General features: G+C 37.6%; 2 protein-coding genes, 1 long non-coding RNA gene and 2 pseudogenes across 14 annotated transcripts; 1 reads left to right on the plus strand and 4 right to left on the minus strand.

The window, feature by feature from the left end:
* Positions 1-1,347: 1,347 nt before the first annotated feature.
* LOC148873521 (chaperone protein ClpC1, chloroplastic pseudogene) lies at positions 1,348-2,780 on the minus strand (annotated as a pseudogene).
* On the minus strand, positions 2,726-12,221 carry LOC148873522 (chaperone protein ClpC2, chloroplastic-like; annotated as a pseudogene). The gene is made up of 4 exons (XR_016112776.1): positions 12,141-12,221; positions 3,811-3,994; positions 3,270-3,476; positions 2,726-3,116 (listed from the first exon to the last, which is right to left on the minus strand). The product of XR_016112776.1 is annotated as a chaperone protein ClpC2, chloroplastic-like (transcript).
* A 4,922-nt stretch (positions 12,222-17,143) lies between these two features.
* MRL7-L (Thioredoxin superfamily protein) lies at positions 17,144-23,273 on the minus strand. 3 transcript variants are annotated; one of them, XM_088947902.1, is made up of 8 exons: positions 23,097-23,252; positions 22,386-22,606; positions 22,195-22,254; positions 21,441-21,637; positions 20,596-21,116; positions 18,080-18,161; positions 17,878-17,989; positions 17,144-17,791 (listed from the first exon to the last, which is right to left on the minus strand). In XM_088947902.1, the coding sequence occupies exons 4-8, from the start codon at positions 21,633-21,635 to the stop codon at positions 17,661-17,663; spliced, it is 1,041 nt and encodes a 346-aa protein (XP_088804028.1). In that variant the 5' UTR covers positions 21,636-21,637; positions 22,195-22,254; positions 22,386-22,606; positions 23,097-23,252; the 3' UTR covers positions 17,144-17,660. The 3 variants fall into 3 exon arrangements, with proteins under 3 accessions (XP_088804028.1, XP_088804549.1, XP_088805266.1); XM_088948423.1 differs by lacking the exon at positions 22,386-22,606 and having other exon boundaries at positions 23,097-23,273; XM_088949140.1 differs by lacking the exons at positions 22,386-22,606; positions 23,097-23,252 and having other exon boundaries at positions 20,596-21,113; positions 22,195-22,370.
* A 9,597-nt stretch (positions 23,274-32,870) lies between these two features.
* Positions 32,871-33,834, plus strand: LOC148873524 (uncharacterized). The gene is made up of 3 exons (XR_016105428.1): positions 32,871-33,004; positions 33,136-33,229; positions 33,353-33,834. It is a non-coding gene; the product is annotated as an uncharacterized LOC148873524 (long non-coding RNA).
* On the minus strand, positions 33,164-99,451 carry LOC148873525 (poly(ADP-ribose) glycohydrolase 1-like). Of its 9 annotated transcripts, none has more exons than XM_088965862.1 (11): positions 99,074-99,429; positions 98,690-98,896; positions 86,546-86,649; positions 80,682-80,724; positions 78,730-78,834; positions 71,798-71,916; positions 55,400-55,543; positions 39,202-39,340; positions 38,787-38,990; positions 34,802-34,864; positions 33,164-33,516 (listed from the first exon to the last, which is right to left on the minus strand). In XM_088965862.1, exons 1-11 carry the CDS (start codon positions 99,320-99,322, stop codon positions 33,343-33,345), a joined length of 1,551 nt encoding a protein of 516 aa, XP_088821988.1. In that variant the 5' UTR covers positions 99,323-99,429; the 3' UTR covers positions 33,164-33,342. The 9 variants fall into 9 exon arrangements, with proteins under 9 accessions (XP_088821988.1, XP_088821987.1, XP_088821984.1 ...); XM_088965861.1 differs by having other exon boundaries at positions 80,682-80,727; XM_088965858.1 differs by having other exon boundaries at positions 80,682-80,886.
* Positions 99,452-118,870: the final 19,419 nt, after the last annotated feature.

Raw genomic sequence — 118,870 nt, forward strand, 5'->3', positions numbered from 1 at the left:
TGGCTGCTGTCCCAACAACCCGATCATCTCTGAAGATAGGAATCTGTGCTGTATTGTGCCCCGAATACCTCTTTTTCAGCGATCAACAAGGACAGTCAACATCCCGGGCTTATTGCCGGAATAAGGATAAGGTGTGATATCAAAAAGGGTTTGCAGGTTCAACATAGTTGAGGCGATTAAAACCTAAGTAATGGAATGGAGTTAGAACGGTTGCCAGATCCATTTGCATGGTTGTTAGGGGTACACTGTCCGTGTCGATAAGGAATATGGAGGTTCCTCAAATTCTAATTCACAAACAGGTCATGGTAGCTACGATTGGGAAAACTCTATTAAACTGGAGCATGAAACCCTTTTTCTCGGTATATCAGGAATTTGCCACTAGTGAGTTTTCTTAAGCGACCAAATAATCTTTTATATATGTGAAAAGTAGAATTGGCCCCACATATTTCTCTTGTGTCGTCCGTCCGAACCTGTTTTGTATTCATAAAACAGTCTGTAGATAAGTAAATTTCAGCTTAAAGCGCAAATCATTTTCAAGGTAGTATAGGGTTTTAAAATGTTACAAAATATCCCATGAAGTTAATTAATGGCGGGGTTAAAGTGTTGGAATCCAAAAGTTCAAGGGGTCTCTCTGTTGCAAAATGAAGTTTGAGGGCTAAGTACAAGGTAGGTAGCTGGCTACGATTTAACAAAGAAGGAAAAGAATGGGATGGTAGGTGGGAGTTCACACCTCCGCTCCACATGTACAGCTTAGCATGGACTGGGAACATCTCCAGAAGTTGTAATTGGGAGATATTTGCAATAAACGATTGAGGAGTGCCGTGAGGCGCCTGTTGGGTTCGCTCATGTGAATTTGGTATGTAGAGAGAGGATTTGCTAACAGTAAAAAGCATGCTAACATGGGAACAAGCAATCAAACTTTGCATTGGTATTTCGGGAACATCTCCCCATGAATCACAAAATACAAGTATGGAGATGTTCTTAATGTACATGACTGGTATGAGTTGAGTAATCATGGGCCACGCCAGGCTGGGCTTAGCACCTACAATAAAGCCCAAGTTTGGACCTTGAGACAAAAATCCAAGTCAGGGTTGATTCAGACTAGACTTTAGGGCTGTGGCATCTAATAATAAAAATTAAAAAACTAAATAATATCTTTTGTTCACTAACAGATCCAGAGAAATTCTAATAATCAGAATAGTAGAGCAGAAATACAATGGAATAGTGTGCCTATATGAATCTGCACACCTTTACCTGATGATTACCCTAAAAGTAATACTATTCGATCCATATGCCCCCTCCCTTTCCCTACAACATCCTTTTCATACTCTTCTAGAGCAGGCCCTGTGTACAGCTCAACCCGGTAAACATCCCTCTTGCAAGAGTTTGTAATTGTGTGGGGTTAATCTCCCGACCCAATTTAAATAAGGTAGCCAAGTTGTGGGCTAGGGCTCTTTCTTTCCTAATCTGGTTTCTATATTTCAATAGGGAATTATTAGCCAAGGTGTTAATTAACATTCATAGAAGGTCTTATTAACAGAATTGCAGGATTATTTGAGTAGATCTGTGAACATATCAGAAATAATAATCTTGCCTTCTGTATCAACCGTCACAACCTTTGTATCTCCCTCTTTGATCTCTTTTCGAAGCATCTTATTGGCCAATTCATCCTCTACATGCTTTGTTATTACCCTCCTCAATGATCTTGCACCGTAGCTGGGTTCATACCCTGCTTCAACCACCATATCCTTCAATTCATCTGTCACTTGGAGTTTGATATTCTTCACCTTGAACCTCTCAAGGACATCCTTTATAAAATTTTCAGCAATTTTCCTCGTTTCAAGTTTGGTCAGTTGCTTGAACATAATCACTTCTTCCCATCTGTTCAGAAATTCTGGTCGGAAATTTTTTTTAAGTTCCTCTGCCACCATTTTCTCCACTTCGTTGGACCCATTTTGGAAACCATCATTTCCAATCATGTTACTACCAATGTTTGATGTTGCTATTATGATTGTATTCTTAAAATCCACAGTTCGACCTTTCCCATCTGTGAGCCTTCCATCCTCCAAAATTTGAAGTAAGATATGGAAGACATCTGGGTGAACCTTCTCATTCTCATCAAAGAGGACAATTGTGTGAGGACGGTTGTGAACAGCTTCAGTTAGTTGACCACTCTCATCATGGCCAATGTATCCAGGAGGCGACCCAATAAGTTTGGATACCATGTGTCTTTCCATATATTCACTCATGTCCAACCTGATCATGTGTTTTTTAGAACCAAAGTATTCATCGGCCAATACATTGGCCAATTCTGTTTTTCCTACTCCTGTTGGGCCAGTGAATAAGAAGCTATAGATTGGTGGGCCAGGGTCCCGAATGCCAAGCCTTGCACGCTGAATTGCACAACAAATTGCTTTAATAGCCTTATCCTGACCTATGATATGCTGATGAAGTGTCTCTTCCATCTTCAACAGACGCTTTGACTCTTCAGTAGAGAGCTTCTCCAGTGGGATTCCAGTGCAAGAAGAAACAATGTGTTCTATGTCCCCATTTGTTACTTTCTTTAATGGAAACAAAGTTGATACTCGTGATTCATCTTGAGACTGAAGGAGCTGAGCTTGAGAACCCGCTTCATCTATTATGTCTATAGCCTTATCGGGGAGAAAGCGGTCACTAAAGAGAAGAAGCAAACCAAAAACTTCCACAAGTAATCACAACAATAATGTTTGATCTGGAAAATACTAGAATCTTTTCTTGTACAAATCTAAGAATTGAGACATCTTCAATTCTTTCTTACACTACTAGTCTATGTTAGAAATTGAGGAAAATCTAATTGAATCAACACAGCTGGGGATCAAAATTACTCTAATACTGCTAAATTTGTTGGAGGTTATGAACCTGATATGAAAATTTGACAATTGAACTGCAGCTACTAGTGCCTCGTATGTGTATTGAACATTGTGGTGCTTCTCATATTCATGAGTTTGGCCTTGCAGTATATCTATGGTCTCGTTGACCGATGGTTCAAGAACTTGTACAAGCTGGAAGCACCTTGCAAGAGCGGGGTCTTTTTCAATGTGCTTCCTGTATTCGTATAGAGTTGTTGCCCCAATGCACTACATTGAGGTCATGTATATTAGAAAGAGCGTTTTAGAATTAAAGTAAATGAATAGATATGCACAAAGAAGAATACTTGAAGCTAGAACATTACAATGCCATGGTAGATGTAACTTGTAAGAGACTATCAACTGTTAATATCACTACATTACCTTGAATTCACCTCTGGCAAGAGCAGGTTTCAAGATGTTTCCAGCATCAAGTGCACCTAACCCATTTAGTGTATGGATTTCGTCGATGAAGAGTATTATATTGCCATCTCCTTTCCTGACTTCATCCATCACACTAGTAATTCTTTGCTCTAATTCTCCACGGTTTTCTGCACCCCCGAGTAGGCGGGCTGTGTTCAAGGATATAACCTGAATTGCTCTAGTATTAATTAATATCAAAGACAAGTAGACAACACAAAATACACACACGCACACTATTTCAGATTTATTAAGTGGCGAAGCATTTTGAAGATATATTAATTGGCCATCTGCTAAGCATTTTTTAAGGCCTTTTTCTGAAGGCCTGCTATCTGCGAAACGTATACTCTATTTTATTGTTGGAAAGCATTTTAATTAATTTATCCTTCTATTCAGTTTCTATAGTACTTTTCCTTTGTTCTGTAAACCAGAGAATCCAGCTGAGAAGCCTGAGTCCAGTAGTCAATTCATTGTTTAAGTAGGAAATTTGCTGTCAGTAACAAACCTTCTTTCCTTTAAGGCTTGATGGAACATTGGCACTGACAATGAGTTGGGCGAGAGCCTCAGCGATTAGTTTTGCCAACTCCAGACTCCCCGACAAGGCAAGGATTGTTTTTTGTGCGCTTGCATAGAATTTGAATGACCCTCTGTATCTCACGTCCCCTTCCTATCACTGGATCCAGCTTACCCTTCACCAAGAATACATAAAGTCAGTTCAAAAATACATCCATTTCTAAAAATTGACTAGCTTACGTGTTTACCGCTGTGTGGGCTATGGCCTAGGGGTTATTGCTTCAAGGTATGCAATGGCAGTTGAGTTGGGTGGTCGGATTCGGATTGGGTTTGCAATTGTTAGACCCTAACCTTAAATGTTCGGGTTAGGGTTGACTCATGGGTCAATTCGGGTTATCATTAAAAATAAGTGAAATTTTAAAAGATAAAAAAAAATACATGAAAATGTCAAAATTAAATGAATTAACCTTAAATTTTCAAACATAAAATAAAAAACTTGAACTTTTAACAATTCAGAGAGTAACTAGTTCTAATTAGACCCGGCAATCAGGTCAGCGGGTTGACCCATGACCTAACCCAACCTAATTTTCTGGGTCAAGTTGGGTCATTCTCAACTTTAGGTAGTTAGATATTAAACCCTATCCCTGTTCTTCAGATTTGGCTGGGTCGGATTCACGGGTTGGGTGAGCTTTTTGTCAGTTCCATATGCAAATAAATGGTGGCCCCTAATGTACCATGTGCTATAAAATGATAAAATAAGGAGAGGAACTGTAGGGAATAATGGTTTGAAGAGTATTATACCTCCTGGGCCAAATTTGTAAGGTCTTCACCATACTTGAGAATTTTCTGCATTTTCGGATTGTGCCTTCTTCCGGCCTTCACCATATTTGAACATTCGCTGACAGCCCACCAATTTCCTGTGTATTTGTGGACATAGGTAGCACATGTGATGCATGATACGAAATGGACAGATTTGGGAGGTAAAATTACCATGTAGTAGCACTAGTAGGGATTAATCACTTAATCTACTCATGATTTATTGATGTCATTGTTAACAACAGAATTCCTAACCCGAGTTTAGTACTATAGTTGATGCCTTGATGGACGGGATTAGTTTGTGTATAGGGACTGTGCAACTGTAGCCCAACTCTAGATCACCTTGGGAAAAGCAGAGCTATGGTCTAGAATCTCTGCAAAGGAATATCATGTGCCATGTAGAAGAACAAGGCATGAGGGCATTTCTTTTTTTTTTTTTTTTTTTAATTTTAACTAGGTAATGACCACCCCATACTAAGTTAGGGACAATTATATTCATGCCTATTATTTTGCTTGAGGCTAATCTGATTTGATTTTTAATTTAGGAAGTCAAATCAAGTTTAATTTGTTTTTTTTTTTTAATTTAGGAGGTCAAGTCAAGTTGAGTTTGTAATCGATGACTTGTTTCATCAGAAAGAATGAGGTAGTATCATTCTCACATCATTTGGATTAAATACTTTTCATTAGGTAATAGAATAAATCGAAATTATGAAAACCAAAGTTTTCAATAGAAAACTGAACTCAAACCAAAATAATGAAAAACTGAAATTTTTGGTTAAAACCAAATTCATTAATATATTAATATATATTAGCATATTAAGAAATATATATACATAATTTGGTTAATTTGATTTTTTTAATTACCCGAACTTGCAAGCTTAAAAACCAAAATAACCAAATCAATAAACTGAAACGGAAATTTTTGGTTTTAATCAACAATGCTTACCCCTATTTTTAGATAGTTATATGGGAAAACCTATTATGATGCAAAAAAGATATGGTATGGAAAGAGTTTTGACCAATCAAAATTCATCCATGAATTTTGATAAATAATACCTTATTCCTATCACGTTTGTGATTCCAGTTGTTGTTTTCGGGATATCATATTTTTTCCATATCATAGTTGAACCTATGGCAAAAAAAAAATGCAAAATCATCACTCTATCCATCATACATTAAATAATGGATGAACAAAATGTCACTATAATATACCCTAAATATGAAGGAGCAATTAAAGTAACAAACTGTATGAGCGTGAAAGCAGATCAGTGTTAGGTATTTCTACATAGAAGTCTTGATCAACACAAGGTTCAAAATTTTATCATATCGGCTTATATGTATTGCATCTGTGGGTCTTGATACAGAAATATCAAATATACGTGTTTTAGGGTTTTGACCTATTTCATGGAGTAGGCAAACCTAAAACTTACCCCTGACCTATTTTTGAAAAAAAAAAAAAACTAAAGAGAAAAGGGTGATTACAAGGTTTAAGGTACCGATACACCCTTGCACCATATCAAGGTGTATCAAAATTTTTAACTTTAAATCAACATTTAGATCTTTGTAATTGTGAGATAACCAAATTTAGAATTTACATCTCCACCCCCATAACACCCCACAGTACATTTCTGCCATGTATTGAAAACATCTCTTGACGATAACATCATTGGGACTGATACTATCATCGGGAGATGTTTCCAATACATGGTGGGGATGTGTTGTGGGGCATTATGGGGCGGCTCCTTATGGGCGGAGATAAGATCTCCCAAATTTAATGTTTCAATTTTGGCATTAACAATAGACAACAAAGTCGATGTACTTGATTGCTTGATTGTGATTTTGAATTACTGATCAACAAAATTAAATTGATTAGTATTACTTAAGTACCCTACAAATAAAGGGTCCATAATATTAGAGAATATTAGAGAGGGAGAGATGAGATTTAAGATCATTTTTGTCATTTATAAATTATGTTGTGAAACTAGAGGAAAATGTGACGTAAAAGAACTATATGATTCATAAAACCTTTTGAGAAGGGCTTCCTTGACTGACATATCTAACTACCTTGGAATCTTCCTATGGAAGAAAATTACTCTGTGAGCTACAAGGGGTACGTTCTCCCTCCAACTTATAATATTCATAAAACATTTTCAACATCCATTCAAAATAAACTAATAAACTATTTCTTTGGTATCTTTTAAATCAAGAAATCAAAAAATCGGAGGATTATAATTAGTTGGGAAAAATTCAAACACACTAAGCTTTTTAGTTCAGTCACCTTCAACTGTTATCAAACAGCCCTAAAATGTCTGAATTGGCGGCCACAGGAGTCCTCCATGTGGCTGAAATAGGTGGTACTATCTGACTGCTTTTTAGAGAGTTTCAATGGAACCCACCCTTCTGCAAATACTTGTTACTTAGGTTTTTTCGCTACCAGCAATTATTTTCTTCAAGAAACGTATATAGATTTTATGATAAGAATTTTCTTTTTTCTTTTTTTTTACTAATGGGAGCAATATTTAGAATGACTTGCACATTGAGCTTCCTCAAATGTGTGGCCCGTGTTAACCTAATAACCTGAAAGTCAGCTTTCCTATATATCTCTCAATGTTGTACGTGTTTACGTATGTCCAAATATCCTTGATATCTTGACGATCATCCTAAGTGAAATCCATTGAGTGGTGGGTCCTTATCATGTCAATCTGTAGCACAGATGGCAAGTTATGGGGTCCCATACTTAGTTATGGGCCCATAAATTGTTGGGTTCAAGCTTGGACTGGATCAAGGTATTTGAGGTAAAGATGCCAACGGATAGGGTTCAATACGACTTGGGCTCAACCTGAGTCTGATCCAACTTGACCATACCCTTTCTGGGGCCCCTGGTCCGCTGTCCTTCAAATATGTCTTACTCAACAGAAAAGGTTCAATACGATTTGGGCTAACCCAAGGCCCAAACAGCGTTTATTATTCTTAGCAGAGTTTTAGACCTAGGCACCTAGTGACTTAATTCAGGTTAGATCTTTTTTTATTTTTATTAGAGATATTATCTAAAATTCATCCTCATCTTTTTACATTTCTCGTGAACTCATCATAACTTTTCAAAACATTCATTAAGCCTCCAGTCATTGAGTTTTATTGTCTAAAACTCACCTTCCCTTAAGATTTCCGTTAAATGACAGTTTGTCACCATTAATAAAAGTTGTTTATATAAGCAATTAAGTATTTTACATAATTAAATTATGTCTAAAATGGTCAGTCAATCTTATAAAATATTTTTATCAACCTTATTAAATGTGCCAGGCCTAAGCCAAGGTTGAAGTATTAGGACCAAGCCTGATTCTAAAATTTGTAAGCTTAGTTTGGGCCCGGGTTCAAGTTGGGGGTAATTTTGTCATAAAAATATTTAATAAGCTTGATTGACCATTTTAAAGTAATTTGGCTATGTAAAATAGTTAAATGCTTATATGAACACTTTTATTAATAGTCACTAAGAGATAAGAGAAGGTGAGTTTTAGATAAAAAAAGTCAATGACCGGAGGACTCTACGGATGTTTTGAAAAATCATGGTGAATTTTAAATAATATCCTTTTTTAATATTATTTTTCAAACTTCAAGGGACTACACAACAGGTGTAGCCCATTCCCATCCCCTTAGGCGGTTAGGCCTAAAGGCATACGCACCCAACACTGGCGTGGCGGGATCCAATCTTAATTCTCTGGTACGATAAGCCAGAGTTACTATCATCTAACCCACCCACCATCAATTCATGGATCTGTTCTAATTAAAACATGCCGTGAGGAGCAGATCCGGATAATAGGAAACTTTTGTCTCTTAATAAAGTTGTGTGTCTCAATAGCAATCAAGCGGTTATAGTCAAGGACAAATTCTCTGACCGTGAATGAAAAACACACTGACTTGATGCAGTGAAGGACACAGGATCCATAAGCGAATCGAGATCTGCTCCACACCACGTGCACCTCACAGCCCAATCCCATCTTGTATTGGGAACATCTCAAAAACACAAATAACACAGGAGATGTTCCTAATACTAATACACGGTGGAATGGGGCTGTGAAGAGTATATCCGACTCTACCTAACCAGTCTGCAGCCCCATAATTTGCCAACTGTTCAAGATCAGGAAGATCTAGGGCGACCATCCAATGGACTCCACTTCGGATTCCAAATGTGTGGTTTCGAAGTCAACATTTGGTGTCTCGAAGTTGAACTGCTGAGTTTGTAAACAACAAATACCAACAGTTTAACATCTGGTACAGTACGTTTTCAAAAGACAGTTGAGTTGAAAAGAAGCCATGACCAACTTTCTTTCCCTGCAATCTCAGCGGCACATGGTTCGTGATGATGTGCATTTGGGCGGCTCTCGGCTGGCAGGTGATTCGAATGCCTAGTTGAATAATGAATAATCCCTACTTAGAATGTGGTTTGGATGCATAACTGAATGGTTCCTATTTGGAAGGTGGCTTGGACGTCTAGCTGAATGGTGACGAGCTGGAGAGGTGGTTCTGATGCCTAACTGAATGGTGACAAGCTAGAAAGGTGGCTCTAATATCTAGCTGAGTGGTGACGAACTAGAGAGGTGGCTCTGGTGCGACCTGCAAGAACACGGTGTCAGAGTGCTCGAATTGCTTTACCCGAGGTGCACACTCCGATGCTTAAGTTAGCGAATCAGAGACTTTAAAATAGCTAAATGTGAGAGAGCTGGAGAGCTGCGAGAACTAAATTGCGCCTCTCCCCCCTAGGGTTGGAGGTAAGGCCTTTATATAGACAAGAGACTTTAAAATAGCTAAATGTGAGAGAGCTGGAGAGCTGCGAGAACTAAATTGCGCCTCTCCCCCCTAGGGTTGGAGGTAAGGCCTTTATATAGACATTGTTTGGCGTGAGCATCACGCAACACGTCTGAGATCTCCGGGAGGACGTGCCTAACTGCTCTGAAATCCTCGGAGGTAGTCATGCACGTAGACCAATCTTTGCACCTTACTCGGTTTCTCCAAAACATTCGGTGTGAGAGCTGACTTCCAAGAGACCCGAGAGTGATGGGATGCATGCAGAAATCGACGGCAAGCACGTCTCGTCAGTCGCTAGGTCGGCAACAAGGGCAAGTCGTTAGGTCGGCGCTAGAGGCAGGTCGCCAAGTCAGCGCTAGAGGCAGGTCGCTAGGTTGGCACTAGAGGCAGGTCGCCAGGTTGGCACCAGAGGTAGATCAGCAACAATGCTAGGTCGCTAGCTGGGACTCCATCATTTTGGCTAAGGCAAGTTGTTGCCTAGGTAGTTTTGGGTGTCACCTAGTTGTTCTGAGATGCCATGTGTCATGATGTTAATGGAGGGCCAAATCTGCCCTCACCAATTGCCCCCCACTCCCGAGCTAAGATCAGCTCAGCGAAGGGAGTAGATTTGTGCTTCGTTGTAGGTCTTTAGGCCTGTTATCAACATATTTTGAGGTCGGGTTAGGGGTCCTTGATGCTGAAGGCAGTTTGGCTTCCCCTTGTGATATGTGCATCGATGTTGGAATTTAAATAGCGGGATGCCACGGCTGCGTTGTATCAGTCCTTTAAGGTGCTATTCATCTACCCCTACAATAAGCCACAATGAGCTTAACTTGCGGGGGCAGCTTTACAAACTACAAGTTGCCAGCTCACACGGGAACCTTGAAAGGCTCAACCCACAAGGGCGATTGTAGTCTGTTGACCTCCGACTCATACGGGAGCCACAAAGGACTCGACCTGTAGGGGAGACCTCACGAACAGGGCTGACAAGGCTTGTCCAGGCTGATTACGTGTGTCGCCAGGTCGACAGAAGCAGGTCTCCAGTTCGGAGGCAAGTCTCTAGGTTGTCAGGTCGTCAGAATTTTGACAGTCTAGTTTTGCTCTCAGCACCTCAACCTACAGACACCTCGTCACCTCGGCAGGACTGACCTACGAGGGTGGCTCCATAACCTGTTGGCCATCAACTCCCACGTAAAGCATGGAGGGCTCCATCTACGGTGCGACTTCACAGTTTGTTGGCTATCAACTCCCATGGAAAACCACGGAGGGCTCAACTTGTGAGGTGGCCTCACAGTTAGGGAGATTCTGTCAAGGCAAGGCTGCGAGAACTCGTCTAGGCTAATCATTTTGCTTCTGCCCCCTAGGGGGTTCTTTCGATCAAGCGCTATTGTTGTTGCTTGAAAATGTTATTATTACTTGAGGCTCAGAGAATTGGATGAGAAAATAGCCTTTTGTAGCGTTTCCCACAGACGACACCAATTGATGATGCGCATTTCGGCAGTTCCCGGCTGGTAGGTGACTCGGATGCCTAGCTGAATAATCCCTACCTGGAATGTGGCTTGGATGTCTGGCTGAATGGTTCCTACCTGGAATGTGGCTTGGATGCCTAGTTGAATGGTGACGAGCTGAAGAGGTGTCTCTGACGCCTAACTGAATGGTGACGAGCTGGAGAGGTGGCTCTAATGTCTAACTGAGTGGTGACAAGCTGGAGAGGTGGCTTTGATATCTAGTTGAGTGGTGACGAGCTGGAGAGGTGGCTCTGATGTGACCTGCAAGGACACAATGTCAGACTGCCCGGATTTCATTACCCGGGGTGGACACTCCGATGCTTAAGTTAGCGAATTAGAGATTTTAAGATAGCTAAATGTGAGAGAGTTGGAGAGCTACGAGAACTAAATTGCAACTCTCCCCCCGGGGTTGGAGGTAAGACCTTTATATAGGCATTGTTTGGCGTGAGCATCACACAACACATCCGGGATCTTTGCTAGGACGTGTCTAACTACTCCGAAGTCCTTGGAGGTAGTCGTGCACGTAGGCCAATCTTTGCGCCTTACTCGGTTTCTCCCAAAACATTCGATGTGAGAGCTGACTTCCGAGAGACCCGGGAGTGATGGGATGCATGCAGAAATCAACGGTGAGCACGTCTCGTAGGTCACCAGGTCGGCAACAGGGGCATGTCACTAAGTCGATGCTAGAGGCAGGTCGCCAGGTCAACAACAGGGGTAGGTCGCCAGGTCGGCACTAGAGGCAGGTTGCCAAGTCGGCACTAGAGGCAGGTCGCCAAGTCGGCACCAGAGGCAGGTCGGCGAGAGTGACAGGTCGCTAGCTGGGACTCCATCATTTTGACTAAGGCAAATTGACGCCTAGGTGGTTCTGGGTGTCACTCAACTGTTCTGAGATGCCACGTGTCATGATGTTAGTGGAGGGCCAAATCTGCTCTCATCATTTGGCCTTGACACATACAATGCTTTGGGCGAGACTTTCCATAATGACAGTTTTCCCAACATCAGGATCAACAAGGAATGGATTAGTCTTCCTTCGTTTGCACAGAATTTGTTTAACCTGCTCAATCTCTTGCTCCCGTCCTATGACTGGATCCAGCTTGCCCTTGACGGCAACAAAAAACTGATAATCAGATAAGATGGGCAGAGAATATAATACAAATGGAGGCCTAAGGAAGTGACTATGACTATAGTGAGTGAAACTGTGAAATTAAAGTGATACCTCCTCAGCCAGCTTGGTGAGGTCCTCACCATACAGGAGAAGCGTGTCCATTTTAATGTTCTGTTCTTGGAGCCTCTCCATTCGTCCTGTGTAAATCGCTTACCACAGAGATTCTTCTTGTAAAAATCTGATCTGAGTTACGGTTGCACGGTTCTCTACAACGTGTAGCATCTCTATATACAAGCCATAGATGAGTTACTGTATTCAATGCGACCCATTGGATATTTCACCGTTTACATCTCCAGTCTCCACCCATTACTATTCCCCAACTCGTTTCATCTATCTCTCTCTCTCACAGTCACATAAACACCATATCACTCCGTTCAGCCTCCTGATGTAAAGTGCATGGAGACACAGAGAGACACACATGCACGCAGAAAAGGAAATCATTAGTCATTGGGAGTCGAATATCTTAAATACTCTCTCTCTCTCTAGCCTTCGGAGTTGTGTATACACAGAAAAACTCATTCAAAGTCACAAAGACGACGTAGAGAAAGAAATCATTAGTCATTCAACAGTTCTCGAAGAGTCAAATTAAATGGGCCGACTGACGACTGTGGGAGTAAATTAATACTAATACAATTAACTAGCAATCTCTCTCTCTCAAACTTCTAAGTGTTGGTCCTTCGGCTTCCAACAATCTCGTATGTCTTATGTACAGAAGAACAAAGGCCAATTGAAGCTCTATAAAGAAAAAAACATATGCAGTTCATAAGAGTTTCCATTAAAAGAATTCAAGGTTTGCGTTCGCACTTAAAACATTACCTAAAAAATCTCTAATACATATCCGAATAACAACAGACCGATCGAGGGCTATAGTTTTGGGCTTGACTGATCCAACCCGAATTTTTGCATTGCGCGCCTGGGGTTTGATTTTCAGTCGGAATGGCCTGGGCCTAAAATCTAAGGTTTTTTTCATTTTTGAGCTGGGCGCAGGTTAGCGACTAGGTAAGGGTGTCAATAGACTGGTTTTGGATTGGATCCCGTCCAGTGCAAAATCAATTTAGACGGATTGGATGGACCAACAAGACATATTGGATTAGACCAATTTGGTCCAAAATATCTATTAGATTAGATTTGATCTGTCTGTAACAAGTTTATATTAGATTGGGTTGGATTAAGCCAATATCTGATCCATTAATATAAGATAAGAATATATGTGTCAATAGACCGGGTTTGGATTGAAACCAATTTACATGAAAATAAATTTGAACAAATTAGACAGTGCAAACATTGAAATGGACCAGTACAAATTAATCCAAAACATTCATTGGATTGAATTGAACCCAACCCATTTATAATAGACTCAGATCAGACTGGATCAGATTGGACCAAATCTAATCCAATTGACACCCGTAAGACTGATAACCCGAGCCTAACCTTCAGCTCAGCTCAAACCTGGCATACATCATCCGACGACGACGGTATCAATACTTGAAAACTTAGTCCAACATTGTATTTCTGTAATGTATTTGTACTTTATGATTATTTTAACCTTAAATTTAATTTTATATATATATATATATGGCAGCCTCTAAGAAATGGTTGTGTCAAAAATGTAAATGGAGTATTCATGAGGTCAAAGAGACATTTTCAGTCAAAGGCTTTTTGTTAATGTTCAGACATTGGAACTGGACATAGAACTAAAAATCAGAGAGGTTCAACGGAGGTATGAGTCACGTAAATATTTTATATGATATTTAACAAATAATAACATGTTTGGATATGATGGGATAGGTGTGTATTAAAGAAATATATATAAAAAACAATACATATAAATAACAAGTCAATTAGAATTTTTAAAATTTTCATCCATTTAGTATATGTTTGGTATAGTTTCTGTTTATTAAATAAATGTATGTATTTAATTTATTTTCAAAATCAAGAAAAAGTACTTGATAAACAGTTTATTGACAACTAGATGCCACTAGGTATCATTTGGTGCCACATCAGCAGAATAGTGAATAAACGCTTAACCATTTGGTGGAAGCGTTAAAATTAAATTCCCCCAATGGTTGGCGTACACATAAATCATGACCAACTTTTATCAACACCGATGGTGATGACATAGCACCATTTATCAAATAAATGGAGGCTATACTAAACACCGCCTCAGTGACTCAGGCAGTTTTGTAAAGTCAGGACGGCCAATTTTTTATTAGTTCCAGTTTTTAGGGTATGATTAAACTAGCCAAGGGCCCAGGTCATGATTCAACTAGTCCTGTTTTCTAAACAGTACTTTTTGTTATAAGATGGTCTCGAACCACCAATGCTATAAACTGACTGGTCAATCGCTTTTGGCCGATTGTTTAAGAGGGCCCAAGTCACGATTGAAATAGTCTAATTTTTTTTAAACACTGCTTTTTGTTACAGGATGGTCTAGAAACACCAATGCTAACATTTGAGAGGACTTTGATTGATCTACATTGAATTTGAAGAAGCTAACAAAGCTAGTTTCACTTCAAAATTGATTTATGAGCTCAATTGATAGCACATTGGGGCTTTCTAGGTTTTTCACCAAATCTAGGCTTACCATGTAAAGCCCCCCTTGCAAAGCCAGAAGCCACTATGTGAAAGCCCTCTCTCAAATGGGTAATGAGACTCCAACTGAGCATGAAGTGAGAGTATAAAGTTGGTGCTGAACAAGTTTTGATGGCTAGGGATGGCAATCTCCATCCTATTTGGTGGGTATCCATTTCTTTTCTTTTTTTTAGGCTCAGTTTGGAAAGAGTACAAATGCAAATATATACAGTATAAATACATACAAAATAATCCAAAATATAAGGTTTTGCACGACATATTTGCATTTGTACTCCTTCCAAACAAAGCCTTAATGTTTGAAAAATGGATTTTGAGGCAAAAACAAGTTTTGGGATTTTACAACCTGTACAATACCATAATCATAGTTAGTCAAGACATATAGTTAATTTTGGGAGACACTAAAACACCCAGGCAACCACCTAGGTGATAAGAACTCTATAACTTTAATAACTAACTTTTTAACTAGTGCCCTAGTTATATATATCATTTAGCATGTATATGAATTGAAAAAAAAAAGAGAGAGATTCTCTTTATTAAAAATATTACATTTTCTTTAAAAATGTGACAATCAAGGAGGATAGGGTCAGGGAGAGTTTTTCCATTTTCATGTGTAGGAAGAGAGAGAGAGAGAGAGAGAGAGAGAGAGAGAGAGAGAGAGAGAGAGAGAGAGAGAGAGAGAGCGCGAGCGAGAGAGAGAGAGATTATTTGAGTCTTTTGACTGATTTAAGTTTTTGAGCACTTACTGAAAAACCGGTTGAATTATAAAAACCCAACTGATTTTCAACGACTTTGCTAGGTTTTGATCGCTTCTACCAGTTTTTCGGAAACTTGGGATCCAAGGTTTTAAAAAACCTAAATGATCTCCAGTTCCAAAGTCCAACAGTCCACCTGCCTGGTCTAGTCTAGGTCTTAGAAGATTGGTGGAGAGAATTTGGACTCTGAAAATCGAATCCATTATGGGTTTTGGAAAAAATACAGGTTGGAAGGTTTGGAGAGAGGGGGATGCTATTGCTGTAGAATTTACAAAACCAGCATCGTTGCCATCACTATATGATGGCTGATTCCTGAGATCTGAGCTTCATTTTGAGAGAGACTTTAAAGATTTTCCGCTCAATCAATTGCAAGTTTATCTTTTGCTACTGCAAGGGAGACCTGCAATTAGAGGCAGTCGAGCTCGAACTTCCAAACTTTTGACTCGAGTTCAAGTCTCTATTTCGAATTGAGCTCGAGCTCGAACCTGATAAGTTATGATCGAGCCGAGCTCGAATAGCTAGATATTCGGTTCGGCTCGAATCCATCCCTATTTATTGCCATGGAACAATAATCTCCTTCTATAATATTGTCAGCAAATAATGATATTAAAAAATAAATTAATAATAAAATATTAGCTATTCGAGCTAATATTGTCACCTATAAATATTTATATTAAATATTATAATAAAATATTAAAATTATTTATAAGTAAAAGAATAAATTAATAATCAAATTGGATTAATACATTTTTTGGTTTATTTCAAGTCGGGTTGGGTCGACAAAGGCTAGACATTGAAACCCTAACCCTAAATATTCATGTTAGGATTGACCCATGGGTCAACATGTCAATAGTTCAATTGTCAACATAAATTCATATATGGATTTAACACCTGAGTCAATACTAATTAAAAAAAGAAAACACATGACCTAAGTAACTCACGAGTGACCCAACTCAAATCCTCTTGACTTAGATTATGTCATCTTTTAGTTCGGGTCATTAAATAGGAGACCCTAACCTACTATTTTTCAAGTTAGGCCAAGTTCATGGGTTGGACACTTAGATTAACTTTTTGTCGGTTCTATCGACGAAGCAAAATCGTTTGGATAAAAAGCACATTAACTAGGACATGTGCCAAACACATATCATATGTTTACTCATTGCGATTACCTAACGTGCCTACCACATCCGAATCCTCCTATGCTTTACCTTGAAAATATATGGCATGGATGCCCTCAAAAGTAATTACCAATATAATCATATGATAAATTTTCTTTAGTTTTTTTAATGGTTGCATGAAACTAAAACAATTTGAAGAAGCAAACTTTTGACATGCTTCTTCTCTCTCCAAAGGCGTTTTTTTTTTCACTTTTTATTTTGTTTATTTTATGGTGAAACATTACCTTTGTGCTTGTTAATTAATAAGCTAAGGTTGTGTTTGGGTAAGCTTCAGGTTTGTGCTTTTAAAGTTCAGAAGCAGAAAACTAGCTTCATGCTTTGGAACTCAAAAATGCATTGGCTTCATATTGTTATGTATTTGAAAGCAACTCCTACCAAACACTAGAAACATTTTTAAGCTCAATTTCGCTTCACACAGCCTAAAGCTCAAAAACGAATGATTATCCAAACGAAGCCGAAATACCTCTTTTGTTTTATTAGAAATAGAAAAACGATAATTTTTCTTTCTAAACTAAAAAGTAAGACGCATATCTAAACAAAATAAACACTTTTTCTTTCTTTTCTTTTCTTTCAAGAAAGTCATGAACATATTGGCTTCATTCACCCATTGTTCGGCGTGCATTAATAAACATAAACATCATTGTTGTTCCTTCGATATTTTATAAAACAAAATCACTATGAACAAATCTAAATCAGCTCTCATATTTTACATATATTGCTTATGAGCAATAATAAGTTAGGTGAAGAGAAGCAACCGTCTTTCTGCTGGATCTAGCAAGGAACGCCCCGAGTGCGTAAGGGAGGGAAACCAGTAACTGGATACAAATTCAAACCTACCGCTATCACTGCTATACTTGCAAGTTGCAACGGACCTCTTCCTGTTTGAACTGGAACTGCATAACTTGTTATGGATACTTGGCATATCCTGTATAACTTAATTCAACTCCAGCTTATATCCAGGAAAGGAATATTCCCTCTCTTCCCCTGTTACTAAAACTTATTAAGAACCGTCTATCTTCATACAGAATGGTGCTTCGATTCATAATTGTTCATTGTGGTTTGTTGTCTATGGAGGGGATCAATTCATGGCTATCTCCAACATTACTCAAGCACGGTGGCTTGGCTGCTCCATAGTAAAAGAATCCCATTATTTTTGATAGCTCATCTGCTGTCCGAACACCTGAACAACCACAATGGTAATTTGCAACCATAATCCAATCGAGAAGTTGAACAACAATGAGACTCATTTATTTGATAAACAAATACCTTTCTCACGGTATAAAATCTTTCCAGCTTTAGTAAAGATAATCTCAGGGTAAACTGAGACTTTCAGGGCAGAGACCAAATCAACCTCGACAACAGCATCAATTGCAACACACTGTTTAATAGAGCACCAAAATGTCAAGAAATGGCAATGGACATATAGGAATTTAGGAACCATAGAAATGATAAAATTCATTTTACATACTCTTGGTGAAGGCAGCCTGCAATTCCAAAAGATGTTCACTGCTTTCTCCAATTCATCCCACGCCCTTTCATTCTCCTTTGGTCTAAAGAAATTTATCAGAAATTTTAATACAAATATATGGTTGTTTATGATGCCTATTAACTTTTAATCTAGTTCCAGTTTAAGCAACAAGAAGATTTGAGAACCCAGGTCTTAGAAGACATATTCCCTACACACTTCAAATGCTGAACTTAACTGGTTATTCAACATCTAGGCAAGACTGAATTAGACTCTGCTTTTATTCCACCAGAAGGTCTAGCATGAAGCTATAGCAGTTAAAGAGTGACACACTGGGTGAGAACAATGGAGGACTTCATAGAGTTTTTGGTAGATGGCACTTTAAGAGCTTTGTGATGTGGTGGCAAATTCCTCAACTGTGAAGGACACAAGTACAGTAGCATGGAAACCTCCTCCACACAACAGGTTAAAGCTGGGTTTTGATGGTAGCTCATTGGGTAATCCTGGACCCTCAGGAGTGGGAGGTGTTTTCAGAAATGAAAAAGACGAGATTGTGGCAATGTACTCAGGGCCAATTGGTCATGGACACTCACTAAAAGCTGAAATTATGTCATTCTTGCAAGGGATTGAGGAAACCAAAACAACTTGGACTGAAGCAGGTGGAGGTGGAAAAGGACTCAAAATTAGTCATTTAACGGATGAATTGCAACAGTTCTGGATCTTGGATATACAGACAAACTCTAAGGGAAATTAGCAACCTAGCAAAAGAAGTGGAAGCGATGTTCAAATGGGTAGAATGAACAGAAAATAATCTGGCCAATGATCTAGGGAGCTGGAATACTGTCCAGCATAGATTTGTAACATCAAATTTTCTGGCTGGAGTAATTTGTAAGATCAATTTTTTTTACTAATTTGTAACTCAACAGTGATGGGAGCTGGAATACCGTTCAGCTTAGATTTGTAGCATCAAATTTTCTAATTTGATCAAACAATGAAATCTTTGTTGCTGATCTAGAAAAAAAGATGAACATAGCAGGGGGAAAGAAGAGGATTTCCATCATGGGCCCTTAAAGCCCACCAATCTTTGAGTTCTAACTTAAAAAGTTTTAGAGGGTATCCTAAAGGGGTCAACCCTCAGGGTGTATAAACAACAAGAGGGAAAGAAGAGGATTTCCTTCTCTTGTCAAGCACTTCGGATGGGGGTTAGTGATTAGATGTTCTCCAGCAGCCGATGCTTAAGTTCAACAGGGAGACTGAAGATCAAGAAGCCCCTAGCCTGGGCGGTAGAGGGAGCAACCTTTAGTATTGCTGGTCAACGATGGTACACCTGTCTTTCTCAATGCGGGCATCTAGCTCATTGTGCCAGAGGAGTGAAAACTATCAGCTAATGATGAATGAAGCCAGGTCTATTAGGAGATGGCTGTTTCAAGTGAGAAGCTTCTATCCTTACCTAGCAGAAAGTATAGAATAAGACCTCATAGGGAGATGAAAGTTTCAAATGGCTTAGTATGGAGTTAAGAGTCAAAAGATAATAAGGAACCACAGATTGACAAGGTCCACAATGTGGGAAAGGTAATTCCAATAGATCAGGTGATTGATCATAAATATGAGGGTGATCATTTATCAAAATATCAATAAATATGAAGGTGATCAAGGCACATGGGTTTTCTCTTTTTGGGTGGTATAGGGGACAGTAAACACCATGTTCAGGAGGTTGGAAGAAGGAGACATGGTGGGTTTAGTAGTTCAGAAGTGGGTCACAGATCCAAGAAGAATGATGATGGTGCTAGTGGTTTTGGGGACTGGGGAGGTGATTTTCTCCACCCATGTTTTTTTTATCAATACCTGCCTATCTTTTAAGTAGATCAAATGACAGTCATTTAATAAGTTACTGGAATACAGGTATATCAATGATATAAACATTTATTTAGGAAACTCTATTGTGGAGGAAAAAAAATGGCAAATAATGGATTAGGTCAAAGGGAGATGTTATATGTAGCTTTAGAAAAAATGACAATGTATAAATCTAGAAACTTAGTGAGAACTCACTCCCTTCTCTGTTCAAAATTTGTAGGGATTAGGGAAGAGAAGAGAAGCACCATATGAGGATTGAAGATGAGGAAATTGACAAAAAGGCACATCCTATAACAAGAATATGGCACCTCTGCATGTTTAGCCAGGGCAATCCAATACAAGAGACACTTTTAGAGATGATATGAGCAACCTGGTTAAACAGAAGTTACAGAACAGACTGGCAAAACAGGATTCATGTAGACGACCCTTATGGTTGGGATAAGGCTTGGATGATGATGATGAGCAACCAGATTAGTAAGAAGATGAGACTGTCTCACTGTCAAGGACAAATTTATACATCAAAGTAAGGTAGACTTGACCTATAAATATTGGCCTTAGAAAAGGAATCAGACCCTGGAGAATTGACTTCAGAATCCATCAAATAAAAATTCATTTGTAGATATGGATATCAAAAGAAAAGTGAAACACAATATGGAAATCCTGACCTTTTATACCGGTTATGCACAAGAACAATCAGAGGACTGATGTCCTTGAACACAGCCTCTTCCCACTCCTTAGTGGTAATGTCTTTGATTGGACGGATGTAATTGTCATCTTGCCACACTAACTCTTTGTCACTGTCATAGTTCTCATCATCATCCTTTCTGACATTCTTGATTGTGATCTTATTGAAGAACTGACCCAAGTTAAATCCCCAGCCATCTGTATCTTCAGGCCAGTCAGGATCTTCTTCCTCCACCACAAGGGGGTAATCAGCCAGAAGCTTCTCCATCTTTTTCCTCCTCTCAATTGGGTCTTCTTCCTCCTCAACATGTGGGTTCATGTCAATCACCTCTCTGATCTTCCTTCTCCATTCCTTCCTCTCTTCCTCATCCATTAGTTCCGGACCATCTTCCTCATCCTCATCACTACTACCTGCTTCTTTCTCATTCTTTCCATCACTAAATCCGACCTCCTGAACTGCTTTAGAAGCCTTCAGCTTTGATCTTTTTCTAAAGTCGCCCTTCTTCTCAAACATTATCCAAAATCAACAAAAGAAATTTATCAAATATATTAAAAAATCAAAGAACAATAAGAAATAGTATAAAAAAATATTATATTTCTCTATCGGCTCTATCTGTTTCATAGTAAAGGGGTGTTTTTTTTCTCAATCTGTAAAAGCTCATTTAATATTTTGATCCTTTTACAGGGAAGCAAATACAGCCTTTATGGGAAAGTAGGTTAGTGTATCATATATTAGATGGCAAAACTGTGTGCTCTGGTTCCAGGTCTGTGTGATGAACAACCACGGACTCCAACGAAAATGTAAAAAGAGTAACACATAACATACCATCGGAAGAGTATGGAGAAACTTTTCTGAGGTGAGACCAAAGCACTCCACTCTCAATGAACAAACATTGAAGCTTTTCTGTTTTTCTTGGGAGACTGGAAGAAGACCAGAAGATGCTGAATAAGCTTTGAAAATGCTGTCCTCTCTTACAGTAAACAGAAAGCACTGAAATCCCATTAAATTTTGCAGGGCCATTACTGGAAAATGAAATCAATTGTGGATTATTAGCGTTACAACTATCACTTCAGAGCAAACTTCAAAGAGAACACTCAAGGAAATAAATAACCGTAACGACATAAGAGAACAATATTTCTCCATATCTACCAAGTGAAAAAAATGTATAACATTAAAAGATAAAGAATTCTCCAAGATTCTGTCTACCAACGCTGAGAACTCCGTCGATTGAAGTATCAATATCAAAACATAGAAAATAAAAAAGGAAGCATATCCAAGTCCGTCCTGAGTAGACATTTTCTTTTTCTTAAACAATTCCGGGTTAATACTTGATAGATATTACAGAGAGATGGGCACCATCTGAACCGAATGAAAAGGGTTTTCAGAACATACATCAGTGAATTTCCGTCAAAGAGGTCAAGAAATTAAGCGGAAGTGTCCCTATTGTAACAGGAAATAGGAAATTGAGAGAATGGAATTTCTACATAAATGATTTTCATCGCATGGTTAGAAGCATTCAATAGAAACCGACATGAGTAACAGTAGAATTCACAGAACAAATTAAAAGAAATTACTCGACCTGAAATTCCAGTTGAGAAATCTTCGTTCTTCTTCTTCTTCCGTTGTCTTTAAACCTTAGCTAAACCCCAGAGAGAGAAAGAGAGAGTGAATGAGAGTAGTACTACGGTCATTATTTCTCTATTTGTGGATTGGATAAAGCTAGCACCAGTCGAGTAAAAATATCCGTCTGAATGCGGATCGGATCCTTACCTGACCGCCTGAGATTAATAGGAATGGCAACGGGGCGGGTATGGGGCGGGGCACCCCTTCCCATCCCCGCCCCGTCCCCGGTATCGAGGTAAAAATTCAACCCCCCTCCCGGCCCCGTCGAAAATCGGAATGGAGAATCCCCGACATATCCCCGCCCCGATGACCGTATTAGTGTCCGAAAGCACATAATTGTTAGATACAAAGAATGGCCGAATGGAGACCTGATTAAATAAAGCATTGATACAGACTTTAATTTAATTTGTGAACAAGCACATTATGCTGAAAAACACGGAAACTTAATTAAACAATCCATTAATTCGACTTCAATTTGTGAACAAGATACAGACTGCACGCTTAATGACTTGAGTGAGAAACCTGATTTTGAAACAGGCCGTTTGGACTTTGGGTAGTGAATACAAGGAATGGCCGAACTCGGTGGACGAATGGAGAAACTTGTGAACAATCTCTCTACCTTCTCAGTTCTCACTATTACAAACACTGTAAAAAGGTAGAAATCAAGAAACAGAGGGAGAAACTGGGCGGACAAACGGAGAGACCGAGAAAGGAAGAATGATAGTATGTAAAACTGTAACTGGTCAGTGGTCACTGCTATCTGCTGCTACAGTGGCTGCGACGCTCGACGGTCGGCGGACGAACGGAGAGAGGAAAAAGGAAGAGTGGATCAGTGAATCAGTGAACGAGAGGAAGAACCTGGCAATCGGCGGTTCCTCTGTACTACGGCGGCGGCGACGGCACCCGACGATCAACGGCTAAGTCTGTGAATACCGAAAGAATTGAAGTCTCGAAGAGTGAATCAGTGAAGTCTGTGAAGAGAGAAACAAAACCCAGGCAGCAAGGCAAAACATCAAAAGACTCAAAACCTAACCTATTACATATTACTCAATACCTTTTTGATTTTTTGTAATTCATAACCGGGTCGGGGCGGGTTCGGGGATTTATATGCAGACCCCATCCCCGCTCCCGATTCGAGGCAAAAGAAAAATTCTCAAACCCGATTCGTATACATTTTGTGATCGGGGAAAATCCGCCCCGTTCGGGACGGATCGGATTAGGGACCCGATTTTCTGAATAAAATTATCATCCCTAAAGATTAAGAAGATGCAGTCGCAGGTACATTCTGAGATCTGTTCATGGACCAGGTCGGGACGAGTTGGACGGGGTTTTTGCCTCTTTATAAAACAAAAATTTACCACCTCAAGCTCGAGCCTGGTCCGTCCATTGGATAATTTTTTTAATATATTGATTATATAATATATTACATATTATATAATATAAATATATATAATACATTTTTACTATTAGCCTTATTATTAAATATTATTAATATATATTATATTTTTATTATATATAATGTTATTGGGTCAGACATATTTGGGAAAGACTGAACCAATCAATGCCTATGAGCTTAAAACATTACCCAAGCCCAATATATAACAAGTCAGGCCGGGCCAACCCAAGGTCTACTCACAAGCAAAACCCGTGATCTTCGCAGTTTGTTTATAGTACAATTCCATTTGCACTAGGATAAATTTATGGGAGCACAAAATGAGTAAATTGCAAAGTTTGGTTTATTTTTGTTTAGAATTTTACTTGTTTATTTGCTTTAATTAGGTTCTATTTTACTTCCTTCTACACCACAAACAAACAAAATAAAGTAAAATTTATAACAAAATCAAACCAAATTTCAGACTCAATTTATTTGCACTCATGTACTTTTTTGCTAGTAAAAATAAAATTGCATTTCAAGCAAACAACCCCCGCCAATTTTGATGAATACTCTATGATTGGTTACGACTTTTATGATATCAGTTAAGTTTCTGGTATCATAGTTGAACATTAAAATATTATATATGATTTAAAAACTTTAAAGATAAATCAATTCATTGAGTTTATCCACTTCATTAATCAAATGACCCCTAAGGTTGTGTTTAGTTTGATAAAAAGTAAAGTGGCGTTTGATAAATCTGAAAAGTTAAAAAAAAAAAAAGAGTAAAACTTCATCAAAATTTATATGTGACAGATGGACCTTAGACAAATGTATGATTGCTTCAATTTTGTTTCTGATATATGATATGTGATTTGCTTATCATCTAAACTTAACTGTTTATATTATTATTGTGATGAGAATATTTTCAGTTGGTATGATTTATGGCATGATGTATATATTCTTCTTTCATGTATTTTAGATGGTTTATGTGATTTCTGTACCATTTATAAAAATGAGGATGGTGACAATTTTTAGTCAAAAAGCCTGATTTTACTTTCCCTTTTGACCTTTTATGATTTTTGTTTTTCCCCTAATTTATTTAACTATCGTGATTCTTGAGGTCATTTGCTAAGTTTTAATCAAAAAGCCTGATTTTACTTTCCCTTTTTATCCTCTATAATTTTTGCTTTTCCAGTAACATATTTAATTAACTATCATGATTCATGAGACCATACTCTATCCATCAAACTTTTTCCAACGATAAAAAATGAGAATGCAAACTGTTAACATGGTCGTATCTTGATTTTACTTTTTATCTTTATCCTTAACAATTTTTGTTTTTCAATGTTCTTTTTTGATCATTCAAGTATTTGATCTTATCATAAATGGCCACGTACACTCTACGGTGTTGACCTTGTTGCTACTTACTATTTTCATTTAACTCATTGCAACCGTCTATAAATTCTCATCAATTACACACATGAAACATAAGAATTGCTAAATGGTGATTGGAGATCCCATAACCAATAATTTATCATTATTTATGTTTTTTTCTGAAATCATATATTAATCAATTATTCTGCAAATTCACCCTAATATTTAGAATAAGAATTAAAAAATCATAAACCTCAGTTAAGATTAACATAGTGCATGTGAAATCATCTAAACACCAAAACTTGAAAAGAATACAAAAGGCAACTCTTATTTAATTAATATTAATTTTAGTTAGATGATAAAAATCCTAATATTAATTTAGTGTTAAAAAAATGAGAATGTTGCAATTGGTTTGGTCAAAACACCCCAATTTCACTTTCCAAGTTTACCCTTAACTTTCTATTTTTTCCATTGTATATATTGCCATTGCAAAATAATTATGAAAAACATAAAATGAAGAAAATAATATAAATTACAAAAAACAAAGAAATACATAATATAGAAATTCATAGAAATTTCTATATTATACTAAAAAATGAGAATATTGCAATTGGTTTGGTCAAAACACCTTGATTGTACTTTCCAACTTTACCCTCAACTTTATATTTTTCCCATTGTATATATGTCATTGCAAAATAATTATGAAAAATCACATAAAATGAAGAAGTAATATAAATTACAAAAAAACAAAGAAATACATAGAAAATTTACAAAAAAAATGTAGAAAATCATAAAAATTGAAGAAAAATAACATAAATCACAAATCTATACCATACCAAAAAATGAGAATGTTGCAATTGGTTTGGTAAAAAAACCCTGATTTTAGTTTCCAACTTTACCCTCAACTTTCTATTTTTTCCCAATATATATATATATTGTCATTGCAAAATAATTGTGAAAGAAACACAAAAAATGAAGAAAATAATATAAATAATTATAGAAAAACAAAGAAACATAGATAAAATTTACAAAAAATATAAAAAATCATAAAAATTGAAGAAAAATATAAATTACAAAAAATAAAGAAAAACCATAAATTACAAAAAAAATGAACAAAAGTTGTAGAATAAAATAAGAATTTATATCTACTACCAATATATAAAAAATGAGTGATTCAATTAGCGTGATCGAATGACCTTGATTTTTCATACCAATTCTACCCCTTAGTTTTTTTGGTTTTTCCAACATATCCCAATTCTAAATGAGGGTGCATGATAGTAGTTGGCAAAACAAAAAAAAATGTCCTTTCTAAAAAGCCATTGGGTGGGCACCTAACCCATCAACTCGTTAATGCTCCATTTTGGGTTCAACCCAACACAACCTATCCAACCCATTAATTTTTCACATAATACATAAACTCTAGAAAAGTATAACTATAAAAAGTACATAACATATAGATAAAGATAGAAAATATAGAAAATAACATAAATTCAAGAAAAAAATAAAAAATGCAAAAATTGATGAAAATAATATAAATTACAAAAAACAAAGAAATACACAAAAAAAATTACAAAATACAGAAAACCATAAAAATTGATGAAAAATAACATAAACTACAATAAACAAAAAAAACGATAAATTACAGAAAAAATGAAAAGAAATTGTAGAATAAAACAAAAAAGTATAGAAAAATACAAAAAATTAAAAAAATATAACAAAAAATACACAAAAATAAAAATAATTTCCATTCCATGGGCCCTAGTGTAGAGGTGATCAAAGTGCCTAGAAGGTGTTTGCATACATGTTACTCTAGTGGTTGGTTAATTAGTTTTGCTTCCAACTAATTTCTTTATTTCCTTTTTCGTTAAAAAGTAAGAAGAAAATGTTTTTAGGCTTAAATGTAAGTTATTTAATAGTTATCTTAGATAATGACTTCTGCTATTCAATAGTCAATTAAGTAAATTAAAATATAGCTTAGTTTACTTCTAACCATTAATAGGAATCATTTTCATAGAGATTGGTTAAGAGTGGCATCTCGAATTCTCCATAAATTTTGCATTTCACTGGGATGAACTATATATATATATATATATATATATATATATATATATATATATATATATATATATAAATGTTGTTGAATGTAATTTTATAATTGATTTGCTGCATTAATCTTTCAATCTAATGCATTTGCAACCAACATTTTATAATTATAAAATTCAGATCTTGGCATTTTGTGAGGATAGCCTTTTATTATGTATTATATAATTGTCTTAGGACTTGAATGGTAGGTGAACTTTCATCTATGCCCAGGATGTAAAAGCATAGTCAAACAACACCATTAATATCAAATACCATGTGCATCGCACGAGCCATTAAACTAGTATTTTTGAGAGAATAACATTTGCTAATAGTTAGTAGTAAGATAGCGATGAGGGCGTATTTGGCCCTCTAATGACATTGTGACACATGGCACCTCGGAACAACTAGGTGACACCCAAAACCACTTAGACAACAAATTGCCAAGTTGATGGTGTCCCACCTGGCAGCCTGGCCCAGGCGCTGACCTAGTGGCCTAGCACAAGCGCCAACCTGGCGACCTGGCATAGGCATCGACTTGGTGACCTGCGAGACGTGCTCGCCGACAAAGTCGGCATGCATATCCTAACACTCCCATGATCCTTGGAAGTTGGCCCACGTGCCGAACGATCCAAAGGGTGGTCAACGTGCATGGCGGTTGCCTTAGAAAATCTTAGACCACTCAGGTGACTTCTCGAAAATCTCAGATGCGGTGCATGAAGCCCACGCCAAACAATGCCTATATAAAGGCACCAACCCCAATGGCATAGGGGGCAAGTAAGCATATTCTAGCTCTCATACTTTGTGATTTGTAGCTCACAATCTATTATGAGAGTACTGACTTAAGCATCGGAGCAACCTCGCCGGGTTAGCCACCCCGAGTCCTCTGACATTGGTTCCTTGCAGGTCTCTAAAGAACTACAAAGCTCAACAATCAATCCAGCTTGCCACCAGGCAGCTCGACACCCTGGTTAGCTCAGCACTCTGGTCAACTCGAAACCTAATAGGCAGCTTGGCACTCTAGTTAGCTCGTCACCTGACCTGTCTAGCTCGGCCCAGTTAGCTCGTCAACTAACCAACCTAGCTCGGCCCAGTCAGTTCGGCACCTAACTTGCCCAACCCGGCTCAGTCAGCTCGGCTCCCAATCTGCCCCTAGCTCGGCCTGGTCAGTTCGGCATCTAGGTCCTCATCTAGCGAGAGTTCTCCACATCAGCCTCTGAGTCATCGGCCACTTGGAAGCAGACCAAATGACAAGGTACTTAGCACAAAAAATTGATACTTCACCAAAAATTAATTCATCATTTGGCGTCATCTGTGGGAAACAGTATGAAAAGCTAAGTTCTCATCCTTTGAAAGGCTAAGTCCTCTTCTTTCAACTTTATTTCAACTCAGATAAAGCCTCATCAGTCCTCTTCACGAGGTACCCTCTACAAGACGAGCTCTTCGTGGCTTCCGCGGGAGTAGGCGACCAACAAGCTGCAAGGATGCCCTTGCTGGTCGAGCCTTCCAAGGCTCCCGTGCGAGCCCGTGTCCTAAAGTCGGTAGTGTTGCCCCTGTAGGTCAAGCTCCTAGTAGCTTCTTGTAGGAGTGGGTGACCGACATCAATAATGAGGCCGATGCAATGCAGCCGTAGCTCTAAGGTGCCAAGCTGATAAAAGACCTCGGCACCACATAAGACCCAGTCGCCTCTTCGGCATGGACAAAATCAAGGAGTGTGGACTACAAGTCGCTCCCAGAGCCTAAGAGCTAAAGTGTCGAACTGGCAAAGACCTCGGCACCACATAAGACCTAGTCGCCTCTTCGGCATGGGAAAAATCAATGAGAGTGGACTACGAGTCGCTCCCAAAGCCTAAGGAATTAAACCGACGCTTACGAGCTCATCGAATTATTCATTCCAGGCCAAAAAGAGCAATATACTCCCTTCGCCAAGTTACTTTCGGCTCGGGAGTGGGGGGCAAATGATGAGGGCAGATTTGGCCCTCCAATGACATTGTGACACATGGCACCTCAAAACAACTAGGTGACACCCGGAACCACTTAGGCAACAAATTGCCAAGTTGGTAGTGTCCCACCTGGTGGTCTGGCCCAGGCGCGACCTGGCGGCCTGGCTTAGGCGTGACCTAGCAACCTGGCCCAGGCGTCGACTTGGCAGCCTGGCACAGGCGCCGACCTGGCGACCTGCGAGACGTGCTCGCCGACAAATTCGGCATGCATATCCTAACACTCCCACGATCCTTGGAAGTTGGCCCACATGCCGAACAATCTAGAGGGTGGTCAACATGCATGGCAGTTGCCTCAGAGAATCTCAGACCACTTAGGCGACTTCTCGAAAATCTCAGATGCGGTGAGTGAAGCCCACGCCAAGCAATGCCTATATAAAGGCACCAACCCCAATGGCATAGAGGGGCAAGTAAGCATATTATAGGTCTCATACTTCGTGATTTTTAGCTCACAGTCTACTATGAGAGTACTGACTTAAACATCGGAGCAACCTCGCCTTGTTAGCCGCCCTGGGTCCTCTGACATTGGTTCCTTGCAGGTCTCTAAAGAACTATGAAGATCAACAATCAATCCAGCTCGGCCCCAGGCAACTCGGCACACTGGTCAGCTCATCACCTAATAGGCAGCTCGGCACCTGATAGGCAACTCGGCACTTTGGTTAGCTCGTCACCTGACCTGCCTAGCTCGGCCCAGTCAGCTCGTCAACTTACCTACCTAGCTCGGCCCAGTCAGTTCGGCACCTAACCTGCCCAGCCCGGCTCAGTCAACTCAGCTCCCAATCTGCCCCTAGCTCAGCCTAGTCAGTTCGGCATCCAGATCCTCACCCAGCAAGAGTTCTCCACTTCGGCCTCTGAGTCATCGACCACTTGGAAGCAGACCAAATGACGAGGTACTTAGCACAAAAAAATTAATACTTCACCAAAAATTGATTCATCAGATACTATTCCCAACCATGAATGATTCCAACTATTAAGCCTCGTATTTATATTTCCCCTCTCATCACATGCTTGATATTTGATGCATGATGAGAATGTATGATTACCCCATTCTCCCTTCTTTTCTGTTAATGACAAAGGGGGATAAAAAATTTTGATTGATGAAAGAAAAGGGTAATTTGGGGATTTAAAAAGTTTAGGGGGATAATTGTTACCGGTCCCAGAGTATAGGGGGTCTTTGTAATTTACCCAAAAATTAATTAAAAGAGAATCAAATAAATAAATAATCATTTCATAAATGGATTAAGAAGTAAATAGAAAGAATTGAAACCTAATAAATAAAGGACTAAAAAGTAATAATCAAAAACCAAAAAGTAATAAACATATAAACATTTCATTCATTTGTCTTATCACATTTTTTCAAATATCACTTATCTCTCTCTCACTCTCTCTACGTGTCATTTAGAAATAACACCCATTTTAGCATTTTTTATAGGTTGTTATGGTTCGGACTACGGGTGCAACTTTGGCATATTTGGGTTGGGATTCTATCAAAATTTGAATGGACACAACTCAAACCCAAAGCAATGGAAATTTTAACTCGGGGCAACCCTAGTTGCACCCTAAGTTTAGACCATTGGGCATATATATCCAATTACATTAGCAACCCAAACTTGTTAGATCTATGTATTATACAAAATAACTTTCTATAAAAATAATGATTTTATATGTTCCAAATGGTTTTCATTGCACTTACCAAAAAAATGGTTTTCATTGCAGGAAAGAAATATGGATCTAACATCGATCTATTAAATTCATTGATATAAGAATGACTTATGCCAAAGAAAGATTTAGGCTGCATTCCTTTTTTGGGAAGCTACTTATCCCATGTTCTTTTATTTCCAGGTAAATAATACAATGATTGTTTTAGCCATAAAAAAAGTAATTATTGAAAGGGACAATTTTGTTCCATCCAAGTGTTGTCAACTTTTCCTTGGGGGAAAAGTTATTTACCCAATTACTTACCCACCATATCTAGGGAAAATGATTTTTTGTAAACCCCACATAAATCTAAAAAATGGGTATCTCAGTCAATGGGAGCCAAAATCCTATTGACCAACTTTTCCCTCTCCCAAGATCTGTAAAATGAACAGACCCTTATGGTCTGTTTGGTTTCCGAGAAATAGTGGGATGAGAAAGGATGAGATGAGAAAGGAAGAATTTATTTTCTCATCTTTTGGTCATGTGTTTGTTTGCTGAGACCTACTATCATGTAGAATGCGCTTCTAGCGTTTGGTTGATGAGACGAATGGATGAAGAAATACTATAGAACTGGAACAAATTCATGGGGCTTGGAATAGATTTGCAATAAATCCATGGGAAAAACTCTAGATCTGGAGCAAACACATGTCTCTGGCCAGATCTAGAGTGCCGAAGTTAAACCAGAGATCTGAAGATGAAGACAATAACTTGTCCTTACCTTCGCCAGAGAAACACATGTCATTAAGAAACAAAACCACCAGAAGCGTTACCTTCGCCGGAGAAGAAGAAGACAATAACCTATCCTTCTTGTCTGAGATTTGAAGACAATAACTGCCGTAAACAAAGACATAACTTGTCCTTCCTATCCTTGTTGTCTTCACCAAAGAAGACAAAGACAATAACCGCCAGAAATATTACCTTCACCAGAGAAGATGAAGACAATAACCTGTCCTTGCTGTCTTCGTCAGAGAAAACGAAGATAATAACCGCCAAAAACGTTACCTTCGCCGGAGATGAAGGATAGGGTGATTGGAGTTCGGACCACTACAAATGTGGGAGATGAAAACAGTCCACCCTTCAATAAAATTTCCTCACTACCATCGCACGACTTTCATTTCTCAGTGGAGTCGCACCTATTTGGTAAGACCCCACATCCCATATTTTGAGAATGATACTCTTATCCCATCGCAACAACTCTCCCAAAACAAACATCCAGGTCGCGTGAACCGAACGTACCATTAGAGGGTGTTCTTTTTTCAGATTTATGTGGGGACTAAGAAAAGTTTATTTTCCTGGGTATCACTTACCCACTTACCCGGGTAAGTGATACCCATCTCCTAGGTGGGTAAATAACTTTCCCACCTAAGGGGAAAGTTGCCAACACTTGAATGGGACAAAAATGCCCTTTTTAATAATAGATTTTTATGGTTAAAATGGTCATTGCCTTATTTACATGAGACATAAAAGTGGGTAAATGCACTTACCCGGGCAAGTGCATATTCATGCAAAAACGAACAAGGCCTTAGTGTTAGACACATCTATAGAATTTGCAAAAAATTCCCTATATATCCACATAATGTCCCTATTGTTGCCATATCTTTTCATCATATTCATGCATATTCAAATTTCAAAGCATATATGTGTCCCTATTTGTATCTAAGCTTTTCAATAAAGTACACGATTTTGATATTTCGAACCTTGGTTTCTTTCTTTTTGTTTTCCTATCAGACCAAACAGCTTAAGAGTACAAGTGTATCGTTGCATGTTCTCGATTAAAAGTTCATGAAAAATACCATCTCAGATGGTTGAGTTTTTTTTTTTTTTTTCGAGAAACTGATTTATTGTAAGTTTTTGATCCAGGCCTCCTAACTGGCAAACTGGATTTCCTACCCACACTCTATCCTTCTTCAATTCCGTCACAGGAGTCCGGATCTCCTGCACAAGAAAACTCTGCCCACGTTTATCGGAGTCACACATGGAGAACATCTCATCCTCTCTTTTCCGCCAGAAATTCAGCCCGATTCATGGGATTCTAATAATAATGATGCCAACATTTCAACTTTCTGTTACTCATTTTCTATCTGCCAAACATAGCCTGACTGATTTCAACATTTGGCTATGCTATTCCCATGGGCACATTCGCATAAAAAAGTGACAATGATGAATCAGAGCCCAGGATCACCCCTGGAAAAAAGTGACAATAATGAAATCTGAACCTGAACCAATTACAAATGAACGAGGTAAAACTTTCTTCACGAATTGACAAATCAACCAATGGATTGATCAGCATGAAACTCCGATTTTTATTTATTTCCGTTTTTCTTTTGCTATGGAACTCAAGATATCTCTCGTGATTCCTTCGGAGGTGCAGGTACGGTAAGCTTTCTTCTCAGAAGTCAGAACAGGGAACCGGCTGTCAGATCTGATTAGATGTATTTCAACCAAAATTACACACATGGGAAAAGGTATGTGCAATATTTTGAAAATTTCCAAATTGACACCAGTGTGCTAAAAAGCCAAACAACTAAAACACATAAATGAAGGCTCCTTTCTTCTTAGTACATTAATGTTGTCATTCTCATATACAGTTCTTGTCTGATACCATGGAAGAATCATGTATGGGCGATGATGGAAGGAGCCAAGTGAAAAAGCCAATATTAGTCTCTCCTTTCAATCTCTGGTTTGAGTATTCCGCCAACAGGTTCCAGAGATCTCCAACGGTCCATTCATGTGAAAGAATCCATTGACTCACCTGCCAATCCAAAATACACGCATCAAGAAAGAGAAGTAAAATAAAAATGCTACAAACTAGAGTTCACGGTCAACACAGGAGGAACATAGCAACGGACTTGATATCCATGTGGTCAGAAATGCAGTCAGCATTATGGCACAGTTATTCTTCTCTGATAATGAAGTATCATAAACACAGCCTTTCCGATGTTGAACCACCAAATGCTTTGTTAGCATGGGGATAAAACATCAGAAAACTTAATTTGTTGTAAGTGTGAGTTGGGGCCGTTTGATAACAGCTGAAATGGATGAACTTAATGAATTATTGTTTTGTCTTTTAGTGAATTAGTTATTGGGAGGCTGTCACAGATCTGTTACAAGTTGAAGGGGCAGACCAAAAAGGACTTGAGTGAAAGCAATAAGAAATGATTTATGCACCCATAATTTAACGATGGATATGACACTATGACACTGAACAAAATGGAATGGCAAAACAGGATTCATGTAATAGGAACAGAGCATGAATGATGATGATGAGTTATTAGGAGGCTGTGAGCTCTCTAAGCTGAAACTGAAATTGTGTTAATTGCTATACTCTGTATGGAGCAGAGTGTTGGACACTTAAGAAACATGTCGAAAAAATGAGTGGCAGAAATGCATATGCTGAGATGGATGAGTGGAAAAACTAAAAAGGATAGGGTAAAAAATGAAAGTCATTCAAAGGAAACTAGAAGCCGTTCTAATAGGTGATAAAATGAGAGAAAGTAGACTTGGATGGTTTGGTCACATGCATAGGACCACCTACAGCACCTGTAAAAAAACAAGCAATCAGTTACAAGTTGAAGGGGTTAGAAGGGCTAGGGGCAGACCAAAAAGGACATGAGTCAAAGTGGTTAAGAAATTATTTATACACACATAATTTAACAATGGATATGACATTAAACAGACTGGAATGGCAAAAGAGGATTCATGTAGCCCACCCCACATAATTGGGACAAGGCTTAGATAATAACAATGACCACTAATAGACAAAGCAACAAGTCATTCAATACAGTGACTTTGACTTTTATCAAACAATCAAACAACCCCTCACACTCATTGCTTAATTATAAGTCAATCTTGTCTTTCTTTTTTTTTTTGGGAAATAAGCCAATCTTCAAAAGGAAATGATTTGGGCATATGCTGATAGAACTGTCAAATTATAAGAGAAGATTGCATCTCTTGAACTTATTTTCTAACTGACAGCATCAGAAAGAATTAAAAATACCATTTTGTTGGGAAGTTTTGACATCAATAGAAACATGTACCTGATCTAGAGTCCTCAAGGCCTCTTCTCCAAATGTGCAGTGGGAAATGAAAGGTCGTAAAGCCTGGAAGAAACATTCTCAGAATGAACAACAAGATCAAAATACAATTTCTCAGATCTTTTTTTTTTTTCCTTCCCATAAATACAACCCTAATCAAAATATAATCTCAGATCTTTTTCCCACCCAATTGGGTCAGCAGAATTAATCTTGTTTCCTCCATTCTGTACCATCCAACATCTATACCAAAGTGTATACCTTAATTGCTACTACCCCCCTTTCTAGCCAATGCAATTTGCACCCTCTTAGGAGGATTTATTTCATTCCTCCTGCTATCTGACCGTATAAGGGCATAGACTTTCTATATCAGTGTTTAGAAAATTGAACCAGACCATCCAGTCAGACTCATTGAACCATAACCCAGGGCCCTAGCCAGTTCAATCACACCCAAGAACTGAAATTGCTAAAAACACTGAAAACTGGCTGGCCGGCTGGATTAACTGGAAAACCGATGAACTGATCCTCGTTTCATGAAACTGCCCAGGTCATTAAATAATTGAAATTTCAAAATGCATGTGACAAGAGTTGAACCCATGGCGTCTTATTTTTATGTATTGCTTAATTACCATTAGTCTACTTCTTTATGTGTTAACTAATGACTCTCAATTGCATATATTGCTTTATTACACACTTATTTTAAAAATAAGAGACGTGAACCCTGGTCATTTTCTTTAAAAATTAAGGAACATGCAATCCATCCACCATATTTTAATATGATAAAATTTGTAAAATATATTATATAGTATTTATATGATCCATAGTATATATGTGTGTATGCCATGTCACCATGGTTCAACCTCCGATTTGACCTCAGTTGAACCTCAAACTCATGAGCCTCTTCCTTTTCCAGTTCTATAAACAATCTGTTTCTCTAAACATTGTTCTTTATAGTAGGCAGCTCCTTTCTTAATGTTGGACTCTTATTGGCTCATAAAGTGGGGTTGAGACCAGTTAGAAATGCAAACTCTCTACTAGTGTTTTCAACCTGTTGTTGACCCAGTTGGTCGAACCATTCAGACCATCACCTAGTCATGATTTTGGGTCCAATTTTCCCAAAACCCAACCTTTGGTAAAAAACTCCTGGGTGGTTGAACCATTGCCCCATTTAACTCAATCACCAGGTCACGATTTGCACAAGCAATGTATGTGCAAACTTCCAAAGGCCATAACGTCACGCTTAGATGTTCGATTAGGGTGATCATTTTTTGATTGTGGGTAATTTTTCATGATCTATGTGACCCAAGGCCATGCCCCACTATCCCCCCCTCAAAACCCTTTTTTTGGCCTCAATTTGCAATTTTTAACATTTTTTACAAATGAAAAACTAAAACCTGAATTGAAAATATAATAAACATAAAATAATATTTATATATACATATATACATCTAAAAAATAACTATATATTTATTGATAAAATACATGTTTATACATATATACACATATATACATATAAAATGACTCAGCCTCCAGGTCGGTTTTTAAAACATTACTCTCTACTAAGATAACACTACCTTGTAGGATTTAGCATTGTTCATAACTCCAATCTATAGACCGGTAGTGGTCAAGCTCTTTCCATATTGATGTAAAATGTACACATAGAGACACTTCTCACCTTGTTTGCAAGCTGAAGATTCTACCTATAATTGGTACATCCAAGTATAATGTCTTTGTTCAGTATAAGTTGCCTTAGCTTGCACCCAAATCTCTCTTGCAGGTTCAGCCCACAAAGTTATTTCTCAAAGAAAATCAGCCATGAAATCCTGACTTTCCTCTCCCCCCATGAATAATATCACTACTTTGGACCACTCTAAGTAGGGGTCTCAATGGACCGGTTTTGGATTGGACCCCGTTCAATAAACCAAAATCAATTTGGATGGATTGGATGGACCAACAAGACGTATTGAATTGGACCAGTCCAGACTTAATGGTCCAAATATTTATTGGATTGGATTGAACCTGGTCTGTCCATAATGAATTTATATTGGATTGGGTTGGATTGAGCCAATATATGGTCCATTGATAGTAGAATTAATCTAAATTAAAACAAATTTGAACAGATAGACGGTCCAGACATTGACTGAACCGGTCCAAAATATTCGTTGGATTGGATAGGACATGGTCCATTTGTAATGGACTCACATTGGACTGAACCGGATTGGATAAAATCCAGTCCATTTGACACCACACCCCTAACTCTAAGCAGTTCAACCCATCAAGAGGAGCGATGAAAATTGGAAAGTTCATATTCTCCATAATGTCTGCTGATCATAGGATGAGTAGAGGTAACATCCAACACAGCTGAATATTCAATTTCCAAGACAAAAAATACCAAACAATTCCTGAAAATATTTCAATCCATCAATAACACACCAATCAAACAGTCTACATAGACTTCAGTTACTTTGCAAAAGGCCACACCACACTACCAGTCTACATAGACGTATTGGGATAAGCTTTGGATATGGATGAAAATTCAAGATACACATGGATACACTAACAAAAATAAACCTTAAAAAATTTATTAATGGTTTAAACATAAAAAATCATACTATAAATAAGTTATTTAAACATAAAAATCATACTTTAATGGTTTATATAAAGTGTGAGATATCAGGACACAATTGGTAACTGTTGAAGAACTAAATTGTGTATGTATATACCTTCATTTTCACAAAATCAGTATAATTTGTCTTAATATTTATTAGTATATAAATTTTAATAACCAATTTTAGCATTTATCGACAAACATCCACCAAGAAGAGAAAATTTACTCAAGATTCAAGAATCAAAATGAATATGATTTTGACAAGAAAATAGAGTATGGTGTAGTGGTGGACCTATGGTGATTATTGAGAGAGGGAGTAATTATGGAGGTTATTTAGGAATTAATGAGAAAGATTAGGAATGAGACAAAATTGAATTTGAGAGAGAGAGAAGGGGGGGTTAAATATTAAAAATCATAATGTCTTGGCCGATACACAGAGTATTGATCCTTACCAGGCAATCCATATGAAAAAGAACGAAACATTGGGTTTTTATGCATTCCGTGTATTGGGCCCTCACTGGAACAATATGTATCAGCCAATATGGCCTGATACGTTGCAAAATTTTAAACCTGGAGTCCACACAGATCATTACAAGACAAACACCGTTCACACAATACCAAGTAATAGATTAAGAGTCCATACAGACCACACTGGTCCTGTAAAACTCCACATTCAATAAGAAAACAGACAGAATTTCAACTATTTTCATGTCTACTCATCAGTACATATTCTCCATGTCCTCAGATAGCAAAATTTAAACTTCCACCAACCAGAAAAATGGTTTGAGACTTCTTAGTGATTCAAACAGTTCCTGAAGTGATAATTCTGAGCCTATCACACCAACCTGGCTTCATACACACCTCACAGTTATATAGACTGCCCTTGGTACATAATCTAAGTCATACAGACAACACAATCTCACCACTTGATCTGTTTAGATCCTCAACACTCCCATCAACTATCTTCAGTCACCACAACAAATATTTCCTGGTACCACGACCAAGAATAAAGAAGGGAGGGAGAAAAAAGAATGCAGACTAGTCTGAGCACTCCCAAGACTATCTCCCAGCCGCCTGTCAATCCTCTCAATCCAGGTTAAAGAAACAAGCAGTCATTCAGATCTGCCCATGGAAGTGCTCTGATACCATGAAATCAGATCTGAAAAGGTGCATGAAGAGAGAGGAGAGAGTAGAAAGAGAAGACTGAATTGAAAAGAATCATAGTAGGTTGAGCAGGACCCACTCTATTATTTTATTAGGGTGACTTAATTAAAGATAAAATTACATGTATGGCCCTGTGCCACTATCTAGACATATTACAAGTATTAGTAGAATATAGTTTGTAAACGATATTCACATGCACTGAGAGGAAGCAAAAGTAACCTGAGATGCAGCAAGCCACTGAATTATAGTTTTAAGCTCGGGATCTCCCCCAAATGCACCACAACCCCAATTTCCTGTTACAACCCCAATATTTTCTTGAGATTCTGCATACTGACTACTTGGTTCACTGTAAGAATTTTCAATCAATTCTGCACCAGATGCTCCTTTCTCTTGTTCCTCAGAAGTTGAGGGAGTTTCATCCAACTAAGAAGGAAGGTGCAGGGTCAGTAATCAAATAAAGAAACTAAAGATGGAAAGGAGGCCAAGCAAAATCTGAACATATAGCAAATCTACTCCATGCTAGATCATCAAGGCCAACAATAGAAGTAAATCTTCATCCTAAGTTCACTAATGCACATATTTCATTAGTTTGCAAAAGCAAAGATGCATAAGAAATGTCCCTCAGGGTTCTCACCATGGCATTCCCAGGCTTATTATTGACCTCTTTGGCATCCTTGTTAAGATTGTTCGTGCCAGGTGCCTCTTGAAACATTTTCTGATACAGATGACATTTTGATTGATCAAAAAATCCACAGAAGGCCTTATTAGTTTCCCTGTCACAACCAAATACTGCAATAGTTCATTAAAAAAGAAAAAGTATGATAGCTCAAAGAGAATTAAATACCATAAGACACTGGTATTAATAGAAGTTTTCATGAACCATCAATGCCTGTAACCTAGCACATCAGCCAGTCTCTGTAAACAGGAAGGATTAGAAAAATTAATCCCCATTAGACTACTTTTAGAAAAGTGGAGTTTGTCCCTTTATTGAACACAACCAACCAGTAAAAATCAGAGAACACCTCCATTATATCTGATTTCAAAATATCCCATCACTCCTGATAAAATAAAATAGAAAACCTATCAGGTCCATGAGCCTTATCCCCATTTAGAGCAAAAACTGCATTCTTCACTTCATCATCCCGAAACTCCCTCTCAATCTAGCTTCTCTATTGTTTGCCAACAAAGAGGGACCATCCCAGCTAACTAAAAAAACCTCCAGTTACTCTCCTTTGAGAAAAGGGAGTTAAAAGAAAGAACAAGAGCTTCAAATCTCTGTTTGATCCTGTTGAGAGTTATATTGTATTTGGCTCTATTTGGGTATATTTATAATACTGTGGGGACCTATATGTATTTGTGGGAGAAAATGGGGGCTTTTGTGTAATTCTGATGCATTTCAGTCTTCTGCTTATTTAAGCAAGTGGTTGTGTGAGATTAGGGTTTGAGGAAGAGTGTGAGTGTGTGTGTGTGTGAGAGAGAAAGAGAGAGTTGTATTCTCTTGTTATCAGTGGATATTTTTCTTCTCCTCCTGTGGATGTAGGCTACCAAGCCGAACCACATTAAATCCTCATGTTCTCTCTATTTCTTCTTGTTTTCTCCTTGATGTGCTATTCTATTTTATGTTAGTTGACATGGTATTAGAGCCATTTTATGTTGTTTAACATGGTATCAGAGCGGGTGTTTTGGTTGCTATGAAGGTGTTCTGGTTGTAGTGAAGGTGTTCCGGTTGCTGTGAAGGTGTTCACATTGCTGCAAAGGTGTTCCGGTTGCTGTGAAAGTGTTTCGATTGTTGTGAAGGTGTTTGGTTGTTGTGAAGAGTTTAATAGCGGTGTGGTAAGTGATTTTGTGATCTGTGAAGGTGTTCCTTTGTTGCTATTTCATGTTCAGTTGAGGTAGTAGTTGACTACTATGAAATCTCTCCATGTAGTAGTCAACTACTAAGAATAGGATACTGATAGTAGTCGACTGCTACGAAATCTCTTTGTATAGTAGTTGACTACTAGGAACAAGATACTGATAGTACATAGTAGTCAACTACAATGACATCTCTTCGTGTAGTAGTCGATTACTAGCCTCAAAATGCAATTGCTTGTGAGTTGGTGGTGGTGGTTACATGAATTGACAAACAGGGCTTTGATGCCTCAAGTTATGGTTGTTTATGGGTTTGTGAGTTGAAAAAGGGGCTTTGATGCCTCAAGTAGTGGTTGTTTGTGAGTTGGTGAATTGAAAAAGGGGTTTTGATGCCTCAAGTTGTGGTTGTTTGTGAGTTGAAAAGGGGGCTTTGATGTCTCAAGTTGTGGTTATTTGTGAATTGGTTGAAAAAGAGGCTTTGATGCCTTAAATTGTGGTTGTTTGAGAGTTGGTTGAAAAAGGGGCTTTGATGTCTCAAGTTGTGGTTGGATGTAAGTTGGTTGAAAATAAGGGGCTTTGATGCCTCAAGTTGCGGTTGGTTGTGAGTTGGTTGAAAAAGGTGCTTTGGTGCCTTGTGGTTGTTTGTGCGTTGATAGAAAATGGGCTTTGATGCCTTAAGTTGTGACTACTATTGTTTGTGAACGTGTGAAGCTCCCTTGGTCTTCGAGAAAAGTGTAGTGACGTGATAATTTTTTGTGTATTGGTGAACTGTTGCTTCAAAGGTCCCTTCAAAGGTCCCACCGTGAGTTTGAGGAGGCGTGTTGAGAGTTATATTGTATTTGGATGTATTTGGGTATATTTGTAATAGTGTGAGGACATATATGTATTTGTAGGAGAAAAAGGGGCTTCTATGTAATTTTGATGCATTTCGGTCTTTTTCTTATTTAAGAAAGTGGCTGTGTGAGATTAGGGCTTGAGGAAGAGTGCAACTGTGTGAGAGAGAAAGAGAGAGAGTTGTATCTCTTGTTCTCGTAGTGGATATTTTTCCTCTCTTACCGTGTATGTACGCTACCAAGCCAAACCACATTAAATCCTGGTGTTCTCTCTATTTCTTCTTGTTTTCTCCTTGATGTGCTATTCTTTTTTATGTTAGTTGGCATGGTATCAGATCCATTTTATGTGTTGAAATATGTACAATATGCCATGGGCATTTTTGTCTTTTCCTCTATTTTTTTTGTCTTTGGTCGCCCTAACATATAAATATTAAATCTGGTGCCGCCAGAGTTCTCTCTTGGCTCTCACGTTCTTTTCTTCTTCTTCTTCTTCTTCTTCTTCTTCTTCTTCTTCTTCTTCTTCTTGCTGAAAACATGGTATCAGAGCGGGACAGTGCTCTGCAAATTCTGTCCTGCTATTTGAAGATCTTCCTTGCTCCTCTGAACTGAGAATGGAAGAGACAGGTGTTAGCTTCATCTGAAGACTGTTTGATTCCAGTTCCTGCCCCTGTTTCTTGGACTGCAACTGATTTGTATGGCACCCAGAGACCAGTGGATGACTGATTGAAGTTCCTTAAAGAGGTCGGTGTTCTCTTTCTGTGTTTGGTTCCCTGCTTCTGGGCTGGGATCGATAGAAACCCCCTGGACTGAATAAGGACAGAATTCAAAACTGTTTTTTTTTTTTTTTTTTTTTTTTTTGTTCTTGGTGTTGAAACCAAGAACTGGTTAAGCTTTCCTGCTTGACTGAATGGTATAAAGGGAGTTTGTCCCTCTTAGTGGGTGTGAAGACCCAATAATCTTCATGTTTAAGGAACCTCTGTAGGTCATAAGTGACCTGGTTCGACTGACAAAGTGCAGCAGCCTTCTTTAAATGTGTTTCTGTAGTTCTTATTGCCTTAAGAAGGGGCCTATCAGATCTGTGAATACCTGTGACAGCAAGGCCTGTGCTCTGATCTAGCAGTTTTTTGTTTTAGCTTAGTTGGGAAAAGACTTGAATAAGCTTGTGTGGTGCTGCCTTCTTTGACTCCAATGAATTCTGAAGATTCTGCAACTTTGGGAACCACCTCACGTCAAGGAGGAATGACTGGTGGTTATGAGACCCTAAATTTTCCTATGTCCATTACCCCCTTGGACGGTAGAAATTATTTAGCTTGGTCCAAGGAGATGCAATTGTACATTACTGCCAGAGGTAAAGCTGGATATATAAATGGGAAAACTAAGGAACCTAAGGCTGGTACTGCTGATTACGATAAGTGGGATCAAGGAAATTGCATGATAATGTCTTGGCTTTTGACCTCAATGCTGCCATCTGTTGAGCAAAATTTCATGTGGGTTGAGACAGCAAAGGAAATTTGGAAGCCAAGGCAACAGGATTTATCAGCTACAAGCAGAATCTTCGACATGTAAGCAGGGAGAAAGGAACTTATCGACATATTATTCTGCCCTCGCTTCAGTTTGGAAAGAACTCGACTACTACCAGAACATTGAGTGGGAAAGTGAAAAGGATGCTAAAGCATATAAAAAGTTAGTTTCTTAACAAAGGGTGTTCGCTTTCCTTCTGGGTTTGAATCCTGTGTATGAACCTATTCGTGTTTAGATTTTAGACAGCAAGGATCTTCCGTCTGTCCAAAAGGTTTATGCACCTGTTCAGTCTGAAGAGAGTAGGAAGTCTGCCATGAATCCTCCTGAGGGGGAGATATTGCTCTTGCTGTAAGGGGTAACACTGGGGCACCGAAAAAAGAGGAAAATTAGAAAAAGATGGATGATAAAGACAAAATATAGTGTACTCATTGCCAAAAACCTAGGCACACCCAGGAAACCGAAATGGGCACAAGAATTGGGTAAGAAATCAACACAAGAACCAAGCAAGAAGTCATACCAGAAGTTTAATTCAGCTCACTTAGCATCTCATGAACATCAGAGTACTTTTCAGGACTATCTCCCTTGTTCTAACCCAAATGAAGATATTATCAATTCCTTCCATGACCACTTAGAGCAATATGGTAGGGCTCTCCGCAATACTAACTCTGGACCCACACCTTCTACTTCTTTTGCCTCCTCTTCAGGTAATTCTGCTTCAACTTTCCATGTGTCTACTGATAACCCAAAATCCCCACGGATCATTGATTCTAGTCCATCCAACCACATGACTGGTAAGTCAACCATGTTTCAAACATATTCTCTTCTCTCTGGGAGAGATAAGTGAGGCTAGCAGATGGATCCTTCTCCTCCATTGCTGGTCAAGGATCTATATTTCTGCCTTTTGGCCTCTCCTTATCTAATGTCCTACATGTTCCCAAGTTACCTATTAATTTGTTGTCCATTAGTAGTATTACTCATACATTGACTTGCTCAGTAACCTTTCTTCCTCATTCTTGTGTTTTTCAAGATTTGGTTACCGAGAGGACGATTGGTAGAGGGAACATGGTGGATGGTCTCTACGTGCTAGAGAACAAAGTCGGTTTTACAGTTTCAAAGTTTTTGAGTCCGTCGAGAAAGAGTCAAATTATTTTATGGCACCACTGTTTGGGCCATGTGCCTTTTGAGTCCTTGAAGTTTTTGTTTCCAGAGTTGTTTAAGTCTTTGTCTGTTAGTGATTTTCAGTGTCAAGTGTGTCAATTAAGTAAACATTGTAGAGCCTCATTCCCTTTACGTAATAAAAGATCAGAATTTCCTTTTCACATTGTGTATTCAGATGTGTGGGTACCTGTTAATATTCCAACTAAGTATGGTTACAAGTATTTTATTTCTTTTGTTGATGACTTCTCTCGCTACACTTGTATTTATCCTATGCATTCACGGGAGGAAGTTCCTAAAACTGTAAAAAGCTTTCAGCGTATGGTTTACACCTAATTTCAATCCGAGATCCGAATCTTTCAATCAAACAATGCCAAGGAATACTTTCATGGAGACCTCACAGATTACTTTTCATCCCGCGGCTCTCAACACAGAAGTTCATGTGCCAGAACCCCACAACAAAATGGGGTTGCAGAAAGAAAAAATCGACATCTCCTTGAAGTTGCTCGAGGATTAATGTTATAGATGAATGTCCCAAAAAGATTTTGGGTAGATGTTGTTCTGACTACTGCCTACGTCATCAATGGAACACCATCTCGGGTCTTGGAATATAGGTCTCTTCATCAGCTCCTTTTCCCTAAATCTCCTTTGTTTCCTATCCCTATGTGGGTCTTTGGATGCAAGTGTTTTGTTCATGATCTCTCTCCTACTCGTGGTAAGCTTCATCCAAAAGCTATCGTGTGCATTTTTCTTGGTTGTCCCCTTGCTTAGAAAGGCTATCGTTGTTTTGACCTTGTGTCTAAAAAATACTTTGCCTCTATGGATGTCTCTTTCTTTGAAGATGTTCCCTACTTTCCTGTTTCTCCTCAGGGGGAAAGTAGAGTTGAGGAGAAATAGAGTCAGGCTCAAGTTTCATTGCCTTCTATTCCTGATCCTCCTCCATTTCGTGTCTTTCGGAAATTGCACTTCAAAAATCAAGGCCAACAGAGTTCAATCGCCACTGAGCCATCAGAAACCATGCCACCAATGCCATCAAAATCTCAGGGGCTGGATCCTTCACCCCACCCAGGTACTATTGTTCCAATTGATGTTCTTGAACCTATTGATATTGACACTTCAAGTTGTGACCTGAACCTCCCTATTGCAAAAAGGAAGGGTGTCAGATCATGCACCACACACCACCCTATATCTCATTTTTTTTCCTATGAGAATGTCTCATCTTCATTTCATGCTTTTCTATCTGCTATTGATAGTGTTCCCCTTCCCAAGAGTGTTGCGGAGGCCTTACTTGTTCCTGAGTGGACAAATGCAATGAAGGAAGAGATCAATGCTCTTCACGAAAATGGCACGTGGGAATTGGTAGATCTTCCTAAGGGAAAGGAACATGTAGGGTGCAAATGGGTCTTCTCTATAAAACACAAGGCAGATGGATTTGTGGAAAGGTATAAGGCTCGACTAGTTGCACAAGGTTTCACACAGGTGCATGGAATTGATTATGCCGAGACTTTTGCTCCGGTTGCAAAAATGAACTCTATTCAGGTTCTCCTATCTCTAACTGCAAATTTTGATTGGGAGCTTCACCAACTTGACATAAAGAATGCCTTCCTAAATGGTGGTTTGGAAGCGGAAGCGTATATGACTCAACAACCTGGTTTCTATGCTAAAGAAAGTGAACAGAAGGTCCGCAAATTGAAGAAATTTTTTATGGTCTAAAGCAATCTCCGAGAGCTTGGTTTAGCAGGATTCACCAGACAGTTCAACAGATGGGGTTTAAGCAGTGCCAATCTGATAACACACTTTTTGTAAAGAGGGAACAAGGAAAAACAATAGCCTTGATTGTCTATGTAGATGATATTGTCATCACTGGAGACTGGGTCTTAGAGATTCAGAGATTAAAGAAATTCCTAGCTACACAGTTTGAGGTAAAGGATTTGGGGCACTTCCGCTACTTCCTTGGTATTGAGGTTGCTCGCTCTCAGCAAGGCATCTTCATTTCCCAAAGGAAGTACACCCTAAATCTCCTAAAGGGTACAAGGAAGCTAGGAGCTAAACCAACTGACACACCTATAAATGTAAATCACAAACTTGGGGATTGCAGTGGTGAGTTTTTGAAAGATCCAAGGCAGTACCAAAGACTTGTGGGCAAGCTTCTCTACCTATCCATGACCAGGCCCGACATAGCATATGTTGTGGGTGTCCTCAGTCAGTTTATGCATGCACCCAAGGAGGCACACCTAGAGGCAACATACAGAGTTCTTAGGTACTTGAAGAAATCCCCAGGGACAGGTTTATTCTTTAAGAAACATGGGCACATGAGAGTAGAGGTGTACACAAATGCAGATTGGTGGAAACCTTGTGACTTGGAGAAGTGAAAAACAGAGTGTGGTGGCCAGGTCAAGTGCGGAGGCAAAATACAGGGCTATGTCACATGGAGTTGCAGAGTAACTGTGGATCAAGAACCTATTGAGTGAATTAGGATTTCCTTTTGATGATCCTATGTCACTCTATTGTGATAACAAGGCTGCCATCAACATCGTAGACAACCCAGTTCTCCATGATAGAACCAAGCATATTGAGGTTGACAAACATTTCATCAAAGAGAAAAATTGAGAAGGGGCAAGTGTGCACTCCCTATATTAGCTCTGATGAACAACTTGCAAATGTTCTTACTAAAGGATTATACTCACTACGGCATTATGATCTTTGTGACAAGTTGAGGATGATTGACATCTACGCCCCAACTTGAGGGGGAGTGTTGAAATATGTACTATATGCCACAGGGGCATTTTTGTCTTTTCCTCTATTTTTTTTTGTCTTTGGTTGCCCTAACATATAAATATTAAATCTGGTGTTGCCAGAGTTCTCTCTTGCTGAAAACATGTTTAACAGATCCAAAGTTTCCTGATTATCAATCATTAAATTTAAAATCTGATTTGTTTTTCCTTCCTGTTGCAAGTCTGTGACAGGCAGCTGTATTTTTAACGCCTTTTAACCACATGATCCTTAAGTGCTTTCTCCAATGACATTTTTCACGTCTGATCACCTTCTCCCAATCCTTTCTAAGTTGTAATATTTTACTCCTCTCCTCCCCTAACAATCCAGACCATTCTTTTTCCTCCAAATTTGCCAATTCAACTCGAACCAATTTCTTCTCCTCTTCAATCAGTTCAAAACTTTCTTTGCTCTACCTTGCCAGTTCTCTTTATTTTCTTTAGTTTTTGTTGGAACCATCAACCAGCCCACCCCTCCACCATGTAACCCTGCCACCAGTCAGCAACTTTCTTTCTGAAATCTTTATGGAGGGCCCAAAATTTTTCTAGTCTAAAAGGCCTAAAATTTTTCTAGTCTAAAAGGCCGCCTTCCTTGTGGAAGTCAATCAGTTTGAAGTAAATAATAACAAGGTCCTGTCCTAGCACACTCTCTAGCTAAGGTAGGAAGGAGGTGGTGGCGAACGTTGATGTCAGAGGGATTGGCAAGTTGGAAGAAAGAATGAGGGTGTTGTATGCCAGCCTGGTCGGTAGAGTAGTTGGGAGAGAAATGGAGGTAGAGAAGGTTGAACCTTGGGCGATCCTACAGTGGGGAAAGGAAAGGGTTATAGGGGTGAGAAAGCTAAATGGAGGTCTGTTGCTCATCATGTTCTGCAATAGGCAGGGGGCGGAGAGGGTTTTGGAATATGAGAAAACAAAAAAGAGATGCCTTGACCTAAGGCTTGATTTGTTGTTCCAAGAGACAGGAGAAGTATCTGAAGGTCAATAGAGACAGGCAGTGTGGATTGGGGTGATTTGCATCCCTTTGTATGCATGGAATATTCTTACCTTTCATGAAAAAGGTAACAACTGTGGAAGATTCCTAAGATACGATGATAAGAACAAGTCTTGGGAGAAGCTGGATGGCAAGAATCCTGATTGAGGTTGAGGACGTCTCTACTATGTGTTGTCCCACACAAGAGTAGAGGAAGAAGGTTTTAAAGTTCGTGAGAGAAAGATATGGCCCAAGAGTAATTGTTGAAGGAAGAACAGATGCAGAAGAGCTAGGGGAAAAGGAGGAGGGAGGAGACAGGGGTGTAGAGATTTCATGTAGCGAGGAGGAAATGGAGGAAGATGGGGAATTGAAGAGTTGAGATCTGGGGAATGAGGAAGGAGGAAAGGGTTATGTGGCAGGGGCAGCATTAAGAGAAGTCTAAGTGGAGAGTTTGAATTTAAACGGACCATTGAGAATTGTGCACACATTGGGTGAGTGTAATATGGTGTTAGAAGCCCAAAAGTCAGGCGAAATAATAGAAGGCGAAAACAGAAAACAGGAGGTTGAAGGTAAACAAATGAGGGGAGATAAGTGTGGGGACCACCACTTTAAGAAATTGATAAGAGATTTAAAAGAACGAACCAGTGTTACAAGTACAAGTGGTAAAGGGTATCATTGGAAAATAAGTATTGGGGCCAACAGGTTTGAAGAAAAAGAGAGTTAGAAGAATTTATCTTTGGGTCTTGAGGATTTCGTGTAGATTTATGAGTTAATTTTGTTTATTATTTGTTTAGATAGGTAGTGGGGACCACAACACACTTGTTGGGACTCTTTGGAGTGTTTTGGAGTGCCTTTTTTAAGTTCTTTATTGAGTTTTTGTGTTCAGCTGCCATATAAGGGCATACTTGTCTTTGTACATATTTTTTTTGTTTACTTGAGTATAAATAAATAATGAGAGGGGGTGGCTAGATCTGACTTTTTTTGACGAATTGGCCAGATCTGATTGCTCTCTCATTCTTTTTTCTATTCTTTGATGCAGTAGGGCTGGAACAAACTAACTCAAGACAGAAAGAGAGAGAGGAAGAGGGAGAGAGAGGAGAAGGGGTAGAGAAAGAGAAAAGAGAGAGAAATCCCAAGGAATCACTCTAGGGTTTGTAGGAATCACTTCATACAGAAAAAGAGTTCTAAAGATACCTTCATTCATTCATTAGCTTCAAAAGGAAGAGGATACATCTATTTATAGAGTGACTTGTGTGGCCCGGAATACTGTTCATAATTACAAAAATGCCACTCCTTGTCTTGTGCATCAAGAAACACAATAACTTTCTATCTACTGATGCAAATAAACTGAAAATTGAAAGACAAGCCCTACTAGAGGAATAAGATGTTATAGCCCAGACCCACACAGGACTAGTTAAAATGACGAAAATACCCCTGACCAGCTCAATCCAAGTCCCAAGAGTCTTCCCCATACCAAATCAGAACCTGTTTGTTTGCCTTCTTGTGAGAATTGGTCTTATAATGCCTGGACTGATCCCCATCATTCTTTCTCTCCTCTTTTCTCACAAAAACTCTTCTTTTTTTCATCTTTTTCTACAATTTTTTATTTTTGTAGATTTCTACTTGGTATCAGAGCAAGATTTGATTTTTTTTCTATGCTCCCATCGTGCAGCCATAGATCAACTGACTGCATGATGAGTTAGAGGGCTGATCGAAGACTCCAAAAGTGCTCGGCTTTTGGATTTTTTGGTGGATCTAGAACCTCTTGTAGCAGATATAGGGCTGATCACCAAAATCAGGAAAATTTTGAGAAGTGGGAAGAATCTTGATTGTAGTAGGACTCTTCATTTTTTACCTAGGAAGGGGCGCTCTACATTTTTTGGAGTTCTTGGTGAATTCTGAAGGGGCGGTTCAAGTTCTACTGATTTCTGAGGTCTTTGGAGGGAGCGGTTATCTTTTCTCTTGTTTCTACCAATTCTCATGGAGACAGGAACCTTAGTAGGAGGAGGTTTTCTAACCTATACTTGTTTTTCTAATCTATTTTGAGAATTATGGAGGGCTAGAGCACTGAGTAGAGTTCAACCAGTAACAAACAATGTGGAGTAGGCTCCAGAGAATCTTTTGGACCTAGGATTATTACCACGGTTAAGTTAGGTGGTACAAACTATTTAGAGTGGGCACAATCAGCGAAGATGGCTATTGGAGCTCGTGGGAGGCTGGGATACCTTACTAGGGATGAGAAGAAACTTGATACAGATTCCTCCCAATGGGTATAGGAGAATTACATGGTGATATCTTGGTTGTGTAATTCAACGTTACCACATATTGGTAAGAATTTTTTTTTTTTGTGGAAAAATACAACAAAGGAGATTTAGGATGGAGTGACTGAGACCTATTCGTAGAAACAAAATGTAGCCAGAGCCTACCATGACTAATACAAAATAAGGAGATAGACCTATTGCTATGTATTTCTCCATGTTGAAAACACTTTGGCAGGAGATAGATCACTTAGAGACTATGGTTTGGGAGAGTACAAAGGATGCAACAACCTAAGAGTGTCACTCTTTCTCAAGTTTATGCCTTTGTGTTTGGAGAGGAGAGTAGGAGGAATGTCATGTTGAGGCAGTCTGGAGTTGACCAATCGGCTATGGTTAGTACAACCAAAACTAAGCCAAATGGAGACAAGGGGAGTAGTGAAATCAAGAGAGAGGATAAGAAGGACTTGGTGTATAACTACTACAAGAAACCTAAGCATAGCAGATACACTTGTTGGAAGCTCCATCCACATTCATACCAGATTGGGTCAAGAACAATAAGAGAAAAGCAAATGCGGTAGTGATTGGAGACTCTATGAGACCTCTTACCCAAGCCAATTCAGAGTCCATTGCAATGGCAACAGTCAAAACTGAATAGGAAAAGTTTGGATAGCTTATAATTAAGAAAGATTCAACTGGTTCTAGTTCTTCAAGCGGGTAACAAAGTGCAGGCACCAGTCACACTACTTCCTTTGCTCATACAAATAGTTCACATGTGGTTGCACATTATGCCTCCACCTCAGGTAAGGAGGAACCTCCCTAGATTATAGATTCAAGAACATTTAAGCACATGACCAATATATCTACCCTTTTTAGTTCTTATCAATTCTGTTCCGGTAGAGACACAACAGATGGTTCTCATATTGCCATTGCTAGGAAAGGGGCAGCTAGGGTGACTGATGGGATTACTTTGTCATCTGTCTTACATGTTCCTAGACTTCATACTAACCTTCTTTTTGTGAGTAGTTTGACAAAGAACTTGAATTTCTTAGTGATTTTTCTTCCTAGTAATTGAGTTTTGCACGATCTAGAGTCAAGGAGGACAATTGGGAGTGGTCTGTGGTAGTGAGGTGAATGGATTCTACCTTCTAGATGAGCTTACGAGACATCAAAGCCACCATGTTAGCAATAGTAGTAGAGGGTCACAGTTAGTCAAGTTATGCTATGGCATAATTGTTTAGCTCATCTTTCTTTTAGTTCCTTGAGATGTTTGTTTCCAAAATTATTTGAGTCTATTCAATCATCTAGTCTGGAGTGTGAGAGTTGTCAGTTGGGAAAGCATTGTAGACATTCTTTCAAACCAAACAATAAAAGAACTTCTTCTGTTTTTGATATTGTTCACACAAATGTATGGGGAGTGTATCATATTTCTTCCATGGATGGTTACTGGTATTTTCTTTTGTTTGTGGATGATTATTCAATGTTCTTGGATTTGTCTAATGAGATCTCATGATGAGTTACCCATTTTGGTGCGGTAGTTCTACCCAATGTTTTAAAATATGGAGGCATTCCACTACCTAGAGGCGTGAGGCGTAGTTCAAAATGCAAGAGGTGTAAGCCTCCTTAAGAGAAGGGGGTTAGGAGGATGAAGAGAAAGGGGGGATCTCATTTTTTCTTTATTTTTAATAAAAATCTTTTATATTATATTAAGAACAAATAAAGATGCATAACATTAGTTGAAGGGGGGGGGGGGTCTTGTTCACTCACTCGCCGAAGCTGAGCAAGACCCCCCTGACTCAAAAAAAAAAAACAAAAAAACAAATTGGGTTGCATTGAAAAGGGGGGCAAACCACTTTCTTTCCCATTATCTTTTCTTCCCTTCCCCTTCCTTTTCTTTTCTTTCCATCTTTTTTTTTTCTTCTCTTTCTTTTTCTTTCCCTTCCCTTTCTTTTCCTTTCCTTTCCTTTTTTTTCTTTTTTCTTTTTTTTTTGTCTATTTATATAAGATGTGCATGAGAAGCATGAGGCATACGCCTCTAGCACGCCTCATGATAAAAGCGCATTAGGCATACACCTCAGAGGTATCAGCACCTCTAGCATACACCTTAGGGCGATTTGGGAGCGCCTCGCCTAGAGGCACCTCCAGGTGTATGCCTCCCAAGCCTTTTAAAACACTGGTTCTACCAGATGGAGTGAGGACTAAGACTTAGATCAGACAAAGCTAGAGAATATTTTGAGAAGGATTTGGCTACATAGTTTTTAGAGCATGGGGTGATTTACCGAAGTAGTTGTGCTTATACACTGCAACAGAGAGGAAAAATAAACACATTATGGAGGCGGCAAGAATTTTTATGGTGTGTGCCTTAGTTCCTATTCAGTTTTGGGGAGATGTAGTTCTCACGGCTGTGTTTTTTATCAACCGTGTTCCTTCACACATCTTGGGGTTCAAGGAGCCATTCAGCCTTTTATTTCCAAATGAGGAGATATTTCATATACCTTTGAGAGTTTTTTACTGTGCTTGTTTTGTTTACATTCTTGGTCCTCATCGTAGGAAGTTGGATCCTAAGGCTAAGAAAGTAGTATTTTAAAAGGTGTGGTAGGCGTACGCCTAGAGGCAGGCAAGGCACCCCCAAAACGCCCTAAGGCATATGCCAGAGGTGCTAACACCTTTGAGGCGTACGCCCCGTATGCACACCTCATGTATAAAGACAAAAAAAAAAGGAAAAAGAAAGAAAAAAAGGAAAGGAAAGGGAAGGAGGAGAAAAAAAAAAGAAATAAAAGAAATAAAAGAAAAGAAAGGGAAGGGAAGGGAAGGGGAAAGAAAGTGGGCCAAGGATAATCCCCTAGACCCCTTGGGTGGGGGGCTTTGCCCCCAGACCCCCCAGCCCCCTCTTTTGATTAGTTCTATGCATCTTCATTTTTCTTAATATAAAAGATTTTTATTAAAAATAAAGAAAATGAGATTTTTCTTCCTCTTCTTCCTCATCATCCCCCCTCCTCTTAAGGAGGCTTATGCCTCCTTGTGTTCGGGAGGCTTACGTCTCTTACATTCTAAACTACGCCTCACACTTCTAGGTAGTGGAACACCTCGCTTCACACCTCTGTGTTTTAAAACATTGCTTAAAACAAAAACACAATTCAAGAACATGTTTCAAATATTCATTTATTTATTTATTTATTTATTTACTTTTTTGCAAACATGATGGTTTCAAAAACAAATGAAAACAAAAGCATTCATGTTGCAGAACACCACCTAGGGTGTCTTCTCCAATGCGAATTATTTTTTGTGTTCAAAAAATCAAAACCATCTAGCTTGAAAACAAATTGGTTCTTATGAAGTCACAGAAACCAAGTTCTTGGTTGTATATGTATCTTTTTTATTTTCAAAACTGAAACCAAAAATGGTTATAGATAAATAATATTACTAGAGAATTATTGCTTTAATTGCAACATGGTTTTGGAGATTCAGTTCACAGCCCCATCACTTATGGAGACAAATACTAGCAGAAAATTTTGGATTAGGAATATCAATTGGGATCCAGGTATTGTGGAGGGTCCTTATGGCTGCTCAATTTGGAGAGGACTTAGGAAGTCTCAAATTAATTTTATTCAAGGTATCTAGCTGAAAGTAAGGGAGGGAGACAAAATTAAATTCTGGAAAGATGAATGGTGTGAAGGCCAAGCTTTGATGGAGAGATTCCCTTCCCTATATATCCTTGCAGAAAATAGGGAAGCAAAAGTAAATGACTCATATAAGTGCCAAAAGGGGGTTGTTTCCTGGTGTCCTACTCTAAGGAGTCTGAATGATTGGGAAATAGAGGAGATGGTTTCATTACTCAGCTTGTTTAATAGAACCTATCCAAAACCAGATCAAGAAGATTCAAGAAGTTGGAAATGAGAGAAATCAGGGATCTCTGTCAAATCCATGTATGGGCAGTTGATTAACAATGATAATTCTGCCTAAAGGAAAAGAAGAGAAGAGCTCTGGTTCACAACATAATTAGACATCAGAAGCCTGATGCAGTCCTCTTGCAGGAAACAAAGTTGGAAGCTTTTGATATAAATGTGATGAATGAGATTTGAGGGAAGGATGGGGGAGAAATTTAGTATTAAAAATCATATTAAATTCATTAAGTTTTATAAGAAATCAGAATTTATCATAATCTTAATACTACAAAAAGGAGAATCAGTTTATTAAATTTATAATAAAACATAATGCATTATAACTTTAATATTTAAAAAATCAGAATAAATGTATTTCTATTTACTAGTGTGAAATAAATACATTAGAATTTATAATAAATCAGAATTAAAAATAAGAAAAGAAAATATCAGATAACCTTGTAAAAACATCAAAATGCATAATAAATCAGTAAATTGTCATTTACTAATTTGTTATTGATCTTAGTTTCTTAGCTTTATATAATGGTTGGGAATAAGATAATAGTCTAGAAATATGTATCAATGCTTCTTTTATCATTTGACAAAATATCTTTGCATATTTCCACATATTTCATAATATTTCCACAATGTCTCTAATTTTTACAATATTTCCCCTCGACATTTCCGACATATATCCTATATTTTGGTAAGCGACATTTCCATCAACATTGACATTTTAAACCTTGAATCTTCCTTGGTGTTTTCCAGAAAGGTTCTCAGACCACTTGTGCTCCTGAAACCAAAAGGACTAAATGAAAAGGGAAGAAAACTTAGGATCACTATTCCTGCTACAGTATCATGGTGTATATGGAAGAAGAGGAACCAAAGTTGTTCAGTGGATGAAATTAATCAAGCAGATAATGGGTTCCATCCATTAACAGCTGGCAGCAACAGATCAATTTAGTAACATTTCCTATCAAAGCTATTTTGATCCTGCCACTATATATGTAGATATTCTTTTTTGTAATTCAGGCAGGGCAGGTGCAGAATGAACATACTTTATATAGTTGTTTTCTGTAAGATGATCATACATGTACATGCTTACTTACTCTGAATGAACACAATACTCTGCCTCTCTCAAAAAAAAAAAAAGAAAGAAAGAAAAGAAAAAGAAGAAAAAAACTGAACCAAAAAATCATTTCATGAAATTTTGTTTTAAAGAACAAGTTTTCATCAGTGATTTGATATCATGTCTCATAAACCAAAAATAATTTGAAATCCAAAAATTTGTTTCTTTTTCTTTTCCAACCCAAAATTTACTCCCAGTGGAGGGGTGGCCATCGTTAGATTTTATTCATGATAGTAAAAGAATCTATACAAAATGGCTTGCAGCTCATAGAATTTGTTTGTCAAACCATTTACTTTTTGCTTCTAATAACTAAAGGAGAAAAAAAACACTTCAAAAACATCTTGCAGTTTTTTCTTTTCTTTTTTTTTTTTTTTTGCTAATATGGCAATTTTCTTTTCTTTCGTTTTTTGTTGATGTAGATAACAGTTTCAGAAGTTATAAGATTAAGACCACCATCCTAACATACCTAAGGAGGAATTCAAGTCTGTACTGTCTCAATTTTGGATTGCATAATGCATCTATGGCAATGATCCTCGTTTTTCGTCTACCCATGAGATCTGTTGGCTTTCTATCCTGATAGTCACCAGAAAAACGGAAGGACGAGGCATACCTAGACACATCAAGGATAATCACATAAGCAACTATCGTGTACAAATTGCATAGTCCAAAAAGATAATTGTCTAGCTGATGATAAAGTAGAACAGAACTACCACATAACAAATAAATAAACAAACCAAAATTTGCATTTGAGAACTAAAGCAGTCTCATATCACTACAAATAAGAACTTCAGCTTCAGGCTTTAAAGCACAAAACTTCAAAACATTATGAAGGTTGGTTTTTATCCTACATGAATTTAAGGTTATTTATTATAAAACACAGTGCAAAGGGTAATAATTATCAGAAGGCACATAACCCTGAAGCCCAATAATAGACCAGATCAAATTTGATGCCAGAGATGGGCTAATAGTTAAATGAAATGAATCCTAAATATCACAGAGAAAGAAAGCAATACCATTGTACCATGTGTAGGAAATGAAAGAAAAACATGTGATGAATATAGATGTAATTAAAGTCTGTATTTATTAAATTTTCTTTCTATTACCTATTAAAAAACATAAAGAGATTTACCTTTTAATGTTTTTAAAGGTACAGGTAAGACCTCCTTAGATGATAATGGCATAATGCTTAAGGTACTACATCAAAATCATAATTAAGCTTTTTCAGGGTATGCCCCAACATTCTTAACTGAACTGGACCATATCAGGGAACTCTGGAAGGGGCCATGGACAACAAACCAAATCGTGAAACTTCTGTTCACAAGTCTAAAGAATATATTTTTTTTTTTGATAAATCAAGTCTAAAGAATTGACTACTGAAGATCCATGTATGACATCAGTAATGGTTTATGAAGAGGCTGAAATCTGTTACTCTGTAGAGATGATGGGCTGACAAGTAGTTCCTAGTCTGTCTTTTATTTGTGTTAGTTGGCCTTCACATATGGGCCTGTTAACTCCATTTATTTTATTTTTATTGAGTTGCAGCCCCATTAAGGACATCTGTGTAATTCCCCATTCATTATTATTTAATTTAATAAAAGTGTCAACTAGGGGATTGGAGAGAGATACGATTCACTCTTCTCCTCCCTTCTCTAAAACCTTCTTCTTCCTATGGCTCTGAACTTCCTCTTTACTTTCTGTAATATTACCCTTAACTAAATGCACCCTTTTATTGTTGTTTTGATTTTTTTTATTGGCATCACAGCACCTCCAATTCTTTTTCTTCCTTTTTTGATTTAATTGAAGAGTGAAAGGAGAGTTATATTGTCGAATGCTTATGCTTGCTGTAGCCTAGTTGGTAGAGGGTTTTGGAGACTTTACAGTCAGATTTGGAAGCCCAAGAAGATACTTGGAGATTCTGCCCAAGAACCCTAAAACCCTAGCCAACTAGAGAAGGAACCAGGAAAAGGGTCACGGGGACTGTTTTAGGCTAGTGCTCAAGACTTGGTAGACTTTATTTGGGATTAGATTGAGATCGATCCTATTGGAATGGTTTCCAAATCCTCTGGTAGGAGTGGCTGCAATTTTCCCTTTTTTCCTAGGTTGCAGGGTTGTTTGAAACCCTAGAACTAGCCTTTTGATTGATTGAAGGTCAGTGCTTTGTGTTTTGTTCATCTTCGTTTGACAACAGAGTACTATTTACTGAAGTTTTAGATCAATGAAACAATTTTAAGTAGAGACAAAGAAAATCACAGAGTCCGAGGTTGGTCCAATAGGATTTGTAATCTGTTGAATGCTATGACTACAATTAAGTTAGATGCGGCCAACTATCTGGCCTGGTCACAGTCAGTAAGAATACATGTTTGTAGTAGAGGAAAGTTGAACTATCTCACAAGCAATAAGAAGAAGCCACAGGAGACTAATCCTACTTATGAAAAAAGGATGTGGGACAATTACATTGTTATTGGGTGGTTGGTGAAGTCTATGCAACACTAATCCTACTTATGAAAAATGGATGTGGGAGAATTACACTGTTATTGAGTGGTTGGTGAAGTCTATTAAACCTCACTTTAGTCAGCATTATTTATGGATGGATTCAACTAAGGAAATATGGGGCAATTTAATCCCGGGAATGAATTCCACTTTCATAGCTTTCATCCCTAAGAAAGTTAGTGCTGCTCACCCTAAGGATTTCTGACCTATCAGTCTAGTTACGAGCAATTACAAGATAATTGCTAAGGTAATGTCTCTTAGAGTGAAGAAGGTCCCCCCCCCCTATCTCTAAGTTCCAGGGGCTTTTGTTCAAGATAGGCAAACTGTGGATCAAATTTTAATTGCTAATGAGTACATTGAGGCCCAAAAGAGATTAGAGAAGAAAGGAGTAGTGGTTAAACTAGAAGTGGAGAAAGCCTATGATCTTGTGGATTGCGAGTTCTTAATACCATGATAAGTTGTGCCTTTGGGGAGCTGTGGTGTAAATGGACTAGAGGTTGCTTACAATCTAGCCACTACTCAATTCTTGTCAATGGCTCGGTGGTTGCTTTTTTCAAAGGGTTTCGAGGTCTTTGACAAGGTGATCCACTTTCACCCTTCCTGTTTACTTTGGTAGCTGAGGTTCTTAGTAAGTTGATCTCTAGAGCTAATGGTATGCCATTGATTAATGGCTGGTCAGTTTGGAGGGATAGATTTCAGGCAAGTCATCTATAATTTGTAGATGGTATCTTAGTTTTTTGTGATGGGGACTTAGAGTAGGGGTGGAGAATTTGAAGTTGGTAGTGAATCTCTTTGAGAGGGCCTCCAATTTGAAGATTAACTGGGGTAAAAGTTTATTGGTTGGCATTAATGTACAGGAAGATGTTTTGGGGGATTTGGTAGGCTATTTCGGGTGTGAGAAAGGAAACTAGCCAATCAAGTATCTAGGGTTACCCCTTGGTGACAACCCTAATTTTTTGATGTTTTGGACTCCAGTAATGGAAAGGTTTGAGAAGAGATTAGTTGGGTGGAAGAGAAATTGCATTTCTCTGGGTGGGAGCAGTGATTTAAAAGGCGCGCCTAGGCTCACAGGCGAGGCGCATTTTAGGGTAGGCACCTCCCCCAGGTCCTAGGCTCAGTCCTTTCAAAATGTGCACGACCGGTGTGCCTAGGTGTGTGCCCAATGCACCTTGCACCTCAGCCCAGATGTGCGCCTTGTGAAAGTTTGTCGCTTTTTTGCTTTTTCTGAACCTAGTGATTGGGTTGGAGCCTCCGCCCCTGGACCCTTGTGCAATGCGCCTCGAGGCAAGCCCAAACAAGTCCATGTTAGGGTCCTAAATTCTTAGCTCTCACACAAAAAATAATGATTTTATAATTTTAATTGCTTTTTAAGAAGATATTTTAGTAGGATAGATGAACGAACAACATTACCAAATAGGTCCACCCTAACATGGACTTGTTTGGTCTTGCCTCGAGGGGAGTGGCACAAAGGCAGCTCGTAGAATCAGGAATTTAATATGTTTTACATCACATTAGCTAATTTAAGTAATGCAATTGAGGAAAAAAGAAATTGTGGGTTTTACATGCCTGAAAATGTTTTATATGTTTGATTTTTATTTTTAAATTCACATTTGAATATGCTTTACATGTTATGTTTATGTATTTTTCATTAATATTATGTTTAATATCTTTTTTGAAATTTTTAGAATTTTTTATTTTTCTAATAGTTTTTTGAACTTTTAGCTTTTTTTTTATTTTTACGCCTTGCTTCAAAAAGGCATGCACCTCACCTTGTGCCTTGCACCTCAAGCACAAAGTGACCCCTGCACCTTGCACTTTTAAAACACTAGGTGGGAGAATAACTTTGATCAAATCTACCTTAGCTAATCTTCCTATCTACTATATGTTGGTTTTTAGAATGGCCCAAAATGTTGTGAGAAAATTGGAAAAGATTAGGAGAGATTTTTTTGTGGCAACACAGGCAAGGCAAGAAAGACCATTTTCTGAGTTAGGAGAAGGTGATAAAGCTAAAGGCGAAAGGGGGGTTGGGATTTGGGAATATTAGAATGAAATTTTTTTTTCTTTGTTGAGCAAATGGCTATGGAGATTCCCGTTGGAAAGTGAAAGGCTTTGGCACAAAGTGCTAGCAAGTATTCATGGGCTGTCAAGTAATGGATGGGATGTTGGTTGTCTTCACAGAGCTACTTTTATGTTCTTTCCAACCTCAAGGGTAAACCTATGTTTGAGTTCATTTGCCCCCCTCCTCCTTTTGGTTTAAATCGGAATTTGGCCCTCACTAGGAACCTTAGAGAGTGAAATCCCCTTTGTGTCTGCTTTGCTTACCTTGCTAAATCTTGTGGTTCTTGGGGAGGGGGGTGTTGATAGTAGGGTGTGGACCCTCAATTTGGTTGGGACCTTCACTTGTAAGTCTTTGTTTAACTCCCTTGTTTCATCCTTACCTTCACTTGTAATTTTCATTAATAAAAAGAATTAAATACAGGAGAAAGGAAATAAAATCTCTTAACTCTCCAAAACCTAGAGTCTCTAGTCACCCCTTGTTTGGCTAGCCCATCAGCAAAGGAGTTAGCACTTCTTTTTACTCAATTCAATTTGACTTAGTATCCTTAGTCAGCCACTTAAATTTCCTCTTCTCATTGCTATGGTTCCAAAAGCTAGCATTATCTTCTTTTATCCAGCCCACTACCAATTTAGAATCCCGCTCTATAACCAATTTAGTGATGTTCAGCTAATTAGCCCTTCGAGTTCCTTCTAAGACAGCTGAGATCTCAGCCCAAAGAGCATCACCCACTAGAATTGTCCCCAAAAACATAGCTAATACCCTACCCTCCTCATTTCTTACAACACCCCTAATACCTAAAGGACCTGGATTTCCAATGCTACTCCCATTGAAGTTTAATTTGAAGAAACCAATGGGAGGAGTCCAAGAAGATAGGGAGGTGTCCTTAGCTGGAGATGAACTTGCAATTTCCTTCCAATTTCTGACCAAATCCACCGCTGTAAAGTCTTTAAACAGGTTCAAAGACTTTCGGACACTGTACCACACTAAGGAGGATCACTTCCAAAAGATCTTGTGGACTTCTTTCTCTATCTGAAAAAATTCTTCTATTCCTTTCCTCCCATTACACCTAAACAAAAAAAAAAAACACCACTCCCAAATATAATTAGTAAAAGAGCAGGAAATCAATAAGTGGTAACTAGTCTCGCCCATAGACTTGCAGAGAAAACACCAGTGAGGAGATAGATAACAATTAGGTCTCTTTTTCTGAAGCAAATCACAAGTATTGAATCTTTCCAAGAATGCTTCCCAACAAAAACTCCCAACCCTTGGTGGAATAGGTTTACACCAGACTTCCTTAACTGGAAAAGTCTGCCCTGGAGGATTAGATGATTGAATTAAACCTTTGAAATAGGATGCACAAGAAAAGACCCCAAAGGCTGACAAAGTCCAAACAAGGATGAGAATTGATCCTTCAAGAGGGAATTGTTCCCAAAATTTAATAAGGTTGCTATAATGGAGATTGTACCTGACCAGGGCAGAAAGAGAGGCAGAGAGGCATGGATAGCTTTCCAAGGATAAGCTCTTGTAGTCCTAACCAACATTCCAGCCTCCCAGCCATTACCAGCAAGCCCATAAATACTTGTCACAATCTTTGCCCACAACTTCTCCTTTTCTAAGGGAAATCTCCATAGCCACTTTCCCAATAACGCCACATTCCTTTTCTGAATATTCCCTAGGCCTAGACCTCCACACTCCTTGCTTCTATTTACCGATTCCCACCTAACCCTATGGTCATTCCTCTCCTCTCCTAGTCCCACAGAAAATCTCTCATTAACTTCTCCAATATCCTAGAAATCTCTTCTAGCACTTTAAAAATTGGCATAAAGTATATCAACGGATTAGCTAATGGGGACTTGGTCAAAGTGACTCATCCCCCAAGAGACAAATAATCTCTCTTCCAAGAAGCTAGTCGCTTTTCAAATCTCTCTACCGCCAGGCCCCACAAATTTTGCCTTAGAGGGTTATCTCCAAGGAGCAATCCAAGATACTTCAAAGGCCAAATGGAAACTTCACAACCTAAGATGTCTACACATTCAACCACCTCCCTCTCCTCTAAGTTCATACCTACTACACAGCTTTTTCAAAATTCACCTTTAAATTCTGATATTTGCTCAAAGAGTTGTATAGTCAGGTTCAAATTTCTTAGCCAACTAAGATCTCCACCCTCATAAAAAAGCATTGTATCATCCGCAAATTGCAAGTGAGTCAGTGGTACCCTGTCCCTACCCACTCTTCACCCTCTTATTAAATTCCTAGAGTCTGCTCTAGTGACTAATCTTCCCAAAACGTCTGCTATCAATGTGATCAAAAACGGAGAAAGAGTGTCTCCTTGCCTTATCCCACTCAAATCCAGGAAGAAATCAACCACTATCCCATTTACCAAGATGAGTGACGACAAGTTCTAAGGCATCCCATCACCCACTTACACCATCTGTCTCCAAACCCAAAATTCACCATCATCTGATGTAAGAATGATCAATCCACCATATCATAAGCTTTTCCCAAGTCAAGTTTACACATCACTCCTTTCTTACCAGATTTTTTGAAGTCCTCCACACTTTCAATTGCTATTAGGATTTGATCAATAATATGTCTCCCCTCCACAAAGACTCCTTGACTCAGTACAATGATAGAAGGTAAGGCTTTACCAATCCTATGAGCCAGCACTTCTGCTATGATCTTATATAAACTTTGACTAGGCTAATCAGTCTTAAATCTCTCGGGTGGATAGTATCTATCTTCTTTGGAACCAAAGTCACAAAGATAGAGTTCAAGCCTAGATTAATTATTCCCCTTATATAAAATTCATCGAAGACTCCCATAATGTCCTCTTCCAAAACCTCCCAACAATCTTGATAAAAGGCCAATGTGAATCCATTTGGACCCAGTGCTTTTGAATGGTCCATAGAAAAAACTACCTCTTTAACTTCTTCTAGATCAAACTTTCTTTCTAACCACTCCCTAGTCTCGAAATCTAACCTCGGCCACTCAAAGCCTTCAATCCACACTCTCTCATTCAATGTTCTCCTCAAGATTGGTCTGAAATGGTTTGCAAAAGCCCCTGTTGTTTCATTTTGCAAAAGCAGTTTGGTCCCCTTCTTTGCAGCATAATGTCAAACTGAACAATGATGGCAGCTCTCTTGGGAGCCCTGGACCTTCTGGAGTAGGGGGTGTGTTTAGAGATGCTGAAGGAAAAATCCTAGCTATGTATTCTGGTCCAATAGGTTTGGGGGATTCGCTTAGAGCTGAAGTATTGGCTCTCCTCCAGGGGCTCGGAAGGGACAAGCAATTGGGTTTTCAACAATTAGAAGTGGAGGGGGATTCAAAATTAGTAGTAAGTTGGCTGTAATCAAATAGTTTGGGAACATGGTCCCTTAGACAACATGTAAGGAAATCATTGAGCCTCACAAGGGAGCTGGGTGCACAAGTGTATTGGTCTAAGAGGTAAGCAAATGCTTTAGCTGACAACCTAGCAAAACAAGGGGTGAATCGGGAGGTTTTGTTTTGTGCAGTGTTGTAAGTTATTTGTTATTCAGGTCTCCTTTTACTTTAGAAGGTGACAGTTCTTCTGGTTTTATCTAATGAAAGTTACCGTTTCCTATCAAAAGAAAAGAAATGGTAGAGCCCTCCACTTCAAGCTTAGAGACAAAGTCTTTCCTTCTCCCATTCGCTAAGGAATGAAAAAATTTTGTATTCCTATCCCCCTCCCTAATCCATTTACATCTGGATTTTTGTCTCCAACTAATCTCTTCTTTATGTAGAAGATCCTCTAATTGCTTCTTTAAATTCCACCCGCTGTTCCCTGTCTCTTTCCTCAAGGTTTCCACTTATTTCACAAACTCTAACATGTTCCACTCTTTAATTTTTTTTTATATCTTCTGAAGGGATGCACAACAGGGGTAGCCCATCCCCCAACCCAGGTGCAAGTGGGATTCAATCTCAAGTCTCTGCTATGACCAGCAAAAGACCTTACCAACCCGCTGGTTGGCACCTTGCATTCCACTCTTTAATTCTCTCTTTTAATATTGAAGTTTCCTGTGAAACCTCATTCCTTTCCACTCTGCTCTAGGGTTACTCTCCGTCCATCACTCCCTAGCTTTCTTAGAGTTAACCACGTATTTTTGAATCTAAACAGAGATGGTCCAGCACTCCCAAACGACTCCTTACTAATCACCATTACCCTAGGGAGTGCTCTCAACATCAACCCTCCCCAATGCTCTTCCTAGTATGGTGAGAACAAGAATATATCCTGTTTAGAACATATAGGGTTAGCTTGGAGATTGGACCATGTGAAGTTACTATGCACAAGTGGGATTTCCTTGAGTTCAAAATCATCCACAAAATTATTAAAGTTCTCCATTTTGGTAGTCACCCTCTACCTAGAGTTGTCGGTTTCATTTGTGAACCTGATTACATTAAAGTCTCCTCCTAAACACCAAGGACCCTCCCATAAACCTTTAACATCCCCCAATTCTTCCCAGCACTTCCTCCTTTCCCAATAATCATTAGGTCCATATACATTGGTAAGCACCCAGACAAAATCGACCTCAATTTGTTTAAACTTCATGGACACTAAAGAATTACCAATTAGCTTCTTAGTTCCCTCTAGCACCTCGTTCTTCCACATGGTCACTATGCCCCCAGAAGACCCCTAGGATGGTGAAACTACCCAACTAATTCCCCTTTCCCTCCAGATACTCTTTTCCCAGCTCCTATCAAAGTTTGCCTGTTTAGTCACCTAAAGTAAAAACACATCTGGGTTCAGCTTCTTAATGGCCTCTCTCAAAAGTGCTCTTTTCCTTGTACTTCCTATACCCCAAATATTCCAGCTCATTATCTTCATTTAAATCACACTTCCGAGACCCCTGCTGTAACAATCTACTTACACCCTTTTCTTCTTTTCTACTTCCTCCATAAGATTTGTCACACCCTCCAAATCTCTCTTTAATCTCTCCACTTCACTTAATTTCCTCTTTCTCACCTTACCTTCCTCCTGCTTCTGTAGAAAAACTTTCAGATCACTAGGATTCTTTAGTTTACACCCAAGTTTTCCTACAAACTCTGCCACCAAGCCCTCCACTCATGAGCCTTCGGCTCTAGAATTGAGAAGGAATCTAGCACAACAGACACAGAGCAAACATCAGTAGCAAAAACCGAATTGACAAGGTTACCTGAGTTACATCTTTGAGGAGGGTTCGAGCAAAAGAGATACATTCAGGTGGCTCTTCTAGTCTAGAGAAGTGAGGATCATCTATCCCCTTGGTTTGAGTCCAAGTTGGAAGCAGACTCGTCTCCTTTTGAACACCCTAATTTCTTGTCATGACCTGTTGTTTATCCCTCTTTGATGAATTCCTATCTTGTATTAGGTGGTCCGTGATTATTTCCTTACTAATGTCCTGCTAAGGGAGTTGATTTGGTGCAGGTATTTCTTCATTTGACTTTCGGTTAACCTCCCTAGCCACCTTGTTGTACATCTCCAACACAAGCTCTACCCTTATGGTTGGCGCCATAGAGATTCCTTTCCCTCCACTTTCCACTTCATGGAACAATGACTGTATGTGCATCGTTCCTCCTCCTTGATCAGGTAAATCTTCTTCCCCTTGACTCCCTAAGCATGTCTCATCATCTGAGTCGTCTTCATTCTCCTCTTCACCATCAAGGCAGTTTACCCAGACTTCATCTTCCTCCTCCCTTTCATCCACATAATCTTTCACATATCTAGGGTTTGGGTGATCAAAGGACAAGAAGCTTGAGCTGATACCAGAGATCTCCTTCCAGGGAACCCACTATAACATCTCCCTCCACATATCTGCGCCCACAAACTTCTGTTTCTTAGAATCTTCGCCATGGCCCTTCGAACAGGAAGAAGATAGATGCTTAATGTCGTCTATAAGTGCCTTCCCCTTACCCTGGCCCACATGAGGATTCAAGTTATCATGTGGGTCACCTTTCCCTTGGCACAACCTATCCTCTGAATGGATAAAGACACAATTTGGGTTTGAGTTAACATTAAACTAGGGCGGTTCAGACACTAATGGGCTAGTCCCAGCAATTTTAGCCACACCAACATAAGAAGGCTTGCCCACACTGATTCTTTTAATTCAAAATTATTTTCTTGCCTCTGGTCATATTACTAAAGACTTCTAGGCACAGATTAAAACAACTTTAATCTTAAGATGTCACAGATCAAGATATCTGATCAAATCTAGGAAATGTGAATGGTACACTAATCAACAACGAACACGAAAATTTCATAATTGTTTAAACCATACGCATTGTTTTTTTTTATCAGCAACATGCAACTATTTAATATGCTCACCACTGGAATCATTAAAATACCACTGAACTCAACAAGTAGAATACTTGAGCAATCACATATTGATAGAGCCGGCCGTACAAGGGTAGTATAGTCCTTTTATGTTAAGTTATATATGTATTGTTAAGCTGATGTGGCTCTCACTTAAGTGAGGGCACAATGGTAATTCTTGTATACCTTAGAAGAGTATAAATAAAAGAAGGGCCGACTAGAGGGATTTGAATTTTTCTCTCTAGTTCGGCTGTGGCCTTTTCTCCTTCTTCTTCTTCTCCTTCTTCTCCTTCTCTCTCTCTTCTCCTTCTCTTTCTTCTGATCTGAACTTATACAAACATCTAGTCTGAGTTTTATCATGGTAGCAGAGCCACGATAATCAGTTCAGATCAGTTGTCTCCTTTTCTCTCTGTTCTGCACATTCCTTTCTAGGGTTTTGCAGAATTCTCATTGATACCTAGAGAGTTTTCCAAAAAGAAAGAAAATGACTGGTTGTTTTCTCCTTCTGGGGATTTCCATGACTCCAATGAGTGCAGTTGTTGTGGTTTTGTGTCGTTGGTAGAAAACCCTCTACTCACAATTCGAAAAGGGCTGGTTTTGTGATGGTGACAGTGCAGACTTGGTACCCTCTACTCGACAGGTACATGATCTTCGAACTAAGTTGTGGTATGTAGCAAGTTTTTTTTATATGTTGCAGAACTGAATATCCTATTTGTGAGGTGTGTTGTGAGGGTTTTTAGTGCTGACAGTAGACGGAAACAGTAACGCTGTTGCTAAAAGTGATGAACAGTTGTGAATATTGTTGCTGAAACAGTGGTGAATAGTTGTGAGTGTTGTTGCTGAAACCTGGTACAAGGAACACTAGTGGTGTTCAGTCATTCGTGTGGAGTGTGGTGATTTATTAGGGCAGTAGAGTAACAATTTAGTTGTACAGCTTCCCATTGTTTTCCTGTGCAATTATGCGAGACAGCAGTGAATACAAATCAAGTGCGATGGTGCCTTCTGATTATCTGAATGTGCAGATGACCTCAATAAAACTGAATGGTGAGAATTATGTCCCTTGGGATAAGTCTGTTGAAGTTTTCCTAAAAGCCAAAAAGAAAGTAAAACATGTGAGGGAAGATAAACCCCCAATTGATTCTCCAGGATAGGATGAATGGGAGCAGAAGGATGCTCAAATTATGACTTGGCTATGGAACAGCATGGAGTCCAAAATTAGTGTGAACTTCATGTTTTTATATACAACCAAGTAAGTCTGGGATCATGCAAGGAAACTATATTCTGGACAAGATAACACTACAAGGGTTTACCAACTGTACCAAGAGTACTTCAATCTGCAACATGGGAAACAGTCTTGAGGACTATTATGCCAGTATGAGAAATTTATGAAATGAGTTGAATGTCTATCATCCTCTTACACCTGATGTCAAAATTCAGCAACAACAGAGAGATCAGTTGGATGTGACCAGATTTTTAGTAGAGCTGAAGTCTGAGTATGAACCCCCCGTATGGACACAGATACTAGGTGGATCTGCTCTTCCCTCTCTTGAGGAAGTGTTTGCTCGTCTCCGGAGGATTTCAATTGGACCCACAGAGACCTCCACTATGTCAGATAGGTCTGCATTTGCAGTTATGAGAGGGGGAGGTCGTGGTGGTAGAAGATGTCAGCATGGCCGTGGTAGTGGTGGTGGACCCATGTGTGGTCGTGGTGGTGGTCGTGTTGGAGGACGAGACTCAGGGGGAGCCCGTGGTAGGGGACGTGGTAATACTCAGAGAAGATGTACTCATTGTGGTCTGGAGGAACATACTATCAACTTTTGCTATGATCTACATGGCCCACCATCAACCTGGGCAAATCATGCAACAGTAAATGGTGGTAGCTCAAGACAAGAATCTCAAGTTACTGATCAGATCCCCACTACATCTACAAATACTTCCAGAAAGGAGATGGTGAGTTTCACGGGATGAGTATGAGCGATTCATTCAGGGTACATCTCAACAGAACACGGCTACCCTTGCACACACAGGTACGACTTGTCTGGCATCCACACATTCCCGTTGGATTATAGATTTTAAAGCTTCTGATCATATGACTGGAACTCCAGGTGTGTTTTCATCCATTTCTCCGTCCTCCACTTCCCAATCTGTTACTCTTGCAAATGGCTCTACATCATCCATACATGGTGTTGATAATGTTGACACAGACTCATTATCCCTCTCCTCAGTTTTATATGTTCCTAAGTTTCCCTTTAACCTGATGTCTGTTAGTAAATTGACTAAGTCTCTTAATTTCTCAATAACTTTTTACCCTTCCTCTCGTGTGTTTCAAGATCTCAAGACAAGGATGAAGATTGATGGAAGGCATGAAGCTGGTGGACTGTATTATCTTGATGGAGGTGGTTCGGCAACAACTCTTCAGTCATCTCTCTCCCCTCATCAGTTGCGCTGCAGACTTGGTCATCCGACTCTTAGAGCTCTTCAGTTACTTGTTCCGTCGTTGAGTCGTCTTTCTAATTTAAATAATGAGTTGTGTCTGTTTGGGAAACATCATCGTGTCTCCTTTAGTCCTAGAGTTGATAGTCGTACATCGAGTCCTTTTTCTTTAGTCCATTCGGACATCTGGAGTCAAACAGAGTAGTGTCTTATAATGGTTACAAGTACTTTGTAATTTTTGTTGATGATTATTCAAGGATGACATGGCTTTACCTTATGAAAGAAAAGAGTGAATTGTTTTCTATCTTCCAGAAATTTTATGCTGGCCATGAGTATTTTTCCACACCCTTTCAAGAATATTTGAAACAACATGGCATTATCCATCAAATCTCATGTACCTACACCCCTGACCAAAATGGGGTGGTTGAAAGAAAGAACCGTCAACTTTTGGAAACTACCCGGTCCCTCTTAAATTAGATGAATGTCCCCAAACCCTTTTGGAGCGATGTTGTACTTACATCCTGCTTTCTTATTAACCGCATGCCCATGTCTATCCTTGAAGGTCAGTCCCCTTTCTCTATTCTTTTTCCCACATTGTCTCCTTTTCCCCTTACTCCCAAAGTTTTTGGATGCATGTGTTTCGTTCATAATCTTGGGCCTGGAATGGACAAGTTAGATACTAGACCCACTAAGTGTGTCTTTCTTGGCTATTCCAGGACTCAAAAAGGGTATAAGTGTTATAATCCTCGTTCTCAACGGTCTTTTGTGTGTTCTGGTGTTACATTTTTTTAGTTTGTTCCTTTCTTCTCCAGGTCGGATACTTCTTTTCCTCCGTTGCCATCACCCCCTCTTCCAGTTCCTGTTGAGGATCCTGTTCCTCTTGTTCAAGTTGTGACCCAGTCTTTGACTCCAGTGCAGCTACCTGAGAGAGGACCACCTATCTGGCAAGTGTATACACATTGTTAGGTACCATCTCCTCCCCCAACTTCGTCACCGTCAACAGATCTGACAGTTGATCCCACCCCAGTCCCAACCCCAAGTTCTGACCTTGATCTTCCTATTGCTTTGCGGAAAGGTAAACGCAGGTGCACTCTCCACCCCATTTCCAATTATTTTTCTGTATCTCACCTTTTGGCTTCCCATCGACAATTTGTTTCTATGTTATGCTCTGTCTCTGTTCCTAAGGATGTCCAAGAAGCCCTCACTTCTCCAGGTTAGCGCCAAGAAATGGAAGAACTCTCGACCCTGACTCGTACTCATACGTGGGACCTACCACTCTTTCGCCTGGTAAGCATGTTGTCGGCTGTAAGTGAGAGTACACGGTTAAATACTTACCTGATGGGAGTGTTGAACGATTGAAAGCTCAGTTAGTTGCCAAAGGTCATTCACAGCAATATGGTATTGATTACACAGACACCTCTCCAATTGCCAAAATTGGGCCAGTTCGTGTTCTGATTTCTTTGGCTGCTATGTTTGATTGGCCCTTGTTTCAGCTTGATATCAAGAATGCATTTTTACATGGTGATCTTCTTGAGGAGGTGTATATGGAGCAACCACCAGGGTTTGTTGCTCAAGGGGAGGGTGAGAAGGTATGTAGACTTAAGAAGGCTATTTATGGACTTAAACAATCTCCCCGTGCATGGTTTGGGAGATTTAATGAAGTGGTGAAGAAGTTTGGAATGAAACAATGTTAGGTTGATCATTCCGTATTCAGCTATGAATCAAATGCTAGGAAGATTCTCTTGGCAGTATGTAGATGACATTGTTATCACAAGTAGTGACAGACTAGGAATTGACAGGTTGAAGACTTACTTGCATGATCACTTCCAGACAAAGGATCTGGGCAAATTAAGATACTTCTTAGGGATAGAGGTTGTGAGGTCCAAGAATGGTATTAATTTGTGCCAGAGGAAATATGTTCTTAATCCATTAGAAGAAATAGGGTTGTTGGGTGCAAGACCAGCTAAAACACCTACAGAACTGAATGTTAAATTGGGTAGTGATACAGGTGAGGAGTTTGAGGATCCGGGAAGGTACAGAAGGTTGGTGGGTAAGCTTAATTACCTAACCATCACTCGACCTGATATCTCATTTGCAGTCAGTGTAGTGAGTCAGTTTATGCAGAATCCTCAAATCCCACACTAGAGGCAGTCCTAAGGATTGTGAGGTATTTGAAGGGTACTCCAGGTCGTGGTTTGTTGTATAAGAGTGGAGGAAGTCTTGAGATAGAGGGATACACGGATGTTGATTGGGTCGGGTCCATATCTGAAAGAATGTCCACTACAAGGTATTGCACTTTTTTTAGTGGGAACTTAGTGACATGGAAGAGTAAGAAGCAGACAGTGGTAGCAAGAAGCAGTGCAGAGGATGAATATAGGGCTATGGCACACACAACATGCGAACTAGTGGGGTTGAAGCATCTACTAGAGGAGATGGGATACTCAACTGACACTCCTATGAAGCTATACTGTGATAATCAAGTTGCAGTTCATATCTCCTCTAATCCAGTGTTTCATGAAAGGACGAAGCACATAAAAGTGGATTGCCACTTTGTACGTGAGAAGGTGCTTAGTGGAGTGATAAGTACAGCATATGTGAAAACAGGAAATCAATGGGCAGATCTGTTTACCAAAGGGTTGAATCGGGGAAGAGTGGACTACATATGTAACAAGCTAGGACTATATGACATATACTCACCAGCTTGAGGGGGAGTGATAGAGCCAGTTGTACAAGGGTAGTAAGTCCTTTTATGTTTAGTTATATATATATTGTTCAGCTGATGTGGCTTTCACTTAAGTCAGGGCACAATGGTAATTCTTGTATACCTTAGAAGAGTATAAATAAAAGAAGGGCCAACTAGAGGGATTTGAATTTTCTCTATAGTTCGGCCGTGGCCTTTTCTCCCTGTTCTTCTTCTCCTTCTCCTTCTCTCTCTCTCTTGTCCTTCTCTTTCTTCTGATCTGAACTTTTATCACATATATTCCTTTTTCCTTGGGTGGGGGTGGGGGTTTTGGAGATTCAGCCATCAATACCATATGCACTTTAGAACAGAATAAAGAAAGACATAAGAAGATGTTACCAAAACTATTTGGTTTAGATATCTGGATGCATTGTAAGTGGCATTAGAGGAAATATTCTCGCTGTTTGGTCCCATTTTGTGCATCTATTTAATTGAAGCTCAGTACCAAGGAGCTGTCTGTGTTGATCTCCCTTGGCCAGCAAGAAGGTCTAGCGGCATGGTATCATCCTATGGAATACAATGGCTTTTCATTATATTGGTCATTTGGGAAAAGTAGAAGAGCAACATATCTGACAAGAAAATCTCTTCTTGGTAATTGGTAGGGCATAGAGGCTATTAGAGTGTTGGGTTAGATGCCAATGGTAGCAGATTATTTTCCACTTTTCTTTTAAATCATATAAAAGTATGCATGATATGCACAGTTCTTCCTCATTAAACATATAAGCAGGTTGTATCCTGCCCCCCCCCCTCCTCCTTCCCTAGTGAATAATAAAGGAAAAAGAAAATAAGTGGTTACTTCAGAAGTGAAGCAAACCATAAATATAAATGAACTCACCCAGTATAATTTGAAAACCTTTCTGCACCAACAATTTCTATAGCCTCATTGTCAGCCATAGATGGCAGGAAAAGCATGCTAATAATTAATTCAGGATTGATCATGAAACAGATCTCTTCCTACACAAGATTATAAAGACATGAAGAAAAAAAGTAAGGATCAAAACTTCTACAGATCAAGCAGTTTTTTCATTTACCAAAAAAAAAAGCAAATTTTTCGATTTTGATAGGTTAAGAAAATTATCAATGAACTATTCAATATTTGATTAGGGAGAAGGGTGCAATGTGCAAAAATAAAGAGAATAAAACATATACACCGAGTAACTTACACTAGGAAAAGGACATTCTCACAGGCATGAAAAATTGCTTCCAATTATTCTTTGGTAATTAAAATGAGTTATAATTATTTTACACACAATGATGAATCCTGGATACTAGTACTTACAAGTACTTCAAAAGGATCACTTTAAACTTGTCTTTTCATAAAATTTGGTCATCCTTTACTATTGGTAAATGGTCTCCAGCAAGGTTTAAAGTGTCAGTGACATTGCAAATGTTTGCCATCCAAATATAGGAAACATGTTGAAAATGTCAGAAATGTGGTATAGAAATATTGTAAAAATTATAGACCTGGTGGAAACATGGTAAAATATGCAGAAATATACAATGATATTTTATGAAATGAAAACAAAAGCATAAAACACCCTTTCAGATTTTTATCTTTCTGAAAATCATCAAGCAAAGCTGAGAAACTAAGATCAATAGACAAAATAACATACTAAGAACCTGTAGACTTGAGTTAAAACAGTAAATTCAAGAAAAATTTAAACTCACAAAAAGTGCACATGATTCTAATAAATTAACCAAAAAAATCTATACACAAACAAAAGCTAATAGTTAACATCACATTAAAAAAGAATTTCAAGTAGGCTCAAAGTGGTCATCATCTCCATCAGGCAGGCAATAATACTGCTGCTCCACATATCTGCAATATCGGTTGCTAATTCATCATGTTATAATACTATCTTGCGTACTCCACAAAGCAAATGTACTTTTCACTTGGGAATTAACCATAGAAATGGAAATATTAGGAAACATATCAACATCTTAAACCATGGTCTCTAGATAAAATTTATCTACTTCACTAAAAACTTGAGAGTAAATGATTTTCCTTTTTGCTTGGAAACCGATTAAGGGAATTTTATTTTATCAACAAAAAAGAGTCAAACATGCAATTGTTAGACCACTTCATTAGATAGAGAAGCCTATCCATCAAACTCACAATGGAAGAATTAGACATTAAATACCGCTCATCAAAGTCATAAAATGAGAGAGAGTAGGTTAAGGTTGTAAGGCCAACTATGTTGTATGGAGCAAAGTGTTGCGCAATCAAGAAACATGTTCAGAAAATGTGTACAGAAATGTGAATTCTAAGATGAATGAGTAAAAAAAAAACAGAAAGGAAAGGATCAAGATGAAACCATCCATAGAAACCTAAGAGAGTAGGAGTGGCACCAATAAGTGATAAAATGAGAGAGTAGGCTAAGATGGATTGGTCACAGCTCTCTCTCGCTTTGAGAATATGCAGTTGTGTCACCCGAGCTTTATACAAAAGATTAGAGAGTGGGGGGAGGGGGGGAGGGGGGGAGCAACTTGAGAGTTGAATGGAAAGGGATGAGATTTCACAGGAAGCTGTAAGATTTAAAATCCAAGATCAAGGAATGAAACATTTTGGAGTTTGGGAGGTTTGAAGAGAAGAAACAATCAGTGATTAATCAAATGAAATAAGAAAACTAGATGGACCCTAAGGAAACAATTGGAAGATGTACTTCATAAAGAAGAAATCAGTTGGAGATGGAAGTCAAGGCATAAATGGATTAAGGAGGGTGATAACAACACTAAATTCTTCCATGCAATGGCAATTAGCAGGAAGAGGAGGGATCACATCAAGATTATTGGTTGATGGGGTTTTTATGATTAATCAGAATGAGATAATTGGGGCATTTAAAGAGCACCTTCAATCAATTTACAAAAGACCTTTGAAGGAAAGAGTGTAGCTTGAAAGTATTGAATGGTCAAGGGTTCCAAGTGAAATTAAGAATTGGTTGGAGAGGAGATTTGAACCGGAGTAAATTATGGAGGCTATTTTTTGAATGGATAGATGCAGAGCCCCTAGGTCGAATGGCTTCACAATGGCCTTCTACCAAGATTGTTGGGACATTTTAAAAGAAGATTTATTAGAAGTGTTTGATTAGTTCTTTGAAAGAGGATTAATTAATCCAGGACTTATTTCTACTTTCATTGCCTATGTGTCTAAAAGAAAGTGATGCAACACATCCTCGGGAGTTTAGACTTTAGACCCATTAGCTTGGTAAATAGTCTGTAAAATTATAGCTGAAGTTCTGTCCTTGAAGATTAGAGTTGCTCTCCCTTCCATTATTTCTCCAAACCAGGGTGCTTTTGTAAGGGGTGGGTAAATCATAGACCAAATCCTAATTGCTAATGAATATGTGGAGGATTTCAAAATAAAAGGGGAAAAAAAGCTTTATGTGTAAACTAGATCTAGAGAAAGCTTTATGATATGGTGGATTGGTCTTTCTTGTTGGAAATTTTAGGGAGTTTTGGTTTTAGGGAGAGATGGTTCAATGGATAAAAGGGTGTATTAGGACTTGTTATTATTCCTTATTGGTGAATGGAACAGTGGTGGATTTGCTTCTGGCCTTGAGAGGGATTAGGCAAGGAGATTCCCTTTCTCCTTTTCTATTCACTCTTATTTCTAAGGGTCTTGGGAAGCTAATTTCTAGGACAGACTCACAAAATTTGGTGAGGAGTTGGAAGGTAGGTCATGGCAAGATTCTAATTACACATTTGCAATTTGCAGATGATACAACTTTTTGAGCTAATTTCCAACCTTAAAATGAATTTTGAAAAAAGTTGTATTGTGGTTGTTAATATGGAAGAAGAGGAGATGGTGGCGTATGAAAACATTTTGGGTTGTGAGGTGACACAATGGCTAATAAAATATCCGGGGCTACCTTTGGGGGATAATAACTTTGGGCTAAAATAGTGGCAGGCATTCATGGGCTTGCAGTTGATGGTTGGTATGCTACAATTTTGACTAGGGCTACCAAAGCCTCCCCTTGGAAGACCATCCATACCTTTCTCCCCTCTTTCCTACCTATTGTCAGGTATGATATTTTTGTAGTGATTTTATAAAATTTTGGGAACAAGTGTGGGTAGGTGACATATCCTTGAAAGATAAATTCCCTTCTATTTTTGCCCTGTCAAAATATAACAAACCTATGTCTAATTTCTTGGTTCCTTCAAGCTAAAGAAATGGCTTTGATTGGGATCTAGGATTGAGATGGGCTGTGAGGAATCCGGAACTAAATGATGTTTTGGACTTGCTTCTTATCCTTGATGGGGTCTATTTGGACTCCTTGAAACTTGATAGTTGTATTTGCACCCTTTCCTCATCTGGTGTTTATTCTCATGCTTCTTTTTTAAGGCTCTTACTCAACCTTTCAATTCATTGGGGCTGTCTTTTCCGGTGAAGGAGGTTTAGGGCAATCCCATCCCTCCAAGAATTGGAGGTTTTTGTTGGGAAGTCTTCCTGGAAAGAATTAATACATGTGATTTACTCCAAAGGAAAAGAAATCATTGGTGCTTATCCCCTCACTAGTGTGTTATGTGTAAAGCTAATGGAGAAACTTACTTTCACTTATTAATCTCTGTCCCTTTGTAACTTTTGTTTGGAATGGTTCTTCTCATTGTTTGGCTGTAGGTGGTCCCCCCCCAAAAAAAACTAATGTGCAAAGTTTGTTTGCCTCTACTTTTTTGAAGTGGCAAAGAAAAGGGAGACAAGTGTTATGTAAGTGTGTGAGGGCTGCAGTGTGCTGGACCATTTGGGAAGAAAGGAACTCAAGACTATTTTCAGGTAAAGAAAGAACTAGAGAGGCAATCATAGTAACTATCATGGTAAGAGTGGTTCATTGGGTAAAATCCATGGAGATATTCGCAAATTTCTCAACGGGTGATATCATGAAAAACTGGAAGTGGCTAGCTCTGATTGTTATAAGTCCAACACAAGCCCTATTTGGTTTCCACCAATGAGTGACTACATGAAGTTGAACTTTGATGGGAGTAGTGTAGGTAACCCAAGTCCCTCTAGTATTGGAGAGGTCTTTAGAAATAGTGAAGGCAGAATTATTGGAATATTTTCAGGCCCAATAGTAGGTGACTCCTTAAGGGCTGAGGTTATGGCTGTCATGGAGTGGCTGCAAAAGGCAAAAGACATGAACATAAGGAAGCTGATTATAGAAGGTGATTCAAAGATGGTAGTGGACTGGCTGCAAAAGGAAGTGTAAGAGGATGGCATCACAAAAGTATATAGATCCGGTTGACCCAAGACTAAACCTGGGTCAAACCGGTCCATTGTAACAATAATAAAGTCAAATTTCTAGTGCTGAACACTCCAGTATGAGCTAGAATAATCTAGAATGGAAATAAACATGTGGCTTAAGTGACTAAACAAAGAAAGTTCTAGAATAAAAGGGTAAAACAGGAAATAACAACTAACAGGAGAAATCTAGAAAGTGATTTAATCACATGTTTTAAATGCATAAAGAAAGAGTTAAGAGGTTTTACCTTTCCCCTTCTTTGTACTTATTTCTCTAATCATTAATGAAAGTTCTATGTTATTCATCAAAAAAAAAAAGCATAAAGAAAGAGAACATTCCAGAACAAGAGGGTAAAATGGGAAAAGGATTACAACCTAAGAAGTTTCTGTTACATGGCCCCCAAAACCTATAAATAGATGTTCTCCATCCAGTTCAAAGAACTTTTGGACCTCTCTCTCTCTAAACCGCCATTGATTTTCTCTCCCTCTCTGCCTCCCATGCAGCCATCTGTTACCCTTCATGTCATTTCCGGAATTCCATCTCCAACAAACTACAGCAGCCTGCTCCCTCACCAGAGGGTTTGTAGGCAGCTCCTCTGGCGGTCCAGCGACTTCTTCCTCCCTTCCTTTCCCCTTTTCTGCTCTACAGCCTGAACCAGTTCCTCAGATCTTCAGAATACAGACCACCACATCCACTGGCCTTACAGGAAGAAAAGGGATTTTGGATGTTTAATAAAGAAAAGAAAAGGTTCAAGCGGATGACACAAAATATAGATGTGAAATTCAGTTGGGTTAAAAGAACTGCAAATGAGTTTGCTGATGTATTAACAAAACAAAGGGTGGAAAGGAATCAAATATTTTGGGCTCAATTGTAATAGCAAATTTCTTTGTGGAGAGTTAAGAAAATTAACTTCTCAAAATCTTGTAACTTCTCAGAAGTGGTTTGTTACAACTTACAAGTGGAAGGGGCTAGAAGAGCTAGGGGTAGACCAAAAAGGAAATGGGCAGAAGTAGTAAGAAATGATTTAAGCACTAATAGAATGGATTGGCAATGGTGATGATGATATCACTCATCAAATAAAAAAGGGCATTAAGAACCATCTCATACAAATCATGCATGCCAATGCCAGAGGATGTCAAACTATCAGCAAAGGAGTTTTCTGATCTTCATCTAGATTAGTTTTTCACCTAGTATGTTAGAGCTGAGACTCCTTAATATCTTGAAGGAATGATTCTCATGCTGATTTTATCAGGGCCAGGTGATGCAGGTGGCAATTTTCAGAGACTGGAAAAAAAGGCCATTATCCAATGTTGGTCCCAGCTTTCTGAGGTCTTGGGAAGGGTAGGATGTATGCAGTCCTAACCTTTGGCCTTTTTTTTTTTTTTGCACAAAATAGTCATTCTCAGACTCAAACCTGTGTTATCATTTTACGATTACACGAAATAGACCGGAAATGATCCATAAATACATGCAATATGATAAGCAGAACCAGAGAAGGTGAAAGAAGGGAAAAGTTTCATCACTGTATTTGCTTCATGTGTGGTGCAAATCAAGAAACAGTGAAGTACTTCTTAATTGCAGCTTTTTCTTAGAAATACATAACCATTCCTTGCAGCTTTTGACCATTTCTTGCTAGGCCCTGAAGTTAATGTTTACCTCATATTATGTCGGTATCCCTTTTTCCCATTGTGGGTGAGAGGCTTTCTTTGAAGCTTTAATTATTTTTCTCTTTCACTTGTTGATGTTGGCTTGTGATGAATTCAAAGGTTTGACTTATACTTATTTTACGAGTCAAGAACCTGCTCAAGATCCTTGGTCTTGGGCACCCATCTCAAGGGGCTCACCCCTGCTACCTGGATAGTGATGTGAAGCCAGTTTGATGACTGTTAGGGCTCACCCCTCCATAAGTGGGATCTACAACAGTTAGGGCATTCCTTTCCCGGGATAGCAGCATCGTTTGGGCCTACAATGGAAATATTGCTGAAGCAATCCCAAAAGGCAGAGGTGGTCATGCTCCTTACAGGTGCCCAGATTTTCAAGTGTCTGCAATTAACCCCTTTAGTTGTTTAAGGCAATCTGCTAATGCAATTAACCAGTGTACATTTGTTGGCAGAGGCCCTTGGAGGTTTACTTGCTACATTAATCAAGTAGGGTGATCTTTTCTTTTGCTTCAGGTCCAGGTTAGCTGAACTGGATTAGAACTTAATATGATTGCTGATGGTCTAGCCAGATTGGATGTGAAAGATTTTTGCACAGCACAAGTCCTTTGCCTCATTGATGTTTATCATGTGGAAATGGATGGATCTGTATAACTATACCTCTTATACATTGTTGTATATCTCCTCTATACACTTTTTTGCATATACATTTGACAAAAAAAAAAAAAAGAAAGAAAGAAAGTAAAGGAAAGAATAAGGAAAGAAGAAAATTGGTGTCCTTCAATTTCCTTTATATTTTTCAATGAAATTTCTTGAAATCACGATGATCACAGGACAAGGAGCATATTTTTATTCCACAAGTTTGACAAGCAAACCTGTACGCAGCCCCTATGAAGAGCACCACCCCCAATATACTTGTTGGCAAAGTCAACTTGCAATGCTTCACATGGTTGATCTTCTATGAGTCCTGAATGTAAAACCTAAACAGAATTCAGTGTAATTGAAAACGTGAAGGATTGAATTATATTACATATCCATGCACATTTACCCGTAAAGAAGCAAGTATTTCTTTTTGCTATTACCAGACAAAACATCAAAGAATTATATAAATAATACAAACCTTTGCAGACATGATGAACCAACATGCTAATTACCAATACCACATTTAACCTTTGGTGAATACATGCAAAAAAGATTCATTAAATGGTTTTCAACGTTATCTACAACTTGCTTAATTTTTTTAATTTTTTTAATTTTTTGAATTCTAAAAGTTTCTGAAATTCAATTGATACTTTTTAACTTTTAATATGAAATATATATATATATATAATTGTTTAAATGTTCCTAATTGCAAGTAGTTTTCTAAATAAGTTTCTTATTTCAATATAAGTTGTTTAAATAATTTTTATATCATGTACATATCACACAGTTTGTGTTACATTACTTGATCTTACCTGTCCCCGAATTCCCCTACCAACCCCCTGTTTTTCCATTGCATCAACCAACTCATTAGTTGATCTATGGACCCAGATGAAGCAGATAACAAGATTCCTTACCAACAGTCCTCTCTATCCCCTATCTTTCTATGCTAACTGGAAATGTAAGAACCAACAAACAGGGTCTAAATCATCCAAGGAAGCTGAATATCAGGCAATGTTTTCAGTTTGTAGTGAGATTATATGGCTCAAAGCCTTGTTGCAAGACTTGGGCATGGATCATTCCTCTCATGTTCCCTTACTTTCTGACAACATGAGTACCATCAAGATTGTTACTAATCATGTCTTCCAATGACAAGAGCTAAGCATGCTTTTCTAAGTGGCAAACTGATGCTCACTTCCCCGTGCCAGTTTGAGTTAGACATGCTTTTCTAACCCTAGCATGTACATCATACTCTGCTCTGCCATCAACTACCTATTGATCTAATTGTGGATAAATTAATGATAGAAGGTGATTCATAGGTGGTAATCAGCTGGTTGAAGAATGAGGAAAAAGCCTTATGGGTACATGGAAACGAAATGAAGAAATACAGATAATTCACAAGGAATATGCAAGTAATTGTTCACTGGAATCCAAGGTTGGCTAACTCTTGGGATGATAGCTTAGCTAAGCGAGGGGTGAATAGAAAACATTTGTTTTGGGCAAACTTTTAAATATTATTCTGGGGAGAGAGAGCATTGCTATGCTCTCAGTCTTGTATTAAATTGTACAACTGTTCATATCAATGAAAATTTTCTTGTTGCTGATCAAAAAAAACTATGTAATAGAATTTCTAGTATCTTGAGTATTTATTGTTAATTGTTTATGCAGTTGTTAACATGGGCAGTACCTCATTTTGCCATTTAAACATCGAAATTTGAAACAAGTGAATTTGTTTATGTTTATATGGTTTTCATGTCCTGGCCAATCCATGCACTTCCATCTGGATCCACCATGCATCTCTTACAAGTTGTTAACTTATTTATGAATACACCCCTAGATATCAAAGGTTCAACTTTTGCAATATGCCAAAAAGGTATAATGAAGCATCTGGAAATCACCTGGAATAAACTAATTTAATTTATGGTTCAGAACACATAATCATTAACAAATTTTGCAATATGCCAAAAAGATCTAATTCATCATCAAACATGGAAATTTTGCAGTCTTACAAAATCATTAACAAATTTAAAGGAGATCAACTTTGGTTTGAAGAAACATACTCATTTCAACCTTTTTAATAAACATGAAAAGATTTCATTCTGAACAGCTTCAAAGTACAATTTTAAGCAATCTCCCTGAACATAATCATTGAGAAAATGACTAGTAAGGGATAATGCACACTTCTTACCTCAAAATGGCAGAGGGAAACAGCAGATCTACTCCAGAAATCACTGCTGGGATAAGAAATAACAGAATGATCAGGTTTCAAAGGAAGAACTTTGCGCTCAAATGAGACGCATCCCATTGGCATATGTGAACATATCCTTTCAAAGTAGTGTATAAGACACTTTATTTTATGTTCTTGCTTCTCGTTATAATCAGTATACAAGCTCCTGAAAACAGAAATAGTAACTAATAGTGAGATGACTTTTTTTTTGAGGGAAGTTTAACCAAATTTCATTAGAAGAAGGAGAACATGAGAGGATGTACAAAACAGGGGAAACCCCAAAGAGATTACAAAGGAGGAAGCCTATCACTATACAGATTTTCTAAGCAAGCACCCACTCACCTAGTTTAGCTAAGCCATCTGCAAATAGGATTTAGCTCCCTCAGGATCCAAAACAGGTTTGTATTTAAACATTCCAAGGAATCCCTTGCCTCTGCCAAATAATAGCTCAACCTCCAAGGACCCCTTTCCTTATCCCTATGGTGCACAATATCTACGAGGTGTGGTGAAATCTCCCCACTTTAACTGGGGACAATACAAAATATTCTAATAATCCTTTTTTCCCCTCATAACACTGATATATCATCTATATTTTTTTTGGCTGATATATCATCTATATTTTGGAGATATTTTGAATTCCATCAATAAATTAGACTTCTAAGATTAAAATTTTACAACACTGTCAAAAAATTCCTATAATTCGTTAAAACATTGAAAACTTATATATAATTTCCTAAAAAAACCAATAGGGTGATTGGATAGTTGTCTTATGATTTTTTTTTTATGAATGAAATTAGTTTTATTAAATCAGATATCAATAATACAATCAGCCTAGGAGGCACGAGATGTTACCCCCCCTAGGACTGAACCATATACACCAAAACTGCCCAGGCCTGAGACACAATTATAAAGTAGCCCAAAAAAGATCTCCCCTTGACACCCCTTGCTTGGCCAAAGAATCAACCATTGCATTTTCTGATCTTCTGACCCACTGAAACCTAACAGTCGTATTCCTTCTCATCCATTTAACTTTCTTTAGCAGATAGCTGTCTTATGATTCTAAATGTGATTCACTATGTCATTTATAATTAAAAAAAGACAATCAATCAGGAAAGAGAATTTTCAATCTAAAAACATATAGTAACAAAAAAGACAAAAATCAACATGGCAAATGAATTGCATACATATAAAACTGAAGATAGTTAAAAGACAAAGGGAGATAAAAAGAGTTTACTATTTAAGTCTGTCTCACTTCCTCAATGATACTGGAAGCTGTAACTGAAATCTTAACTGTTGTTAGATGGATACCAAGAGACCTTAACAGAGTAGTAAATGGGTTGGCTGGGCCTGAGGTTGAAACGGGCCTTTTGTATGGCAAAACAAATTTACCTGGCTCATTCTTTTCTGTGTTGGAGGAGGATTTTTATTGTACCTTTTGTGCATCAATGTGCATCTCTTTTTGCAATACAAACACAAATACAGATTGCCCTTTCTAAAAAAAAAATCATGTCTAGGGTGGTAATATCAATGAGGAGTTAAAAAAGACCATTTCTCTACTTTTTTATGAGCACCTCTCTACATATTATTTGCAATGTAATTTTAAGGGTTAAATACTTAATGCGCCCCTGGGTTATGCAAAATGATTAAGTATAGCCTCCATGTTTAAAGAATACATTAAAGTACACTCAGGTTTTCTGACAATAAAACAAATATGTCCTTCCGTTAGCACACCGTTGAATTCCATTCACATGCAGCACATGACTGTCATAATATGTTAAAAACCCAATTTTGTGCTCTCTTCTTCTTCACCGTCTGTAAGTCTGACTTTGATATAGCAGATACAAGATGACCACTCCAAAGAACCATTTTTTGTACTCCAAATCTACCAATAAATCCAATGAACCATTTAACCATTTTTTGTGGAAACTTAGTCAAAATCTGAAAGCTGCAAAGTGCAATGATTGGGACTCCACAGCAAATGGGTTGGTGAGACTCCTCACACTCTGCAGAATGGAACTAACAAGTTGCCTCTCAAGATCCCATGAGCTGTAATTACAAGACTGCCATTACAGCTATAATCAGTAATAGTTTGAGCACTTGTTGTCCTAACTGCAATAAACATATTTTAAAAGCAACAGATTAGTGATACTGGCCAAGCAACAACAGTCTATTGTACTCCAAATCAAACATGTAAATAGGAAGCTTCCATCTAGATATGAACATTAGAGCCCCAATTGAACAATGACAGACAAGACTTGACTGCCTTGTATTCGTCAATGGCATAACTATAACCAAAGGCCAAAAACTTCTGTAAAGAAGTCCCAGCAAGTCAAAACCATGAGAATAGCTTCAGGCAACTTCTTGAACTCTTCGATGGATGTATTCATTGTACATAGACACCAAGTCATTACAAAGCCTGCCACCATGGGATAATGCAAGGAATTCTTGTACTGTACATTGAATTTTCTCACTGCTGCTCCATACAGTCAATGTAATAGAAATCTCCAAAAGCTGCAACCATGATATGGTAGGGAGGTTGTCAGTGCAACTTCCAACTGCTTCCCAATTCAGATGTTTTAGCAAAACAAGGGTCACAAAATAACTTGTGCTACAATTTGTATACACATCTAAATTGAAGGAGTCGTTTCACAGGAAGTCTGTCAAGAGTATGCCAGTGAAGGCTTATTCTGGGATGCCAGAAAATGGTCATCTTGATGGAAATTCCATTTGGAGAAATCCATAAGTAAAATCCACCTTCAAAACCTAGAAGTGGTGTAGAATCTCGACTCCCCAATCTCAGAAGTGTTGAACAGCAAATAAATTTGGAGATTTTTCTATTTCTTGCTTTGTTTGTTTGTTTTTTATCAGTATTTCTTGCTTTGTTTGTTGTTCCTCTGCTTTCCTTCCACTTCAAATTAACCAATAATCCATACACCATGAAGTTAAGATTCATAGCTGTTGATACACTTCAGAAAATCAAGGTATTAGAAGGGCAACCATGTTTGCTATGTTTGAAAATTTGAAAAATAATGAGAGAAAAAATAGACATTGTGAACTTCCATCGGCATATAACAGTTTTTTTTAATTGGTGCGTCAGGAGATAACAGTGGTGTCCTATTTTGAGAAGGGTACTTTAAGGTATTCTTTAAACATGGAAGGTATACTTGGTCCATTTTGCAAAAACCCAGGGATACTTTAAGTATTTAACCCTAATTTTAATAGTTGTCATTTATTTGTCAAAAAAAATTAATAGTTGTTCCTGCCAGGTGATGGGGCTTTCACATACAAATTCCTTCATACATAAAGAAAGCTCAACATATTTTGCATGTATACTTTGAAAATGAGATACATATTCATGTCAGATATATTTAATGTTTTAAAAGCAATAAGAGCAACTAACAGAGGCACAAGGTGCAAGGTGAAGCACACCTGAATGAGGTTAAGTGCTACCATTTTCACTTTCTACCAAGTCCTACATCAGTTGAACTGTTTAAACTCTAAGCATCACTGGTACAGCCTACACTATAATAAATTACATATCCGGCACCAAATTCAAGGTCAATTCATAAAAATATAGCCAGGTTAGTACCTGGATTCAAGCTAGGCACGCCCCAGAAAATGAGCCTTGCCCGTGATTCTAAGCACACCCAAAGCATGCTTTTTAAATCACGGCTTCAATGGCATTGTGTCCTTGCTGTATCTGGGAAACATATCTATCAACCACATAGATGCTGCAAATGCAGCTCTCTTCATTCTTTGCATGTCCTTGTTTGCCTTCTCCCTCCCCTCCCCCTCGCCCTTATGGATTTATGAATATTTGGCAGCCTTAGCTGCTCTATCTAATTCATATTTTTGTGTACAATGCTAGGGATCTGCATCTCTTGGTATTACCCCCCAAAAAAGTCGATTTCTATTTGCTCCCTGTTTAGCTAGAGTGTCTGCCATGTTGGTTGCTGATCTTGGTATGCATACTATTTGAGCCCATAGTTCTGTTATCCAATGCTTTATCTACATGCCTATACGGCCATGGTCCCAATTTGTTTTGTGCAATCCACCCTATCACTATTGATCAAAAAAAATCCACCTTACCACCACCCAAGAGTCCCCTTCCATTGTAGTTTAATGCTTTCCCAAGCTTCAATCCCTGATGTAACACTAGTAACTGTGCCCTTGATGATTCTCCTATGCCCACTAGTAACCGGGACCATGACTGTTTAGCTAGACTTTCCGCCATGTTTTCTGATATTGGTATGCATACTATTTGAGTCCATAGTTCTGTTATCCAATGCTTTATCTGTATATACTGCTATGGTCCCAGTTTGTTTTGCATGATCCAACCTAAACATACCCAAGAGTCACCTTCCATTGTAGATTAATGCTTTCCCAACCTTCAATCCCTGATGTAACACTAGTAACTGTGCCCTTGGTGATTCTCCTATGCCCACAGGTCCTGAGAACGAGGCCCTTACAGCTCCATTGATGTCTCTATACATACCACCCATACCTGATCTTCGTAGGGTTCCAAAACTGTAGCCATCAAAATTGAGCTTTAATCTGATTATACTTGATCAGTGTTTTAAAAGTGCAAGACACAAAAAAAAGAGCAGAGGGCATTTTGTGCCCAAGCAGCAAGGTGTAAGGTGAGGCACGCGCTTTTTGAAGCAAGGAACAAAATTTAAAAAAAAAATCAAAAATTTGCACAAAAATGCAAAAAGTAAGAAATTCAAAAATAATTAATAAAATAATATAAATAGTATTAATTGAAAATGCAAAATTTAATTTTAAACAAATGTTTAAAAGGTCCATTAGCTTAAATAAAATGCATAAACACAACATATGAAACATATTCAAAGTGAAAATGCAAAAATAATCATATTTATTTCTTTGTCAGTTACATTATTTCAAATAGCTAATGTGATGTTAAGCATCTTTTATTACTAATTCTACAAGCCGCCTTTATACCAAGCCTCTTGAGGCAAGCCCAAACAAGCCAATGTTAAGATCTTAAATTTGCAATCCCTACAAAAGAAAAGATTTGTAATTTTAATTATCTTTTTAAAAATATCTTTTATTAGGAAAATGAATGAACAACATAGCAAATAGGGGCTTCTCAGAGCTGCGGCGAGTGAGCTCAGGCGCAAAGTGCACCCCGCACAGTCGCACACCTTTTCAAAATGGCTGCACTGGGCCTAGGCGAGGCACACACCTTAAAATGTGCCTTGCTTGTGTGCCTAGGCACGCCTTTTAAATCAATGACTTCATGGTCTCCAAATAACTTGTGTCTGCCTCCTTGTTTGCTTACTCTTATGCATGATTGTTCTCATTTAAAACTTGTGCTATTGTACTAGGTCTTCACTTTAAGAGAAGCAATTTACAAGCATTGATAAAATTAAACTGGTTTGCATTAATCATCTTGTAGGTTTTTAAGGATTTCTTCAATCCTACATAAACTGACATGTTAACAAACTAGCTAACTTGTAACCCAAGTCCAGTGTGTAAAGGATCATGATTGAACGGAGTTCAGTCCTACTTTCCTTAAATATCCTTCTCATTTACTTTCTTAATATGATCTTTCCATTAGTCATATCTCCTAATTGACATTAGAAAAATAACATCACAGAGTTTATAAAACTAGCTGAAAACAATTATGCATATCCATCAAATATGATCCACCTTAAGACAAACGAAATATCCACAATTGCAGGACTTCAAACTCATTGTCGTAGTGACATCAGTACCAATTGTATAAGATGAATAAAGATGCTGCAAATATCTCATAAAAGTAAGAAAAACTTTGTAAAAGGTTAGACACAAAGGTCACATACGCAAATAAACAATCAAAGTTGATGGCTGGAAGATGTTTGACACCTCTATCATAGGTTGGAAACAAACAAAAGAAGGAGCATGCAAGAAGAGCACTGATCAGTTCCTGAAAAGCAACAAAGTTTTCAACATCATAACTAAAAATTCTAAAGCATCTGCAGAAGATACATATTTAACAACGATTATATAAAATTAATTACTATGCAATATGCTTGGTATCTCACATTTAAGACCATATGGAGAAACATATTTGGATACATCGACAATTGATAAAATTAGACAGGTACAATGATCCTGTGTTCCTTGTGCTACACAATAGAGGAAATAGAAACCATTGCTACTCCAAAGAGCATGTAACTAATATAACATGAATAATCAATTTTCTTTAGGAGAACAGTCAAACAAACATATCAACTGCATCTAAACTAGGCAACAAGATAGAGAATCTAATGTAAAGTGTGATCAGACCTGGAAAACTAATTAAATCAATGGAAAAATCCCAGAAGCTATCCAAAAACACTTTGATTAGGAGAGAAAAAGAAGAAAAGAAGTTGAAGAACATAGGCTGCAAGCAGAAAAGACCAAACTAACTTCTCTAGCCTCCGCCCCACTCTCTATTTATTATATTAAATCTAAATTTACACAACTACCTATGGCTTAGTAGAATAAAGAAGTAACAAATAGAAACAAAAGAAAAAGACCAAACAGGCCCTAATGACCATCCCTATAATACACTCTCCCTCAAGTTGGAGCATATATATCATAACTCCAACTTGTTAAAAATGTATTTGATTCATCCACGACTCAATCCTTTGGTGAAAAGATCAACTAGTTGAGAATGGAGAGATTGTCTTGATTTACTTGGGTCCGTTAGGATTTGAGACTCTATCAAGGCAGAGCTATTAGCTTTTGTATAAGGTGTGCAATTTGCAAACTAGCTAGGGGTACAGCATGTGATAATTGAAGGGGATTCCAATGTGGTGGAGGGCTGGTTGAAAAATCCTGAAGATGCTATGCTACAAGAATGAAATGAAGAAATTTAGTTGGTTGACAAGGAATATGTTTGTCTCTTTACAGTGGGTGGGGAGATCAGCAAATACTTTGTCTGATTTGTTAGCCAAGCAAGGAGTAAATAGGGAAGAACTGTTTTGGGATCAGTTCTGACTCCTATATTTTTTCCTAGTTTACTTGTAAGATTCTAGGAGGGGCTGCAGCTCGCGCCTCTCCCTAGAATGTTGTATGAAATCACAACTCTAAATCAGTTTTTGAATTAATAAAATTTTACTATTACTCATCAAAAAAAGCTTGGTTCATGAGGCTCGCAAGCCTAATCAAGGCTAATATATATAATAAATAATTTTTATTACATGTATACATACATACATACATATATATGTATGTATAATAAAACAAATTTTATTACATATAATATTTTCATTTTTATGTATAATAATAAATATTATATATAATATTTTATTTTTTATATGTATGATAATAAATAATTTTTATAATTCTTAATTTTTTGTATGTAAAATAAAAAAAATTGTGTACAGTTTTTATTTTTTATAGGAAGCTTAGCTCGCAGTCGAGCTTGAGCCGAGCCGAATTCGAGCTCAAGTCTCTACCTCAAATTGAGCTCAAGCTCGAGCCTAGCATATTTTTGACGAGTCGAGCTCAAATAGCCAAGTATTCGGGTCAGCTCAAATCCACCCCTATTTCTAACTTTAATTGGCCATGCCAAGTCTGCATTTGTATACCCTTCTAAGGAAAGTTCTTCTGCTTTCTTATATAGCAACCCTTGACCTAGAGCACCCTTAAGATAATGTAGTACCCTAATAATGTCTTCCCACAAGACTGACCTTCGATTTTGTATAAATTGGCTCAATAATCCAACACTGTAAGAAATGTCTAGCCTTGTAATGGTAATATAAATCAGTTTCCCTACCAATCTCCTATACCATCTAAGGCCAGCTAGAAGTTCCCCCTTACTATCAAACATCTTCACATTCAGATCTATAGGAGTGCCTATTGGTTTCACTCCTAACAAACCTGAAGAAAACTGAAGAGAGGAGACCATTAGTTGGGAAATCTAGGAAATAATTACAAGGAGGCCCTTAGTTGGGAAAGAATTTACAAAGAACATAATATAGACAGGATGGGCCCAGAATAAGGCCCATTAAAGAAAAACATAAATAACAAGAAAGAATAAACAGCCTATGGGCCATTCGGCCCATCTTCTCTACACTCCCCCTCAAGCTGAGCATAGATGTCCATCATGCCAAGCTTGCTGGTATCATGCTGAAGTTTTTCCTTGGGAATGCCTTTGGTGAGAAAATCTGCCAACTGTCCTTCAGATGTGATGAAAGGAAGACACACTTCACCCGAAGAGACCCTTTTCCCTAATGAAGTGTCGATCAACTTCAATATGCTCAGTTCTATCATGTTGCACTGGGTTGTGAGCAATGTTGATGGCAGCCTGATTATCACAGTACAACATCATTGGCTTGTCATATTCAACCCCAAGTTCTTCCATTAATGATTTTAGCCATAATAATTCAGAAACTCCATGTGCCATAGCCCTGTGTTCTGCTTCACCGGAAGACCGAGCAACAACCGATTGTTTCTTGCTTCTCCAAGAAACAACATTACCAACCACCAAGCTGCAATACCCAGAAGTAGATCTTCTATCATCAATGTTTCCGGCCCAATCAGCATCGGTGTAGGCTTCAAGTTTCATATGACCATGCTTGGCAAACAGAATACCCTTTCCTGGGGAGCCCTTCAAATAACATAGGATTCTCTCTGCTACTGCCATATGAGTGTCTCGGGGAGCATGTATGAATTGGCTAATGCAACTGACTACATATGCAATATCTGACCGAGTCATGCATAGGTACAAAAGTTTCCCAATAAGTCTCTGAAAGATTCCTTTGCCTTCTAACAATGTCCCATCTGAGGCTGAGAGTTTATGACTCATATCAATAGGAGTAGCAACTGGTCTAGCACCCATCTTTCCAGTTTCAGAGAGCAAGTCAAGAACATACTTCCTTTGAAAGATAAGAATCTCATCCTTGGATCGAGCCACTTCTATGCCAAGAAAGTATCTCAATTCCCCCAAATCTTTAATCTCAAACTCTGTATGGAGAAAAGATTTTAGATCATGAATTCCTGAAACATCATTACCAGTCACTACAATATTATCTACATACACAATGAAGTATACTACTAGAAGTCCACTCCTCTTCACAAAAAGAGTATGATCGGACTATGCCTGCACATAACCAAAGTTAACAAGTGTTGTTCTAAATCTCTCAAACCATGCTCTAGGGGACTATTTTAGTCCATAAAGAGATTTCTTCAGCCTGCATACCTTCCCTTTCATATCAGTTCCATACATCCCTGGAGGAAGAGACATATAAACCTCCTCATGCAATTCACCAATCAGAAATGCATTCTTCACATCCAATTGATAAAGGGGTCAGTCAAAGTGAGTAGCTAAAAATAGAAGAACCCTCACAGATGTCATCTTGGCAACAGGTGCAAAGGTCTCCAAATAATCAATCCCATATGTCTGTGTATAGCCTTTTGCAACCAGCCTGGCCTTGTACCTTTCAATGGTGCCATCAGCTCGGTATTTGATAGTAAAGACCCACTTGCAACCGACTGGATCATTCCCTTCAGGAAAATCCACCACTTTCCATGTGACATTCTTGTGTAGGGCATTGATTTCATATCTCATAACATCCCTCCATTCTGGAATCTTAAGAACTTCTAACACAGACCTGGGAATAGGGTTAGAAGCAACAGAAGAGAGATAGGCAAAGTATGAAAGTGAAAGCAGTCTGTAAGAAAGGTGCTTGGAAATGCAGTGTGCAGTGCACTTCCATTTTCCTTTCCTAACAGCAATGGGAATATCAAGGTCAGGGAAGGACTCCAAGGGTGTTAAAACAGTACTGTTGTCTCTTCTGTGATTGGAAGTGTATGAGGCTCATGTATTGTAGGAGAAACAACCTACACATTTCTGGATCTTTGCCTTTGATATACCTTGGGATTGAGGATAGGATGAGGAGGTAGAGTATTGGAACAGGGAGAATGGAACGACTAATCCACCCTTGACACATTTGAAGGAGAAACAGGCACATCAAGAGACTCAACAGGGACAGGAAGAGGAAGAGCAAACACCTATGACAAATCCTCCCCCTGTGGACAATGTCCTTCTGGAGAAGAACCATAAAAGGGGGAAAGCTCATCAAAGGTGACATCCATTGAGACATACCGAGTGTCAGTCATTGGATCAAAACAACAATAACCCTTCTGTGTGGGGGAATAACCAAGGAAGATACACTTTTGAGCTTTGGGTTCAAATCTATGCCTTTGGACACTTGGAACATGTAAATAACAGGTGCAGCCAAAGACACGAATAGGAACAGGAAAAAGGTCCTTGTCCGGATGAACGAGATTGAATGGAGACTTAAACCCCAAAACCCTGGATGGCATACGGTTTATAAGGTAGGTAACAATAAGAACAGCATCACCCAAAACCTTGTAGGAACATGTGAGGCAAATAAGATACTTCTTGCAACTTCAACAATATGCCTATTTTTCCTCTCAACAACTCCATTCTGTTCTGGGGTCCTAGCACATGAGCTTTGATGAATAACCCCCATGTCAGAAAGATAACAGGATAGGTTCTTCTCAAAGTATTATTTTGCATTATCAGATCTAAAGATTTTAATCCTGGTATCAAATTGGGTTAGAACAAATTCATGGAATTGTCTTATAAGTCTTGGAACTTCATCACGGGATTTCATCAGGAATATCCAAGTGAACCGAGAAAAGTCATCAATAAACAGGATAAAATATTTGTAGCCACCCATGGAGGGTAAGTGGTAAGGCCCCCATACATCAGAGTGCACAATATTAAAAGGAAAAGAAGATCTTTTATTGCTCAAAGGATAATTGTTTCTACAATGCTTTGATAACTCACAAGACTCACAATGAAGACTGGACAAACTAATTCCCTTAAACAGTTCAGGGAATAGATGACTCAAGGCAGAAAAAGATAGATGACCAAAACGACGATGACACAACATAATCCAACTAACAGACTCTTTAGAAACAGATCCGAGAGCAACATTCCCAAGATGATCAGTGCATTGTCCCAGAGTATCAAGCAGGTATATTCCGTTCGCCTCATGGCCACTCCCAATCACCTTCTGAGACTCCAGATCCTGAAAAACACAGTAGGAAGGAAAAAATGTTACACAACAGTTTAATGACTTGGTTAAACTACTTACAGACAACAAATCTGTATTTAATTTAGGTACATGAAGGGCAGAAGGTAGGAATAAGGAATCCGTAGCCTTGATGGTTCCCTTACCAAAGATAAGGGCAAGTGAACCATCAGCTGAAGTGATTTTATCACGTCCAGGAAGCGAGTCATATGAAACAAACAAGGTAGAAAGATTGGTCATATGGTCAGAAGCACCTGAGTCAATAATCCAAGGGTGCCAACTGTGCAGAAGCAGGCATCTCTTAAGTATAGTACTTGTCACTATCTGGCTCGGCAGCTACATTTGCACTTCCTGATCTTTTACTATCATGTTTTTTTCTGAAACCGAATGGGAACAAGATTATGATGTAATTTCCAGCACTTGTCTTTAGTGTGCTTCGGCTTCTTGCAATACTCACATATAACTTCTTTCTTTCCTGTACCACCAGAAGTTCCAACATTCCCTTTAGGTTTAACCCCCATATTCGCAAAGTGATCACTAATATCAGCTCCTTGAACCTGGACAGCCCTTCTGCTCTCTTCACTACTCACAAATGCATAAGCTTGTGACAATGAGACACACTCCTTGGAAAGAATATTCTGTTTTGTGATATCATATTTTGGGTTTAGTCCAGTTAAGAACTCAAACACCCTATTCCTTTCAACCAATTTTCTATAGGTCTCTGCATCATTGGTGGTGTCCCAAGTTACAGCATCTATTAGGTCAATATTTTTCCATAGAAACTTCAGGGTTGAGAAATATACAGCTAGAGGTTTCTCTCCTTGCCTTAAATTCTTTACATCACTTCTCAATTTATATGCTCGGGCCACATTGAGTTTTTGGGAATAGGTTTTTGCAACAATGTCCCAAATTTCTTTTGCTGAATTCATCCATAGGTAGTGTTGGCTAATTTGTGGCTGCATTGAGTTCACAAGCCACCCAATGATAGTGTAATTTTCTTGCATCCACTTCTCGTAGGATGGATCATCTTCTGGGGAAGCCTTCTTACTCCCGGAAATGAACCCCCACTTTCCTCTACTACATACATAAATCTTTACTGATTGTGACCATGCCAGATAATTAGTTCCATCTAGTTTAACTGTAGTCACAGTCAATAAGGAATCACTTGGAGTCCCCTGAACCAATCCATATTCAGCACCACTCTTGTTTTCAAACTCTGAGGAGTACATCATGTAAACACTTCAAATATGATTTTAGATGACTTCTACAAGTATACTGAATGAGGACGAGCAAGAACTGAGTTCAGCCGACCACAAGAAAGCAATACACTGAGTTCAGCCGACCACAAAAAGGCAATACACAAGGTCAAACTACACCCGAAAGTTGTGAGAACCAAGACCCAAGCAGAAACTTAGTTTCAAGCTTCAAACCAGAACCGAGCTGTTACCCTTCCCTTTTTTCTCTGATTCTTCCTGGCCACTGAACCACTTCTCCAAGAAATTCTAGTCTTGGTCACTTCCAATGACCTCCAAGAATCAGGCAACACGAGCCTAAGCTTCCAGCCCTAGAATATTGAAGTTCAGGCCTACTCTGATACCATGAAGAAAACTGAAGAGAGGAGAGCTTGAGAGTTCGGCAATGAGGGTTGAGAATGAGAGTTTCGAACCTAACTCTCTCTCAGCACCCTAACACTATTTTATTAAGAAAGATTTAAATAATTACAAGGAGACCCTTAGTTGGGCAAGAATTTACAAAGAACATAATATAGACAGGATGGGCCCAGAATAAGGCCCATTACAGAAAAACATAAATAACAAGAAAGAATAAACAGCCTATGGGCCATTCGGCCCATCTTCTCTACAAAACCGATTTCTTCCAACAAGTCAAGCACATATTTCCCTTGTGAAAGAGAGACTCCACACTTCGACCTTGCTTTTTTTTTTTTTGGACAGTTAAAAATTCATTAGATTTCACTAGAAGCAAAGGATAAAGAGTCTGTTACAAGCATCCTAGTAGGAGGTACGAAGTGCAACCTCACTCATTAATACAAAAACAACATAAAGTTACAAGTGGGCCTAGTACAACTGATCCCTAGTTACTCCTTGCTTAGCTAGAGAATCAGCAAAAGCATTTGCCTCCCTTCCCACCCATTGTATAGTTACATTCATCTGTTGAGTTATCCACTTGAACCTTGTTATTTATATGCCCAAAAAATACCTCAAGTGCCCTAAATCCTTATTCTGGAACCGGTTCTATAAAAAACTGTTTCAACTCTCTAATACCTTGTTCATCACTACCTGTAATAATAATGCCATCAACATAAACTGCTACGACAATCTTTCCAAAGGCAATATTCCTACTAAACACAAAGTGATCAACACTACACTTTTTCATCCTAAACTGTTGTACCACACTACTAAATCTCCCATGCCAAGTTCTTGGAGATTATTTCAACCCATAAATTGCTTTCTTTATCCTGCAAATTTTTCCTTCCTCCCCCTGAGCAACATACCCAAGAGGTTGATTATCTATCTATCTAGATGCACACATTGATCTATATATACTTCCTCTCCATGGTGCTCTAGAATACGACTATAACACTTGCACCCCTTCTGACTTGTTCAGCATGCTAAGAATACACATTTAAGAGCACAGGAATCCAATTTGTCCAAACCAGGACCTAAATGATGAACAAAAAAAACACACCCAAAGACACAAGGAGGCAAAGGAAACAAAGCTGGGAAGGAAAAACAAGAGAAAACGGGGTGTCACTGCTAGAACTGATAAGGGCATCTAATTAATGAGGAAACAAGACCAACACCACTAACCACTCCAATATTTCATAAGAACTCAAGCAGTAAGTAAATGCTTATTATTCCGCTCAACTACCCCATTTTGTTGTGGAGTGAAAGAGTAAGAAGACTAATGTATAATTCCATGTGACTCAAAGAATGTATGAAACAGGCATCAGAAATATTCTTTTGCATTGTCAAAACAAAAATATTCAATTGAAACACCAAATTGATTCTTCATTTCAACATAGGAGAAAATGATATCAAATTCTTTTGTACAAGATTTCATTAAATAAATCCAAGCCCTCCTTGAAAATTCATCAACAAATGAAACAAAGCACTTAAAACCATTATAAGACTTAAATAGACACAAACCTCAAACATCTAAAAGAAAGACTATTATTTTCCCTTGGAACGAAACACACACGGTGATGTTTACTAAGCTAGAAGACTTCAAATTGCAACTCACAAACAAACACTACATCTGAGACAAGACTCGAGAGTAGGAACATAAAAAATAGAGTGTAAACTAAGGTCAGAACCAAGAGACATTACCGGTACCAATAATAGCAAAAGAACCATCAACTAAGGTAACGGTTTGTGAGGTAGAAGGTGGTGACAAGGATACAAACATATCCGAGGAGCCAGTCATGTGGTCTAAGGCTCCAAAACAATTGCCCAGGGTGAAGGTGAAGAACTAGAAACAAGGCAAGCAGTACTTGACTTCACAAGTGTAGCAGTGGTAAAACTAAAAGAGGCAAACTGGCAAAGCTTTTCATATTCCTCACGTGAGATAGAGATTGTGTCTTTATCCTTACCAACATTAGAAGCAAGAGCATCTTCAGTCACACTAAGACTCCCAAAGTCACCTTCTACCATTGCATGGTTAGCCTAGGAAGATGGAGGACCATAAATATCATAACAAAAGTTGACTGTGTGACCTTGTCCACAATGTGAGCACTCACGAGCTGAACCATAGCCACTACCACTATGACCACCACCTCTTCGTGCACCTTTGGGCTCACAACCAAAACCCCTCACATTACCTCCACCTCTGCCACCCATATTTCTAGTAGGAAAACCTCCTTTGGAAGCCACCATGGTTGATCTCTCTTAAGGTGGGGGATGATCACTATGTGGATTTGAGGGTCTCCTTATGTCGGAGAAAACCTCGGACAAGGACGGAAGATCACTACTCCCTAAGATTTGGGCCCGCACTGACTCAAATTCAGACCTCAACCCAAATAATAATTTTGCCACATCTAGATGTTCTTTTTGTTCTTGTTAAGTCTTCAAATCAGTGGATAGGGGTTGATAAACATTGAGCTCATTCCATAAGCTTTTTAGTGAAGCATAGTATTCTTCCGACACTTTTATCCCCTTGTTGAAGAGAAAAATAGTCTTGGTATAACTAGTAAATTCTTGTGGCATTGTCTTGTCTAGAATACAATTGTTTGGCATGGTCCCAAATATCCTTGGTCGTGTCTAGAAACATAAGGTTCACACTAATGTGATTCTCCATACTATTCCAAAGGGATGTCATAATTTGGGCATTCTCTTCTACCCATTCATTGTACCCTTTTGATTCACTTTTCAATGGACCCTCTTTGATGTTCTTCAACTTGCCTCTTGCAATGAGAGATAGTTTAAATGACTTGACCCATGGGATATAATTAGTACCATTGACTTTCACCATAGTTAATTGAGAAGTCATGAAATCTGATTGCACAACTATTGTACGTTTAGTGCTACTATTTGATGAAGCCATGAGTGAGAAGAGATCACTGATTTATCACCTAGGCAAACTATCAAACAGCTGGCATGCAACTATTGTAACTAGAGGTGTAAAGTGGGTCGTGCTGGGCCGGCACGGCACTGCCTGCGCAAAGTGCGAGACGTGTTGTACTTGCCCCGGGCCGTCACGGGCCATGCTGCCCTCCCTGGTGAAAATTTTGGGGTTCGGCCTGGCACGTCATGGGCTGTGCCAGGCCGCGGGTGGCCCGGCCCAATTTACACCTCTAATTGTAACACACCTTTTTCTTTAGGAAAAATACAAAGAATCATCAGCCCTCTACTTTAGAAACACTTGGGAAAGATTACACACTTACCACAAGGTGTCACCACACCACAAACTACCACAAAATCACCACGCATTGAGGAGCACCTACCTCACAACTCGAGACATCACAAGGCTGCCCTCTTCGAACTGCCGAATAAAGGGCTTTTAGAAAAACACCACCAACTCACACAACACTACAACTTGAGGCATTAAAGCCCCTTTTCCAAGTGGGCAATCAGTCCTTTTCCTCTCCAACACCTAGGGTACAAAAAGTTGAGACGTGAACAGCAAAGTCGGCCTCAAGGCTCTGATACCATGTTCCAACTTTAATAAGAAAAGAAAATGTGAATAAAAGGATAGAAAAAAGAAAGAGAAGAAGATAGGAAGAGAAAGAGAAGGGGAAGAGAAGAAAAGGAGAAGAAAAGTGGGAAGACTAGCAAGGAGAAATCTGATTCTGATCTACACCTCCTTACTGTCGACCCAGGTTGTATTAGCATTCTACTATAGCTGAAATGAGTACAATACCCTTAGGTAAGTTACAACAGACATAAGAGCAAAAAATAGCATGAAAAAGATAATAATGTCCCTGTTAACTAATTCTAACAACAGGAATAGGAACCGGAATTGGATTAAAAGCTGGAATGGGATTTCATTCCCAAGGGAATGGGAGGGAATGGTGAATGGGGGAATGCCATTGCAGCAGGAATGGGAATGGAATTCCAACTCCACCAAATGGACCCTAAAGAGAACCAGTGTTCAAGTCAATCACCAAAGAACTGCTAACAAAGATATCATTTCATAATGATCTCTCTTGAGGAATCTTGTACTGTCATGTCATTATCTGCTCAGACGAGCATCATTTCCTTTACCAAAACTTAGCTTTAAATGTTTCAAATTTCTCTTTTCCTTCTTAATCTATTTGTACCACTAGATCATGTCATTACCACCAATATGCTAAGTGCTTGTTTAGGAGACTTTCAGGTAGCAGCTTCTGGTTTATGAGGTAAGTGCTGCTTTCTCATGGGCCTAAACAGGAAACCATATCCCAATACAACAAACAGGAAATCTTGTTTTGTAATGTCATCATCTACAGCTCAGAGCCTCAGACAAGCATCATTTCCTAAAACTTAGCTTTAAATGTTCCAAACTTATCTTTTCATTCTTAATCTACTTCTACCACTCGATCATGTCATTGAAAGCTTCTTCCACCTATAAATTTCTCATCACCACCAATATGCTAAGTACCTGTTTGAGAGGGCTTTCAGGTAGCAGCTTCTGGCTTTATGCGGTAAGTGCCACCCAGACAGTCATAAGCTATGTTTAGTGAAAACCTAGGAGAGCCCAAAATAACCGTCTTTCATCCGGAAATAGAGCTTTCTGCTGAAGCTTCTTTTGTGGCTTCTCCAAAGTATCTCAATCAAAGTTTCATCCCTCCCAAATGGGCCCCAAGAAACAGCTAACATGACACCATAACAAGTTGCAAAATCTTCAAAATTAGCCGTTAAGGCCCTTCCCGACACCTACCCCATAAGAAGTTATAGCTTTGCAAGGGTTCCAATCCTAGACAACAATCTTCTCTAACTCATGAGGCATCAACAAAGAGGTATCGTTGCAAAATCTAGATAGGTGCTTACAGTCAAAGTACTTTTATAAGAATAAGGTCAATATGGTTTTCCATAATCATTGCCTAACTTAACCAGTAAGGGATTACATAAACGGTGTATGAAGTGTAACGTTTTCACTAAGCATTAGTAAAATGAATTCATCCATGAGGAACAGTATTGCAGGATTATAATTCTTTTTCTTATCGATAAGTTACCTAAGGATATCTAACTGCTTTGCGTGTCTAAATTATTCTTCAGATTTAGTAGATTATATTCTATATTCTATCCCTTTCGGTTTCTACCTACACTGTATACCTGATAACAAGAAATAGGATTGTGAAAATGCAATTCCATTTTTCATCCTCACTGTCAAGCATATAAGAAACGGTTGAACTTAAAAGTTTCACCCATATAGCCATTTATTACCAAATATAAAATGAAAAATAAAAATGAACACCTGACTGAGAACAACAATGCCTGCTTCTTGTGGACCCAATATGCGAAGACCAGTTTTGACTACAGACAAACCCTCTTTTCGTCCAGAAAGAATATCATCTGCATCCCGATAATGGTTTTCTAACAAAGAGGGCAACCGCAACAGTAAAGCTGCCAATACCGGAACAACTTCCCCGAACCATTTCAACGCTTCAACGCGAGACATTAGCTGCACAAATTACCTCAACGGTGTAACCATGAAAGATACTCCATTTGCATCTCATACAACCACAAAAATTAAAGCCTTCGAACCGTTACATGAAATACATTTTTCAAATAACAAAACCTAGACGCCATTCACTGATCGACTGGTCGATAAATTGATTGAGGAAGGTGAGTTGAATACATCGTCGAAGAAAAGTGCGTATCCTTCGGCGGCTGAAGGAGCTAAAAGATGGCAAGACAGACGGAGAGACTCCCTCATATCGGAGATGGCGAGGAAGAAAACCTCTCCGGAGTCTACCCTACTGTGATCGGGACCTCTCGACAGCGCTCGAAGAGTTTCGACTACTTGCGACGACCACGCCAGAGAGGAAGACTGAAGCCCCAGAGGCAAAAACGAAAGAATTGAGTTCAAATCCTCTCGGTTTTCCATTCTCTGTGACTGCGCGACACTGCGTTTCAGGGGAGTGGCGACAGAACTTGGAACCGGGGTGGAACGAGGATGCACGAAAGCTGGTTGGGACCCGTGCGATGCACGGACTTTTCTTAAGTAAATAAAATTGAAGCACGAGAGCGGTACGATATCTCGACATTTTCCTCAGCCCATTCAAGTGAAATCGAACAAAAAATATTTAGGATTTACCAAAAACAAAAGTCGAACAAAATTAATAAATTTTAAAATAAAACTTGTTTTTATTAATTAAATTTTAAAAGAAATTTATTGATTAACTTTAAATTTATTTTGAATAGTTGAAGGAATTTAGGTTTATCAAATTATAATTAAAGGAAAATTCCTAATCATAACCCTATACATTAGGAGTTGTCTCAAATCAGTCCCCAAACTTTAAAACATGTCTTTGTATTAAATTTTCAAAAACTGTCTAATATGTCTCTAGTGTTAATGGTTTGTTAGTTATTTATATCGTGGTAACATTTGCCACTTAAAACTTTTAAAAATATCAAATTTAAAATAAAAACACTATTCATTATCTTCTACCTTGAAATTGAATCAAAATAGATATTATTTTCATCGTACCATTAAAACTCAATGAGACTTCACCAAATTCATCCCCCTCACCACACAAGACTCATGCCACAAATAAAACAAAACAAAAAATGGGGTTTTATAGTTCAGTCCACCTCAAAAATCTGACCTCAACCATACACGTCAGATGAATCTTGCCCATGGGTTGATGCCAAATTCATGGGTAGGATGCGGTTTATAGGAGGCTACTAGTAAACTATGAGGGGGCTACAATTTCAGATTTCTGAGTGGATTGAAGTCACAATTTCAGATTTCTGAGGGGGATGCAATTTCAAACGTGGTTGTGGCACTTGTCAGATTGGTAGCAATCTATATTTTTATCTTCAGTCTCAATGTGGAAGACAATGAATAGTCTTCTGTTGAAGGGTACTTTTGGCATTTTCAAAATTAATTGACAGATTGTTAACTACAAGTACTTATTAGGTAGTTTTTGGAAGTTCAAGTATACTACAAAGACATGTTTTGAAGTTCGGGGAGTGACTTGAGACAACCCTTAAAGTATAGGGTACTAACCAAGAATTTTCCCTATAATTATTTATAATTATAATAATATTACAAACGATTTTTTGTAATTATTTTAGAACTTTAACTCCATTATTTAATTTAAAATTATTTTTTAATGAATTGATCTCTTAGTTTTAAATTTTAGTAATATAATTATTTTTAAATGTAATTTAAAGGGAACACTATGTGTCTTCAATTCTTAGAAAGAAAAAATGAAAACAAGTCAAAAAATCACAAAATTAAGAAAGGTGGGAGAGAATTAATGGATACATACATACATATAGTTTTATTAATTTCAAATATTTTAGGATATTCAAAATTTATTAATCTTAAATTTTTTAAATAGTGTAATTACTTTGTTTAAATTCTATTTAATTAATTATTGTGAGAAAGTTGACAAGAATATGGCAACAACAGACTGTAGCGTCTTATCACAAGTACAAAACATGTGTGATCTCACTAAGCTAAAGATTTGTTTGGTTGACAATTGGAATTAGGATCAAAGTCCATTATCATAATGGTTTATTCTATCCACTGTTTGGTTTAAATAGGAATCAAAATCAGATGCAATGGAATCTTATTCCCAAGGGAGGGGGAGAGAATGGCCATTCCCTCAAATGAAATACTGCCATTCCGCCAAAAATGAAAATGAAATTCTGCTCCACCCAACTAAATAGCTGGAATCCAATTCCTTACATGATCTTCACGTCTCATTAATATTACAAAATAAATGTGGTCTCTCGAAACCCAATGAAATCCCCATTATAAGGATCTCATAAAACTGCCCTTTGAGTGGCATGTGATCTTTGCAAAGAAAGGCTCGCTTGGATCTCTTAGGTTCAGTTTGGAAGGAATACAAGTATAAATATGTACATACAAATATATACAAAATACAAGGTTTTGCACTGTACATATTTGTATTTTTATTCCTTCTAAACTGAGCTTTAGGAGAAACGTAGTGCCGGATCATACACAAGATTAACCTATCTAACCTCAAACCCTATTGCTCTTCCACACTTCTAGTATTCCAATCCCGATTTAAAAGCTCGATCTCTATCTATCCGTATCTCATTGGCTTACAATTATACTTTCATTTTGATCATTTAGTTATATAGTTTTTTTTTCCTTTTAATTGATTTTGAATTTTATCATTTATTTGTAAAGATAAAAAATTATTAATGCTGTACTTTCAATTTTTTATTTTTATTAATTAGTTTTAAAATATAATCAATTGTAAAGTCATCTAGTTTTATAATTAATTTAAAATTGTTTTTTAAATCAATTCTATATTTATATTAATTAATTTTAAAACTCTTACTAATAAAATTTTAAAATGGGTTACGGTGCAAGTAAGTTACCCATGCAAAAAATGGACTGCCAGTTAATGCAACTAGTGTGAAGAACATGGCAACCATGTAATGCACAAGTTTGTTTAAATTTATAAACATATCAAAAAACGGGTGCCCATTATGATCATCTTCTTTACCCAATTTAATTTGAAATCGGGTTTCATGAAACCAGCTTTAAATTTAAAGCATTTTTCTATTTGATTTGAGCATGTATAGGATAGAGAACATCCATGACCCTATCCCTCCCTTTCATCACCTCCTACTTGATGATCCAGTATAATGCTTCCCTTGAGATGGATTCCTCTAGCATCTTGAGTTTGTAGTCTCAAACCTCATCAAAACACAAACTCAAAATAAAAAAGAAAAGAAAATCAAACACTTTAGTTGGTTCAAGAACTCACTTGAGAAGTAGTTTTTTTTTTTTCTCATGTTGATAAGATTTTTATGTCTCTCGAAGATGTGTTATGTTTGTTCAAAACCTCTCTTCTTATAAACCCAAGGTTTTTGAAGCAAAAAAAAAGGGTTTTTTTCATTATCTAAACGGTTCTCTCTACTATATCCCACAACTACCAGGCATTGCTCATTGGTTCACTCTTCTCTCTTTGATCAATTCTTTTCGTTTTGGAGCCTTATCTATGGAATCGAATTAACCCATCATTGCTACAAATTAATCTTCTGCAAATCCCAAAGTATCCCCTCAAACTCAATAAAGGGCATGTGTGGCATTTAATCTCCCATTCCCAATGCGGAGAATGGCGATGGGAATCTCATTCCCATTAAGCAAACAGTTGAATTGGAATGAGCTTAGCTACAGTTCTCTCTTCAGTGTTAAGCAATCTGAAAATGCAGTCTTAGTAAGCTAAGAAAAGGAAGAAAATATTATTTACAGGCACGATGGGGTACGTAGCTCGCCATGCCTAAAAGTCGAAATTCAAACAATCTTAAGAACCTATATATTGCTTGGGTTTGTGTCTTTGTGGATGGATTAATTCGTGACTCTGGATTCGATGCTCCGTTATTTAATGGTGCAATTGATGAGAAGTGCAGGCATACCAATCGGTAGCTCGACAGTTGAATTCCAATAACGGAAGAGTAACCGATCGAGGGCTAGCTCTGTAACTCCCTCATGATCTTCTGCATGCATGGACGCATGCATATTTATTATTATTAGGAGCAGGTTGCTCGTTTCATGGCTCAAACCACTCTATAAATGGCCATCTCATCCTTGTTCCTTCGCACCTCAATTTGATATATAGCGTACGTATTTGCAAAAAATGGGTGGAAAAGGTGGTGGTGGTGGTGGTGGAGGTAAGGGTGCAGGTAGTGGTGGTGGCCGCGCGCGGAGGGAAAGGAGGTGGAGGTAGTGGCACCGGTGGTCGCAGCTCGGGTACTAGTTCTAGCAGCTACGGTCTATTCAGTGGTAGTAGTGGCGGGTCTATGAAGGGTCCTGGTGGCAGAGGGGCTTATATTTCTAGAGATGCTTTTGAGAATGATCCAAAGGGATACTTCGACCAACTCCATGCTAAGGGAAAGTAGTACCCATAAGTGAATCCTCTTTCTATATATGGTTGAAGCTTGATCTTGGTTTTTAAAACAGAACCGGTCAAGGGTCTGGTTACCAGTTTGAACGCTTGGCCTGTTCCGACAAAAATTTTAAAAACAGTCAAAATCGTTTGAACGGTTTGAACAGTTAATCGGCCGATTCAACGGTTTGCTGACCAAAATCAACGATTTTGGGGGAAAACGGTTTCCAGTCCGACCATTCGATCTGGTCCAGTTTTGAAAACCATAGGTATTATGTTATGTTCTATCATTTGATCGATCTTCCCAACTATATATTTGTCTAAAATTTTGCACAAATCCATCACCTCCTTTTTCTTATAGTAATTAAGGTTGTGTTTGATACCATTCTATGTAATTTCTTCATGAAACGTTTTGGGGTTAAGAAAGATGAATTGTCACAATAGACAAGGCAATCGGGACCGATCATTGCTATTTAGAGTTGTAACACAAAATTTGATGTTTCAAGTAACAACGGGTAATTTGTATATATTGATCAACCCTTTCTAATTATGTGACATAACAACTCACATTTTAACATTGATTCTATTGATCAACCTCAAACGTTTCATGAAGAAACTGTAATGATACCAAATACAACCTAGCTAAGTCTTACGGTTTAATTATCTACAGTATATATATATATATATATATATATATATATATATATATATATATATATATATATATATATATATATATATATATATATATATATATATATATATAACATATACATTGCTTTCATTGGATTTCATTATATAACTGTAAAGCGAGATTTCTAAAACTAACGAAAATCGGTCGATTTTAATTTAAAAATATCGAATACCATTAAGCTTATTCAAACGCAACACGCTAGAATTAATGGTCATCAATCTCTGATGCATGCAGAGTATGAATTATTTCTACTCATCCAGGAGCGGAGCTAGGAGTTTTTATTGAGGGGGGCCAAAACCTAAAAAACATGGATAGGGGGGCCAAAACCTAAGAAACATGGGTAAGGGGGCTAAAATATAAGTGGAATTGAAATAGATTTTATGGGAATTTTGAATGTATAGGTGGGGCCATGGCTCCCCTTTACCACCCCTGACTCCGCCCCTTTGCTCATCTCTAATTGTTGAGAGTATCATCAAATTATTTCCTTTCTTCAACATCAGCAGAACTAGCTAGCACTATGACTCTTGAGAGAAAGTGATATTCTTCTTTGTCTGCCGCATTTGTATGGTGTTGAATTTATTCATTAATATATTAGTTATAATGCTTGGAATGGATAATGGAGAAAGATAAGACAAGAGAATGAATAAGTAAGTACACATTTTCTGATCTATCAATTTCTCTTTCTCTGTCTCCCTTTTTGTATTGGGGAAAGGCCTTGTGTTTTTTATTCAAGCGACTCTTTTCGTTCATTAATTTGATCATCTCTTGATTTTCCTATTATATAAAAAGACCAACTGATCACTTTTTTATTAGAGACTTGTGATGGACTTTGTGATAAAGTTCATCATGTTATCCTTACATGCGATGAACTTTATACTTAAGGTCTAATCGCTTCCTCATCCTTGTCCTGATAGGCTCTATCTGATGGAGTTCTGTTGTAACTTAAATTAATCTCTTAACATTGAGTGTTGTACACAAACTCAAACTCTAACAGCCGTATTGTACTCAATCTTTATCTAGTCATCTATAAATAGTTCAAGGTTCGATCAAATCATTATTGAACCATTTTACCCATTCATCTTGATTCTCTCTACTATGTCTTCGTATTTTCTTTATCTTGGTATCAAAGCCACGACTCCATAGTTTCCAATGATGACACAGGCTTAGTTCAGAATTTGGCGCAAAGTTCTCAATCAAATACATCTCATTTCGGTGGAATAGGTTCTTCTTCAATTTCGACCTCGCCACCCTATCTCCCAATCAAACTAATAGGAGAAAACTATCTGTTATGGAAAGCACAACTACTTCCGATCTTTTATACTTACAAGGCCATGGGTATTGTTGATGGATCGATCAAGGCTCCTCCAAGAGAAATTGTTGATCTGAGTCAACCCAACAATATCGTACCAAATCCTACCTTTGTCAAGTGGTTTCAACAAGACCAATTTATTCTTAGTTGGATTATCTCCACACTCATGAAGGGAATTTTCTCTTAAGTAGTGGGCTTTCGTTCTTCTCATGAGCTATGGGCTGCTCTTGCAAAATCTTTTTTTGCACATTCCCGCCCTCGCATACTTCAGATGTGCAAACAACTGTAAAGTCTTAAGAAGGGTACTTTCTCTATTATCGGATACATTAATCGAGCTAAATATCTTTCTGATAATTTATCTAATATAGTTGATCATGTTAGCCCTACAGATCTTATACTTTATGTATTAGTCAGACTAGGTTTGGAATTTGAATCGATTGTTACCACTATCACCAATCAGCCCGATATGGAGCAATTAGGCCTCGATGATGTCTTAGGAATTCTGCTCAGTCATAAAGCTTGGTTGGAACAGCATCATACCCAACCTCTGGATACTACACCCGCAACCAATCACACTTCCTATAAAGGAAAAATTCAGTCCTCCCAAGAACAGAAACAAAATTTCTCAAGTAACCGAGGCAAAGGCCACAGTCGGGGCAGTGGTCGTTTCAATGATAATGGAGGCGGAGGCCGTGGTCGTTCTATTGTTATTTGTCAAGTTTGCAACACCCCTTGACATGGAGTACCGAAATATCGCAGACAATATGATCTCAACTTTAATAATGTACAAACTGAAGAATTCACACCTATTTCTTATCATGGAGGGTACTCTTCAAATTTTGATCCTACATGGTACCCAGACTCAAGTGCCACACATCACATGATGCTTGATGCTGAAAACATGCAAAATCGATTTGAATATGGTGGTTTGGATCAAGTAAAAGTAGGCAATAGAACAGGTCTACCAATTGCTCACATTGCTTCTACTTTCTCTCATAACTCTCATTTGTTTCAGTTGAATGATTTAATGCATTTTCATACTATTTCAAAAAAATTGTTATATCTATTTTGAATTCCATCGTGATTATTTTGTTTTGAAGGACTATATGGGGAGAACAGTACTTGGAGGACCCAGTAGAGATGGGCTTTATTGCTTCCCAGGTAGTCTCAGCATCAAGAACACTTCTCTAGCTGCTTTTGTTAGTGATGCACTACAATAAATGGTTGGCATCAGAGATTGGGACATCTTGCCCTTCATATCGTAAGGCAAGTAATATCCAAGTTTGGGTTACCATTCTCCACCGACAATGCCTCTTCTGTCTGTGAGGCATGTTAATTAGGAAAAAGTCATAGGTAACATCTTCCTTCTTCAAATAGCAAGTCTAGCAGTCCCTTAGAATTAATTTATTCAAATGCATGGGGTCTTGCCCTAGTTCAATCACATAATGGTTTCAAATACTATGTAATTTTTGTTGATGATTATAGAAAGTTTACTTGGTTGTTCTTGATGTGAAATAAATTCGATATTTATAAGATTTTTCTTAAATTCAGGAGTCATGTTAAGGTTTTGTTTGAAAGAAAAATCAATTGTCTACAATCTAACTGAGGAGGAAAGTATCGACATGTATCCACCTTGTTTGCCCTTACACTCATGAACAGAACGATGCTGCTAAATGAAAACATAGACACATCATCGAGTCTACCCTATCTCTACTGGCTTCCTCTAATCTCTCGTATTCCTTTTGGGACGATGATGCCTCCACTGCTATCTCTACTTGATTAATTGGCTTCCTACATCATTGTTACAAAGAGCTTGTCCCTTTGCTATGGCTACTGACTTTGTCTTAGTCGATATTTGCTGAAAAACATATTTTCTAACCAAGATGAAATGATGATGACAACACCATCACCGCCATCGCATGCGACAACAATAAGGAAGTTGGTCATGTAACTGGTTGACACTTGTGATCTTGCCCACAAAAGTGGCCAAGGTAGCTTGAGCCTATACATTATCATAGATTTCGATGGATAGAGGAAGTGAACTTCAACAAAATATATGTTTGGTATGGTTTCCATTTATAAATAAACATCTCTACTTGATTTGTCTTTAAAACCAAGAAAAAGTGGTTAATAAATGTTTTTCTGGTATTTGTTGATAATTATACATCATTAGGCACCATATAAGTGGAATAGTAAATAAGCATCTTTGTACTAGGGGAAATGTTAAAATGAAGATTCCCCCAACAATTAGCTTGCACGTAAACCAAGGCAAACATTTATAGGATAAATAGGCATGCAAAATAGCATGATGGGACAAATGCCCACATGGCAGTGACCTAGCATTAGTTATCAAATAAACATAAGCCATACAAAACACACTAAAAAAGTCAAGAGACTTGAACCCAATATGGAACGAAATTTTCGAGTTCATTGTCACGAATCCCAAGACAATGGTAGCAGAGGAACTCAAAATCGAGGTGTTCAACAACAAGATGTCCACATCAAAGATAATTTCATCCCAACAGGGACAACAACAATGGTGAACACATGGGAAAAACTCACAATGAGGGAACCTCAATCTGCTCGACTAACCGGAGTTGACTATGTTCAAGCCCAAGAATTTCATGAGTTCTACAAGGTAAAGGGAAAAGACATCTAGAGACAAAAATTGCACAAAGATTGAGTTCCCCTATTTATGGTTATGAAGCATCACATTACTTGTAGGTGCACTACTTTCTCCTACTTCCCCCCCCCCCCAAGGTTGCTTTTCGTCTTTGTGGAAGAGGAAGAGGACATCAGTGATTTTGTCATTGTTGCAGTTTCTGTTAGTAATAGTGTTGCCTTTCCCAACCCCTAACTCAGATGTACAGAGATCCTCATCTTCTCTCCATACCCCGAGAAATTTCCACCCTAGATCTCCATAGAGAAATCACTACAACAAAAAGGTACATATACCAATGAATGTACATATCCATTAGTAAAAAACATTTATACCAATAGATTAGGTTTGCTAGATGGATCGATTAATCCGTCATTGAAATCCAATGTATACCAACGACATCTTCTAGTAATAGTCAAAACCCATTGGTATATGTGTTTTTTAATTACTTATGGATATTTCCATCTGTCATTAATGTAATGTACATAATTGATGGAAGCATTAGACCATCAATAAAACCAAATGTAATATGTTGCTAGATTTCGTATAGTATACCAACGAATATTAATTTGTGGCTATAGGTTCCCACTCTACTGATAGAATATATAATCTGTCGCTATAAGTTATATAATATATTGACGATGAATTAGCCCATCACTAAAGTTGATGTTTACCATCATTATATCTTATAAAATACCAACTAAATTGGATAATATTATGTTAGTATATAATTTTAATCTATTCTATCAAAACTTTATTTTATATATATATATATATATATATATGCAGATTTTTTATTTTTTGTTATACATATTTTGTATTTGGGTTTACTTTTCATTAATACGAAAAAGTTTTTTTGAAAAAATAAAAAAATCATAAAGAACTCTGATTTTATGTTTTATTGCATATTTACATTATACATATAACACATAAAACAAATTTTATATGCATACTATATATAGATAGATAGATATGTAACTATTTATACATAAATTACATAGGTATAGAATCAAGATTGACTCGGCCCATGATCACCCAATTTTTTTTTTTTTTTTTTGGAAATGGGGTGGCTTGAAATCAATCTTTTGAGCTTGTCAACTCAAACCATCACTTGACCATGATTCTGGAGCCTAGTGTTTAGTAAAAGTCATTAACTTTGTAAAAACACCATGGTTTTAAAACCACCATTGACCCAGACATTAACTTAGTTATCTAACTACCTTAAAGACTAAAATTTGAAAACATAGGAACATGATAGTATTAGGAATTTGTCAACCCAACAAAAAGGGTAGACGGGTGGATGGTTTCTTGTACTGATATGACAAGAATAATTGAAACAATCTAACCTTCATGTAACCAAGGTGGACTACAATGCAACTTGGGCAAGCAATTGTTCAAAGAAATTCCCCCACTAACCAAGGTGGACTCCATAAGGACAGAATTGATAGCTATAGTTCAGGAATTGTGTTCGGAAAGGACTCTTAGTTTGACCTGTAAGGGGATTCAAGAATTATAGTGGGTTGGCTCAAAGAGAATGACAGGGGTTAGTGGCTTTACATGAAGACATTTAAGGAGATAAGGGCTCTAAAGGGATGGGAATTGAATATACTTGGACATACAGATCAACAAACTTGATGGCAGACACACTATCCAAATAAAGAGTAAATAGGGGTAAGTTATTTTGGGAAGGGATTGGGGTTTGAACTTTAGTGTTTATTGGTGGTGATAGTTACCCACTTATGAGACTTCTTGGAAGCTTGTAAATAAGTCATTATTTTTCAAAATCAATAAAATTATTGGTTAATTATTAACAAAAATTAAAGCTCTTTTAGGCACAGTTCATTCAGTTAGGTCATATAGGAAACCCTTGACTTGCTAATTATGATATGACATGACTACCCTTTTAGTGCTATGGGAAATACTATTGTAGCATCTAGGCCTTCTACTTGATGGTATTTTATAGGAAGCTTGGGAGGAAACAAATGGCTAGATATTCCTAATAAAAGTCACTTTGAAGACTACTAGAAATGGATAGATATTTCTAATAATGCTAGATGCAATGGTTAGATGGTGGATTTTCATGCTAAGATCTGACTATATTGGACTTGAAATAGATAAGAAGTGAATATTTTTCACTCTTATTACTGTGATACTTAATTTGATGAGTGTTCAATGGGGAACCTTGTTCCCTTTAGGAACTAGGCTACATTTAGAAATGGTGTGGGTGATCATCTTTATGTATTCTAGACCTGTAAGGTTGAGGGACTCTTTGCGAATCATTGGTGATGAACTCCAATTGTCAGTAAGTCCTTTTACAAAAAAAGAAAAAAAAAGTCAATAAGTCTAGGATTTGATGGGCTCATTGGTGAGGGAGACTCAGATTGGCATCGATTGAATGGGGGTGAGATTCAAAGGACCCTGGAGATGGTTCTCAGGTTAGACATCTTTCAAAATTTCTTAGTTGAATAAGTAGTCATTGACAACCTAGGGTCGAATGATTAGAAATGTGTTTTATTTGAGGCCTAAAATGCCTAGTTTCTGTGTCTATCTTCTGTAGATGATTTATAGGGATGCCCTCTAGTACTTGTTTGATGCTTTGAGGGATTGTTCTAAGTATCTTGACATGTGATTTGTTGGGAGGGTCAACATAGGATGGGCACTGGTTTGGTCCTGGCAAGACTTGTTAATGGTAGCCATCCTGGTAGTGAAAATCCCTCTTGTAACAAAGAATTTGATAATCAAACAAGGGTGCTCTATCTTTTGATGGACGAAGATACTTTTTTGATTGACTAGAGGAGTAAACAAAAGGAATTTGAACATCTCTCTCTATACATACATACATACATGCATACATACATACATACATACATATATAAACACTAAAATATCTCTTTTATCAAAAGCTTCAATTTTTTTCTAGAAAATTTGGTATAGGAAGCTTTCAAAAGATGTAGAGATTTTGATTCCTAACTACCATGATATTGTGAAAATGATTTACAAACCGAGTGTGAACTTTGATTTGTCTTATGCAAATCAAGCAAATAGTTCCCAAATAAAAAGCGTGAAAATTAAACATATAAATCCAGAACTTTCTAACTAGATCAAATGTCTTAAGGGGACCCACTTCATTTCAAACTGATTGCTTAATGATTTCTTATTTCGAAATACTACTTTTCTAGTTCTTTCAACTTGTAATAGATCATTTATACACAATCATTCTCAAGAATGATAGAAATTTTTTGATATTTATATTTGACTTTAATCTTTTAATAAGAAGTGATATTAATAGTTTTGCAAATTTCAGGAAGTAATGAAAAAAGCTCGTAGTGATTCTATCAGTATAGATAAATCACAAGGGAATTTTTCTTGGGAATGTGATGTTTATTCCAAAATTAAGGGATTAGAGAAAAAATGGCATGTGCGATGTGTGGGAAAGGTTGCCTTTTCGACTAAAGAATCAGATGCTTCATCATCTCAACCAATGCAATATGATGAAGAAGTTGGATTTTTTAAGGAAAAATTCAAGGGTTAGAGGGAACACTTGAATAGTTGCTAGTGTTTTAACATTATTACAAAAGTGATTTTTGAAGATAGTATTATTTATTTGACAAGTGTAACACAACACATGATCTCTTTAGTTTAAAATTCATAATTGTAATTAACATCATAATTGGTATGCCTCTTATAAAATTTATTATTTTCAATAGGTTCCTGATGCTAATATTGTTCCACATAACTCTCCAATTGGGTGCCCATGTTCCTCATATTCAAGTCATTGTGTTACCCCATAGCAATATGGTAAGTGTTTAAAGTGATTTTTCTAGTTTTTTTTTCTATTTTCCTTTGTAGATACAAAATTAATTTTAATTTAAAGTAATTACTTAAATATATTAATTTGTATGCAAGTATGATTTAGGAAACTGGAAGTTTGGAGAACTAAGAGCAAACCCATCTTTTGAACTTATTTGGCTTTTTCTCTTTCCATTGGAAGTTGGGACAACTAATAGAAAAACTTGTCTTTTGAACTTCTCTCTCTTATTAGAATACATTGCAACTTATCAATGATATTTAAAGTAGATGATTAAACATGTATTTTTTTTTTGTAATAAGCATTATGTATGTTTTTAAATTTTTGAAATGAATTTTGTATGTACATATTTTTACATATATGATTAACAAGAATACATTTTGCTTAAAATGCTTATTTCTATATGAAATATGGAGAAAAAACACCAATAATTGGAATGGAATAATCTCAAAGGGGTGACATCTATTGACAAAACAGTACCTTACTAATTCTATGAAAATAGTTGCTATATTGATGGCAAAAACCATATCTAAATATATAAAAATCATTATGCCTCTGTTAATAAAAGTTAGACCAATGGTTATTTTGTCTAGTCCTTTACCAAGAGGTACATTTGTTAGTATATCTATATTGATGGCACATCGTTGGTAATTTTACAAAACAACCATCCTAAAATGCATGAAAAATATCATTCGTTAAATCTTTACCAACAGATAGGTGTATTAGTAAAATATATACCAACGAGTGATTAATCGCTAAAGGGTGTGTTAATAAAACGTATACTGACGGGTACATGTAGCTAAAAGGTGTATAAATTGCATCACTAAAGATCTCGATAATAATTTTTTCATCTGTATCAACGGGTTAATATTATCACTAAAAATCCTAAAATTGTCAGTATTGCACATTGATTTATACCGATGGAGCCAAAGTCCATTGATATAACCATATAGCCATAGTGCTTACACCTAAGGAGAGTGTGCCTGTTGATATAAACACTTTGAACATTGGTATAATCCAATTTGACTTATATCGACTAATTCACTATCTTTTATCGATAAATTTAGGCCGTCATCAAATGTCCCTTTTTTCATAACAAATTAAGGTTCAAAAGCTCTTTGAGAAGATGTCGAAAAAAGGATTTTATGAATTTTTAAAAAAATATATCGTCTTGTGATGTCACATGTGAACAAAGTGATGGAAAGTTAACGGCAAGGGGGGTTTTAGACAAATGTCTGAAATTTTAAGGGTGATTTAAGGCAATATATAAACAACAAGGGTAGACTTAGTCAATTTCTTAAGCCATAATGATACTTTAAAAAAAAATTCAAAAATAAATTAACACAAAAGTGATAAAGTGATAACTGATAAGTTAGCAAAATCATTCTAATCCTTCATTACAATTCTTTTACGCTCATTTGCCAAACATAGAATCAACCCTATACCCACGCCAATCAATTCATAAGTTATGTGAATTAAATTTATCAAAATCTTTTCCTTATGGTGAAATGAACAAATAGGACACTTGAACTCAACAACGACTAATGAACTGAGCAATGTTACCTTTTTAGGGGCATTTTTTATGATATTAATTCATTTAGTGCTAAAGTATATGTATACAAATTAGTCTATTGCAAATTCTTGTTTATTTTTGTCTTAGCTTCTACCTTATCTTGTTTATTAATGGAGATGGAGTAAAATAGAATCCGAAACAAAGTAAAACAAAAACAACAAAGTTGAACTGGATTTTGCACTCTTCTCATTAGCACTCCCTTGAATTTGCAATTTTGTATTAGTGCAAATGAAATTGCAACATTGCAATCAAAATAATTCTTGGGGACTTTAACCTTTGGAAAAGTAGCCAAGTTGGCTACAACTCATTTGTTTGTATTTGGCATGAGGTGGGTAGGTAGTTTTAATGTGGGCTAGGTGAAAGGGCCGGTTCAGTTTGGTCATATTCTTAATCTTAACTATAAAAGGATGGTTATGGTTAATTGATCAAAAACTAGTTCATATGATTTAATATATTAATATTGTTGTCATGTGCACTTCATTGTTGCCTTGTGTAACGTCAACTTTTTCTATGATCTTTCCAATTGATTGTTTTTGAACGCCTTTGAATTTTAATATTAGTGAGTCTCAATGTTTAAGATACAAAGACTTTGTTGTTTTCCAATTGGTTGGTGTCCTAATTTGTATGTCTGCTGCTTTATTGCAGTAGAATTTGGGATCTATTATAGCCACCATTAGGGTTTGGAGTTTTAAGGGGATGGGGATGATTTAACTTCATTATGTAATCCACAAAAAAATTGTTTGGAACAAAAAAAATAGTAAAATACTTAAAACTACTCCTATGGTTTAGCAATGGACTAAAATTTATTCATGTATTTACAAAATTACTTAAAGTTCCCCTAATTTTTTTAACAAACGAAAATCATCAGCATTCATTAACAAAAATATAAAAAAAACTATTTTACCCTTCATTCTTCTTTAAATTTTCAAAATGAAGGCATTTGAATCTATAGAAAATAATATTGTGAACAAGTTCATAGGGAATCACTAACATTGATGAAGAATGTCTGATGAAAGACAAAAATGTGATGAGCATGAACCATCACTACTACATGAATACATACTTTGATCTGTACCAAAACGAGAACAAAACAATCTACTTCAAAAATCAAATCCTTTATTCTAATGTGAGAGAACCACAAATAGAGAGAACATGATGAAAGAGCATGATAGAACCAAAAATATGCAATGCATATCCAACTCCAATAACCCATTATTAGTGAAGGTGTTTGATCACTATCTTGTGCAGTTGCAAGGAGAAAATTGCCACAATGAAATACAACAACAAAGGAAATGACTTTAGAGAGACTATGTCATTGGTGTGCTTGGGTGGAGTGAAAAGAGAATACCGAGAGATTGGGAAAACTAAATTATTTTTTGACGTAAAGATAATGAACCTATTTGTTAAATAGGATATTTTATCAGTAAAGAATTAACCCTTTACCTCCAAAGAGATAACTCTCAATTAACAATATTATTTTTCATGATAATTTAATTAAGATTATAATCACAACTTAAACTCTTGAAAAACCGACTCCTATAAGCTTAATTTCCTTTATGATCCACTATCATACTCTATACAATTACTCTCTACATAACTACCAACATGGACTACACAAGACTTAACATCGATGCACCACATGGATTACATGGACTCTAACTAACTCAAGTAGATACTTGAGCCTATTGATTTCAATTAACAATTTTTTATTCTCTCCCTAATACTTAGGTTGGTGGATCGACTAATGGATATGTGACAATTTATCGGTTTTTAGTTTGTTTCAAAAGGTGCATAAAAGACTTTTATTTATCATTTTACCTCTTCATCTATTACCTCAATAGCAATTTTCAACAATACCATTGTTTCAGTTTACAAAACTAGTTCCATACCTAAAGCCTCGAATTAGGTCAACATGACAATTTTACAACAACCTAGAACCAAGTGAGCAAACTTGGTTCAAGATTCACTAATTTTGTCCTGTTTCTCCCTTTTTTCATTTTGTTGTTTTAGAATTTGGTTTTTTCTCATTCATTTTTTTTATTCTTACTCATTAAGTTGTTTGAAGTTTTACATCTGTTGTAGTTTGGTTTTATTTTGTTATTACTCTCGTCATTCATAAATGGGTTGTAATGATATATTTTGAAAATTCCAAAACAATGTAAATATGAATGGGTTATTGTCCAAATTTACAAGTAGCTAACACATTAACTAAATTAGATTTCAAATACCATTAAAGAATAAATACACTAAAATGCAAGAATATAAATAAGGTGAGCACAATTTAGAAATTTTAGAAAGTTTACTAGTCATTCAATAACATTGTAGCTTGTGGAAATGAGGGTGGTTGTATAATATCCAATCATTTGGTTATAAAATGCCAATATACACCCCCCTCCCACCACATACACACATACACACACACACACACTCAAAATCCCCTAGACATGAGAGAAAAAGCAAATGATTGAATATCAAAATCAATTGTAGAAAAAAAAATTATTAAAAATAAGTGATGTAATAGTTGATCTCATAGCTTTTAATAAGTCTTATGTGGTGGATTCATTCATAATTTATGATAAGTATATACAAATTTTCTTATTTATGGTGAAATTTTATAAAACCCAAACGGATTAAATTATTAATTAAAACACCAATTTGATTAAAATAGGGCTACAAATAATATATGTTTTCCCAAATTTTGAATTCAAATTTGATGACATTAAAGGCTTATCTAAATTTGATTTGTTTATAATTGGATCAAATATAGATCCACTCATATTCAATACTAAATAATTTAATATTGTATTCTTCAATTCTTTATTGGGTAAATTTCTTAAACTACCCTTATGGTTTTGCTAATTGACTAAGTGTAGCCTTACTGTTTCAAAATTGACTAACGCTACCCCTACTATTTCTGACAATTGACTAGCTCTACCCCTATTGTTAGCATCTGTTAATACTCTGTCAGTAATTTTTTTTCAAAACCAATATTACCCTCATCCCCTTCATTTGAACACGACATCGTTCGAAAACCTACTCTAGCACCTGTTGAACATTGATCCTCACTGTCATGAAAACCCAAAGGCGTGTTATCAGCGAGAAGGTCACCTCACCTGTGACAGTTCCCTACACCTGTGACTATTTTATGCCTCTCGCAAAAATTCAATTCAACTATTTTCTCACTTTCTTCTACACTCACACCTCTTAGACTCTATTTTATCTTCTTCCTCAAATCCCCTGAAGTTTTTAAGAAATGCCCATACAAACAAGGAAGATGAGGTTTTTCTAGAGTAGTTATAGAGAGGGATACAGATACAGAAGAAAGTTCATCCGAAGAAGAAGAGGAAGAATAGGGAATGGTGGAAGAAGAAGATGTTTCTGACAAAGAGAATGACAAAAAATTAGAAGAGAATAGCTTGGATGCTTTGCATTCAAAGAATAAAGGGAAAGCCCTGATAACTATCAGTCTCAAGAAGGTCTACAAAGTACATCATTTTTGTTTACTCTCTAGGGTTTGTAATTGTTGTTTTTATCATTTACTTTTTTTCATTGTTTACCTTTTGTGATCTTTGTTACACTTTATTTCAAAATCTCAATACATTGGAAATGGAGAGCAAGAGCCCCGATCAAATAATCGAGATTTCATCTCTGTGCTCAGCTATGACGTTCAGTCACACGAGCGAGAAAGCTTCTCCATTCCCAGACAAGTATTTTTTGGATGGTTGTAAACTTCTACCAACGAATTGAACCGAAGGTCAATCCATACTACTTCAGAAACGTGATCCAGAGCATTCCCACTATTGCTTCTACTAGGGAGATCCTTTCGGGGGATCTACGGGCATGCGCAATTTTGCTGAATTGAAATGTGGTGGCGTGCAATGACAGTACTATGCATTACGTGGTGGATGACTGGGAGAAGAACCCTCGCTCCTTCCCACTTGCCCCTATTTCAGATCCGAAGACTTAGACGTCGAAAGCTTTGTTTTGAAATTTTGAAAAAGAATAAAGGGCAAAATAGTCTTTTTTTGTCTTTCTATTAACTGATGCTAATGGTAAGTGATGTATTAGTCAATTGTCAGAAAAAGTAGGGGTAGTGTTAGTTAATTTTGAAACAATAAGGGTATACTTAGTCAATTAGATTAATCATAAGGTTAGTTTAAGAAATTTACCCTTCTTTATTTTTTTTTTCTCTCAATCTCATTCAATTAAAAGTAATTGCTAATGTGATATTTTATAATCGTCCACTTCACTATTCCCTTAAAAGGTAGTGTAGTAGTTTTTTATGGATTCTCTTTATGCTCCAATAATTCTTTAATTCTTTTTAAATTTAATTAGAAAGAAAATTTAAAATTTAAAACTCAAGTTATAACTTTTAAGTGTAATGTAATCTATTTTATGGACTCCTAATTCAAGGGAGCATTTATTTTTGTTTTGATGGTTATTCATTATGATATTCTCCTCAAAATGAACTATCTTTTATAACTTTTATTTTAAATTTGTAATATAAATTGCTAACTATATTATTTTACCTTATTTTATGCAATTTTAAATTAAATATATGACATTTTCAATTATTTTTTAGAGTTATCATTTGGATTATGTGCTTCTATCGATTTTTTAATTGGAGCAGCATTTGCGTCTTTTTTAATTTTTTTTGTCTATGTAGCGTTTTTTGTATATTTTTACACGATCAATCTTCATGAAAATTTAATCATTGGTTTGATATATTTTTCTTATCTTTTGTAAGATATAATTGAAGAATACTAGATTCATTATGACACCAAAATCTAGATTAGTTACAAAGTATAATGCTACTTGGTGATAGTCATTCTCTATTCGATTAAATTACTATTAACAATTTTGCATTATTCATCAAACGTTTATTTGTTTTTACAATTACTATTAATTTCCTTAAGGTTTGAGAACCGAAAAGATTTTCTTTCTCTCGATGGTTTCAATATTTTTTAAATTTTGTGTTTTTTAATATTTTGGTTTTAATAAGCTACATTGATGTTTAACTGAATATTTTACCTTTATTTACTTGGTTTAATTTTTGAAATGTTTCGCAATATTTTCAACTAATAATATTTTAGGATATATTGGAAAATATTGTGAAACATTTCAAAAATTTAACCAAAAAATGGAATTTTTAGCTAATGAATTTTGGTTTTTCATGTTTTGAAATGTTAAAGTATTTTAGTGATGTTTTTTGATGGACAAAACAATAATATATATGACAAAATTAGAATAATCATGATTTTAGATTTTTAAACTCATCTTTACTTGGAGTTTCCTTGATTTATTTAATTTCTAACATTTAAAACAACTTTTATGTCTGTTTATTAGCTCTCTTAGGTCAACTCCTTTTGGATGATTGGTCTTTTTTTACCTTTAATTATTTATTTTTTCATGAAGGTATATATTTTTTCTAATTCAAATTCTCTTTATTGAACTTTTATGCATATAATGTCTTTTTATGCTGTCCCAATTTGAAAAAAAATGGAGTTTTAATTTTTA

Source organism: Nelumbo lutea, chromosome 1 (assembly GCF_056320005.1).
Source record: "Nelumbo lutea isolate HS-2025 chromosome 1, American lotus-T2T, whole genome shotgun sequence".
NCBI lineage: Eukaryota > Viridiplantae > Streptophyta > Magnoliopsida > Proteales > Nelumbonaceae > Nelumbo > Nelumbo lutea.

Bases quoted from the DNA above. Each gene is read 5' to 3' on its own strand.
- MRL7-L (XM_088948423.1), bottom strand. From the start codon at position 21,635: ATGGCCCTGCAAAATTTAATGGGATTTCAGTGCTTTCTGTTTACTGTA. The intron at 18,162-20,595 runs GTCAGGATTTCC...AAATTTCTTTAG, and splicing joins GTGCATAACCGGTATAAAAG to ACCAAAGGAGAATGAAAGGG. The intron at 17,792-17,877 runs GTATTTGTTTAT...GTGGTTGTTCAG, and splicing joins GATTTTATACCGTGAGAAAG to GTGTTCGGACAGCAGATGAG.
- LOC148873525 (XM_088965858.1), bottom strand. From the start codon at position 99,322: ATGGAAAACCGAGAGGATTTGAACTCAATTCTTTCGTTTTTGCCTCTG. The intron at 78,835-80,681 runs GTAAGAAGTGTG...AATTCTGTTTAG, and splicing joins TTTCCCTCTGCCATTTTGAG to GTTTTACATTCAGGACTCAT. The intron at 34,865-38,786 runs GTTACTTTTGCT...TGTTTCTTCCAG, and splicing joins AGTGGCTTGCTGCATCTCAG to GCTTTACGACCTTTCATTTC.